At 46.2% G+C, this 119,189-nt stretch overlaps 6 protein-coding genes and 1 non-coding gene across 13 annotated transcripts; 4 read left to right on the plus strand and 3 right to left on the minus strand.

The window, feature by feature from the left end:
- The first annotated feature begins 5,576 nt into the window (after positions 1-5,576).
- Positions 5,577-19,478, plus strand: P2rx5 (purinergic receptor P2X 5). 4 transcript variants are annotated; one of them, XR_013155621.1, is made up of 14 exons: positions 5,577-5,986; positions 8,856-9,006; positions 9,637-9,708; positions 9,958-10,033; positions 10,122-10,218; positions 10,496-10,576; positions 10,883-11,015; positions 11,547-11,680; positions 12,186-12,279; positions 12,400-12,465; positions 14,533-14,615; positions 14,766-14,826; positions 15,296-15,577; positions 17,004-17,081. XR_013155621.1 is itself a non-coding variant. In XM_077110458.1 (13 exons), exons 1-13 carry the CDS (start codon positions 5,850-5,852, stop codon positions 17,037-17,039), a joined length of 1,221 nt encoding a protein of 406 aa, XP_076966573.1. In that variant the 5' UTR covers positions 5,577-5,849; the 3' UTR covers positions 17,040-19,478. The 4 variants fall into 4 exon arrangements, 3 of the variants coding, with proteins under 3 accessions (XP_076966573.1, XP_076966572.1, XP_076966574.1); XM_077110458.1 differs by lacking the exon at positions 15,296-15,577 and having other exon boundaries at positions 17,004-19,478; XM_077110457.1 differs by lacking the exon at positions 14,766-14,826 and having other exon boundaries at positions 17,004-19,478.
- Positions 19,479-22,839: 3,361 nt separating this feature from the next.
- Positions 22,840-23,700, minus strand: Emc6 (ER membrane protein complex subunit 6). Its single transcript, XM_077110536.1, has 2 exons — positions 23,593-23,700; positions 22,840-23,406 (listed from the first exon to the last, which is right to left on the minus strand). Exon 2 carries the CDS (start codon positions 23,356-23,358, stop codon positions 23,026-23,028), a length of 333 nt encoding a protein of 110 aa, XP_076966651.1. The 5' UTR covers positions 23,359-23,406; positions 23,593-23,700; the 3' UTR covers positions 22,840-23,025.
- A 176-nt stretch (positions 23,701-23,876) lies between these two features.
- On the plus strand, positions 23,877-29,058 carry Tax1bp3 (Tax1 binding protein 3). The gene is made up of 4 exons (XM_077110535.1): positions 23,877-23,990; positions 27,124-27,243; positions 27,667-27,744; positions 28,049-29,058. The coding sequence occupies exons 1-4, from the start codon at positions 23,952-23,954 to the stop codon at positions 28,184-28,186; spliced, it is 375 nt and encodes a 124-aa protein (XP_076966650.1). The 5' UTR covers positions 23,877-23,951; the 3' UTR covers positions 28,187-29,058.
- A 1,109-nt stretch (positions 29,059-30,167) lies between these two features.
- On the minus strand, positions 30,168-47,822 carry Ctns (cystinosin, lysosomal cystine transporter). 3 transcript variants are annotated; one of them, XM_077110589.1, is made up of 12 exons: positions 47,281-47,822; positions 46,080-46,159; positions 41,109-41,187; positions 39,807-39,891; positions 35,671-35,774; positions 35,416-35,547; positions 34,627-34,726; positions 34,419-34,538; positions 32,887-33,057; positions 31,843-31,960; positions 31,452-31,566; positions 30,168-31,100 (listed from the first exon to the last, which is right to left on the minus strand). In XM_077110589.1, the coding sequence occupies exons 1-12, from the start codon at positions 47,298-47,300 to the stop codon at positions 30,983-30,985; spliced, it is 1,242 nt and encodes a 413-aa protein (XP_076966704.1). In that variant the 5' UTR covers positions 47,301-47,822; the 3' UTR covers positions 30,168-30,982. The 3 variants fall into 3 exon arrangements, with proteins under 3 accessions (XP_076966704.1, XP_076966703.1, XP_076966702.1); XM_077110588.1 differs by lacking the exon at positions 30,168-31,100 and having other exon boundaries at positions 31,146-31,566; positions 47,479-47,822; XM_077110587.1 differs by lacking the exon at positions 30,168-31,100 and having other exon boundaries at positions 31,146-31,566.
- A 182-nt stretch (positions 47,823-48,004) lies between these two features.
- Shpk (sedoheptulokinase) lies at positions 48,005-75,108 on the plus strand. The gene is made up of 7 exons (XM_077110479.1): positions 48,005-48,206; positions 55,839-55,980; positions 61,556-61,739; positions 62,317-62,469; positions 63,223-63,398; positions 67,405-67,605; positions 73,481-75,108. Exons 1-7 carry the CDS (start codon positions 48,045-48,047, stop codon positions 73,891-73,893), a joined length of 1,431 nt encoding a protein of 476 aa, XP_076966594.1. The 5' UTR covers positions 48,005-48,044; the 3' UTR covers positions 73,894-75,108.
- Positions 75,109-82,191: 7,083 nt separating this feature from the next.
- Positions 82,192-112,559, plus strand: Trpv1 (transient receptor potential cation channel subfamily V member 1). Of its 2 annotated transcripts, none has more exons than XM_077110496.1 (16): positions 82,192-82,275; positions 86,258-86,577; positions 87,335-87,501; positions 87,577-87,729; positions 88,228-88,368; positions 88,520-88,818; positions 89,582-89,761; positions 92,854-93,012; positions 94,444-94,539; positions 95,984-96,054; positions 103,180-103,345; positions 103,738-103,804; positions 104,501-104,820; positions 105,757-105,884; positions 106,331-106,446; positions 111,529-112,559. In XM_077110496.1, exons 2-16 carry the CDS (start codon positions 86,291-86,293, stop codon positions 111,699-111,701), a joined length of 2,523 nt encoding a protein of 840 aa, XP_076966611.1. In that variant the 5' UTR covers positions 82,192-82,275; positions 86,258-86,290; the 3' UTR covers positions 111,702-112,559. The 2 variants fall into 2 exon arrangements, with proteins under 2 accessions (XP_076966611.1, XP_076966612.1); XM_077110497.1 differs by having other exon boundaries at positions 111,535-112,559.
- Positions 100,287-100,365, minus strand: Trnav-cac (transfer RNA valine (anticodon CAC)). Its single transcript has one exon. It is a non-coding gene; the product is annotated as a tRNA-Val (tRNA).
- Positions 112,560-119,189: the final 6,630 nt, after the last annotated feature.

The raw sequence follows: 119,189 nt of genomic DNA on the forward strand, positions 1-119,189 counted from the left end.
TGGGTGCTGTCTTTCCTCTCTTTAGAGCCGTGTGGTCTGAGATTAAGGTTGGAGTACCAGTGTAGGAAAAAATGGCCCACTTTGGTTGTGCAAATGTTTTATATTTCTTAACCTAGCAAAAGGCTGCCAGTAACTGGAATTAGGACATTGGGGCTTTCAGACCAGTATCTCCTGGACAGAGAACTCATGAGGTGAATTGGCTGGCTGCTTAAGATTGGCTAGTGCCTCCCGGCAGAGGTTTCTGGCTTTTTGTGTTATAGACCCTTTTGACAGTTGAGAGACCCCTTCTCAGGCTTAGTCACTCTACCGAAGACACTTTAAGTATATGGGCTAAAGGAATTTAATTAATTCATTCTTTATTTTACAAGCCTTGGCAACTATCTGCTTCATTAAAGTTCTCTGGTTCAGACTGGGGAAGCCTTTTCCTGCCCTCATAGCTCTGTTCTACAGATGTGTACCCAAATGTGACAGTGAGAGAAAAAGCAACGATCCAGACCAATGGAAATTTAGGAGGAGACAGATGCCTTCAAGCTGAACCTTGAAGCTGCCTGCAAAGGACTGAAGTGAGAGTTGTGGAGGTTAGAAAATGAAGGATGGTGATAAAGCATGTAAACCTATTCCGCTGAAGCTGGGTTGGGGAATATGAGGTTGGAATGGGAGGTGAGGACAGTGTATTGTGTAAGAATCTACATGCCTCATGGTGGCACATGCCTGTAATCCCAGCTACTTGGGAGGCTGAGGCAAGAAGCTTGCAAGTTTGAGGCCAGCCTCAGCAATTTAGCGATAGCTTGTCTCAATATAAAAAATTAAAAAGGTTTAAGCATGTAGTTCAGAGGTAGACCCCCACCTGGATTCAATCCTGGGTACTGTCCTTCCCCTGGGGGGAAAAAATCTACATAAGAATTTTGTACAAGGAACTAAAAGGGAAGCCACAGACACTTCATTGTTTTCTGTGAAGAGACTGGGTCTGCTCAGTTGCTTAGGTCCTTGCTAAGTTGCTGAGGCTGGCTTTGAATTGCAGAGCCCTGCTTTACTGTTTTTGTAAAGTTTTTCCCCATTGGGAGCAAAGTAATAAGTACTAACCCATCAATTAAGATGGGTCCCTAGAGCTGCTGATGGATGCGGGAATACTTCCCACAGATTGGAGCTTCCTTTTTCCTATTGACTATATTTAAGCAACATTAATAATGTATCTGCTAGTTTTTATGTGGATCAGAAATGCCTATTAATGGAATGTGTTTGTTATAGCAGGAGCAAAAGGTGAATTAAAGGGCAGGTTGCTTTGTGAGGCCATTGGTGAAACCTTTCCATGCTGTGGCTGTCCCATGCTTGTCTCTGGGCTACCAGGGTACACGAGGCTCTGAAGGAAGGCCCAGTCATCTTGTAATGACTTTTGTGCACTAGGACAGATTCAAATCTACCTCCAGGCCTTCCCTGTCCTTTGAGGTGGAAAATAGAGTTTACTAGGCAGAAGTAACATCTGAACATCCGTCCAAGACCTTGGGGTGGGACAAGGTGTTGGCACCACTGTGGTTTTTACTAGAGGTTGAGCAGAGCAAGATGGTCCCAAGAGTAGGTCCAAACCACACAGAACAGTAGACTAAAAATGTCAGCAAGTCTTAGGAGCAAGTGAGATGATATAGAAAGACCCTTTAGAAATCCATTTTGTAATTATTTTGCATCACATATACCTTAAATCACCCCACTAGTCAAAGGCTCATAAAGAAGATGAGAATGATTTGCTCACTGCTAATCCCTTCCTTTACTTCAGGTGACAGCACTCATCCTAGTAAGGCAGGGTGTGTGTTCTGGGGAGGGAGGTGATGTGAAGGGGTGGTGAGGCAGGGACAGGACTCTGATTACTTTGATGACTGACAATGCACCCCTGTCTCCTGTCCCTAGTGAAGTTTATAGGCTTGAATTTAGTTCCTGGCATACCAGGATGGTGCTCCTGGCTCTTGTGTCAGTGGGAGCCACTGCAGAAGGTGCCCATTTTCTTGACTGACCTTCTCTTCTCAAAGAATTGAGTCATTTCCTTCCAAGGAGCACTATGTGACAGGGTAGGAAGATGGGGTGTGCAGGATCCTGGCCCCAGCAGAGGCCTCCCTCACAGCGATAGGGTGGATGCATGCACTACACACTCTGTGTCCTCCAGAAGAAGCCATAGTTCCTAGAGGACATGCTGAAAGCCCCAGTGACTGGCCAGGAGACCCCTGGACCTTGTTTCGGCAAGTGTGAAGTGGCTTTGCTGTGACCTCTGGCTCTCTCACAGAGCGAGTGAAGAGAGGCGATGTGGAAGCTATAAAGCATCATGCTCATGTTAACAATGGAGGCAATTGCTTGGACTATGGAGCCAGATTTCCTGGATCCAGTTCTGGCACAGATGCTCACTAAGGATGTGGATTGTGGGCACATCTGACCTCTTAGGATAGGTCAGGGTAATGACAGTACCAACCACAGAAGTGGTCATGAGAATTAAATAGATCCCTCCATGTAAGGCATTTAGAGCAGAGCTCTGCAAGCAGTGAGCACTAAGAAGTGTTCACTGTGGTAATAGTGGTGAAGGTCATGTCTGTCGGGCACTATGAGGCTCTAAGACTTGACATGGGGCTAGGCAGAATCAAGGAAAATGTACTCAAAAGTAGCAGCCAATTTTCTCTCACAGGGAGAATTCATCTTGATTTTGGAAATGTCCTTGACTCAGAGTTTTAATAATGCAAATGTAAAAAAGCAAAGGGGTGTCACGGGCTTGTTTCCCCAGGTGCTCTGGAGACTGAGACGGGGGATTGCTGGAGCCCAGGAGTTCAAGGGCAGTTTGGGTTAACAGCAAGATCTTGTCTCAAAAAAAAAAAAAAAAAAAAGCAAAAAAAAAAAAAAACCCTCTTCTCCTCTACTCTCTTTTTAGGTATATTGGGTGTTAAGCCTGAGCTTGTGGGGATGGTGAGTTAGCTCCAGCCACGTGAAGATAAAATGCAGATACTCTGGGTATAGCTTGTACACATTTTTCACACCCACAGAAATATATTCCATGTCATAATGTCACAGACAGACAGTCTTGAAACAAAAACTTTACTAAACAGTGCCTATCCTCACTTCTTAAACATGCTCTAATTTTTAAAAATTCTAATAATTGTAACCTAGCAAATCAATGTTGTGACTCACCAGGGAATCTTGGACATAGTCTAACCAGCTGTGTTGTCAGGGACCCCACAAGGAGGCAGCTCTGCCATTCATGCAATCTCTAAAGCTTTGCAGGAAGTTGCAGGTTAGCGTGGGAGTTCAGGGAGGTCCACCTACCTGGAGGACAAGTAAGAGCACAGCCCTTTCTCCAAAGCCAGAGTGGCAGCTGTGACAGGCTAAGAGGTTAGTATCTGGCATTCCAGCCTCTCCAGCAGCACACAGTATGAGCTCAGGAAAGGTTTGAGCAACCAAGAACAGAAGAGGTTCTTGGACTGGGGCTCAGTGTCCTCAGAGCCTCAGTTACCCCTCTGGTCTCTGGAGATCCCTCCACAGAACAAACCAGTTCTGGTCACAAAACCTGCAGCTCCCTTTAAGGAGTGGAGAGACTCAATAAAGTGCCATTCTCTGTGCCACTTGTACAAGAGTGGTCCTGTGGGGTGCTTTCCAGCCTCTGGAGTGCTTCCCAAGAGCCTGGAGTGGTGGTGAATGCCTGTAATCCCAGTGACTCAGGAGGATTGAAAGTTTGAGGCCAGTCTCGGCAACTTATCCAGATCCTGTTTCAAAATAAAAAAATAAAAAGAGCTGGGGATGCGGCTCAGTGGTAAAGTGCTTCTGGGTTCAATCCCCAGTACCAGCCTCTGGAGTGCTTCTCTAGGCCAGATGCAACTCAGGGGACTCCGGCCAGCTTGGAAGGTCTTTCTTCCTCTTTGCCTTATCCTACAGCAGTGTCCTCAGGTTCATAGGAGTGATGTGACTGCATGGAAGCTGCTTTTCGAGGGTTGGAGAGCCACATGGGGGAGGGCTGAGGGAGAGGCTGGCAGCTTTCCCTGTCATGACTGGGACAGGGTGGCAGTTCCGAAAGCCCTCTCTATTAAAAAAAAGGCTGGGTTTGTTCACTCATTCAACAAATATGTACAGAACAATAATGTGGCAGGCACAGGGGTGAGCATGGGATACACAGATGTCCAAAGGCAAGGTCACTTCCCTACTGGAGCTTCTCTTCTGGGGAGGCTGGGGGCGGGGGTATACAGTCAATAAGTTAATGAGATCATCTCTGATAATGACAAGTGTTTTATGGGAATAAGATAGGGTAATGGGGGGGCTGGGGTTGTGGCTCAGCGGTAGAGCGCTCGCCTAGCACATGTGAGGTCCTGGGTTCGATCATCAGCACCACATAAAAATAAATAAAGACATTGTTTCCAACTAAAAAAAAAAAAATTTTTTTTAAAAGATGGGATAATGGGGTAGAAAGTGATTGGGGCCAAGTGTGGTGGCCCACACCTATAATCCAGGCTACTTGGGAGACTGAGGAAAGAGGATTGCAAGTTTGAGGCCTTTGAGGCCAGCCTGCGCAATTTAGGCTATCTCAAAAAGTAAAAAGGACTGGGGATATAATGCAATGGTAAAGCATTCCTGGGTTCAATTTCCCAGTACAAGGGGAGGGGTTTGGGGGTGAGGACAAGGACTACTTTTGGTGTATTTGGTGTATGATCATAAAAATAAACATTTTTGAAGAAATGGCATTTGTGTTGAAATTGATGAAAGGCATTAAAGATCCATGCTTACCAAATAACAACTGGGAGCAAGACACAGATCTGCAGGTCTCATCCTAGACTTAGTGAATGAAAAAATTTAAGGACTAAATTGGAGAACTTCTCCCTCCGGTCTTTTGAGAGGATCACACCTTTTTGGGAGGATCACACCCTGTGAGCTTTAGGGTTCCTTCCTACTCCCAGACCTTCCAGTTCCAGGAAGGGAGCTTCTAATTTAGGGGAAGAGAGGCTAGTGATAAGGAGAGGAGCTGTGGTCATGTTAACGCTGTTTACTTGTGACCAGTTCTTGCTTCCCCAATGCTGGAAGTATAACACCAGAGAAGCACGCTGAGGCAAATTTAGAGTGGAAAGTAGAAGCTTTATTAAAGGACAGCAGAAAAGACTTCTCCCGGGGGAAGAAGAGGACCCAAGAGGTGGAATCTGTGGAAGCGGGAGATCTTCCCTCTTTTCTAGCTAAGGTCTATCTTTCAGCTTTCCCGCATTTCTGTCGGTGTTCCTGTCCTTTGTTCTGTTATCTTGCAGTGACAGAATGTAGGTGGGAAACCCAAAAGGTGGGGGGCAGATGGGCCAGAGGAGTAAATAAATAAAAGGTAAAAGCATTGTGTCCAACGACAATGAAAAAATAAATATTAAAAAAAATAAAATTTAAGAAAGAGCTGGAGGTCTAACTCAGTGATAGAGCACCCTTGGGTTCAATCCCCATTTCCAAAAAAAGAAACAAAAACGCGTTCCTATTTTCATCTCTTCTCACTCCTGCCCAGCCGCCAGCATCACAGGGCTGTACTGTGAACTCTTGAGGGCCCTCCCAGACCAGTGGCTGGGGAGGACCGCCGGTGGTGTCAGGCGGTTGCAAGGTCGCATTCAAGGTTCTAGGCTGGCCGCAGCCCAGCTCAACGCCGGGGCTTTCCGAACCCGGCAGGTACCCAACGGCTCTCCTCGCGCTCTACGCCCCGCAGCCCAAGCACACGCTTGCCCATGCGGGTTGGAGCTGCGCGTCCTCGGGCTGCGGCAGCGCGGACGCAGAGCGCACCGCCGGCCTACCAGCAGCGGGCGGCGGCGGCTCCCATGCGGCACACGTGGGGCTGGGCGCTCCGCAGGCCCCGGTGAGCCGGCGGCATGGGGCAGGCGGGCTGGAAGGGGCTCTGCCTGTCGCTGTTCGACTATAAGACCGAAAAGTATGTGATCGCCAAGAACAAGAAGGTGGGATTGCTTTACAGACTGCTGCAGCTCTCCATCCTGCTGTACCTGGTCGTGTGAGTTCCTAGACGCTTTCGGGAAGCTGGGGGAGGGGCGGGGACAGGACTCAGCTGGGAGGATGGAGAACAGTAGCCAGGGTCTTTTCCAGGGTCCTGGAATTTGCACGTGTGCACGTGGCTTTCTCTGTGCTCCCTGCCTGCGGAGAGGCCGACCTTGGGCTCTTGTGGGTAAAAGGTAGCCCTCTACTCCCCTGCCTGCTCTGGAAGTGAGGAGATGTGAGCTGGGGCTTCTGGGTCCCTGGGTTTATGAGACTGTCCACAGACAGCTCCTTTCCCTAGTGCTGCAGCCCCCAGTCTTAGGGCCACGGGAAGGGGGCAGGGATGCAGGGGGCTGGGCTGTGGCTTTCTCCCCAGAGGCCTCCCTGGGCCCTGGCCTGACAGCTGGCCTAAGCATCAGGCAAGTTATTTTTAATCACTGAGCGTCAGTGTTTTACTCTGGTCTGGGGCAACTCATCAGCCTGGCATGTCCGGGAACTCCCTTCCTGTCAGCTCTCCTCACCTAGCCTCTCTGGTATCCAGCTGGGGGTCCTGCCCAGAGATCTCTATCCCCAAGTTCATCTGTCCCCTTCTCCCACCCCCTTCCCACTCAGCAGGAAAGCTCAGGGGTCAGTTCTTCAGGGTTGCTCATCAGGCACTGTTCAGACACCCCTGACTGACAGGAGGGAACAGGGGAGAGAGAGAGCAGTCATGGATAACTGGGATGTGCCTTCTCGAACTCATTCAGTAAATGCTGTGCAGTTTCTCCCATTTCCTCCTCGGGGGCTACAGCCCTGGCCTTGCCCTAGTCAGTCCTAGAGGTCAAGCACTCAGCTTTTCCTGAACTTCATCCCCAAGGCACCTGGATGCCTCCCACCTCAGGGCTGTTGTACATGCTGTTCCTTAGCCAGGCATGCTTTTCCTCCTTAGTTAGTACTCACTCATTCTCCAGACCTGGGTTCTTGAATTACTCCCTCTCCTTTCCTCCCTGGCATTCTCATGGTATAATTATCAGCTAATTTAGGGGAACAGTGCTTCAGTATCTATTTCTGACTCCCTGCCAGTCTGGGGATGCCATGAGGGTAGTAGGGCCTGGCATCACCTCACTAGGGAACAGGTGTGAAATGAATGAGTGAATGAATGAAAATGTGTTTTGAGTATTTGCTTCATGTTTCTGTCCGGGCCAGGCCAAGGGTGTCCTTACTAAAATGATTGGTTGGCTCAGGGCGGGTCATAGCCCTCTCAGAATTCCTTAGAGACACGGCAGCCTAGAATCCAGGGCACCCTAGCTCTGTCCCAGAGGTGAGATGAATGCATGTACATTGGCGTCTGCCATGCTGAGAACCTTCACTGGGACCCTGGGACCCACCACTTACTGCATGTAAGCGGTAGCGGCTTCCTGCTCCCTCAACCTCAATTGCCCCAACTTTACCAAGAGGGGTCAACCTGAACTGTCTCTACCAGCAACAGCAACAAGTGATGAGTTCTATTCATTGGGTTCTTCTTCTGTACCAGACACTGTGCTCAGCAATTTATATGTTCTATCTCATTTGTGTTTATATGGATGAGCCATATTTTGCTTATCCATTCACCAGTTAATGATATCTGGATTGTTTCCACTCGTTGGCTGATAAGAATAATGCTGCTAATAATATTCTTGCACAGTTTTTTTTATAGACTATATGTTTTGGGTTCTCTTGGGTATATACTTAGGAGTGAAGTTCCACAGTCATTGTAACTCCCTTTTTAACTTCTTGAGGAACTTCCTACAGTGGCTACATCATTTTACATTCCTCCAGTAACATATTGAAGGTTCTTATTTCTCTACATTCTCGCCAACACGTGTTTTTTTTTTTTCAGTTTTTTAAAATTATTATTTTTAGTGTGAAGTGGAATCTCGTATTGTGGTTTTTATTTATCTTTTCCTAATTTATCTTTTTTGAGGGTGATGTCTAATCAAGTGTTTTTAAACATTTTTATGTTCAAAATGTTTTTAAACCCATTTTTAAATTGGGTTGTCTTTTTAATTGCTGAATTGTAAGAGTTATTTATATATTCTGAATACTAGTCCTTTACCACGTATATGACTTACAAACATCTTCTCCCATTCTGTGGGTTGTCTTTTCACTTTCTTGATAATGTCTTTTGATGTGCAAAAGTTTTTAAATTTTAAAAATTTAGTAGCAGGGATTGAATTTAAGGGTGCTTAACCACTGAGCCACATTCCCAGCCCATTTTATTTTTTATTTTGAGACAGGGACTAAGTTGCTTAGGGTCTCTCTAGGTTGCTAAGACTGGCTTTGAACTTGTGATCCTTCTGCCTCAGTCTCCCGGGTTGCTGGGATTATAGGCATGTGCCACTGTGCCCAGCAAAAGTTTTCAATTTTGATGAAGCCTTACTTATCTATTTTTTTTTCTGCTTATGTTTCTGGTTCAAAGAATACAGGATTTTGTGCTCTTATTTCCTAGATTAGTTTCAGGTTATGCACTATCTCATTTAACCTTCTCTGTTATCCCTGACGGGAGGCATTATTATCCCTGTGTTACCTTGGGAAACCAGTGCTCCCAGAGTGAATGGCCTTGCCTGGAGTCACAGCCTGTATGAGGCTGAGCAGGTTTCAGCCCAGGCTTGCCCTGCTCTGGGGCCTCAGCACCTGAGAGCAGTGGTTTTTGCCTCTTTAGAATTCCTTCCTCTGGGGTTGCTTGTCACCTCTGCTGCTTGCAGGACTGAGTTTTAGGCAACCATGGGAGCTGTGAGCCCTACCCAGGAGCTGTTGGAACAGGTGGAGCCCTAGGAGTTGCTGTGATGCCCACTCCAGCCTGGACTTGGGCAAACATCCCTGAAGGCAGTGATGTGGCTGACACCCTCCTGCTGTTCCCCTTCCCACAGGTGGGTGTTTGTGGTGAAGAAGAGTTACCAAGATGTGGACACCTCCCTGCAGAGTGCTGTTGTCACCAAAGTCAAGGGCGTGGCCTATACCAACACCTCTGAGCTTGGGGAGCGGCTCTGGGATGTTGCTGATTATGTCATTCCACCCCAGGTCTGAAGCCCTGCTTATCACTGGGGCCCCAGGCAGGCAGGCCCTGGTTTGGGGTGTGTCACATGGGAAGCTGCTGGTTTGCCCCAGGAACTCCATCCATTGTCTCCTTCACCCCGCTAGAGACCCTGTCCAGATCCTTTTCTCATGCCAATCCCCTGCCTTCGTTTTCTGTTCCTTGTGTGACTGCTGTCTTCCCAGTGAGACCAAAGTGGGCCCAGAAAACCTTCAGGTCATTGTGAGTCAGGTGGCCCAGCACAGAGAACCCCTGTTTTACATGCTACTGCCCTGGGAACAGCTCCTCAGCCTATTCACAATTGTCGTGGCCTAGGGCCAGGGCAACCCCATTACTGCCTCTGCTCCTCTGAGGTCTGGGCTTGGACCCCAGTGGCTGATTTAGAATAGGGATTCATGGGCAGGGCACTTGGGATTTGTGGGCCTGGGAAGGACCTCTAAAAGAACATCTTCTCAGGAACTGTAGGGTCAGTGAGATGATGGATCAAATCCACCAGTTTTGTGGCCCTATTTCCTCCAACACCCATGCAGAGGCCTCACATTGCCAGGAAGCCCTGGGAAGGAGGGTCCTTCTAAGAGGGTAGGAGAAGGTTCCTCAATGCCTCTCTGGCTCCTCAGGGAGACAATGTCTTCGTTGTGATCACCAACCTGATTGTGACTACCAACCAACGGCAGGGCACCTGTGCTGAGGTTTGATTTGGTGTGGGGAGTGGGGAGGGGTGGGATTGTGATGGGGTGGACCCCTCTCCTGAAGCAGGGGCTTCTGTGTGCTCTGAGGATCCTTGTGGGCTGTATGCACTGGTGAACAGTGTCTGCATAGTTTGGGGGAGAAACAGATTCTCAGAGGGTGTGTGGGCCCAGGCCAGGGAAGAAGACCTCTTCTAACCCCTGGTGGCCCCAATGAGGCCATCCTTATGCAGCGCCTTTCTCTTTTGGCAGTATGAAGGTGTCCCTGATGGTTTGTGTTCTCAGGACCATGACTGCCACGCTGGGGAGACTGTTATAGCTGGAAATGGTGAGGGCTTGGCATGGTCAGGGGAGGTGGGGGTGAGGGGGACCTGGAGCTGGGAGGCTCCTGGCATCGTCCCTGTCCCACCCTGCAGGAGTGAAAACTGGCCGCTGTCTGCATGTGGGGAACTCAACCAGGGGCACCTGTGAGATCTTCGCCTGGTGCCCAGTGGAGACACAATCCATGCCAATGTGAGTGGCTCCAGCCTCTGTCCCTTGAGGAGTTGCCGGGTCCCATGCTGTGGGTCCAGCTTGGATGGAGACCCGTCCCCTCTGAGATTCTCGTTCTGAGGGAGATATCAGGACATCCCAGAGAAGCCTGAGGACCATCCCAACTGAGCAAATTAACTGTCTTTGGCAAAGTCTCCAGGGGACCCAGGGAACAGGTCTCAGCCCTGCCACAGGCCTGGGGAGGCGTGGAGGGGCCATGGCAGGGCCTTCTGCTCAGTCGGTCCTGGACTGTTTTCAGGGAACCATTCCTGAAGGAAGCTGAAGACTTCACCATTTACATAAAGAACTTCATTCGTTTCCCCAAATTCAACTTCTCCAAGTATGTGGGGCTTGACCATGGGCAGGGGGTGTTCATGGGGTGGGGCCTTAACTCAAGCCCCCTGAGGGCTTTGGTTGGCCCTCCCCGTGGCTGTGCATGGGCCTTTGTGCACACAGTGTCTGCATGTGAATGAACTTCAGGGTGATGTTGGGGCTCCCATATGCCTGTTGTGGGTGTGGGCTCTGTTCTTGACTGGAGTGGGGTAGGAGCTGGGGAGTGGTCAGTTCAGGCAAGAGCCCACTGACTCAGGGGTCAGGCCCAGGAACAGTGAGTCTCACTCATCCTTATTTCACTACTTCCACCCAGGGCCAATGTGCAGGAGGACATGAATTTCCTGAAATCCTGTCGCTTTAGCCCCAAGAACCTTTACTGCCCCATCTTCCGACTGGGGTCTGTGATCCGCTGGGCGGGGAGTGACTTCCAGGACATAGCCATGAAGGTGGGTGGTACATGATCAGGGAGCCTTCTATAGGGGCCTGGGACCACATGAAGCAGGTGTGGAGGGGGACTTATAGGTCAGGAATGACCCTGCAAAGTCACCTGCCTCCATGAACTCACTGTTTTCAGAATTAGCTGTGCCCGGCTTGGGCCCAGAGTCTGGTGCTCATTGAGGAGCAGACTTGCCCCTATGGCATAGTTCTCAGCCCCTGGGGCTTCGGGCGAAAGGGAGTCAGAAAGAGTACCATGGGCACATCCTGGCCATGTGTAAAGTGCCTGTCTATGAAAGTTGCTCTCTCTGGATTGTTAGCCCCTTTCTTTCCTGAACAGTTAAGAGAGTCCATACTGTAGCTATAGCAATGTGACATTCTCAGCCATTCTGTTCCAGAGGTGGGGATAGAACCTCCCTGGAGGGCTGTCCCCAGGGCTGACCTCTAGCCTGAGCCCTTTATCTGTTTTGTCCAGCTCTCTGTATATGACTTCTGCCCTCTCCAGAAGGCTCTGAGTATTGAGCCTTGTCTCTTGTCTCAAGGGTGGTGTGATAGCAATTAATATTGAATGGGACTGTGATCTTGACAAAGCTGCCTCCGAGTGCAACCCTCGCTATTATTTTAGCCGCCTGGACAACAACCATGTAAAGTCTGTCTCCTCCGGGTACAACTTCAGGTAACTGTCACCTTGTGCCACCTTGTGACCCTGACCACATTTCACATCCAACCCTGGGTGCCAGCACTGTGCTACCCCTAGGATGGGTGTCAGAGTAATAGATGCAGGGAGAGATGGCCAAGGAGAGGATCCCAGCAGGTGGTGGGGACAGTCCTGTGAGCGTATCTGTCTGGTGAGAAGGGTGTCTTTTCTTGCCATAATACTGATAAGGCTCAACTTCTTTGCTGGATCAAGTCCATCCATGTTTTGTTGGCCCAGGGGTTAACCTAGAGTGTAGTAGGAAAGCCTTGGCCCTTGGAGTAATGCCTGGCTTAGATTTCAAAGGCCTGGAAGCATCTTTTATACTTGGCTCAGTAAGAGGGTCTGCAGCCCTCTTCTAGGTCTGCTGAGAGTCAGTCTCCTGGGGGTGCTGATAAATCCCCAGAGCAACCATGGTCCATGCTGTGCTGCTAAAGAGGGAAGGCACAGGCAGACTGGGGCTTCCCCTGGGCTTTGTCTCCCCTAGGTTTGCCAGATATTACCGAGATTCGGCCGGGGCGGAGTTCCGAACCCTGATAAAAGCCTATGGGATCCGCTTTGATGTGATAGTTAATGGCAAGGTGTGTGGGTGGTCCTCCCATTCTGTGGTTGGGTAGGGTGGGGTGTGGGAGGTTGGAGATCCCCTTGGGATCTGACCATCCATCCAGCCTTATTTGCCTGTCTTGTCTCTTGTCTTTCAGGCAGGAAAGTTCAGCATCATCCCCACAATCATCAACGTGGGCTCTGGGGTGGCGCTCATGGGTGCTGTGAGTACCTTCCTCCTCCCTCCCCACTTTCTATTCTCTGAGCAGGGAGAGGGAGGTAACTGACTGCCCAGGAGGAGTGTGCCCCAATGCCCCAGAAAGCAGGAGACTTGGTGAGATTAGAACCTACATGGGTAAAGAGGGCTCTTTGGGATTTCACACCATGCCAGCTGCCCCCAGATGGCAGTGACAGCTGGAATTTCTCTTTTTAGAGCCAAAGAGGCATCTGCCTGTATCTCTGGAGCTGTGAGGTGGGCTGGGGGTGGAATTAGGTCATCCCCTAGCCGTGGTGTGGGCTGGGGTCTCTGGGATCCTAGGTCAGCCCCCGAACTTCTAGTCTCCATCTCCACTTCTGCTTAAAGGGGGCAGGATTACCCTATGAACGGGGTTTCTCAACCTCCGCACTATTGACATTTTGGGAGCTATCTTGTGCATTGTAGGATGTTTGGGAGCATCCCTGGTCTCTGCTCACCAGATGTCAATGGCACCTTCTCTGAAGTTGTGATGTTCAGAAATGTCTCCTGGCTGAGAATCAGTGGGCCAAGGAGATGAAGGCTGGGGAGATGGCCCTGTAATCCTTCCTCTAGGTGGCTCTTAAGTCAGCCCAGAGAGGCTCATAGGAGAGGATGTTGTGACTGGAGGGCTGGGCAAGTTGCCTCTGAGTGCCTGTAATGCCCTTTATACTTCTGGAAGGGTTGTTAAGGACATGGGAGTTGGTGGGTGGCTGCCCATGCCAGCAAGTTCTTTTCCAAGGTTTCCAGCTGCCTCTTTCCTCATTCCTCTGCATGACAATCCCAAACAGCCTCATTGGCAGATTCAATCAGGATCTTGGGTTGACTTTTTCTTAAGATCAGGAAAATTGTGCCTTGTAACAGAACTCAGAACTCAAAAAGGCCATGCACCTGAGAGGTGATTGATACCAGAGAGCTCCAAGTGGATTCCTTCTAACTGGAAACATTGTTGCTAGGGAGTTCCAGATATGTGTACATATATGCAATCTTCTTACATTTTGGATAAAATATGGACATCTGGGAGACCTACTTGAGAAATGAAGATAATGATGCAGAGAAAAGGTGGTGGTGGAGGTTGAAGGAGGAAGGAGGATTAAGGAACTGATAAATGACATTTTTGGCATCTGGGAAAGACAGATATACAGTGTCCAGAGTCAAGAGGACCAGGCTCAACTATCCATCAAGCCATACTGTTCTTGGTGCTCAGGAACCTCACGCCCAATCCTGGGCTGTGGGTTGCATCATCCTTTAGTGGTGCAGATGGACATTACACACAACTTGCTGGGGTCTGAAGTTGTGTTTAGGGGTCAATTGGGTTCAGATGGGTTAGGTCAGGCAGCCTCTCTTACCCTGAACACTGCTGTCATGTCTTTGTTAGGTATAAACCTTCTCCAATCAATCTCACGCTGACTTTCTAAAATGTTGCAATTCTTACATTCTCCCCTCTACCTCAAGGATTAGGATGAATGCCTCAAGAACATTCTCAGACAGGCTGGTTCCCATCCACCTGTGCAGAAGTGCATCACCCTTCCCCCACAGGCCATATGGCATTTCCCAGGCATGACAAGCTTTCTCCTCCATCTGGAATGCCCTTCCCAGGCTTTGTATAAACTCCTATTTAGCCCCAAGGCATAGCCCAGTCATCCACCCCATCTAGCCTGAGTGAAGCCCTGTCTTCTATCTACTCCTGTGCCTCTCCCCATTCATTAGAAGACACATCACTGTGTCATAATTTATTTGCTTGTCTCCTAGCAGAGGGAGAGTCCCTGGAAGGTCCCTCTGGTCCACATTCTCCCTGCACCCCTGTGTGGTCCCAGGTTGTGGTGGGTGCTCAGCAAATGTATGTTGACAGAATGGGTCAGGGTAGTATGTGGGGGGAGGTTCCTAGTCTGTGGGATCTGGTGGCAGAGCTCCAGTCTAACTTTGTGTCTACCATGGACCAACTCTGCGGCCCTAGACAGTTTCCTTGTGTGTTAAAGGGGGACATGAGGACCCCTTGCAGATTGTTGCAGAATCAAGTTAAAAGAGTTCTGAGTTAGGGCCTGCAACTGTTTTGCAGGGGGCTTTTTTCTGTGACCTGGTGCTCATCTACATCATCAAGAAGAGAGAGTTCTACCGTGACAAGAAGTACGAGGAAGTGAGGTCAGTTAGGCTTCCTTTCTGCAGCCAAGTGGAGCCCCATGGGCCCCACTGGCTTAGAGCCTTTGCCTGGTCGGGTACTGGGTTTGGGGTGTGGAAGCAGGGGCCAAAAGGCATGGGGAATGTGGCGTCTTTCAAATACTTGCTCCATAGAACTGGATTCTGCTTCAGAGCAGCCCAGGGAAAGAAGAGGCCTTCCCAGGCTGCTGGCAGGGTGAGCAGGTTTACAGCCTCTTCTTATGATTTTGGACCAGGTGTCCTTGGGTCTCGATTGATTTTTCCATCTGCAGGATGAGAGTTGGTTTACATAGAGTGCCTTCTAGCACTAGTATTTTGGGATTTTGGGGGCTTGAAGGTTCTAGTGGACTGGGGTTAAGGGAATCTGGGTGGTAAGGAAATCTGCAGGGGCTCCTTTCCCGTTCTCTTGGACCACTGGCTTGTGTGTGCGTGTGTTTGTGTGTGTGTATGTGTGTGCGTGTGTTTGCAGAAGCCAGTGTGAGGGGGAATTGTGATGGGGGTGGGAGGAAGGGATAGCCCTTGTCTTGGGAAAGGCTTTCTGGAGAAGCTGGCATCAGAATGAGGAGCTGGGATGGGCACCTCGGAGCTCCCTCAGCCCCGCCACAACCTAGGACGGCGGGCGGGCGCAGGGTCTGCCTGAGTGGTTTGCCTCGATTGAACTCCAGCCGCAGCTTGAACCCAGCCCAGCAGCGAGGAGCCCGACCTGGCCGCAGACCGTGCTGCTGGAGGAACGAGGGCAGCTGCCTTTCTCGGCCCGCTCCGCCTATGTCTGGGGAGGCGCGTACAGGGCAGGGTCGAGAGGGCAGTGCGCTGGAGACCGAGGCCGAGGTGGCGCAGCCAGGGCAGCCGGAGGAGGAGCTGCTGGAGGAGCAGCCCCAGGCGCTGCCCAACCGTAGCCACTGGAAGGGGAATGGCAGTGTGTGCTCGCAGTTCCCCGAGCTAGCCAGGTGAGGCGCTGCTGGGCAGAGCCGGCTGAAGAGCAAGTCTTGCAGAGGGGGGCCGCTAGGACACCCGCTCCAGGTTGGCCTGGACACCCGGCAGGATGTCCAGGACTCACAAGGTCCCTCTGAGCTGGACTTGGGAGAGAGGGGTTGCTGGTGGTTCTGTAGGCCCCCATGAGCCTCCGTTAGCATCCCAATCCCCCTGGATCCACGTGCAAACCAAACATCTTGCTCTGCTGTCCCAGCATTAAAGCAGCAAGAGTACCCCTATTCACCCAGCGCCTTTCCCTTCCCTGGGCTGCCCTGGTCCATTTGTATGTTAATTCATTTAAGCATCTTAATGAGGTGGACACCGATATGCCTTACTTTGCTAATGAGGAAACTGAGGCACAAAAAAGTTAAAATAATTTTTTCAAGTTCCACAACTAATAAGTGGCAGAGCTGGAATTTGAATCTTGGCAGCTCTGGGATCTTGTATCTCTAGGATCTAGTTCTCTAGTGGGTTACCTTGTCTAATAAAGACCCTCATCCCCCCATCTCCCATCAGATCACTCCCCTGTGTCCCTCTTCTATGTAGACATTCTGGAGCTGCCCTTCCCCTGGGCACTGCCTGGAAGTCCTGGTCAGCCTGCTTTTTCTTCTGCAGATCATGGGGCAGGAGCTCTATTCTGAGTCAGGTGACCTGAGTTTAGGCCTGCTCTGATTATGCCCTGTGGTGTCTTGGGCCTTATTTTCTTTTTCTTTTTTCCTTTCAGTAGGGGTTGGATACAGAGCCCTCTCCTACTTGGTCAGGCTGGGATGTTTCCAGACTTGGGATGGCCTTTCCTCCAATCCCCAGCTTTCTTTCCTTGCAGACTCAGGATTTGGCAGCTTACAAATGGGAGCTTGGGCTTGTCTGGAAAAGAGCCAGAGAAATAGTCTGGGATGGAGCAGAGTGAGGAGAGAAAGGTGGAGGCTAGGGTCTGCAGCAGTGGGGTCAGTGGCATTAGAGTCTAAAGACCTGGGTGGGGCAGGTCTGAGCCAGCAGCCCTTTACGTGCTCCCTGAGCTGACCATCACTTCCTGGGCGCCTGCCTAAATGCCTTACCCTGCATTGGGAGAGAGTGGCCGCCTTGCTTGTCTTGGCCCAGCCTGCCTGTTGCTGTGGGAAGCTCCATGCTCATGGGCCTACGCTCCGGCTGCCACCACAGTTGCTGCTTCTCAGTGCTTGACGGCTCCTGAGGACTCAGCTTGAGCATCCCCATGTGTTTGGGGTGCAGCCAGGAACCTGGACAGATTTCTCCTTTCTCCACATGCTCTGACTGCCTGCAGCACTGTCAGTGGAAGGTGGAGGCTTCTGCATGTCGCTGCCTTTAGGGAGGTGACCCATCCACAGAGTTCCTGACAGTCCTCTCTGCCTTCTGTATGCCCCTCTCCCACCCTCTTGCCCACAGGTCTGGCCTTCTGAAGAATGTAGAGGTGAATGCTGAGCAGCTGCAGAACCTGCGGACAGTGGAGACGTAGCTAGAGCTGGTGGCCTAGAGCAGTCTTGAGGATGTTGGGGCCAGAACCGCCCACAGCTCTGAACTGAGAAGAGATGTGCATGTGTCTGCAAGGGACAGAGGCTTCCAGGAACAGCCATCTCCCCTGACTGAGATCCTGCTACAAGCCTTATGTTGTATGGAGGGGAGTCTTGGCAGCCTGACTGGCTCAGATCCAGAAGAGGAGGCCCTGGGGCAGGCGCCCAGGGAACAGGGCAGGCCAGGAGCCTGAGAGATACTAGATTATTTTAATTTTTCCTGAGAACCTGACTGGACATTCATATTCATCCATCCATGCATGCAGTAAATACTTATTGATGCATGCTGTGTGCTTGGCCCTATATAAGAGATGCTTAAATGAGATACTGACCTGGCCTTCAGAAATGGGGTAGACACACATATAATGACCTTCAAGCCAACAGAGAAATTACTGCCCAGCTACTCTGGCTGCCTTCCCGCCTCTAGCTGATAAGTTTACAAATCCCTGTAGAGAATGACAATTGCTCAGAGAAAGCCTTTAGATAACATCCAGGGGGACACTTGGTCTTACCCATGGGATAAAATTTAAAGGTGGCCAAAGAGGCAATAGGAAAGGACTGGACCAGTTGGAAGGCATCTGGCCCATAAGGGGAGAAGCCAATTGCAAGGGCTTTAAGGTAAGATGGGAAAGAGAAGGCAGGGAGGACTCTACTCCATTCTTTTAGGTAAGCTCAGCAAGACCATGTCTCCCACTCACACCTCCCCAAGAAAAGTGACCTGCCCAGATGTGAGATGCTTTTGCCTGTGTGGTTTGGCTCTTGCTGTTGTGTGGGGCTGGGTGTCCCTGCTAGCTTCCCCTCCTTAAGTGCTAACCAGGTAAAGGATTCTCTTTTAGCAGGTGTCAAGTTGTTAGGGAGGCCCTCACTTCCCCACCCCCAAAGTGGGGTCCGTGGACCAGCATCACTAGGGGGCCTGTTAGAAGTGCAGAGTCTCAGCTCCCTCCCTTGTCCTACCAATTCAGAACCCGTATTTCCCCTTAGGTGATTTGCGAGCACATTATTATTGCTTGAGAAACCCTGATTGTGAGGGGAGAGAAGGCCAGCTTGGCTGGAAGGAGCTAGTTTCTAGACACACCTCCTGAGATCGGGATACCTCTCCCACTTACACCTCCAGCCTGAAAGCAGCATTATGCTCAATTTGTTTGAATTAAAATATCTTGACTAGGTAATATTTCTATGATTCAAACATGCCTATAATTCTAGCGATTCGGGAGACTGAGGAAAGAAGATCGGAAGTTTGAGGTCAGCCTGGGAAGGCAGGGAGGCCTCTACTCACAAATCCCTGTAGAGAATGATGTTATCCAAAGGCTTTTTCTCCTTTTATCCAAAGGAGAAAGCCTTTGGATAACTTCCATGGGGACACTTGGTCTTACTCCATGGGATATAATTTAAAGGAAAGGACTGGACCAGTTGGGAGGCAGCTGGCCCTTAAGGGGAGAAGCCAACTGCAAGGGCTTTTAGGTAAGCTCAGCAAGACCATGTCTCAAAATAAAAAGTCTAAAGGGCTGGGAATGTGACTCAGTAGTAGAGCACTCCTGGGTTCAATCCCCAGTATACACCCCCCCCCAAAAAAAAAGAAGTAGTAAAAAGTCGGTTCTTTTCACACATTCTCTGGAGGCAATTACCAATTCCAGAAGACTTCCTTATTCTGCTAAGAATCCATGGTTACTTATGCACTAACTCAGGAAATGATCTTTTCCTGTAAGGCAGATGCTCCTGTGTCAGAGATGGACATGAAATGTGCTTAAATATTTGGCTTGGGGGCTGGCTAGCTCTTTTCCCTATCCCATGGCATTAGAGGAGTGGCTGGGTGAACCCGATAGCATCCAGGAAGCATACCAGAGAACATCCTCTTTGGAAGGGGATATGGTCTTTGTACACAAGGGGGCAGCAAGCCTCCTTCCACAGGAGCCTTTGGGGACAAATAGTCTCAAGGCATTCAGCAGGAGGTTACTGGTGAGGCTGCCACTGGGGCGGAGGAGCATGGTGCCCAGAACAGGACTCCTTATAAAGCAAGCAGCTCCCTCACCTTGGGTTGTCTGGGGACCTGTCAATGAGTGAACCTGCACTCTGAATAGAAAGTGGAAAATTTAGGTGATCTATTTAAGTGTTTTACTTCCTCACTAAAGCAAACCCTTGGGTTTTATAATCTAGCATGTTACTTTTATGGTTGGGAGGAGGTAAGAGGGGCAGGACTTGTGGCTGCTTAGGGATAGATTTGGTTCCTTTTAATCTGATTTTGAAATGATGTGTCACAGTCAAATAACCTGGGGACAATGATACTATTTTATATTGGAGTATAAATGCCTGCCTACAGTCATTCAGTTAGTAAATATTTGCTGAGTCCTTATTATGTGTAAGGTGTTGGAGTAAATGATGGAGATACAGTTGTGTTCAACGTATAGGGTCCCTGCCATTGTGTCCTTCCTGGCTGGTGGGAGCTGGACCTTAACCAAGGGGTCACACCTATAGGCACAGACTCAGAGTGCTTGGAGGGTTTTTAACCAGTAGTAGTCAGAAAGTTTCTCCAAGGAATTTTGACATATTATTTGAGACCTGAAAGGTTAGGAGCAGCTGACTGGGTGGGGAAGGAAGCGGTCCAGGTAAAGGAACCACATACGTAGGAAGAAGCCAACTGAGGATATGCGTGAAGGCAGTGTAGTTGCACAGGGTTTTGTGAGGTTTTCCTGTTGTTGGCCTTATGGGGGGTGGGAGGCACCGGGGATTGAACCCAGGAGCACTTAACCACTGAGCCATATCCCCAGCACTTTTTTTTTTTTTTTTGTATTTTATTTAGAAACAAGGCCACACTGAGTTGCTTAGGGCCTTGCTAAGTTCCTGAGGCTGGTTTTGAACTGTTGATCTTCCTGCCTCAGCCTCCCAAGCTGCTGGGATTATAGACGAGCCGCCATCACGCCCGGCAGATTTTTTTCTTTGGTGGTCCTGGGGACCAAACCCAGGACCTATTTGAACTCTAGGTTAGTCTTCTACCACTGAGCTACATCCCCAGCCCAAGTTGGCTTTCTTTACCTCTAAGCATTGCCCCATTACACTTTATTGCCTTAAAAGGACTAATTCAACCTAATGTTTCTTAGAGGCCAGCAAAGCTGTCCAGGCGGCCTCAATGGCTACACGTCAGGGAGCCCATTACAGCTTCTGGACATCACTGTACATTCCTACCAGAATTGCCTTGCTTTTTGCAGACTCTGGCTTGCCACATTCTGCATAATCTTGGTATAAGAGTTGGCGGCTTATTAATCTTACAGAAATGTGCTTTTAAATGGAGAGAAGTGAAACAGGATGTTGAGCTCCTTCCAAACTTTTTGAGAAAATCCCTTTCTCTCTAGGCACTGGTTGCCTCATTGGAAAAATGAGAGTTCAAGCTCTAAGACTTTCTTTTTTTTTTTTTTGGCGTTGGAACCCAGTGCCCTTGTACCTGCTAAGCACACACTCTACCACTGAGCTATATCCCTGATCCAAGAGAGCTCCTTCCTATTCTGTTTTTCTAGGTATCTCTGAGCACCTCAGTGATGGACTACTATGCCCTGTAGAGTTCTTAAAATCACCCTACTTGGAATGACATCTTGAGTCTATGGAAAAGGGCTCCACCCATTTCCAATCCACTACCTCCCAAGCGATGTGAGTTTCCTCAAAGGAAACTCTTCACTGCATGCAAGAATGCTTTCTCTCCGAAAGACTATACTGTACTGCCAGCTGTTTCCCTTTAGGCTGGACAGAGTTAAAGGGGGCAAGGTGGTAAGCACCTTCTGGGACCTGCCCAATATATGAATTTTTGACACTTTTATTTGGTTCTCAAACAATAAAAAGTATCAATTTTAAACATGTCCTGATTCTTTTTCCCTTCATATCTTCATGATTACCCATGTTTTAGGGGAAAATGTGAGGAGAAGGCGAGATTAAGAGGCAGATACAAGAAACAAGTTAGTAAGCAATACATTATGTTCCTTGTTATCTTGCAAAGAAACTCAAACGAAAGTTTGGCAATTCTTTAAAAGAAATATTAAAAGACTAGGAAGGCAGTGATAAAACTGGTACTTTTCATTAATTTGATAAAACTCTGGAAAGCATTTGAAATCAAGTTATCTTCTGTCCTAGGAGCTTAAATTCCCCCCAGATCACTTAAATGTGAAGAAATTCATTGCAATATTTCTTTTAATAGTGAACACTTCCAACAAACTTACTGCCCAACAGTAGGGAAATGGTTAAGTAAACCAGTCCACAGATCCCTCATCCCTTCTCTTTTCCTCCAACAGCAGGACCCCTCTGCTTCCTCCCTACTTTACATCAGGAATGAACCCTCCCTTCTTACTCAGAGAAGCCTCTGAGAGGACTGGGCTATACAAACCATGAGTGTGAGGATTCTCAGTGATGGGCAGAGGGCTCACTGGAAGAGGGAAGCAAAGCTGTAGCTCAATTTTTTGGCTTGGGGCACAAATAAGTGATCTGGAACCCAAGATGGAGTTCAGGTATGAGTCCTAGATTCATTTCCATTATTGACCATGGACCACTTATGGTCTATAGAAGAGGTCTTGGATTCAAGCTCTCGGATCCTCTTCTGGTCTCAAACTGATTTTTTAAAAAAACCCCAAATCTGATCACATCATTACTAAAGCTTAAGCCTTCTCCACAGTTACTCTTATGATCAGGCAAACTGCCCACTAAGGCATTCCAGGATCTGGTCCAGGTCTACCTCAGGGCCTTTTCTTTTCCTCTCCAGAGTTAGGTCATACTTTCCTGTCTACCCAGGACTCTTTCCTGTAAAAGCCCCCCGCCCCTCCCTTTTGACATTCAACCTCCAGGTCTCAGATGTAAGGTTATTCCTTTAAAGAAGGCTTCCTTGATCATTCCCAACCTGGGCTAGGTTTGGGGGTTCTATCTACTTCCTTCATAGCACTTACCTAGCTTAAATATCTGTGAAATTAGGTAATGCTAATTTCTCTAATTAGACTATAAATTCTACAAACAACATGTCCATTACTAAAACTTCCCTGCAATATTTATTTCTCAATTAGACATATATTTCAAAATTCTCCTAAAAAGAATGAATAATGGATTAGCACATAGGCAGAGGTGTTTACACCCTCAACAACCCCAGAGTTTAGCTGGCAGTCCAATCTGTTTAATCCTCATAAGACATATTCTTTTAAAAAATGCATGAATTCATTTTTTCTTATGGGAAAGACAACTAGCTGTGACTAGGTGAAATTGAACTGACATGACTCCATTCGTATCTGGAAGGAGTGGCTAGTTGGAGGGAATACTGGGCTGTGAAAAAATATACTCAATACTCATCCAATTCTGCAAAAGCAAAATAAGAGAATTGCATCTGAATCCTGGCTCTGCCTCTTCCTAGCTGAGCCTCCGCTGGTAGAGATATTTAACCTCTTTGAGCCTACTTTTCATTAACAGGATCAACAGTAACACCTCCATGTTATTGCTAGAATTAAATGAAATAAAGGTCATAAAAAGTACAAGGCACAATGCCTGGCATGTAAGGAAATAATAAATACACTGTTATCCGTTCTCAGGATGTTAACAGTAAGTAGCCCTAGTAGCCCCTCTCTGAAATGCCTACATGTAAGCAGGGAAATTACAGACTATGGCCCAAGGCCTGCTCTCCAGAAGTCAAATCTTGGCGACTTTGCGCCACTGGTAAACTATACATTAAGACAAGAAAGAACTTCACAAAGTGTCTCACACTTCATTTAATCTGAAGAATATTACAGGCTCTCTGTCTTCAGATATAAATTATTTATAACGTTACAGAACAGGCAGCGAATTCAACAATTTAAAAACTAAGTAAGTCTACACGGTGTTAATTTCTGGCAACAGTCTTCCCAATCTGATGTTTTAAAAAAGTCACCCCTGCCCTCATTTCAGTAGACGTGCACCATGCCATAGAGGAATGTCCAGAACAGGACGTAGGTGAAGAGGCCTCCGATAAGGCCTCCTGTAAAGAGAGGTCTTCGTGATTTAAAATATTTGTTCCACCTCCTTCCCGCCTTGAGGATCAGGAGCAGGGAGAGCAGGATGGAGGCAAGCAGGTAGAAGATGAAGCCGTAGAGGCCGGTGAGGCCGAGGATGCCGGCAGTGGCCCCCGACAGCGCTGACACCGAGGTCCGGCAGTAATCGAGGACGGCCGCGTTGCCCCGCACGGCTGCCTCGCTGATGAACGGCGGCCCTTCCCGCTTGGCCACCACCGCGGCCATCGCACCCGCCGGGGCTCAACCTCTGCTTTCTCGTGGAACAAGGCAGAGCTGCGGAGAAAACCAAGTTACTAGTGGAGCCTGAAGCTTGGCAAGTTGGGTTCACACCGCCCCCTACCCCGGGGCTTCCAAGACCCGGCATCACTCGTGAGTTTCGGACCTTCAAAAGACGCCGAGAAGACTAAGGGCTCTGGCCGGTAGCACGTCTGCATCCCCCGGCCAGGCTTTCGCAATTACCTGAAACACGGCGGCGTTACTTAGTGTTCCCTCACACAGGTCGAGGTAGAGATTCCCGCGGCGCCATCTTGTGCTGGAGGCTACTGGGATGGCTCAGGCTGCGCATGCGCACACAGCTCGCCCGCCCCCCCTGCGCCTGCGCCTCGGCCACGCTCGGCCCTCTCTCCGCTTCTCTACGTACGCACTGGGACTTCCGACAGCCGAACAGCGCTCGGGCGGGTAATTGGCTGGAGGTTTCTTAACAATTCATGAGGGGGCGGACCACGTAGGGCTGCCTTTGTTAACCAGAGAGGGCGCGGCCGCTGGCATTCTCACTGCGGGCTTCTCTCAGCTGTACTTCGTTGCTAGATCGGGTCGAGATGTCTTACATCCCGGGCCAGCCGGTCACCGCCGTGGTGGTGAGTGCGCTCGCGCGGGTTCCTCAGCTTGGACTGACCTCATTTTTTCAGAGCGATAAACTGACACCCAAACAGGTTGACAAAGCATCGAACCGGGGGCTCCTGCAAATAGGGGGCCAGAGCTCCGGCCCTCGCTTTGCCGGAGCGGTGCTGCAACCTCCCATGGCCAAGAAATATGGCTGGAACTCAAAGAGCCTCCCGAAAACCTAGGTAGAGGCCAAATTTTGTGCATCGCCGCCGTCTGGCGGACTCCTTTTAGCCGGCCAGGGTGGAGAGAACCTAGTAGTAGAAACACCTCGCCTAACGGAATCTGGGGGGAAAAAAAAACCAACCCAAAACCAAAACCCTTTCCTGGGCCTCCCTGTCCCCAGCTGGGCAGCCACGGGGGGCGGGCGCCGGTGAGTCGCAGCCTCTGGAATGAGGAAGCGCTTCCTCCGCTCCAGCTGGCTCCGCGGTTGCCTCCCATGGGAGGAGGATTTCGTGGGTGGGGCTGGACAGAGCCTCCAGTAGCAGCCCCTTACCCCTTCCCATCCAGCCTCGCTTCTGGGACCCACCCGCCGTCTTGTTCAGAGCGGAAACTCATACAACAGGCTTGATCCTTCTCTCAACTTTCCCTGTATCCTCAGCCCTTGGGGCAAAGTTCAGGTCCTTCACCTGATACTGGAGGCCTGAGACCACCCTTTGGATTCAGCCCAGGCCTCTGGCCACCTCCTTGCCTTTTCTTGGATGCTGGGTGCATTTAGAATAGGCAGAAGGAGAAAGGAAGGTTGGGACACTAGACCTGGGCACAAGCTTCCCGGCTGACTGGATCCTGGAAGCCAACTCCCTGGTAGAGGTGGGGAAATTAAATCCTAGAAGTCCGGTCTGCCCAGCCGTAAAGGAAGCCCTCCCACCCTGCTTCCCAGAGGTTTCAGAAAATGGGAAGAAATGCTTTCCTGGCAGGCAAGGAGTTAAGTAAAAGTTCCAGCCTTGGAGTCATAGGAACTGGAGGTGGTATCTCAGATGGGTGTGCTGGAGAGCTTCTGTAGTCAGGAGGGTGGGGCAAAGGAGCCACTGATAATGATAGCATGTGAGGGTGAACTTGGAGCAGCAACTCAAGCCTGGACTGCAGGACCAGCTGACCGCTGTCCTAGTTTCACCCTGCACCAGCTTGACTTTTCCAGATCCCTAGTTTCCCCAGAAAGAAGGTTCCAGGTTTGCTTCTTAGCTGTAAAACAGGGAACACAAGTGAGGAGCCAGAGAGCCACCTTAACTGCTTGACTTCTCCCAGCAAGTCAGTGACAGGTTTCTGTTTCTTTTCTGACCTTGGAGGTGGGTTGGAGGAGCTCACACTTTTAGACTTGAGGATCCAGGTGAATGTGCCTTAGGGATAGTGTTTCCTGCTCCTTTCCCCTCATGTCATGCCTGGTTCTAGGTTCTTCCTCAAAGTGTAGAACCACAACTGTCCAGTTCTTCTAACACCAGGAGCATGCCTGAACATGGTGGGTGGGGTTTAACCTCTCTGGCTATGTCTTGGATTGGGAAAGGATTCTGGAAGCTTTTCTCCCAGTCCTGCCCTCCCCCATATAGTTTTGAGAATTACGGCCATTTTGGTCCCTCCTCTGTCCATGTGGAGCAAAGGCTTCACAGCCCTGTCTTCTGGACACCTGTGTGGGTGGCTTCTGGCACTCAAACTTTATCTTCTCCTCCTAGATCCCCATCTGAAATGATAGTTGTGTTCAGCCAGATTAGATGGCTAGATGCTCGACTCCTCTCCCTGATGGACAGTCATCAAGTCTATGGATTTCAGTTTCCAAGAACTCAGTCCTCTGGCCTCTATGCCCACCCCACCCACCTCACACAACACATTCATTCTCCTACTTATGACCTAAGTGGCCATTCTAGCATCAAATGCGATCATGCCTTGCCCTATTCCCTAAATTCTCTGTGCTCCGGTGGGTTCACGGTCAGGTGGCCACAATGCTCATCACCTCCTTAAGGCCTGGTACAAATGATCCCTTCTTTGTGAAACCTCTCCAGGTCCAGATCCAGTTGCCATTTGCTTTTTTTTCCGTTCTTCCTGTTAAAACTTTACACTTTGGGGCTGGGCGCAGTGGTGCACGCCTGTAATCCCAGTGGTTTAGGAGGCTGAGACAGGAGGATCACGAGTTCAAAACCAGCCTCAGCAAAAGTGAGGCGCTAAGCAACTCAGTAAGACCTTGTCTCTAAATAAAATACAAAATAGGGCTGGGGATGTGGCTCAGTGGTCAAGTGCCCCTGAATTCACTCCCGGTACCAAAACAAACAAACAAAAAATTCCCCAGAACTTTCCACTTTTGGTTAATCTCTGTCCCCAGGATCTAGTGACTGGAAGGTACCTGCTTAGGGCTCTGAAAGATGGGGAGCTGAGTATGGTGTTGGCGGGGGGGCTAGAATACTGTCCTCAACCCTGCACAAGAGCAAGATCTGGGGCTTCAGGAGGACCCCCCTCTCCCATCTAGGAATAGTCTTAGGGGTCTGCATCCCACAGCTGTCCTGATCCGGCTGTAGCCTCATCTTACCTCGCAGTTCCACATCTTCATCCTGTACTCTTTGGTCTCACAGACCTTCAAGCCTTTGCTCTGCTTCCCTTGGCCAGGAAGGAAGCCCTTTCCCTTTGGTGCAAGTTTGATCTTCCTTACTTTTCCTGAACACCTAAATGTCTTGCCTTTGACAGTGCTGGCTCAGAAATCTGAGCTGCCTTATTGTACCTGCATTGTGTCTGACCCTCCTACCCTGTGGGTCCCCTCCCTGGGAAATTGGACCTCTCTTCCATGGCAGCCACAGCACCCTTGACTCTTGGGCCAGAACAGGTTTAGAACACATGGTGACCAAAGCTGGGGAAGTAGGGGGAAGACAGGGCAGAGAGCTGTGTGGTTGGGTCCATGTTGCCAAGTTTTAAGTCCCACCTCCCCAGCCTCCCAGGCTGGTGACCAGCTAGATTCCTATTGATGGCCCCATGATCTTATCTCCAATCTATAGCTCAGCCCTATTGGGCCCCACCCCTTGGCATAGCTCTGAGGTGACCCAGCAGCCTGAGGCTGCTGCTTCGGACTTAGACAAGATTCATTCTCCACTCACCCCATCATCCTTTTTTTTTTCTTTCCTTTGCCAGCAAAGAGTTGAAATTCACAAGCTGCGTCAAGGTGAGAACTTAATCTTGGGCTTCAGCATTGGAGGTGGAATTGACCAGGATCCCTCTCAAAATCCCTTCTCAGAAGATAAGACAGACAAGGTGAGAGGGAACTAGGTCCTGTGACCTTTCCGTGGGGCATAGAGGCCTGAGATGGTGGGTCTCTGCTTCCTGGGCCTATATGGAAGGAGCAGATCTTTTTCTCGGACAATCCTGATAGAGGTCAAGATGTAATATGGTGGGAAAAGGAAGGGTTGGGATGGGGAGTGGGCCTCTCAGTCCTAGGAAGGCCTGCTTAGACAGCCCAGGAAAAGTAGGAGATGGTCATCAGCAGGGGCTGGAACATCCCTGGGTAGCCATGCTTTCCCCCTGGCTGTCCTGGCACAGTTTACACTGGTGGAATGTGCTGGGGGCAGGCTGGGCCCAGGGAGAGGAGTGGCTGGGAGTATGTTATGTTAGGCTCTGCCTTGTGGATAAGGGGCAAGTCCAGTGACCACAGGTCTTGACCTGGGCTCCCTCTTTCAGGGCATTTATGTCACACGCGTATCTGAAGGAGGTCCTGCTGAAATTGCTGGGCTGCAGATTGGAGACAAGATCATGCAGGTAACAAGTGACCCAGAGGAGGAGAGATTAAGGTTTGGACCAAGGGGGCTGAAGCACATGGGGTTGGGAGAGATTGGCCCAGCCTTCCTGCAGAGAGGGACTCACCGAAGCCAACTGGAAGTCATGCTGGTATGGCCCACAGACAAAAGGCTCTTCTTTGAACTCAGTTCTAGTGCTTCACATCTCCATGTTTGGAGATTTTGGTCTGGGGGCCTGCTTGGGTGGCCTGCGTACGCCATAGTTCTCTGCTTGCTGATCCTGGAAGCAAGGAACTGAGGTGGGCTGTTTTCTCTCCCTGGATCAGGTGAATGGCTGGGACATGACCATGGTCACACATGACCAGGCCCGGAAACGGCTCACCAAGCGCTCAGAGGAGGTGGTGCGCCTGCTGGTGACGCGGCAGTCGCTGCAGAAGGCCGTGCAGCAGTCCATGCTGTCCTAGCAGCCCTCCTGTGATCCTTACCTTGTGCCTACCTATTTGTACAGCGACACCACTTCCACGCTCTCTCTGCTCCTCCATCCTGGCTTCTGCTGCATGCTGGATTCCAGCTCAGAAGGGCAACAGCTGATCCCAGAGGCCTGAGCCAGCCCCGTTTCCCCTCCCACTCTAGCTCAAGGCTCTGGGACCAGGTCTGTCTCTGGGATACTGAGGATTGGAAATAAGGACCTGGAGCTGAGTGAAGCCAGTCTGCAATGACCAAAGCTCAGCCCACTGCTGCTTCAGCAGTGCCTGGGTGAGCAGAAAACACCACTTTCTGAGAGCTGCCAAAGCTGGGAAATGCCACTCGTGGCTGGCTTTCCCTGATTTGCCCCGGCTGCAGGGCTTGGCCTTCCTTCCTATGTCACTTACAGTGCCCAAGCGACATGCTTTCCACCCCGACATTGCCCAGTGGGGGGCTAGACCCCCACACTCCTGGAGGTACTATGAAGGTTCATCTGGATGGCAGCTGGTAGCCTCCCATGCACTCTCACTTCCCTGAGGGGTGCTGGCCTCCCCAGGGTTTGCCTACTTACAGGTTTTAGCTGAGGTTCAAGCTGACATTTCAGGGCAGCTCTCAGGATTGCCATTTTTCTCTATACCCGTGGTTGTTAACTTTTGTATTTTTTTAATCACAACTTTGATACACAGTGTTTTTATCTTACTATTTGGAAATGCCAGTTGTAGTTTTGAGTCTAGCTTACTAATTCACATGTGGGAGCAACTACTCTTAGCACGTGAACAGCCTTACTTTGGTTACCATGGAAATGGGGCAGTATGATGCTGCCCCACACCCAACATCTCATGTCCAATAAAGAACGCTGGAATTCATGAGGGATCCTTGCTGAGACATGGAGTGGAATGGGACAAGTGCTTAGGTTTTAAGGATGGCTAACATATCTCCCACTCTTCTGGGACAAAGCCCAACTCTTTTTAGGCCCACCTGCCCGGGAAAGTGTGTGACTGGTGTTGCCTTAGAAGCTTTAGTGAGGGCTGAAGGTATAGTGGTAAAGTGCTTCCTGGCACAGAGGAAGCCCTGGTCCCAGCTCTAGTACCATGGTGGGTGGTGAAGCCTCAGTGGAAACACCCTGTACATGGCAAAGGCCACATCTGTGTCTGGGTATACCTTCACTGCAATTAAGGTGGGGAACCTGGGGTGTCACTGTGAAGCTAGGTTACATAAAGGAAGTTGGGGGTACTTCAGTGTAACCTATCTTCAGTTCCCACCTGAGAGGGGCCTCATGGGCACTCTAGGGTTCATGGGAAAAGCATCTGCCCCTGAGACTCTAGATAGTATTGATCCACAGCCAGGGACATAACCCTGGATGTTCCCACAAGTCGAGAGCTAGCTAGGTAGTAAGCAGTGAGTGTCTAGTCCTCTGCCTACTAGCTCTGAGAAGGTGCTGCCACTTCTGGATCCACCTTACATTGCCAAATCAGATTTGTGAAGAAAAGTCCAGAATTTGAAATCTATTTTTAAAGTGCAATACCCAAGGACATATTTTATAAAAATCTCTGGGTGGCCTAAATAAAACCGGTCTATAGGTTTGGTTGGGCTGCATTCTCTGCTCTAGGGAAACAAGACCTTAAATTCCTTACAGCTGGATAGAATAATCTGGAAAATAAGACCTTTACTTCCCTGATTCCAGTGAAGTCATGCCCTTAAAAACCTCTAACAAACCCTTGCCCACATCTGCAGCTTGCACATGCTGGTGTACCTTAGTACTGGCATATGAGACCCACGAGACATACCTACCTGGCCCTGAGTGGGCATACCCCCAAGAGGGCATACCCAATGAAGCGCAGGGTCAGTACACAGCCACCTCAGATCAGTGATCTCCTAGGCCCTACACATTTCTTTACCAGGAGGTCAGTAAGGCCAACTCCCTAAGCCCCCAGGGCTTAGCTCTAAAGGCCAACAGAGCAGCCTTCTGCATCTAGCAAATGCTTGGAGTGTGCAGAAAGAAACAAGCCAGGTTTTAATTAAGGATACAAGCACCATGAAAACAAAAAGGATATAGGCCGCTTACATTGGCCTTGTAGTAAAAAATGTGTGGGCCAGCAAACTCAAGGCACATCCTGGGACCCTCCCTTCCTGCCCTAGGAAGGACAATAGGTTGGGGTGGGAGGGAAGGAGGTTTGAGATTAAGATTATGCCTACAAGCATTGTGTGAGATAGTATCAATTACTTTGAAGCCCCCAAATTGGAGGTCGTAGGGGCCTGGGAAAAGGGAAGGGGACCTGCCTTCCCCTTGGGGGAAATATGCTTACCACTTGGTAGGTCTGACAGGCCTCTAAGGCACAGGCCGGTAGAGTGTGTCCTGTTGTACAGGTGCTGGGTTAGGAGCACTGTGGGTTCAGATGGAGCCCCATCTGACTCAAAAAGTGGAGGTAGGAGAGAGGACAAAAGAAAGTATGCCACTTCCATAACATCCCTTCAAAAAACCTGAATGGAGTTAGTGTGGTATCTGACTTTGTATGATAAAGTTCCAGAGGGCATTGGGCATCAGTTCACTTCAGAATCGATCTGGCAGGCATCTCAAGGTTCAGAAATCCTCTTCACCAGGCCCTGGCTGGGGCCATCTGTACTGCTGTTGTGGAATCTGAGTTATGTAGAATGATAGTCTTGGGGACCTTCAGACAAAGGGCCCCAAGGCCTAACCCCCAAATCCTCGCCCCTCCGCCACCAGCACCAGCACCTTTGAGTCCACTGGGAACAGCAGTGGCAGCAAAGTGCCCTTGGCTCTCCTGGCTGCAAGGTCAGCCCTTCAAGGTGCTCCCAGAAACATTGGTTGTTTGGGGAAAGGCCTTCAGCTGCAAGTTCTGCACCCAGTTCCACCTGAGATGGCTGTCAGGACCTGTGTGTGCTGCCTGAAGCCTTAAAGAAAAAAGATGGAGCATCAAGATGCAGGAGGGCCAGATGCCTGGCCCTTGAGGCCTGGGAGGGGCTGAGACTTCTGGGGAGGCTGGGAGGGACCGCCTGAGGTCTAGCTTTCAGTCTTGGAGCAGAGTCAGGTGTCTGTCCCAGAGAGAACTGGATGAAGGCAGACTGGTTGAGTTTAAGGCACTGGCCCTGAGGAAGAGAGCACTTCTCCTCTGTCAGCACATCGGAGCCAGCCCTGCACACCAACCTCTTCTCTGGTGTTTGCTGGGTGCAGCCTTACCCACCAGGGCCCAGGGTCTTGGCCATTTACACTAGGTCTCTGGGTGCTAGGTCAGCTGCTCGTACCCTGGTCTCTTTCTGTACAAACAGAAGTGCTGAATGAAGAAGACAACATCAAAGAAGATGGAGAAGACGCCAAGTCCAAACTTGGTTGGGTCTCCGAAGATCAATGTCCATTGGTCTGTTAATAGTCAAGGGGACAGAATCTGGTTTTAGGTTGGCAGTTCCTGTGGCAGTTGGCACATGTGGGGTTGTGGGGGTCCCCATTTGCCCAGGACTGCAAATTCTCTAACTGCAAAGCCCCTGGGTGAGTTTGTCCTTGTAGGCTGGGATGAGCTTGGAATCCCCAGGCTGCTGGGAGTAGCTATGGCTTGGGGATGGGGGCAGTGGGTCCCAAAGCCTGGCCCTACCCTGTGTCTACACCCACTGGGTGGGGGCAGCCTGTTGGCTGACTCACCATTATTGTAGGACTGGAGGAACATCTGAAGGAGGCTGAAGCTGCCCCCTGTGAAGTCCAGGAGCACATTGCCAATGCTCCAGCCCGCAGTGCTTTTGTAGTAAAAGTTCATGTAGGCCTGGGTCACACAGACAAATGGAGGGCTGTGAGGGGGCTGGATGGCTATGCCTTATGTCTGCCACTCTAAACAAGGGTGGCTCTGATTCATCCCACTTTTGTGCCCAAGCCTTGGCTCCAAGGAACATGGTGACCTTTAGGCTCTGACAAGCCTCAGCCAAAAGAACAGTCTGGGTGGTCCTGGGGTTTCATCTGCAGGCAGGGCAATTGAAGTCCTTCCTTTCACTCCAGCACCTCCCAACTCATCGGAGGGAGGGAGGGAGAACAGCCGCTGCCTTCTCTACTCCTACCCATGGATGAAGCCCTATCCTGGTTTTCCAGCAACTCTGATTCTTCTTCCCATCTCTAATGAAGCTGTCCCTGTATTCAGCATGGACTTGTGCTGTGCCTTAACAACACAGGCTGGGAGCCTGGCTTCCTGGTACGGAATACCTACTCCATCATCAGAGCTATTACCTTGGGCAAATCACCGAGTTCTCCTTGCCTTAGTTTCCCCATCTGTAGAGTGAAAATAACTCCCATCTGAGCCATGCTGGGCTTCCGGGGCTCCTCTTTAATATCCTAGGTCTAGTGGGTTTTGCTTGGACATTCCCTTCTTCCTCCTGCCTAGGCTCCATAGCCCTCCTCCAAACCCATGGTGCTCTTTGGGCTTCCTTGACTGGTACCACATGGGAGGGAGGTCTTGGCCTCTTTGGTGGTCCTCTCCCAGTCAGGGTCCATATTTGCTGTTACCTCTGCAGTCCCAGATGCTCCTAAATGTCTTCCACTGGGGCTCCCTACCTCCCAGGGCTCACTAGTTTCCATTGAGGTTTTCCACCCTAGTTTCCTTGCCCTGGCAAAAGCTGCCTTGGGAGCAGGGCCTGAGCTTAGAACCTCTCACCTCTCACACTACCGGTCATATGATAATGCAGCAAGGTCCTGGAGTACCTGTGGAAAATACTTGACCAGTGTGACAGCGAGCTTGATGTAGGAGAAACAGAAGAGAAATTGCAGCCATGTGGTTGCCCCAGCTGCAGCCACAATCATGGTGATGAAGGCGAAGAGCCACAAGAGTACCAGGAAGCCGATGGCGGGCCGTGACACACGCTGGCTGCCTCGCTGAGGATGAGACAAAGAGGATGGGGCTGTAGATAGGGGCACAGGGGCTGCTGCAGGATCTCAGGAGGGGATGACCATGAAGGAGGGGTGCAGAGTGGGCTGAAGGGGAGAGCTGGAGATGGAAGCCTGGCATTGACATAGCCCATGTGAGGGAGGCCTACACTGAGGCTATGTTCAATGAAAGGTGGGATGAAGGATCCCTGAAAGATACCAGGGATCCTCAGGCTCCATCTGGGACATGGAACAAGTTGACACTTGGGCTGGGATGAGGTCCCAAGCTGCCAGGCTGTGAGATCCCATCCCCAGCACCAACTTTACCTTGCAGTCTCCAGTTTCTATCTACTTTTTGTTTCTGCTTTGCAAAGCTGGGTGGCCTCTAAGCTCATTCCAAAAGGAGTGAAGGGTGTTAAGGATGTAAATTCCAACACCGGAAGCCCAGCAACTCATCCTAGCCCAGGTTTCGATTTATTCTATGACCAGATGGAACCTCTTTAATATCTAGTGGGGTTTGCCTGGACATTCCCTTCTTCCCGGAATCTGCCTTGACCCCAGCCTTTCTCCAGACATGGTGCCAAGTGGGCCTTCTTCACCAAAGTTTTACAGCCAAGGATAAGAAAACTGAGAAGGTTCGTGAAGACGGGGGCCACACAGCCCCTGTGTGGGCCCTGAACAGTATGTAAAGAGAACTCACCAAAGGAGGTGACACACCACAGGGAAATGAAAACAAAGCTGTCACTTCAAGGGTTTTTGTGCCCTTCCCTGCTGAGACCCTTAGACTCCAATGGGCCTCCAACAAGGCTGATCCTAGGCTCCTCCTAACCTCTGTGGAGCCAGCTCTCCAGGTGGCACCCTGAGCCCTGGTCACACCCATCTGCTTATACTTCCTCTCAAATGCTCCTCAGCCTCCAAAATTCTGTCCCTTCATGGGGAATGACAACCCCATCTTCCTCTTTAATAACGCAGGAACGTCATTCACCCTGGAACCACAATAAGAATCATTTCCTCATCACCCTCCTTCCCTTTCCTCCCTGGCTGGCTTTGGGCCTCTACTCTGCCTCCTGTGCTCCCTGCTCCACACAGCTCTCAGCCTGATGTTTTGTCACAGCTTTTCTCTGAGTCCCTCATAAAAGACTTTGGAGCCCTGTGGGCTTGAACTCACTAGGTGTTCTCTGTGCCTGGCACAGGGCCTGATCCATTATCCAGGCCTGGGAAGTAGATGCTGAATGAATGTGTTTCCTTTCTGGGATTCTGCATCTCTATCCAGTGGCAGGTAGGAATGGCAGGTGGCATGTGGGTGGGTTGGGACGGGTGTTGGCTGGGATAGCTCCTGGTGGGCCTGGCTGCCAGGCCTCATCTCTCACCTCATACAGGCAGCACTGCATGATGACAATCAGGGTGAGGGCGACTGCGTGCAGGCTGAAGAAGACGTCATTACTGTCCACAGGGTTCACGCCATTGGGATATTTGATGAAAAACTGTTCCTGTTGAGGGTGGGGAGAAGCTGGGAGGTGAGAGGCAGGTAGTCAGTAAGAAGCTTGGACAAGCCGTGGGGGACAGGCAGTATCATACCTTGATGTAGGGTATCCACAGGAGGCCGATGTTGAACACGCTGTAGGCCACAAAGCCTATCAGGTTCAGGGCCACAAAATCAAAGCTCAGACCAATGACACTGCCAAGGGCAAAGAGATGCAGAAGGGAAGGGTGAGACCTGGGAGGGGACAGAGTTCCTAGCGGGTGAAGTGTGAGGAGAACACTTTTCTTTGATTCTTTAACATTCCACAGTCAATGCCACCCAACCCCTGTCCTCTTGGATGCCAATTCCCTTCCTTCGTCACTTGCTCCTTCAGCCCTGGCTCCCACAGGGGATCCTGGAGGCCTCCTGCAGAAGTACCTATGCCCTCACTGACTCCCTGCTATGAGGCTCCCATGGCTAGGGTTACTGTAGCAGAGCTTGTGTTCTTGCTGCATAAAGATGCACCCCCAAGCCCGCTTTCACTTTTGTCTTTAAAAATCAGGTGGGAGTGCTTGGTCCCCAGGACTGAAGGATGAGTGACTTGACACCTCAGTCTTCCAGGGCTCTGGAGGTTTGGGTGGGCTTTTCCCCTACCCAGTCCATTCTTAGCTGAGAAGCCCATCTTGTTGCTTCCACAGGGAGGGACTGAACTGGCTAAGGGACCAATGCTCAGCACTGGAATCCTACCTAGGCTCTTAGAGAGGACTTTCCCATCAGGACAACTTTCTTGAGATGGCAGACAGAAAAGAGCAGAGGGAAGAGTGGGAAGCAGCACCAACTGCAGCCTCACTGGGATGCCCCTTCTCACTACCCCACAGGCCTTCAGGCAAAGCTTAGAGGGTTACCTCTTCCGCCTCCAGTTCTTGATCACCTGAGGGTAGAAGGAGATGGACCAGGCCACAAAGTAGATCCACCCAATCACCTGGTTTATGATGCTAATGGTGTTACTGCGGATCACCAAGAAGCGTATCCTTGGGCTAGAAAGGGATTTGGGATGTGATGAGCTAAGGCTGGGCTTCTGAAGAAAGCCCTTCTGCCCTCTGCCCAGCATGGCCTCCCTTTCCTCAAGGCCCATGTGGCCAGGGAGGAGGCCAGCCTACCTGGTTGCATTGGAATGATTTCCATGCAGAAAAACAGTCACTTGTCCAACATTTTGAGAAGTCACTTGAAAAGAGGAATTTGTCACTCCGGGAGGCACTTCAACCTGTTAGAAAGACTTAATTTGATCTGAGGCCACATCTAATTATTTAGGGTCTCACCAAGTGTCTTACACTAGCCTACAAATGAGGGAATGAAGAGAAGGTCCATCATAGATGGTCCCTATCTTCAAAGAGCTTGCTGAAAAAAAAAAAAAGCAGAAACAACCACTTCAAACCCCCTACATCTCTGTGTTTGACTTTGAGCAGAACTATGGACTGGTCCTCAGGGCCTTCCCGGGCTCAACTCTGAGGGAGGGTGGGATGACTTTCTTTCTCTCACTACTCATGTTATTTAAGCTCTGATTTCAGTCTGATTATCTATAAACTGGAATAACACAAGTGACTATCTCACAGGGTTGCTGTGAATGATATGATGTCCACAAAGCTTCCAGTACAAAGCTTGACACACGGCAAAACAGTGAGTGCTTCCTTTCATGCTGTACTCTGACAGTTGTGTTACATGTATTTCCATCATCATTAAGACTCCTTAAGATCCACAAGAGGATGTCTGTCCCACCCTTTGCCGGTTGCCAAGTGAATAAAACAAGAGGTGCATATACCAAATGCTTGGCAAACATGAAGATTCTTAACCACATTTCTGCCTAACGTGCTGCTCCAGGAAAATGGACTTGGAGGCCTGCCTGCAACATCTGCTCTCAATCCCCCCGTCCCAGGGTAGCAGGGAGCAGGGTGATATATCTTTAGTGAACCAAACTGTCTCCTGTGTCCTCAATCTGTTTGTTCCCTGGGTGAGACCTACGGTCTACCCTCAACCCATATAGTTGGTTCCATGGAGATACAGCTCCATGGATGTTAGCTGATAATGGCTCCTTAATAAGGACCCTTGAGGCAATGGCTTTTTGGTTTTAGCACCAGAAATAGGGGACTTTAGCAGGACAACCACTTCAAACCCCCTACATCTCTGAGTTTGACTTTGAAATGGAAATTTGATGACATGCACCACTCTTAGCTCTTTTATTTTCCTGTCACTTCATTTGCAGTGCTGTTTGTATATTTGTAAGTGGTCATTAAATCCCTTTGGAACTAGGCAGGGAGAAATTGGTGAAATCAGAAATCAACCAAAATAAGGCAGACTGAAATGATTAGGCCCGATATTTTATACTTGCTGGTATTGCTTTTAATCCTCACAGTGTAGTCAAGTCAGACATTATAAATGATCTTGTGCTGTGTCCTGATGAATGACCTTATCCAAGGCTCACAGAACAGGTTCCTAGACAACCCAACTCCCAGGTTCTAATCAGTGGCTTCTAATGTCACTTCTAATGGACAGGAGTGGTAAGAACTGGATGAGGAGGGGCCAGTGAAGCATGAGTCTGAAAAGTGTCTGTGAAGGTCATTTGATACAAATGGCTTGTTTGACTCCCACTGTGAATTTTTTTCCTAATAAACTGAACTGTAACACGCATACCTACCGAAAAGTACACACATCACAGCTGGATGAAATGTCTACAGACAGAATGTACCCAGCTTCCAGATCAAGAAATGAAACAACACCCCAGAAGCCCTATTCCACCCGCTTCTTTGGTCTCCTGACCCCAAGGGTAACCGCTGACACCATATGGTCACTTTGTTAGTACTTTATATACAATGAATCTGACAGCCCATGATTTTTGTGTCGGTCTTTTTAGCTTGATACTGTGTGGCTTCCATTTACTTTAAAAAGAGGATTACTCTTATGTAGATGTTTGCCCTAAACTAAGTAGTGTGTTCCTCCCAGAGTCTAAATGAGATCTGTGGATGAAGAATGCTGCTTAGATCTACTATTGGAACCAGCTGCTCTTCTTGTACTGCTTGCTGGCCCTGGACCCTTGGTGGCAGGAAGCTGTGAGAAATGGCACAGGCTAATGCCTTATCAGAGGATCAAGGTCTCCTCTCACATAGGATCCCTTTAAAGGGACACTCTGAAGCCCCTCTCTCAGCAGTGCTGCATTTGCCAGATTCTCCAACTCTTGAGATTGATCATGTTTCACTACTGTTTGCATGCTGGACCTCACCGCTGATTTTGCTGTCCACCTCCACACCTCCCCGCCATGGCCTCAGGGCCTTCCAACTCAGCCCTGCATCCCTCCCTGGCATTGTGAAGGTATGACTGACAAATAAAAATGGAACATATGTACAATGTTAGCTAATTAACATATCCAGCATTCTTTTTTGTTGTTGTTCTTGTTGTGGTACTAGGGATTTATCTAGGGGTGCTCTACCACTGAGCCACATCCCCAGCCCTTTTATTATTTATTTTGGGGCAGGGTCTCACTAAGTTTTCCAGGCTGGCCTTGAACTTGCTATCCTTTTGCTTCAGCCTCCCAAGTAGCTTGGATTATAGGCGTGTGCCACCATACCCGGCACTTAACATTTAAAATCTCTTAACAGTCTTCCATAACAGTCATGACTTCCTTAATAATGGGGTATGCTCTGATTTAACATATTAGGCAATTTTATAATTATATGATCATTATAGAATGGATAAATACAAGTTGAGATGGATAACTTGTCACTATTCAGGATAATCTTATGGGACCACTGTCCTTTATGTGGTCCTCTGTTGACCAACAGGTTATTTGGTGCACGACTATCATAATACCTTATTATTAACTATAGTCATGATAGATCTCCAGAAGTTATTCATCCTAACTGATTTGTATTCATCTTGTTTTTTAAAAATTAATTTATTTTTAAATCCTTATTTCTCCTGAGTTGCTATCTCCCTACTCTTCTTCTTCTTCTTTTTTTTTTTTTTGGTACCAGGGGTCTAACCCCTAAGCCAACTCCCAGCCCTTTTTATTTTTTGAGACAGGGTCTCACCAAGTTGGTAGGGGCTTCACCAAGTTGTTGAGGCTGGCTTTGGATTCCCTATCTTCCTGCCTCAGCCTCCCTAGCTGCTGGGATTAAGGCATGAGCTAAGACGCCTGGCTTGCTGCCTCCCTATTCTTATCTAGTTGAGTGGAAACTGGCTTACATCCCTGGTAAGGAGGAAACAAGATACATACAAATAGATAAATACATAAAGCTCTGAATAATTGTTACTATTATCCCAGGCAGCCTCTGGAATTGGGTTTTACAAATGATATCCACTCAATAGTGTCTCAGAAGAGAGTTTCTTAAACTTTTTTTTTTTTTTTTAAGAGTAAGTATACTTTTTTTTTAAAGTTGTCAATAGACTTTATTTATTTATATGCAGCACTGAGAATTGAACACAGTGCCTTATGTTATGAACAACTTGGCTGGGGTTGTGGCTCAGAGGAAGAGTGCTCGCCTAGCATGCGTGAGGCACTGGGTTCGATCCTCAGCACCACATAAAAATAAAATAAAGGTACTGTGTCCACCTACAACTAAAAAAATTAATGTTTTTTTAAAAAAGTTTCATAAACTTTAATGTGGACCCCAATCATCTGGGGACCTTGCTAACATATACACTTTGAATCTGGGATAGGACCTAAGAGTTTATGTTTCTAAAAAGTTATTATTATTTTTGTGGTGTTGGGGATTGAATCCAGGGCCCCAGCATGCTAGACACTCTAACACTGAGTATAGCCCCAGCAACTGAAAGATTTTTTCCTTCCTGAGCCACATCCCCAGCCTTTTTATTTTTTTACTTTTGAGACAGGGTCTCACTAAGTTGCTTAGGGTTCTGCTAAATTGTGGAGGCTGGTCTCCTATCTCAGCCTCTTGAGTAGCTGGGATTAAAGGTGTGTGCCACCATGCCTGGAACAACTGAAAGATTTTTTAAACAAGCCTAATGCTGCTGGTTCATGAATGTTCTTGAGTAGTAAGGCTTTAGAAAACTATCTTAAGAACTTCTAATTCTCAGAACCACTTTTGCCTCTGGCTTCTTCCTATCTCCTTCTTAATCAAAGTTATATAGCATAAAATGCTCATCCCAAAGAGATTAGAAAACAAAAGTCACAGATTTTTGGAATGATGAAACAGGGACAATCTAGGTGACCCATAGCCACAAACTCTTAATTACAACAGGTTTTGTTATTTAGCATTTCCCATTAGTTAGATCTGTTACTTACTTCATCAGGGAGTTCAAGGATAGTAATATTTTTTGAATGAAATGTGATTTCAAAAGTGATCACCAAGGTTGCATTTAATGGCTGCCTGTGGAGGACAAGAGTCTGATTATTGCTGAGAAATTTGACACTGTGAAATCTCACCCAACCCTCTGCATTTTGCACCAGGCCTTAATTTCTCAAGTAACCAGGAATAAGAAATGCTACGTGCTCAACCCTGAGGGGTAGAGAGGTGAAATCCCTGCTCCTTAGGTGTCTTCTATCTTTACCAGAAAATTAGATGTCCCTTCAGGGTAGGATGATAATGTGAGAAGGTAGCAAACTGACTGTGAATGATTTGGGAGACATCTAGAGATGTATAAGATAGAGGCTCCCTGTGGCAGTGGGAAAGGCTTCCCAGAGAGGGTCAGATCTGAGCAGGATTTGGTTACAAAGTCAGAATCTAACTGAAGGAAATGAGGGCCCTTGGGGAGCAGCCCATAGGGACCTCAAATCTGGGTGTAGAGGCTTGGAGTTAATTGAAAGGCCAGCCATAAGCCACTTAGGGACTCTAGAGGGGATGAGTTGGGGATAAAGGATGACTTGGGACATTTACAAGGTATGGACGTGCAGGAATGATAGGAATTGGAAATGAAATGGCAGGGCTGTAAGGGAATCTGGGAGCCACACCTCCCAGGAAAGGTAAAGAGAAAAGGACAGGGTTCCAGATCTTCAACTCAGGGCATCCTCACAACTGGGGTGCATGAACAGGGTGAAGTGGCTAAGGGGACAAAGGGAGAGGTGGGCTCTCTGGCACAGTCTAGACTAGGTCAAGACCCCTGTGCCTAAATTTGAAGGGGTCAGCAAGTAACAGTCTCTGACAAAGGCCAAGCATGAGCATTGCAGGAGTGGGATTATGCCATATGGTCACTTCTGCTTTTGGAAGTAACCTCAGCAGTAGTTCAGCTTCTTGCCCCTTGACCTTCAGGGCTCTCCTCAATATTTAGTCTTGGAAAGGGTCTTGAAGTCTGGAATCGATTGCTCATTACTCTAGAACTCTCCACATGGGGAGAAAAGGCTTGTATCTCTGGGAAGAAGCACCCCTTCTTTTTCCTCCTAGTGGAAGGATTCAGTTTGGGGGTCCAACTCGGATCCTGCTCTGCAGCCCAGGGCTAGTATCACTGTTGTTTCTATGGCTTATCCTCCAGCTAAGAGGCAAGAGCATCATCTCTGAAATACGAGTAGACTGAACCACCAGTCAGCCCTGACCTAACTGTAGGGCCCATCCAAGTGGGGCTGAGGACAAAAATGGGCCTGACAACTTACCCCAGGGTGATGCTGACGTTGGTTGAACTGCCATTTTCCAGTTTCACAACGGGAGGCACAGTGAAGCTGACAGTCGATTCTGGAAGGATCCAAGTCAGTGACATGAGGACATGAGTCATTAGATCAGAGTGAGAAGAAATAGGCAGAAGAGCCCCTGACCTCTGACTCACTGACAGTCCTATTTTCTAAGTGAAGAGAGGGAGATACTGGAGGCTCCATGAGGGGACTGGATACATGGGCCTCATTATGCTCCTTCCACATCTGTTGCCAGAGAGAGAGACAGAAGGTGCCATAGGCCAGAGCAGGAAACGCTGGAGCTTTCTCCCCAATTCCCTCTTCTGACAGGCTCTGAGGGCCTGAGGCTTAGTTACCTGGAGGCAATTTACAAGCGGAGCTCCGAAATTACCACAAAGGAATTCATGCCACCATTTGGGATTACAAATGGTGAATGGGAACCACCTTTTCAGATGGATAACACAGGGGTCTCTTCTTTATAAGGTTATATAATCCTGAAGAACTGGTCCAGCTCCTCTCTGCAGTCTCAAGACATGCATGGGGCCCAGCTAACATGGTTTTAAAGAACCCTTTTACAATCCCTTACTGACTCAGCTTAACCCATGCATGGATCCCCCTCCTGAAGCTGGCGATAAGGTAGTGACTGGAGAATAGTTAAAGATACACATTTTTCATCATAAAGGATTTCTTCTTGGCATTAAGATGTTAACTCAAGATAAGGTAGACAAATAGGTGCTTCCAGGATGAGGGAGGAAGCCTATTTGGGTGTTAGAAAATCACCTTGGGAAACTGGGTGTGTAGTTAAATGGTAGAGCATGTGATTAGCATGCAGGAGACCCTGGGTTTAATCCCCAATACCAAACAACAACAACAACCAAAAAAATCACCTTGGGAGGTCAACTACCCCAGGGTAGTTTGGTCTCAGAACATGACCAAACTTGCCTCTTCAAGCTCTTCTTGCGTTCTTCGGGCAGCCCACCTCCTCATCCCTGCCCTTACCTCCACTCCAGGTGTGCTTAAAACATTATGCCATAACCTCCCCATCTCACCTTTCCTGTCTCACAGACCTTAGGGTTATGCAGTCCAGAGGTCATGATTATGAATCTAAATTGGGATGGGAATGGCACCCAAATGGGAGAGCAGGTGCTCAACTCTGATGAAGATGGTTCTTGTAGGGGTAGAGTCTGCAAGCAGGGCCCGGGTCTCCTCTACCTAGACTCCTTAAAGGCAGATAATGAAGAACCGAGAACTAAAATTTAATTCAGCTTCCTTTGTTGATTCTCCTTCTTCAATACTCCTACCTGGTAGTTCTTCTTCCCCTGCCTGGACACCTACAGGGAGAGTCACCTCATCTTCTCCAAGGTGCTCAGGCAACCTGAAACTCACATTTCTGGGTCCAGTTCTGCTACCTGGAGCCTCTCTGACCACATCTGAGATGACTTCTCCCTCTTAGCCCTTCATCTAAGAATGTGGATGGAGGCTGCCTCCAGTCTGAAAGTCCCCCAGCTGAGATGCCCACTGTCTGTGATCTACAGTATCCTCTTGCCTGGCTCCCTCAAGTCCTTGTAGAGGCCAAGCTGCTCATAGTATGTTGGTCCCTCTCTCTCTCTCTCTCTATTTTGGGTACTGGGGATTGAACTCATGGGCATTGAACTCATAGGCACTTAACAACTGAGTCACATCCCCACCCTATTTTGTATTTTATTTAGAGACAGGGTTTCATTGAGTTGCTTAGTGCCTTGCTTTTGCTGAGGCTGGCTTTGAACTCATGATCCTCCTGCCTCAGCCTCCTGATCCACTGGGATTACAGATGTGCGCCACCACGCCTGGAGATCGCTCTCTTAACTGTAGCCTCAGAACCTGGAGGCAATTTGGTGACTCTGTCCCACATTTTGTTTTCATTCTCACTGCTCTGATATAATTTCAATTTAATATATATGCTGCAGAAGGGAGCGCCACTGCTCTGATACCTGAGGCTTTGTTCTGGTCTTACAAACAGGGGTGGTGCAGTTCATTTTACCCAGAACTGAGGACCACACCAGATAAGCAAGTCCCAGAATAGGCCACTGCTCAGGACAGAGGTACTAAAAGTGACATCAGGCAGCTAGCCATACCGCTAGGTACCTAGGGCTCTTTTGGAACAGTGGTCAGAGTGAGTGGGAGGTCCATATGGTCTTAGATCTTTCACAGACTTTGCATGTAAAAGGAGGAAGTTATGAACTCTCAAGGAACCAGATCCAAGAATGTTTATGTCCCCCTCACTCAGCACCACAAAAGAGTGCAGTATTTAGCACTCTGAAATCACACAGTTCCACCCTGGCTCTGACTCTTCCTAGCTATGTAATCATGGGTAAAGTACTGAACCTCTCTGAGTCTCCATTTCCTCATCTGTAAAATGGGGGAAAATAGCAAGACCTATCTTAAAGGATCCCTGTGAAAATAAAAGGTAGAAATGTTTGTAACATGCTTTCCACTTGACCTGCATATGAAATAATTATTGGTTACTATCATCATCATCATTTTGAAACTACAGGACATTTTACCCCAAGATAGGATGCAGCCAGGAAGCTGGTACCATAACCTGGAAAAGTACATCTTACTCTGGGGTGGGAGCCTCTAGACACCATATCATAATTATCAAAGGAGTCACAGTTAATCCACTTCAGTTTTCCCTAAACAGGCTCTGTGGTTTTTTTTTTAAACTAATACTGGGACCTCTCCTGCTCTTCATCTAATTTCATGCCAGCCACTCCACTATATTCTTAACTCCCATTTTGTAATTATTACAAGGAGCAGGCATTTAATATAATTTATATATTTATTTTTGGTACTAGGGATTTAATCCAGGGGCACTTTCACTGAGTTACACCCTCAGCCCTTTTGAGATAGGGTCTCATTAAGTTGCTGAGGGCCTTCCTCACTAAGTTGCTGAGGCTGGCCTCCAACTTGGTATCCTTCTGTCTCAGGCACCCAAGTTGTTGGGATTATAGGCATGAGTCATGGTGCCCGGCTCATTTATTTTTTGATGTGGAAAAGGGAATTACTTATGTGTTGATTTTGTCGTGTTGGGGATTGAACCCAGGACCTTGTGCATACTAAGCAAGCATTCTACCAGAATGCTATATTGCCAGTCAGGGGTAGGTATTTTTTCAGTCCTACTTTAGGTATGAGAAAGCTGAAAATTCTCAGAGGGAAGGTGTCTTGCCCATATAGTTTAAAAATGGTGGGGGCAGGAGTCAAACCTGGAATGGTCTGATCCAAAGTTCAGGTTCTTGCTGCTGGGCTGCACTGCCTTAGATTCCACCCAAAGAAGTCAGAGATAAATACTCTGGAGGTCACTCCTCTCATCTATAGTTCTAAGATCACTCCTCAAAGCACAGAAGAAGGGTACAGCAGAATCAGAAAAAGATCTAGCTCCAGGTGCTTGATTTTATGGTAACTCACACTGTTCTTTCATAATGACATTCAGGAAAGGAGGCAAAGTGATATAATGGAGTAGAGATCCTAGCAAAGTCTTAGCTTTGTTTTATTCTAGCTCTGAATTCTACTCTGTCTTGGCCTTAGTTTCCCCTCTATATAACTGGAGTAGTGGAAGCTTAGTTTTCTCTTCTTTCTTAGCTAAGGGAATTTATTAGCATTACTAAAAGGAGGTTCAATGTGCATGCACACATGCACTCACACTCTAACCTTAATTCCAGAGAGCCATTCTCTCAATATGGCTGGTGTGAGGCTCTGGCATCCCTACTGAGAAACAATGGACCTCATGATCAGAGGGACCTTGCCCTTTTCACAAATAAATTATCAATAAGATGTGACTACAAAGTAACATGACCAATATTTAACAAAGCTGATCAGATGACCACTGTTTCCTCAGAGATTAAAAGGCTAGATAATTTTAATGGTACAACCATTACGCATAGCTCTTAGAAAATACATGCAGGGTTGGCATGGTTTGTACCAGTTCACTTGAAATCTTCAGTCAAGGATTTTTTCTTTTTTCACAGTGCTAGGAATTAAACCCAAAGTCTTGTGCATATTAGGCAAGCACTCTACCACTGAACTATATCCTCAGCCCCTTTAATCAGGGATTTCAAGATGCATCTGCATTTATTTATTTATTTATTTATTTATTTATTTATTTATGTGTGTGGTGCTGAGGATCAAACTCAGTGCCTCACACATGCTAGGCAAGTGCTCTGCCACTGAGCTACAGCCTCAGCCCCAAGATGCATTTGCTTTTTAACAACAGCCAAGTTAATGATCAAAATAATGGGTCTGGCACCTGTGGAGTGCTAAACAGAGCTTTTCATTGGATGGAATTTCAGAAATGCTTTGCATAGTGGGAGAACAGCTAGAATTGACACAGTACTCGAAGGTCCCTCCTACAAAGACATGCAAACCCTGATACCAGCTGCTTCTCTGTGGTCCCCCTATCCCTGTTAGCTGCTATTCCCTGGTCCTCTGATACTCTCTAAGGGAAAGGTTTTAGTTTATTACAAGGTAATGTCAGGAAGACTCCTCAGGTGTCTGTATCTGGAAGGATCAAGTACAATAAGGTGGCCATGTCATTTGGCTCCCCAGTGTCTCCCAGAACACTGACTCTCTTGGTGAGGTCCATGGGGTATAAACCTAAGTCATTATTCACAGATATTATCTCAGCTTGTTGGAACTCCACAGTTTGACTTTGAGAACCACTTGTACAGTCTGACTTTTAAGAACCAACTGTTGACTTTAGTGATGTGGAAAGGGGAACAGGGACCTGAGAGAAGAAGGACAATTATTTTTGGACGCATCTGGCTCTTTGTGAAACTCCTGGGCCCCAGAGCAGACCATGTGGCCGAAGGGCAGGCAGATATACATGGCCTGGACAATAGTAGACCTTCGGTGACAAAGAGGACAGGTTACTCACTGTTTGTTTCTCTTTTTTAAAAGTTGATGACTCATTTTTAAACTTACCACATTTCTCTACAAGCTTCAGGGGGAAAAGGATAAAAATAAGCAGCCAATTCCTTATCATGTTCCTTGATTTTGCAGAACTAGGAAGAAAAAAACAAACAGTAAGAGAACATCATGTTAAGGATGAATCAGCTCAGCTTTAGGTAGATGCTCCCGGAATCATGGCATGGAATGGCCCATAAAGGACTTTCACTTCACATTTCTGACTTCATGGGTTTTGCACCACAACCTCAGAGAAGGGGATCCTTCTTTCTATGAAGAAAGAGGAGGTCTTATCTTTCTTTGATATATGGGGAAACCAGCTCAGAGCAGCTTAGAGGGTTATGTAAAGTCCCACCCTGAGGAAGTGAACACAAACTTGAATTTTTCCCTCTTCAACTGCTTTTTGCAACCTAGTTAACAGAAAGAAAGAATTCAGTTTTATTGTCTTAGAGTTTTTGCTCCCCCTGCCCCTCCAAAAAACAAAACAAAACAAAACAAACAAACAAAAACCAGTTTCTTCCTCATTTCACAGACTGTCTTGAACACTTGGTCAGCAAAAGTCCTTCATCCCCAAAGGCTGAGACACTCAGCAGGAAGGATTCCAGGAAAGACAAAAAGACACTGATAGATAAATTGATTAAAATGCTTAAAAGTCAGATTGATAATCTAACTATCTAATCTCACTATCACATAGGATTTAAATGATATGAGATGTAAAGCATGCATTCTCGATGGGGGCTACAATTGGTTTCTGGGGATGTTGAAAAAAAACAACCCTAAGATATTGCAATGCTTTTTGGTCCTCCCAAGTGCCCTAATATATAAACAAGTACAGTTTATCAGCACAATTAAAATCTGAAGGTGGGAGTGGGTTGACAAGGGTAAACAGATTGAGAAACAATGATGTAAAGCAATTACTACTGTTCCCTAGGGCACCTAGCAAGCTCTCACAAGGGTTCAGCTGTCCTCCCTTCTTTCAGTTTGAGAATCCCAGAGGGCAGGGTCGGGATTTCCTCCTGCTGACTGCCCCGGAGCCTAGCACTGGGCAAATTAACAGGAATTCCTGGAACGGTCACCTCAGCGTCTGCCCTCTTCAAGTGATCTGCACACCCAGATTCTAGCGGCAGCGAAGCAGAAGGCGGGGAAGGGGACTGAAGCACTCTAAGGTAGAGCCATCCACACACCATACCGACAGCCCAGTGTCCCAGGTTCCGCTCACCACCACCCGAGTTCTCCCATCAACGTCAGGTCTGTCCGGTGTCACCAAGCCAGGACTGGTGACAGGAGATGGAACCCAGACGCGGCTAGGGGGGCTGGATCCGCGGCAGGCTGTCCAGCCGACGTGCTGTGCCAGTCTCTAGGCCTTAGGGGGTCCGCCTGGGAAATGGGAGGCTGTCCAGGTCCTGCCGACTCTCACCTCAGAGAGCTTCCTAGGCTCCGGGGACCGATCTCACCGTTTGCAGCAACCTCGCGCCAGGTGCCGCTTGGGAATGTACCCGATTCCCGGGGCCGCTCAGACTTTGTGTGAGGGCGGGCACAGCTGTCACCTGACTTGAGCCACCTGACTTACGGAGGCCAGATCTCCGCGCAAGGCCCTCTGGAAGTTGTAGTTTTTACGTCTCAGCAGGCCAGAGCTGGGCAGGGTTAAGGGGAGAGCGAAAGGCCTTGGCAGAGATGAGGGCTCCCGTGTGAAGGAAAGTCAAGCCATTTCTCTCGGAGCCTGCATGGTTTACAGGTGAAGTCTGTGCTGCTTCAGGGAGAGAAGCTGGGTCAACCATCCAGTCCCCGAACCTTTGCCCTAAGGGGCGGAACCCTCTGGGTCCCGTCTGGAGGGCGTGAGAGTCCTCGGCCAATGGGAAGAGAAGAGGCCGCCATGTTGAGTGTGGCTGAAAGACTGGCAGGCGAAGCCCCGCCCCGGCTCCTCCCTCCCGGGTGAAGAGTGAGCCTGGGTTAAGAAACTGGAGCCACCGGGTTACAGCCGCTATGGCCTCTGGGTTGGTTACTCTCGGCATCGACATGGGCACCACGTCCGTGAAGGTGGCCCTGTTGGAGGCCGCGCCGGGCCACCCGTCCGGGTTCGTGGTACTGGCGAGCTGCGCGCGGGCTTCGCGGGCGGAGGCCGAGAGCGAGGCGGCCGGGCCCCAGGTGAGGCAGCGCGTTGGAGCCGCCGCCTCCGAGAGGCTCCTGACACCCCACTTCTTCAGGAAGGCCTTCCTGGAAGCCCCCTCCCTCAAAGAAGTCTCCCTGGCCTCTCCAGCCTGGCTGACATCCGCCTGACTTATCTGGGCCTCGCTGTCTGCAGCAGCTCTGGCAATCTCTGGGGGCCCTGCTTATGGCGCTGGATCCCTGTGCTTTCTGTCCTCCATTCCTGTGTATATGGAATACCCATGGGCCTCCCAGTTTCTCTGGCTGTTCTCTGCTCCTCACCTCTGTCCCGTGCCCTCAAGGTCAGGAATCAGTTTATTGCCTAGGGCAGAGTCTAGGTTGTCCTTTGGAAATCAGACCTACATTTGTAAAAGCAAATGTGAATTTAAATATTCAAAAACACTTGGCCAGCAATAGTCTCCCAGCTCCCAAAGACTGAGACACCTGGAGAAAAGAATTCAGAGCAAAGACGAGTCTATTAAAATGTTTGTTTTAAAAGGATTAGCTTGATACCTATAAACTACAGCTAATGGCTTGTGGGAGTTACTCGGTAGAAACAGGATAATGGGCTCTGTTGGGATATATAGGTGGGTTAAGAAACTGGATCAGTCAGTCCTTAGAACTGAATCCTGTTCAAACTGGCCACAGTGGCACTTGCTTGTAATCCTCAGGGGGCCAGCCTCAGAAACTTGGCCAGACCCTGTTTAAAAATAAAAATAAAAAAGGCTTGGGGGTGATGTTCAGTGGTAGAGCACTTGCCTAGCAGGCATAAGGCCCTGAGTTCAATCCCCAGCACTATAAAAACAAACAACAAACACCCACAAATAGATAATATCCCTCACCCCCCCAAAAAAACCAAAACAAACCAAACTGGATCTTGTCCATTTCCTGAAAAAGTTAGCTTTATGTTCAGTCAATTGACAGTAGAAATTACTATCAAGGAACTTTTCTGTCTAACCTCTGACTTTTTTTCCGTGCCTCAGCTTGTTCTCTGAATTGAAATAAGTGGCCTCTTCGGTGCCTTCCAGCCAGAAACCTCAATTTTCTGAGCCAAGCCCTATCCCCAAGAGCTTTGTTTTTCATAAGCTCTTGCTTGCTGCATTTCAGAGGGTAAAAGATTTCAGGAGCACTTTGTGTTTTTATAGAGGCTTTCAAAACTAGCTTGGTTGGGGTAGCAGAGTGTTTTAGAATGATTATTTTACTTCATGGACTACAAAATAGAGGCAAAGTTGGCTCTGATCCTGTGGGATTGGACAGTGAAGTTGGGATTGCAGGAAAGGGGTTCAGGGGTGCCATTTCCTCTTGAAATAGGGCTACTTGTTGAAAACCTTTCCCTTTTCCCACAGCATTCAGCAGGCTGGTCTCTGCTTACAGGCAAACCCAGCAGGTTGTACCTGCTCAGTGAGGCACTTGGGGAGGGGTCCGTAGTAGCACCCTCCATACATCCTCCACATATGAGCTGTGCTCTGAGAAAAACTGCATTGCTGGGATTTTGTCTACAGCAGGTTTTTCAACCATGGCATGTGGACATTTTGGGCTGAATAATTCTTTGTTTTGATAACAGTCCTATGTATTTAGAATGTTTAGTAGCATTCTGGCCTCAACTCTCTAGATGCTAGTAGTACTTCCCCCCTCCCATTGCGACAACCAAAAATGTCTTCCCATTGCCAGTTGTCCCCAGGGAACCAAAATCACCCCTGAGTGAGAACCACCAATCTATAGCAACATCTGATGGCTGTATTTTTTTTTTTTTTTGGTAAGTACATTTTTCTTTCAGTACTGGGAATTTAAACCAGGGGTGGCCTACCACTGAGCTATACACCTATCCCCTTTTTTTGGGTACCAGGGATTGAACTCAGAGGCACTCGACCACTGAGCCACCCTAGCCCTATTTTGTATTTTATTAGAGACAGGGGTCTCACTGAATTGCTTAGCAAGCCTTGCTAAATTGCTCAGGTTGGTTTTGAACTTGCGATCATCCTGCTTGTACCTCCCGAGCCGCTGGGCTTACAGGTGTGTGCCACCACACCCAGCCCTACCCCCATCCCTTTTTATTTTTTATTTTGAGACAGGGCCTTGCTAGGTTGCCCAGGCTGACCTCAAACTTGCAATCCTGCCGCAGCCTCCAGAGTTGCTAGGATTGTAGGCAGGTGCCACTGCCTGGTATGTCTGTACTTTTTACTCATCACTAAGTACTGTGTATAACAAGGTCAAACTTGGCAGCTATGTGGTGAAGATCAGGATTTTAGGTATTAACAATTTAAAACACAAGTATTATTATTATTATTACTACTACTACTACTACTACTACTACTGCTTGAAATTGAACCCAGGGGCTCTCTACCACTGAAATACAACCTCTATCCTGGGATGATATACCATCTGATGGCCATGTGGGGACTCTTTAAAGGAAAATGGATGAAATTAATTTTAATTACATAATTACAACCCCTTTTGTTTTTCATTTTGAGATAGTTTCTAAGTTGCTGAGAGTCTCCATAAATTGTTGAGGCTGGCCTTGAACTTGTGATCCTCCTTCCTCAGCCTTCCTAGTGGCTAAGATCACAGGTGTGTGCCACCACACCCAGTCAAAATACAGAGATTCTGGGCTGGGGCTGTAGCTCAGGGGCATGTGTGCCTAGCATGTGTGAGGCAATGGGTTCAATCCTCAGCACCACATAAAAATAAACAAATAAAATAAAGGCATTCTGTCCATCTACAACTACAAAAAATTTTTAAAAATTTATTTATTTTTCCTCTGGACTTCAGACTGTCAAAAGGGGTGTGTGTGGCTGAATAAGTTTCTAAGTCCTAGCATTTATCTGGGCATGGTGGCTCATGTCTAATCTCAGCCACAGAGGATTGTTAAGTTCTGTGAGACCCTGTCTCACAAAAAGAAAAAAAGAAAAAAAAAAAAAATTAAAAGGGCTGAGGGTGTAGCTCAGTGTTAGAGTGTCCTTGGATTAGATTAAATTCCCAGTATAGAAAAAAAAAGTTTTAGAATTTAATGTGGATGTGGACAGATTGATATTCTGAACCAAGAAATGGGGGCAAAGGCTTTTCCATTATACTTTGGGTGTGTCCATTGTCTATCCAAGGGCTACCCCCAGAGAACACTCACCACTAAAACTGGAACTGCAGAACACTGTCTCCTTGTGTTGATTCCATCCAGCCTGTTTCCCTCCTCCACTGTTTCCATCCTCACAACTCACCCACCCTGGACCCATTTTAAACAGTGGCTCCTCTATCTTGGGATGACGTACCATCTGATGGCCATGTGGGGACTCTTTAAACCAGCACTGCCTAATAGAAATGTGAGTCACAAATGTTAGCCATGTTGTGTAATTTGCAGTTCTTGAGTAGTCTGGTTAAAAGAGATAAAAGGAAAACAGATGAAATTAATTTTAATTACATATTTTATGTAACCAATGTGTGTAATATATTTGACATGTAGTAATAGAAATTTATTAATGAGATATCATGCATTCTTTTCTTCATGATGACTCTGCAATTTGGTGTATATTTTATACCTATAACAGATCTCAATTCAGACTAACCACATGTGGCTAATGGCTGCCCTCTTGAACAGTGTAGGACTAAACAAATGTCTCTTTCCTGCTCCTTCCTCCCTCTTCTCCCTTTGCCCTTTTGCTTCCTCATTGGGGATCATGCAGAGCCATGGTCCTCCTCTGTGTCCCTCTGTCTTTTACTGCTCTGCCAGTTTGCCTGTTGTCCCTTCCATATACAAAGGATCCTTGTTAGGATCTGGGGCTATGCCTCAGGAAAATGCTTTGTGTTCCCTCTCTACTCCTTCCCCCATCCTACTCCTCCTTGACTTCCTTCTTTGTTCTTTGTTCATCTTTATTAGGGGCCCCAAACTGCCCCTGACCAAGGTCAGCAGGTTTGTTCCAAGGAGGGGAAGGCTGTACTCCCTGGAGAGACCTGAGGGGCTTAAGGTCTTTGGATGCTTTTCCAAGACCATAGACTTTTTCAGCTGCCCAAAGAACTGACATTTATTGAAAGCTGAGCCACATTTCTCTTCCCTTTCTCTGAACTTTCCATGGATCCTTCCAGTTGTTAAATATAAGTTAATTTTGTGCCTTGAGGTAATTTTTTTGTGTGTCAGAAACAGTTTATTTTTAGTGAGATAAAAATATTCAATTTATAAAATTTGGTATTTCTTACTTAAGTTTTTAAATTTAGCTTGTAAAGATTATTCCACTAATAACATTTAAAAATGTATCAGTTCTTTTTAAAAATAACATTAAAAAAAAAAAAAGAAAATAAGAAACTCAAAACAAAATTAAAAAAAAAAGTCTATCATTTAGCTTTACTCTTTTTTTCAATACTAAGGATTGAATCCAGAGCTTCACGCATGCCAGGCAAGTGCTCTACCCAGTGAACTACACCCCAGCCCTTTATTTTATTTTATTTTTGGAGGTGGGTGGGTACTGGGGATTGAACTCAGGGAAACTCAATCCCTGAGCCATATCCCCAGCCCTATTTTGTATTTTATTTAGAGACAGGGCATCACTGAGTTGCTTAGTGACTCGCCATTGCTGAGGCTAGCTTTGAACTTGTGATCCTCCTGCCTCAGCCTTCGGAGCTGCTGGGATTACAGACATGCACCACCACACCTGGCTCCTTTATTTTATTTTTATTTTTGAACATTTTAAACATGTATATAAATGTTTTTTTTTTTTTTTTTTTTTGTGGTGTTGGGGGTCAAACCCGGGGCTAGACAAGATTGTACATGCTAGACAAGTGCTTTACCACGGAGCTACATCCCCAGCCCCCTTAGATGTTTTAAATTGCAAGTCATATACTTGGTCTCTTTTCTTGTTGAGGGACTGCTTCTGTTGAACAATTCAAACTCAGAAACTGGACTGGGGTGGAGCTCAGTGGTAGAGCATGAACAAATCAGAAATTGCAAAATCAAAGGACTTTATTTGGGGTGACTGGAATTGCAGTTCAGGAGACACAGCTCTGAATCAGTGTTCCAATGGGCAGACAGTGCAAAGAAGAAAAAAATTCCTTTTTAGGGAATTTCTATTGAAATTGAAGAACAAAGTGCTGTATGACAGGGGCTAGGTGCCTGGTAGAAGATAAAGAAAAGAATGACTATGTTTTAGTAAAAAGGTCCACGTAATAAGAGTTCAATTCCTCTCAGTATACATCTTGACTCTCTGGACACAATGTAATTAATTATCTGTTATAGAATCTATAGTACAAGGGGGAAGGTGATCAACTTGTCATTCTAGGCAGGAGGTGTGTTTTTTTCTTTTTTTTTTTTTTCAATTTTTAGTTGTTGATGGACCTTTATTTAATTTATTTATTTCTATGTGGTGCTGAGAGTCGAATTCAGTGCCTCACACTTGCTAGGCAAGCACTCTACCACTGATAGGCAAGAGTTTAAATTGAACAGTAAGTCCTGTTTCCAAAGGCCTCTTGTCTGGCTTTGGAAATCTCCTTCAATGTTACTTTCTTTCTTTTTCAATGTTGTTTTTATTATGATTTTTCTTTTTATTTTCACAAGTTGTCTGTCTGAAATATTTTCAGAATATCTAAGTTATTCTTATAAATTGAATAAATTAGATATATACCCAAGTGACCTTTAATGTTCTTATATGTTTCAAATCCTTTTATAAGTAGTGAGATTTGAATTTATAATCACAAATCTAGATCAGTTACTTGATTGCACATTTTAAATTGTAATTATGAAGGTAGCCAAGGCCAGATTCCTTTAAAAATATAAATTTACTTAAATGCTAAGTACACCAAGATTCTTAAGCACAAATATTAATAATCCTTGAATTTATATTCCTCTTGCCTCAGTGGTAGAGCATGAATGATTCAGAAGTTGCAAAAACAAAGAGTAGCTGGGATTACATGCGTGCCACCATACTGGGTGGTATGATTCTTTTAAACATGCATATACATTTAATTTTTCTTCTTTCTACTTTGAAATTTACTTATTCACCAAGAAAACAATGATGTTACTTGGGTTACTTCCCCAAGTGAATGTGTTGTTGAGATTTAGAGAGTTCTTTTTCTTTTTCCCCTGGTACTGGGGATTGAACCCAGGGGTACTTTACCACTGGCTACATCAAAGGCTATTTTTATTTTTTATTTTGAAACATGGTTTCACTAAATTGCCCAGGCTGGCCTCAAACTTAAGACGCTACTGCTTTAGCCTCCCAAGTTGCTGGGATTACAGATGTGTGCCACCAAGCCAGCAAGATTTATTGAGTTCTGAACCTGATTTTAAGGCTTTCTTTTTTCCTTTCGATCAAATTAGATCATTTTTTATTCAGTATGCCCCCAAATGCCATATCTAGGGGTATCGTTCTCTGAACCCCAACTAGGAAAGATGCTGTCAAGAAAGGCCTAGGCACTAAAAGCACTTTAACATGAGCTCTAGTGTTCTAGACATCTCCTAGAATGGGATGTGACCTTGGGGTCACAGTCTGACAGGGACTTAATAATTCAAAGGAATGAAGTGGTCACAGTGACTAGATTTCTTAGGTTTGCATCCCCTCATTGCCTACTTTTGAATAGGCCATGATGGCTATAATGATGTCTGTGATTCCAACCATTTGGATATAATGCTGGATTGGAGTTGGCCTTTCTTTAGCTTTAAGATGTCAAAATGTGTTTCCCCATATGACTCTGAAGACCCAATCTGAACTTGCCCAAACCCTGATTCAAGTTGTATAAAATTTAGGCAGGATGGGGGGAGGATCATTGAAGCCCAGAAGTTTAGGGCCAGTCTGGACAACACAGTGAGGTCCCATCTCAAAAACAAAACAAAAACCCCCAAACCAACCACCCAACCAACCAACCAGACAAACAAGAGGACTGCTAAGGAGTAAGAACTGCCTCCCATCCCTACCTGAAATCTCATCTATCCCAGAAAAGAAGACTGAGGACTAAACAGACCTCACTAGAAAATGTCTGTCCCTTGGACTCATTCAAATTCCAAAGAGAATCACTTTACAAGCTCAATTTTGTCTGCCTCCTAATTATCATTTAAGAATTCTCAAAGTTGTCTGCATTTCCCATTCTCTCCTCTCCTATAGGAAAAGGGTACACAAGCTTCTGAATCATGGTGGGCTCATGGGTACTTTCACTCCTATCATTTTCCTCCACGCTGAGGTTTTTCTCTTCTGCATATTAACATATCCATATGCATTTTCTTCGATTTACTCTGGAATGGAGGGGAAAGGAAGAGAAATTTCCCTTAGCTCCTATACCTGCCAGGCTCCTCCCTGCTGCATCCTCCAGCCTCATCACCCCATATGCCTTGTAAAGAAGACCCTTCTGTGATTTCCCCTATTGATGGCATGAAGGAGTGCTTTTCTTAGCTCAGACTGACCCATGGTGAAGAGCAGAGCCTGAGCCATATGGTAAACCTCATTTGCAACAGCGTCTCATATGTGAAGCCAGAGTGTGGTTTCTTGCTAGCTGCAGTCCTAACCTCCCACCCCCAGCCTTCACCCAGGGCTGCTCAGCATGTCTTGGAAGTGACCACAGTGGAATGAACAGGGCAGCCATCCTCCAGGAAATCCTTTAGGCCTGCCTGCCTCCCCCTGACCTTTTGTCTGTCCCTGACCTGTCCTGTTCTGTTTACAGGGGCGGGAGCAGGATGTGAGTAGAATCATTCAAGCCCTAAATGAATGCCTTGCTGCCCTTCCCCAGCAGCAGCTTCGGAAAGTTAGGGCCATCGGAGTGTCAGGACAGATGCATGGCGTCGTATTTTGGAAAACAGGCCAAGGTATGCTGGGCTCAGGGGATGATCTCTTGCTACTGATAGTCACTTACCAAATGAGAAAAGTGCTATGAAGTCCTCTTTGAGCAGCATCAGGTTATTCTGCTATGGGAATAGTTTATTGCTTCTCAAAACGGAATAGCACATAATATTCCTTGTCTTTCGTGTACATTTTGTTTGGTTCAAATGTATAATGAAGTGAACTGTCCACTTGCATGTCATTTGCACGTTATCTATCCATGAACAGACAGGGGGAAAAGAATGAGTCTCCTGTGATTCTTTTGTAGGTTTCAGCAGAGTGGATTTTCTGCAGCTCTCTATTTTTTTTTAAAGAGGGAGTGAGAGAGAGGGAATTTTAATATTTATTTTTTTTAGTTTTTGGCAGACAAAACATCTTTGTATGTGGTGCTGAGGATCGAACCCGGGCCGCACGCATGCCAGGCGAGCGTGCTACCACTTGAGCCACATCCCCAGCCCCTCTCTCTCTATTTGTGTTGGCGTCTCAGAACATTAGTGCTGACAACCAAGAGATTAGCTGTTACTGTGTGAGATGTCAAGACACAGAGGAAACTCTTTAGAATTGGGGCATAGATTTTGTTCTTTACATAACCACAGATGTTGATGATTTCTAAAAAAAAAAAAATTCTAGGGAGTATTCTTTTTAAGGGCTCAGTTGCAAAGTTTTATTCAGTGTATCATCTGATATAGGTCTGCCAAAATGCAGAGGAGGCTGACCTGTTTGGTTCCTGGGGGAAACTAAGCCAGTAAAGCAACAAGAAGCACTTCACGTGTCAGATACTGGGCTAAGAACCTTATCTGCATGATCTTATCGATCTTTCCCACAACCTTATGATGGAACGTGACTGTCCCCATTGTGTAGATGAGGAGTTGAAGTTCAGAGAGGCTGGAATAACGTGCTCAGAGTCATATGGCCGCAAGCAGTGACTCCATTTTGTGCACGCAGGTCTATCTGTCTTCAGGCACTGAGCTTTTAAAGGCCTTTAGGAGGAGCAAAGCTCCAGGAGGACATGATGACTCAGTGAAGGGAGGGATTTCCCAACAGAATGTCCCAGGAAGGATTAGACTCCTACAGAAAGTCATGACCTCCCTGTTATGCTAGGCATTCAATTGTTTTTAAAACAATTTATATAATATACAATAGGGAGAATAGTATGATGAACCAACACATACCTATCATCTGGTTTCAACAAAATCAGCATTTGAGTCCAGGTATTGTTTTGTTTCTGACTCTTCAGGCAGAAAAGGGTGGCTGTGGACTAAGTGAGTGGTTGGTGACTTGCCTGTCAGTAACTGGGGTCTAGTGACATCCTTTGATAACTGCCCAGGATGGGGAGGGAAACTGTAGAAGCCAACATAATCTCTCTCTCTTCCCCTTCCTAGTGTGCCTGATGTCAGGCTCTTTGAAACTATGGGAGCCGCTCGGCTCCAAGCTGTGGCAGAAGCAGAAGGCCAATTAGGGCATTGGAGCCAACCTCTCCAAGGGAGTCTAGGTTGTAAAAGCTTTTTAAACTCCTTAATTTTGCATTAATGAGAATAAATGTCCTTTTAATACTAAAACCCTTCCCAAAGAAGAGAGCAGAGATGTAATGATTGTGGTCTGGTTGCACATCTTCCTTTTTGCCCATCTCCTAGATTTTGTACCAACCACACAAACCATCCATCGGCCACATTGTTGGAAAGAACTCTTAATATTTCATTGAGCCAGCCCAGCATCTCCTTGTTTTGCTGCTGGTTTCTGGGAAGGAGGAAAGACATTGTTTGGTGGTGATGATTCCTGCTTAGTGGGACTGAGTGAAATTGTACTTGGGATCAAGTTGTTCCCGTTCAGTGGCAGCCTTAATTAAGTTTGGTTTCAGTATCCACAACATATAAGGCCCTGTGCTGGGCCCTGAGGGAGATATAGAAATGAGCAGATGAAACCTTTACCTTCTAGAACATAGCCAGCACAGTCGGGCACCAGTAACTTGAGCAGAGAGCTAAGTGCTTCCACGAGGGCATAGGCCAGCAAGTTGGAGGGGAGGGAGTGACGAATATCTTCTGAGAGTCCTGTGGTTATGCCTGTTTTCAGATTCCATTTTCAGGCTCAGTAAAAGCAGGAGAGAAACAGGGATCATAAAGCAAAGCTAAAAGGCGAGCATCAGACTGGAGGAAATATTTGCCAATATAGAGGAGATGAAGGACAGACATTAGTATAAATAAAGAAACAATAACAAAGAGATAACAAATGGGCTAAGGATCCCAACAGACAATTCCTAGAAGAGGAAATATGATGGCTGATAAACATATGAGGAGATGCTCTATGTCATTAATAATTAGGGAAGTGCAGATGAGAACAACAATGAGAAGTCATTTCCACCTATTGGATGGTGAAAAATCAAAAAATTTGGAAACGTCAAAAGTTGTGAAAATGGGCTGGGGTTGTAGCTCAGTGGTAGAATGCCTGCCTCACATACATGAGGCACTGGGTTCGATCCTCAGCACCACGTAAAAATAAATAAATAAATATTGTATCCCCCCCACCAAAAAATTGTGAAAATGGTTAGGAGACTGGTTCTTTTTTTTTTTTTTAGGTTCTAGGGATTGAACCCTGGGGTGCTGTACCACTGAGCTACACCCCCAGTCCTTTTATTTATTATTAATTTCTTGACACAGGGTCTATCTAAGTTGCCAAGGAGGCTGGCCTTGAATTTGTGATCCTCTTGTGTCAGCCTCTGGAGTTGCTGGGATTACAGGCCTGAGCCACTGTGCCTAGTGAAAAACTAATTCTTTTAAAAATCCTGATGTAGGATAAATTAGGAGAGCTATTTTGGAGGAACTGTTAAAATAAGGGAACAGCTATAACTCAGGAATTCTACTATTTGGAACCTGTCCAGGAAAAGTTCTGGAACACGTATGTCCTCGAGGAGGCACCCTCATGGTCCTTCACTGCATCCTCCTTTACACCATAGTGAAAATGTGACATTTACCTGGGGGACAAATTAAATAAATGCCGGTAGGCCCATATATATGCAGTAGTTAAAAAGAGGAAAGTACACTCAAGCCATATTGACAAAGAACTCAAGAACATGTTGTGGACAACAATAAGTACGGTATTTATTTATTACTTTTGCCATTAAAAACTTAAAAAAAAGAGCTGCAGATGTAGCTCAGTGGCAGAGCACTTGCTTGGCACGCCAAGCCCTGGGTTTAATCCCCACTACTACAAAAACTTAAAAATATATCAATTCTATTCAAGGAAAAAAAAAAGAAGAAAAGAAATATAGAAAGAAAATGAGATCTCCATTATGTCAAATTCTAGAATAGACTATCTAAATTTGAATCCTGATTCTATCACTTAGAAGCTATGTGAACTTGGGCAAGTTTTGAAAATATTGTGTTTCATTTTCTTATGTGTATTTTCTTCATTGTTTATTTGGGGAAAATTATGATCCTGTCTTATAAAGATATCATGTAGATTAAATGAATTAATATTTTGAGTGCTTTGAACATTGTCTGGTACTCTATTTTGAAAAAAAATTAAAAATGGAATCAAAAGAGTTTTGGAAGCAAATAAAGAGAGAGAGAAAATAACACTGTAAACATCCAGCTTTAGGGCTGGGATAAGAATCCCAGGTTTAAAAAAAAATCCCAGGTTTACATTTAGGTAGAAATGCAGCTGTGGGGTAGATTATTCTCAGGAGGACCCCTTCCCTGTTTCCATCCCCACCCTATTCCCCTGCTTCCAGGTGAAAGTTAATATGATACCAAGAAGATGTTGCAGGTACAAGATCCTGTAACATGCCTCCCTGCTATGCTGGGTATTGTCCAGGAATGTTAACCAGAGATTGCTTGACAAGGTCCTTTACCCTCCTTGTTTCATTCACCTGTAACAAGTATCCCTTGCTATTCTTAAAGACTTACACCCTTAATCCATTCGCGTTCTCCTTCTCCCAATGTCACCTCAGAGAGGACTTCCCTGACCACCCCTAACAATCATCACTGTCTCTCCCCTCACCCTACTGCACATTTTTCATAGAAAGTAAAAGTACCTGGCACTGTACATTTGCTTATTTATATTCTGTCTCCAGCCCTGGCATATAAGCTTTGTGAAGACAAAGCTTTGTGAAGACTTTGCCTTGTTCCTTGTTATATTTTCAGACCCTAGAACCAGCACCTAATATACATTAGATACTCAATAACTATATCATACAGTCAGGCACATAAGCATGAATGAATGAATGGATGTTGCATGACCTGGAACTAAGTGGGGAGGGGCAGGTAAGTTTCTTTGGTTCTTGGTGAGTGAATTTACAGGAAAATATAACAGCCTTGGTTTCCAAATCTGGGATCTGAGATCAGACAGCCAGAAAATAGCTTTCTGTGACATCTGACCTGCTAGACTCATGGCAGGCTCCATTCTGCAGTGGTAGCCAGATTCCTACCTCCATCTAATAGATTTGGGGTGTCCTCAATTGCTGTTAACTTTTCTGGACTGGCACCTTATGCCAGTGTTCTGCAGCAGTGGTTGTATTCATATTACGTGGTGGCATGGGAAACATTCCATATTTGAGAAGAAAGAACAAAAGTTATATAAAGGAACAGCAGGGTTTAAAAGGTGTATGTCACCTTACCCAGTTCGGCTGGAAACAGTTTTAGATGAAATATTTATTTAAATAAGAGCAGAGAAAATTCCAGAAGATGTTTCAGAATATAAATGAAGTAAAGTTGGTGTTGTTAGTCAACTTTCTGCCACTGTGATAAAATACCTGAGAAAATCAACTTAGAGGAGGAAAGGTTTATTTTGGCTCAGGGTTTTAGTCCATGGCCATTTGGTCCCATTGCTGTGGGCCTGTGGTAAGGCTGAACATCATGGTAGGGAGCATGTGGCAGAGGGCAGTGCTTACCTCATTGCAGCTAGAAGTGTGTCAGGGGGCAGGGTCTGGGGACAAAATGTGTACTTTAAAGGCATACCTCCAGTGACCAACCCCTTCCAACAAGGCCCCGCCTCCTAATGTTTCTGCCACCTCCCAATACCACAGTCAGCTGGAGACCAAGCCTTTTGGGGGATAGTCCAGATGCAAAGTATAATAGATGACCAGATTTCTTAGTGGAATTTGATGTTTAAAAATTAATTAGCTCAGGACTGGGGATGTAGCTCAGTGGTGGAGCATGTGTTTAGAGCATGTGAGACTCTGGATTTCATCTCCAGTACCCCCTGCCCCAAATCAATTAGCTAAGATCAAAGGATAATCATTCAGAATCAAGACTAGGTAATATCATCATGCTGAGAGTTGGAAAGACTGTGGAGACCAGGGGACTTGGGAGTATACTTTGGGGTGTGGGGAGATACATAATATCAACTTAAAGATTAAGGAAAAGAAGCAGAAGTGAGACAAATGGAAGGAGTAAAGTCATTTGCTTAAGGCTACAGAGCCATGATATCAGGGCCAAGGGTGAGCCAGGCACTGCCACAGGGTGCAAGTACCTGTACCCTAAGCTCATCAGCTGAGACATCTCAAGGACATGCTGCTGCCCACTTGGGTTCTCTTTTCTGTATTTTTGGTCATCTTGTTTGTTCCAGGCTGTGTCTGGACAGAGGGAGAGGCTGCTCCTGTGTTCAAGCCCAGAGCTGTGAGCTACCTGATCACATGGCAGGATGGCCGGTGTAGCAGTGAGTTCCTGGCTTCTCTGCCCCAGCCAGAGTCCCACCTCAGTGTGGCCACAGGGTTTGGCTGTGCAACCATCTTCTGGCTTTTGAAAAATAGGTAAGACAACTCTTCTTTGAATCAGTGGTGGATTTCTAGGGGGGATGACAGTGGCAGATTTCTAGGGGGATGACAGGAGGCTGAACTTCCTGCTGATCAGCATCTCTCCACCTGATAGACTGTGCCTTGGTGAGTGTGGCCTGGCATACTGTGCCGTCACAGATCTGGATCTGATCCAGAATGGCTCATTTTGCAGAGGGCTCATTATTGGTTATCCAGTTCTAATCAAGAGAGGGAGAGGATGGGACAGAGAGGGCAAGTGATTTGCCAAGTTGAGTTCACAGTAGGGTCAGGGCTTCAGGTCCTGAAATAAAGCAGGACCATGTCCTGCTTTCCCAGGCATAGCAGTTCCCCAAGTTCCCCAAGTCCTCCCGCTTAGGGCTGACTTGGGTGGCTTTGCTTGGAGCAGCTGGGAGGTCCTAACCCCAGGGCTCCAGCTAAACATGAGCCACAGCACATAGAGTTGTGGCTATGCCTCGACTATACCAAATCCAGTTTCTAATGTCCATAGCTAGGTGCAGCACATGTTTCTGCATCCGTGTTAGACCTAGTTGAATTGTTTTTGGTGTGAAAACAGCCCAGACTTCCTGAAGTCCTACGATGCAGCTGGCACCATCCAAGACTACGTGGTTGCCATGCTGTGTGGCTTGCCAAGACCCCTGATGTCTGATCAGAATGCTGCTAGCTGGGGATATTTCAACACCCAGGGCCAAAGCTGGAACTTGGAGATGTGAGTATAACCTCAAAGGCTGGCTCCAGGCTGAAGGGAACCTCCTGAGTGAGAGCTTCTGTGGGGTTTTCCACCTGGAATTTCCATTGTTTGATACATTTTAAAATAAGATTAAGAATGGGAGGTAGTCTGGAGGGATGCATTTTAAGTTATTTTTCAACAATCATTTACCTTTTCAGGTACAGAAGTCCGGTGCCTATAGGTTTACTTCCTTCAGGGCCCAAATTCTGAGCTCTGAAATAAAAGCAAAAAGTACCTGGTAGTTCAGGTAAAGAACTTTCTAGCATGTTTTATAAAATTTGGCAGCCCTATATTCACTAACCTGAGTGATGGATGCATTTGACATTCAAGAGGCTGGTGGGTTTGACTTTGGTCTGGACTGTGCTAACCAATGCTAACTTTGTGTTGAAACTGGTCACCTCCCTTTGCAGAGGGTTTGTGTTTTCCTCAAACACAGGGGGCCAGAAAGCTATAAAATCTGGCTCTGATTGCATCCTTTTTGATGGCTGTGATTTAAACTGTTTTTTTTCTTCTTCTCTGGAAGGTGCATTCCAAGATTTTGTTCCCTATTTACAAAAACCAAGTTCATGGTTTCAAAAAAAGCTCAAGAGGAAGTCTGTGATGACACTGGCTTCCATTCTTCCTTCTCCTATGTGTGACCTATAGCATGTTCCCTTGCTAAGTCTCCTGGAAACAACAAAAAGCAGAAAGCTGAGAACCAGATAAATACAGGTGTCCATTTCTGTTTTCCAGACTGAGGGTCTCGGGCTTTCCTGTCCACATGCTCCCCAACATTGCTGAGCCAGGCAGTGTGGCAGGAAGAACTTCCCACTCCTGGTTTGAAATCCCAAAGGGGACGCAGGTGGGTGTGGCCATGGGTGATTTACAGGCCTCTGTCTACTCCTGCATGGGCCAAAGGACAGATGCTGGTAAGTTTTCTTTTTGTTTTCTTAAACTTACACAGGTGCTTCCCAAACACCTGCTCTGAGCAAGGGCCTGAGGGATGCCTATAACTTACCATCCTTACTATCCTAGGGGATCCTGTTGTTCTGTAAAGATGAAAAATACCCTCATCTTTGCAGGTGAATCCCTCTGCTCAGGAAGCTTATGGGCCAGCAGGCAAGTTCTATCCTTGTGCTTACCTTTTGTGGCCTGGTGAGGGAAGTGGCTCTCTCTAATTGGCTACTTTCTATGCACTGTATGGCCAAGAAATAGATGATAAATTTGGGGCTGTGGCTCAATGGTAGAGCATGTGCTTAGCATGAGAAAGACCTTGGGTTTGATCTCTATAAAACACACACACATACATACATACACACATACACACACACACACATACACACACACAGAGAGAGAGAGAGAGAGAGAGAGAGAGAGGGAGACTAGATAAGTAGAATAGGATTGTTGTTATTATGAGTTTGTCAGTGAAAGTTGTGTCAGATCTGATTAGAAGTGCAGAATCTTTTCTGAATTTGGGTTAAGAGAAACACAGTGAGGTGGAGGTAGTAGTCAGGACAGGGGTTAGCAAGCTGAAAAGGGTCAGAGAGTAAATGTTTCCTCTGTGTGGACAACATAATCTCTTAACCTTGCCATTGGGGTTCAGAGAAGCCACACAGCATGAATGGGTACAGTTGTATTCCAAGTAACATGTTGGAACATACAAACACTGAGATGTGACTTTCATAGAATTTTTATGTATCACGAGATATTCTGCATTTGATTTCTTTTCAAGCATTTTAAAAATATGAGAACATGCTAGCAGGATGGTAAAATAGTGTGGTCCTTTTGGAGAGCAGTCTGGTAGTTTCTCAAATGAAACATGGAGCCACCATACGACCCAGCAAAGCTGGCTGGGGTTCCTACAGTCCCCTCTTTGTATTCAATTAATTTCCTTGAAAGGCTGACAGCAAACTTACATTTGCTGGTTTATTATAAAGGATAACACAAAAGATATCACAGATGGAGAGATGTATAGGGTGAGGTACAGAGGAAGGGACATTCAGGTTCCATGCCCTCTTTTGGTTTGCCACCCTCTAGGAACCTCCAAGTGTTCAGTCCTGGAAACTCTTTGAACCTGACCTTTTTTTCCCCCTCCCTAGAGAATGAATGTGTATCTAATGCTAGAGACTGGGTGGGGAAACCCAGCAAGATCCATCTTTTCAGATTCTTCTTGGTCTCTCTGTGCATCATTCCTTGATCCCAGGTTTGGGCAGGACTGTTTCTGAAATGAAAGTCTTATGATCTATTGTCAGACACAGTAGGTCAGGGAAATGTGGAGAATACAGAGTTTTTATCACTCACCCTGGGGATGAAAAACTCTTTAATTCTAGTTTCTATGGCCCATTATTGAAGGGAGTTATGAGCCAATAGCTGTGGATGAAAACCCCCAAATGTATATCATAACATCACAGTTGTACGATTGTGAATAAACCCACTGAATTTTATACCCTTTGAAAGGATGGATTTGTTTTTTTTTTTTTTTTTTTTTTTTTTTTTGGTACTGGGAATTGAACCCAGAAGCACTTTACCACTGAGCCACCTTCCCAGCCCTTTTGATTTTTTTGTTTTGGGATAGGGTCTCACTAAGTTACTTAGGGCTTCACTAAGTTTCTGAGACTAGCCTCTAACTGTGATCCTCCTGCCTCAGCCTCCTGAGTTGCTGGAATTATAGGCATGCATTAACATGTTTGGTTGAGGTTGGAGATTTAAAAATATTTTTTTATTTTGGTATTGTAGTTTGAACCCAGGAGTGCCTTATCACTGACCTATATCCCTAGGCCTTTCCATTTTTTAAAAAAATTTCAACTCTGAGATAGTTGCTTGAGGCTCTTGCTAAGTTGCCCAGGTTGGTCTAGAACTTGTGTCTTCCTGAGTTGTGGGGATTTTAGGCTTGTGCCACTTCACTCCACTTTGGAGATGTATTTCAGTGGTGGAACATATGATTCGCTTCTACATGTAGTCCCCAGCACTGATCCCCCCCCCCCAAAAAAAAAAAAAAACCCAAAATAAAAAAAAATTTAAACAGGTTGGGTTTTACAGTAAATCTGTGTGATTTACATATCCACAAAGCTATTATTTAAAAAATGGAAAAGCCATTTTTAGTTGCTGGGCCATACAAAAACAGGTGATAGGCAGGTCATGGCCTGTGGGCTATGATTTGCCTATCCCCTGGTTTAGGGTATCACCTGGGCCTGCCTGAGTGGGGTGGTAGCTGAGATTACAGGTGTGCATCACTGCACCTGGCTAGATGCAGACATTTTGAGGCAAGGTATTCTGATGTACTTATTACCAATATAGCCAGCACATGGAAAAAGGACAAGATTAGCTGATGGGGAGACTGTCCCTTTTGTTTGTACATACATGTGATAAACTCTTTTCAGATAAAAAAGTTCAAAACCACCTTTTTACTTCCAAATTTTCAGCAACATCAAAGCCCCAGGAAAACATGCTAAGTTTATCTTGTGACTTTTTTTTTAAAACCAGTATATATCATCTTTGCCTTATATTTCTTCCTCTCAAAACAAGAATCCCAGTGAGCTCATACAGGCTCTGGAGTTCAGATCTTCTACTTCCTCTAGTGTGAATTTGGACAGTGAGTTTCTTCCCTGAGCATTTGTCATTATCCAAAATGAGGATGACAGTCATTGCCTTTCTCATAGGGCAATTGTGGCCTTGGGATGGTGCCTGTAAAGAGCCTGGCCTTTTTTTATCCAGTGATTTTTTTTTTTTTTTTTTTTTAATGTTAGGCTGTACTCTCTTCAGAGGGCAGTCCCCTGTGCCCATGTGCTTTCTAAGTGGTGGGAGGCTAGTCCAATGGGAAGAAGGTTAGGATTAGACCCATCTTAGTCTGTTTTCTGTTGCTACAATTGACTCTCAGATTGGGAAATTTAGAAAGAATAAAGGTTTAGCTGGACATGGTGGAAAATGCATGTAATCCCAGCTATTCTGGAGGCCGAAGCAGGAGATTTGGAAGCTCAAGGCCAACCTGATCAGTGTAGCAAGATCCTGTCTCAAAATGTAGCTCAGTGATAGAACATTCCTGGGTGGCTCAATTCCTAGTACCAAAAAAAAAAAAAAAAAAAAAAAAGAAGAAGTAAGAAAAGGTTTCTTCAGTTCATGGTTCTGGAGGCTGGGAGGTCCAAATTGAGGAGCTGCATTTGGAGGGGTCCTTCTTCCTGGGTCATGGCATGGTGGAAGTATCACATGGGGAGGTAGAACAAATTAGCCATAGTGAGATCTTCTTTTTTATAACAAAGTCATTTCTTCCATAACCCATGAATGGATCAGTTCATTTATGAGAGTGGAGCCCTCTTTATCCAATCGCATGGTAAAGCCCCTCCCTGGTCCCTTCTCTTAATATCTCACTATGGGGATTAAATTCTAGCCTGTGTTATTGTGGGGACAATCAAGCCCTAGCAAGGCCTCCTCTTTCCTGAGGTGGTTGGAGCCTCTGGTTCCAGCTTGCGGCTGCTGGCCTGTGCTCAGCTGTGACCTGTCTGTGGGCAATGTTGCTTGGATCCTTTCACTATCCCCTTCCATGGGTAGAGGGCATGTTGCTTCTGGTTTAGGGTCATGGTAGGAGGCTCAATGTAACGAAAAGTGAAGCTTATTAGCTTCCTGTGACTCCTTTTAAAAACCAGTATACCATTATCGCTTTTGACTCCCTGGTAGTGCTGACCTCAGTTAGTTTGGTCGCTAAACATACTAGTTCTCAAAAGTCACACACTGTCACTTTGGCTTTGTTTACCTGTCAGAAGTGAGTCACTATGCCAGGTCCACACTTAGGGAGAGGGGAGTCAGCCTCTACCTCTTGAAGAGTATCTAAGAATTTGTGGATGTATTTTTAAAACCGCCACACTCTCCCTTTGTCCTCTTATGATTTGTGACCCCAGAGTTAACACAACAGACCTCAGCTTTGCTCTCTTTGGATCCCAGTTCTCAATATCAGCACTTCCGTGCAGCTGGCGGCCTCCATGCCTTCAGGATTCCAGCCGATGCAGATCCCAGACCCTGCGGCCCCAGTCGCCTACTTCCCATACTTCGACAGAACTTATCTGGGGGTAGCAGCATCGCTTAATGGGGGCAATGTGTTGGCCACGTTTGTCCACATGCTGGTTCAGTGGATGGCAGATCTAGGTAAGCCGTGGCCCACACAGTGGTGTGTTCTCTGCTCATTTTTTTTTTTTTTTCCCCTGTATGGCTGTGTCTTGGAGCTTAATGTGCTGTTTTAGCCTCTGGCTTCAGGTTTCAGACCCAGCTAGGTTCCAGCATATTCCTTCCTGCCTTAGGGTGTCTGAACTTGCAGCCTCTTTCCCTCTCTTCTCTGAACAGCCATTGCCTACTCTCTTCTTTGCAGCAGGAGGGAGGCACCTTTCCTCTTGCCTTGACTGTGGAGTATTATAAGAGCTTTCCTAGCTTCTCCTCACTCGGCTTTCTTAATTTTTCTGCCCCCAAATCCCTGGATAAGTTGCATTTAAGGTTTTCCTTATAATGACTTCAGATAGTTGAACTGGAGTGATCAGACACACGAGCAAAAAGACTCCTGGTATTTGACAATATAATAAAATCCTATTCTGGGTCCAGTAGTGCATACTTGTAATCCCAATGACTCGGGCTGCTAAGGCAACCTCAGCAACTTAACAAGGCCCTATCTCAAAAAAAAAAAAAAAAAAAAAAGGGCTGGGGATGTAACTCAGTGGTAAAATTCCCCTGGGTTCAATTCCCAGCACCAGAAATAAAATAAAATAAATCTTTATAAGTACTAGTGATTAGTTCCTGTCTCTCTGGAAGGCTCCCTGGGGACTCTGAAGCCCTCTTACTCCTGAGGAGAATTCAACAGGTGTTTCTCTACTCTTCATGGACAATGACACATGCAACTTCATTCTTCCACAAGAAGTCTGCTTTGCAAGCACAACTGATCAGCCATCAAGATCTAGGGAAATAATGACCATCAGTTGTGATGGTCACCTGGAGGAGCTCAAAATTAGCAGGAAACATCCAACATAGGAACAAAGCAAGGTACAGGCAGCAGAGAGTGTGTGGGAAGCTCCTCTTGGTTGTACAACATGCTACTGACTAACAATGGTGCCTTTGTATTGGAGTTCTGGGCCAAAGGCCTGACTTTGAGGTCCCAACAAACTGGATCCAGCCACTTGCCCCAAATACCAAACACAAAAGGTTATTACGGTAAAATGCAGGAAAAGAACTTTACTCAATATGGCCACATATTGGGAAGGCAAAGATGGGATCCAGCATCTCAGCCCTGTCTGTGGACTGTCAATGGGAGCTATAGAGGAAGAATTGGGGCAGGAGTGAGAGATATACACAATTAAGCAGTCTTGGTCAAACTGTGGTCTGGTGAGTTATTCTCTCAGTTCTGCTTATGCCAGATGGCTCTGGAGAAGTCCTTATCATCAGAGGGAGGACACTTTGCAGGGTGCAGGATATTTATCTATAAGATCTGTGATCCTGGAAGGGGACAATTTAGTTACATGAGATTATTGCCCCTTCTATTCTTGGATAGTGTAGGATAAGGTTTGAAGACTTCTAGTGCCACTCCTAGACTGCAACAGGTGGCTGCAAATCTTGCCTCAGTCTTGAAGGGAGATGAGCTAGGTTAGGTAAATTTAGGGCTAGTAAACCTTATATATTACTAGTTTTTAGATGAAACTCCTTCAATGATTAATATTCCTAGATGCAGAGCTGAGCAGGGTCCTAAGATGAATACAAAATGAAGGCAGAGATGCCAAGCTTTATCCTGCTTTCAGTTACCTTTTGGGCCTCTGCAGGCCCAAGTAAAGAGAGCTTTTAGCAAAGACAGCCTTTCTAAGTCCTGGTTACACTTTCAGGATGGCCAGGGATATTAGGATCACAGGGGAAATTCTCCATGCTTGGGCCCTCTTGAGTGATGCTTCATGGAAAGAACTCAGGAAAGGTTTTTCAAGTTGCAGGATCAGTCATGAGAGCCAGCATCTAGATACTGGTGTAATTGGATTGGGTCTATTAATTGTTCACTGAATTGTGAGGGCTATTTTTCTTAGCCCTGAAAAGTGTGCTAATTTTTTCATTTATTTCTCTGTAAGATCCTTTTGCATATTCATGTCTCTCATTTTTGATGAAACAGGAGTGCTTTCAATGTTAGTATTTTTATGTAAAGTAGCCTTTTATGAAGTTTCTATAATTATGTAGCTTAACCTTGATCAAATTTCCACAGTTCTGGAGATACTACTCCCCAAGGCCTGGATCATGGCCTCTTTACCAGGGAGGAAGACAACTCTGTGTATATTTTAACCTTCCCTTATTTTTTTTTCCAAATTTTTATTAAAGAAATACAATCACATGACTTAAAAAAACCCATAAAACTAAACTTGAGGCTTTTTATTTGAATTTCACCAGTTTTTTCCACTAATGTCCTTTTCTTGTTCCATGATCCAGTCTATGTTGCATTTAGTCATCTCCTTAGCCTCCCTGCCTTCTATTGGATTGGTTTGTTTTTTCTTCCTTCTGCTCTTTTTTTCATTATATATCTCTTTTTTTAAAGAAGCTATAGCACACAATGGTTTATAGGGTGTGGAGAGATTGTTACTCTTATGGTGTTTTTTTGGGGAGGTAGGTGGGTACTGAGGATGGAACTTGGGGACACTCAACCACTGAGCCACATCCCCAGCCCTATTTTGTATTTTATTTAGAGACAGGATCTCACTGAGTTGCTTAGCACCTCACCATTGCTGAGGCTGGCTTTGAACTCACGATCCTCCTGCCTCAGCTTCTTCAGCTGCTGGGATTAGAGGCCTGTGCCACTGTGCCGGCTCACTCTTATGTTTTGTGGTCATATAAATTGGTACAATGCCTGAGGGTTACCACTGAAAGAGGTGGTAATGTTTATATATTTTTCTTTGAGATTCTTTTGCATATTACTGATACTTTGATGAAACAGGCAGTACTTTGAGGGTTAGTATTATGAAATTTCTACTATTATGTGCATTTCTTTTGATCTAGCAGTTCCCCTCCAAAGGTCTCATGCCTACAGCTTATATACTTGCACATACCTACCAGGTTATTCACCAAAAACATGATTTAAAAAAATTTTTTTTGTTTACTCAGTACTGGGGATTGAACCCAGGGCTTTGGGTATATAAGGCAAGAACTCTACCACTGACCCCATGAATATGATTTTTAAAAACTGAATAATATAAAAAGACTTATAGAGGAAAAATTGTTCCACTATTTCCACCGCAGCCCTGGACCTCACAGGTAGTCACCCTAAACTCTGACAGATACTCTATGTTTTTTTTTTTTTTTTTGTAATGGGGTACATCCACCGCCCTTTTCTCTTACTTTTTATTTTGAGATAGGGTCTTGCTAAGTTGTTGAGGGCCTCACTAAGTTTCTGAGGCTGACCTTGAACTTGTGATCCTCCTACTTCTGCCTCCCATAATGATGGTTTTATAGGTGTGTACCTCAAAACATGACCTCTATGTGCATTTGAGAAATTCCAGTCTTTATTTTGGTTTGGGGACCAGATTTTTTCACTGGAACTGTGTGTGGCCTGGTAAGTTTTAGGGGAGTTTTCTGGTGCAGCCCGCAGGCAGCAAACAGGACTATGAAGCACTTGGCTAGGTGTCTCTGGAGCCATATGCATGGGCCTATAACCTCTTGGGAAGAGTGGGACAGGATGAGGCCAGCAGAGTATGCAAAGCACCTGGAGGCCATGCCAGGGCCTGGATTTTGTGTACTTCTCAACTGTGGGCTGATAAGGATTTTGGGGCATGAAGTTCTCCCAAGGGGGATAATTGAGCTGCAGTCACCAATGGGGTGCAGAAAGGTTCAAGGTTTTTTTGTTCTGGCCCTGATTTGCCTCTGTCTTCTGAAGTATCTTGAGCCTCCCAGACTCCAGTTCCTATGGAAGAGGAACTAGTACTTATTAGCACCTCCTTTTGCAGATTCCCAGACCAGAGCTCCCTCTGTTCTACAGTCAGTTTTCATTCTGTTATCTGCTTGTCTCAAATAAGGGTCATCATCTCTCATTCCTCATCACTTGTTTTCCTCTGTTTTCTCATTAAGAAAAAAAAATCTGGGGCTGGGGATATAGCTCAGTGGTCGAATGGGTGCTTATCTTGCACCAGGGCCTGGATTCAATCCTTAGCACTGAAAAAAAAAATTGCTGATGTTTTAGAGGAATTCTTAAAGGAGGAGGAAAGATACTTATATTCATTCTGCATCTTTAACTAGGATTCTTGGTGATCAGTTTTAATAGTTGCCTATGATATTGAAATAATTTCTAACTCCTGAGTGTGTGCAGTTGATTTTGTATATGTTAAATGTTCTGATGATGTGAGTACATTGTGACTCTCTAGATTAGTGGTTCTCAGCATTAGCCTCACACTGAAAATAATTGTAAAATTTTAAAAGAATACTGACATTCTTGTCTTATGCCTAGAAATGCTGACTTATTTAGCTTGAGGTAGGGGTGAGGGATGGGGGCATTTTCCATGATTCTGATACCTATGTCTGCTGATAAGCACCACTCGAGTAGATCCAGCAACACTTGCTTTCTCTGGAAGCTTTTAACAAATGCTCAATTTCAGATCTACCCAGGGTGTGCTAAGTCAGAGCTGCATTCTATTCTAATAAGATTCCTAAGTGTTTGGAGAAAGGACCTATAAGTCTAGGCTGGTGGCTCTCCACCCTGGCTGCCTTTTAGAATTACTTGGGAGGTGTTTAAAAATTCCAGTGCTCAGGTTGTATCCCAGAGCAGTTACATCAGAATATCTGGAGATGAGACCCACAGTGCTTTCAAAGCTTCTCAGGGGATTGCAATGGACCAAACTAGAAGAGAGCCCCAGTCTGCACAACTTTCTTCTTGTCAAAGCCAGGTTTGTTCATAATAGCTAAACTATGGAACCAACCTAGGTTCCCTTCAACAGATGAATGGATGAAGAAATTGTGATACACAATGGAATATTACTCAGCCTTAGAGAAGATTGAAATTATGGTATTTGCTGGTAAATGGATGGAAATGGAGAATATCATACAAGTGAAATAAACCAATCCCAAAGAACCAAATGTTTTCTCTGATATGCAGATGCTAATTCACAATAAGGTGGGTCTAGGGAAGAATAGAGGTACTTTGATTAGACAGAGGGGAGTGAAGGGAGGGGAGGGGGTAAGAGGGTAGGAATGATAGTAGAATGAATCAGACATTATTACCCTATGTGCATATATGATTACATGATCAGTGTGATTCTACATCATGTACAACCAGAAGAATGAGAAGTTATACTCCATTTATGTATAATGTGTCAAAATGAATTATACTCTCATGTATAACTAATTAGAACAAGTTAAAAAAACCCAAAAAATAAACAAACAAAAACTACAATAGTAACAATAACAACAAAAACAAAGCTGGTTTGCAGTCTCTGGTTTAATGGCAACTTAGAGATTTTGCAAAGCGATTCTTTTTCTTTTTCTTTGTGGTACTGGGACCTTGTGCATGTTAGGTAACCTCTGTACTGCTGAGTTATAATGCAGCCCCCAGAGAGATCCTAAGATCAAAGCCCAGGGTGCCCTGGGCCTCAGGCACCCTGTATATATACTGAAGGTGGCCTAGATTGTGAGCAGTCTGGGATCTTGGGATTGCTGTGGTGTTGCTAATGGCTCCAAAGCCATCATGGCTTTGATGGTACTTATTAATTAGTGTATGCATTTGGCCCTCTTGGGATCAAAGATTCTATAATTCTGTGATGGCTATGATGCTCAGGTTAGGGTTAGGTCTCACAGCAACACTTGAAAAGATATTTCCCTGATGTCTGACTTCGGCTGCAGGGAGATAGCTGGCTGGAATCCAGGGCAGAGTCTAGCTAGCCAAACTGTGTGAGTCCCTGAACCCAGAAACTCCCAGCTGCAGTGAGAAGAACACCTGCAAGTAGACCTGTCCTGTCCCCTGGGAACTTTTATATTTCATCCAGGGGCTGCATAAGCTCACACAGATCTTCCCTGTTTCTGGCAGGTCTGGAGGTTGAAGAATCCACTGTGTATTCACGCGTGATCCAGGCAGCTGCACAGCAGAGAGACACCTGCCTAAACATCACCCCAACAGTGTTGGGGGAGAGGCACCTGCCAGACCAGCTGGCTTCAGTGACCAGAATCTCCTCCTCTGACCTCTCCCTGGGGCATGTGACCCGGGCCCTGTGCAGAGGCATTGTTCAGAACCTGCACTCCATGCTTCCAGTGCAGCAGCTCAAAGAGTGGGGCGTGGAGCGGGTGATGGGGAGTGGGAGTGCGCTGTCCAGGAATGAGGTGCTAAAGCAGGAGGTGCAGAGGGCCTTCCCTTTGCCAATGTCCTTTGGGCAGGACGTGGATGCAGCTGTTGGGGCAGCTCTGGTCATGCTACAGAGGAGCCTCCACCAGAAAGAGTCTTAATCAGCAGACCCTTTGGCTAAAGGACCATTGTGAATTTTACCTAATCAACATTACTATGTGATCTCTGGGTCATCCTTTTCTTAGACAATTATGTGGGCAGATTTTAAACTGTTTCATCTCAGGGCATCATCTTGACCAAGAATTTACCTTCAAGGGCATATTCTAGTAATGTGGCCAGGAGTCACCAGTAAGATCCCAAACTAGCACCTTCTGAAAGAGACCAACCTGAGAGTTGGTTGAAAATGTAAATGTGTGTGTGTGTGAGGGGCAGGGCTCATCTGTGATTCATCTGTAGAAAGAGAGAAAACACATGTGCCTTCAGACACCAAAATGTCTAGTGGTCATGGCTCCAACTAAACAAAGGAGACTGTTCTCATGTCCAGTTTTTGGATTGATTTTAGAGACACGAAGCCCAGATTTGAGTCAGATTTGCACTGTTGGAAAAGTCCTTTCCTCCTGGGTTGTATGATGTGACTATAAGCCCCACCCCCAGTCTCACTGTCTGGATCAGACCCACTATGAAGCAGGTTGTCTGGGATGAAGATGCAGAGGCTTGAGCTTATTTTCTTGCCAAGCAGACACACTCCCAGGAAAGCCTACTACCCTGGAATTGCCCCAAATCCTCACAACAGAACTGGCTTGAAGATACATCACAGGAAAGAAGAAACAGATGGCATGACCAGCAAGGGGGATGGAAGCTTTGTGGCTAGCACTGTTCTGGCACATTGTCCCCAAGAAGCTGACAAGGCTCCAGCAGGACCCTTTCTCAGGATTGTGTCTGTATAGCCACATGTTTTTGCTTTTGTCCAAGGGGAGTGGCAATTTTATCAGAGAGACACTATTATCCTGCTTGCCCCAATCCTTCTTTCCCTTGGTTTGGACCCTGCTGGCCCATTGTATTCCTGACTCAGCAGAAACATCTTGCTCAAGTTGGCCTCCCTACAGAACATCTTAAGTCCTCCCATTATTGGAAGGGATGGTCTTGGAATGGCTTCCAAGAGTGGGTCACTTCATCGACTCCCAGACTCCTAAAGGATCCCAGTCTTAGGCAAGCCTGTCTTTGAGGCACCAGACAACCATGATTTTGGGAAGCAATCATGTTGTCTCTTTGTAAATGTCATTTTACAAGTCATATGCTTGCCAGAAGCCCTTAGGTAAATTTGCCAGGTGATACTGGTTGCACTTCAGATACTAAATAAAGCTTGTTCTTTCAGAGCCTTGTCCTGTTAATAAAACACACATCTGTCTGCTTTGGAAAGAGTGTCCATTACAGCATGTCCACAAAGTTTGGTTCAGGAGGATGACAATGCTCTGGATATCCTCTCTAGGTTGTCCTCTAGAACAGCCTTGCCCCAGCCTTGCCTCCCAGGATTCTACCAGGCAGGTGGGTGCAGATCTCTTACACAAGTTGGATCATGTTTCTCGGTCAGATGAGTGAGACCTGGTCTCCCATCGAGGGCCTTATGAGAGAGAGAAGGTAAAGCTGAGGGACGTTTGTCCAAGGAATCAGGTCCTCATACCTCAGGGAGGCAGCCTGTCTTGTATGCTCAGGCTACTATGGATGGAGCATATAAGATTAGGTACTAGATAGGTGCTGTGTAATCCCAGAGAGCCCACTCTGTGACCAGTATGGCAATGGAACTCTCTTTCCCTTTTTCAGACCACATGTCCAGTCTACCCCTGAAGGCTGAGGCTTGTCAACCAAAGGTCCTGTTGCTCTTTCAACTGCATGTGGCCTGGGTCCTCTGTGGGGGAGAGGGATAGAACACAGAAGCCAGGGCTTTGTTTCTCCAGCCAAAGTCACTTACTGGTTCTGCCCTCATTCCCAGAAGATGGCAGTAAGCCTTTGAAACCAGCTTGTTCCTCATTGCTCCTCAAGTAATGAATGAGGCTACTGTGCAGGATTAGGGCTGCACGCCAGTATCCTTGTGTGTGTGTGTGTTTTTTTTTTTTTCCTGTACTGGGGATTGAACTCAAGGGTACTCTACTGCTGAGCTACATTCCTAGACCTTTTTATTTTTATTTTTTAAATTTTGAGACAGGGTCTCACAATGTTACCCAGCCTGGCCTCAAATTTGCAATCATTTTGCCTCAGCCTCCCGAGTCACTGGGATTATAGATGTGCATCACTGTGCCCTCCTCACTATCTTGTATTAAGGGCTCTTGGTAGAGTTGTACTTTCCTATTTGCTTGGGTGGTGAAATGGGAACAGAGGGGTGTTACTTCTGGGCAGAACTCTTTAGGAGCCAATGTGTTACTTGTCACACTCTCTTCCCTTTATCACAAATGACTGGCAGTATTCCAGAGACTGCAGGCTCTGTCATGCTGGGCCCCTGAATGAGGACAACGTGGTGTCAGGTCCTTACCAACCAATGAGGGGAACATAGTATGAGTGAGAAATAATCCTTTTAAATAATCACTGAACTTTGGGAGATGTTGTTACAATAGTGCACCTTAGTTCATCCTGACTGCTGCAGCCACAGTAAGACCAAGAAGTCTCTACTGCTCCCCAAACAGACCAGACTAGTCTAGTGGGCTCTGAGGTGCTCTCATTTACTATCCAGTAAGCAGGTATGTTGTTGAATTTCTATTACAAGGGAATAAAACATTGTGTCAATGACCCAAATGCCCAGAAGGAGGAGCAATTCATCCTCCATGCAAGTGATACACAACTAGAACTTGAAAAGTTTCAATTCATTGACACCAATAGCAGTTAACCTTTTTTTTTTTTTTCCAGTAGCTATTGTGTACTTGGAACTGATCTAAACTCCACTTATTTGAATTAATTTAATCTTTATAAGAATCCCTGAGGGTGGGTACTGTCATCCCCATTTCTCAAAGGGAGAGACTGACACACAGAGTTAAAAGTAACTTATCTGAGACCCCAGGAGTCAAACCCTAGAGCCCACTGTCTTTGACATTTTAGAGAGAAGGGTCAGGCTAGGTGAATAAGTTTATATTAAAGGGTTTACGTGACCAGGGTGTGATATTGTCTGGAGTAACTTTTTCATAGGGCAAGAATGTCATTGGAGTTGTGGTTGGAAGTGTAGACCAGACTTTGAGGAGGTCTTGAATGTCAGGTTGAGGGCTTTGAACCTGTCCTGAAATCAACAGACTTTGGAGGTCTTTAGGAATATAACTGATAGTGTGGGTGCTGGATTGGAGGGTAGGTGTTAGAGGAGGCAGAAGCCGAGTAGAGGAGGCTATAAAATGGCCTGGAGAGAGAAGGGCAGCCTGGCCCAGTACAGAGCAGAGGTGTGAACTCCAGCCCATTTAGCTTGTTCCCCTTTCCCCTGACACACACCCTTTGAATGACACACACCCTTTTGAATGTATCCACTTCATGTTTATGTGGCTTTCATGTTTTTTTTTTTTTTTTTAAAGTGGACTGAAAGCTCCTTTAGGGCAGAGTCCCTATTGGGTGTTCTCTACCCTGTCCTCCTGTACCTTAACTTAAGTTGATGTTTAGAATGTCCTCCTTGCAAGGCAAAATTCTATACCTTGTTCACAGCCATGCCAAAATGTCATCTGCCTACTGCACACTGTCTTCCTGGTGGTACATCTGTCATTGGATTACAACTGGAATCCAGAACCTTGGTCAATGCTCACTGTTGGCACCAGGCCCCTGGCTTGTGCCAACTACTGAGTGCCTTGCCTTGCCTGGTGTCAGCCAGTCTGTGCAGGTCTTCTCTGCTCACCCACTGTGGGCTCCCTGAGAGAAGAGAACATCTTATTCACCCTATTGTACTGCTGTGGGATTCCAAAGCACATGGAGGGCCCTCAGGAAAGAGTCCCATCTGACCTCTTGTCTCAGTCATGGGTAGATGGCCAGACCATCTTTGACGGTGAGATATTCTCATTATAGAGATGCTTGCTTGCCTGACTCATGAAACATTAAACAAATCTTGTTTTTTTTTTTTTTCATTTAAAAACAATTAGTCACAACCTCAAGCTAATGGCCGGATATAGCTCAGCAGTCGGCAGACGTAGTTCTGAGAACAATAACCTCTCCTGCCTGTCTTGTGCTCTACTAGCTCCCAGAGCCCATTCAAACCCAGTATCCTTATTAAACCCCAGAAATCCCCACAAACCAGGCAGGGCAGCTACTTCTGCCCATTTTTGTATGAAGAAGTAGCCCCAGAAGTGGGGCTACCAGCCAGGTTCACCCCAAGTTTATATAGCTGGCATCCAGCACAGCTGGGCTTCTTCATTCTCAGTCCATTCCCCGACCCTCCAGCTGCCCTCTATCTCTCTGGTCCTTGCATTGGGACTCAGCTCTATAATGCTTCTGTCTTCAGTACTGAGCTGGTGCCTGATCCCCTCCAGCTCAGATGGCCAGCTCCATCTACTTTTGGAGGATGCTAACTCACAGATCCCTGCTTTCCACTTGACTTGGTCTTTAAACATTTTTTTTTTTTTTTTTTGCATCAGGGATTGAACCCAGGGCCTCACACATGCTGTAGGCACACAGTGATAACACACAGACCAAATGCAGAAGGAAAGTAATTTTCTTCCAGATTTGCTTTTTGCCATCTGAATCTAGGACTCCTGTAGTTGTTTAAAATCTGGGAAGCAAAAAAGAAAAGTCAGGAAAATTAAATTCCAATACAGGATTCAGCAAGTTCAAGACAAGCTAAGTAGAATTGTCACTGTCCTTGGGCAGTTAGATAGAGGCGCCTGCCATGGTGTCTTAGCTACTGCCTGGACCTGGGACTGACACCACTTGGTTCTACCTGGCTCCTCTTGGAGATGTCAGGCTGAAGGTTGCCAATTTGGTGATAATCAGTCTTTTTCAGCACATGAGAATTTGCTAGTTTCTAACAGTGTCAGAAAGTCTGACCACAAATCTGAGAGGAACCCAGATGGATTAAAGAAAAGAAATTTGGCTTCTATGACCGGGGTCAGTAGCTCAGCGTAGGTCAATGTACCCCCTGGTGGTAGCACTAAAAGAGGATGGTAGTCATCAGTGGCTTTCAGCATCTGTCATACCTGATCTGGCCAACCATCTGCTGGTGTGTCCTCTGGTTGCTTTGTGGTGCTGTCCCTTGTCACCATCAATCCTGAGCTTAGAGAAGCAGCCTCCTCCAAGAAGTTATCATTAAAACATGATCTATTTCTAAGAGTTTTAATGGGTACATTGTTATATAGGTCCAAGAACACCAAGTTTCAAATTATGACCTCCCAAAACCACATTGATTGCTAAGATGCTAACTGTATTGTGAAGTCTAATGAAACCACTCAGTGCAGGTGTTGTTCAGATAAAGCTATACCAATAAATAATTCCTGCCTTTTGCTTAAGGCAAGGCTCAGTGCTAGGTCCAGAGAAGGCTGGTGGCATGAAAACCTTCTCTTGCCTTGGAGCTATTTAAGATTCTGAATAGCATGTCACAAAAAGCAGAGAGGTGAAATCTCTATTCAAGCATTAGGAAGCTCCTGAGGACACAAGTATAGCCACTACTGTCCTTGGGCAAGTCATGGGGCCTACCAGTGTTTCATTTTCATATTTATAAAACGAGGACAAAACCTTTTATGAGTGTCCAGTGAGATAGTGTATATAAAGTGCTTATCCCAATATGGCATATTCTATACATGCAATAAATATTTGCCACCATTTTGGTAGAATTAGACATGGATGTGAGCCACATAAACACAGCCCAGACAGAGAAGAGAGGTTGAAGATGATAAAGAACACCAGATTTGGTGACCAGAAGAAAGTTGATTCCTTTATAGGCAGGGAGGATGCTCAGAAGGAGTTGAACGTGGATGGAGGAAGAGTCCATCTTGAGGGAATGGGATTGTGGTCCTTACCTGCAGATTCAACAAGGCAGGGAGAGAGCTCAGGGAGAGAGCTGGGCTGGACACCTGGATGAAAGAGTTGCAGGTCAGATGGGTCCTGGGGAGGAGGGAAGGTTTCTAGGGAGGGCATGTGAACTGGGAGTAGATAAGGGGAAGGACTTTGTTCTGGTAGCTCCTTGTGTAAGGGAAGATCATGATGGGGAAGGGTGTCCATGGAAACAGAGTAGAAGCAGCCAGGGGAGGAGGAGGGCCAGGACCTCTCTTGAAGGCCTGGGAGTGTGCACAGGGCCATTAGACTCTGGGAGATATGCTAGAATCTGAAGGCTCTGTTAACAGAGGGTGCATGTTGGGACATGTGTGCTGTCTTCAGTGGAGGCCGAAGTCACATTGGATGCTAAGGGGATGATTCTGTAGAAGTGTCAACTTCTCTTTCCTTGGATATTGCTCTGATTCATATGGTTATAAGGAAAAGGATCCTGAGAACCTGTGAGTTGAGGGGTCACTGCTGGAGAATCTTTTTTTTTTTTTTTTTTTTGTACTACAGATTCCGCTTTTGGGCATGCAGTGTGCCCACAAGTGTCAAAAGTAGGGATAGGAACCAATATTTGTGCACCCATGTTTATATTAGCCTTATTCATAATAGCCAACATGTGGATGTAACCGAAGTGTCCATCAACCAATGAATGAATATACAAACTGGTATGGAATGAATTATTATTCAGCCTTAAAAGGGAAGAAAAATTTGATATATGCTAAAACATGGATGAAGCCTGCTAATTGAAGAAAGCTAGTTACAAAAAGACAAATATTGTGGGATTTGTAGAAGGATAATAGATAAATTCATGAAGACAGAAAGTAGGAAGGAGGTTGTCAGGGGTTAGAGGAAGGGACAATGGGTAACTGTTGTTTAATGGGTTCAGAAATTCAGTTTAGGAAAATGAAAAAGGTTCTGGAGCTGGAGGGTGCTATATGTGTTTAATGCCACACATCTGTATACTTAAAAATGGTTGATATAGTTTTAGGTTATATGTATGTTACTACCTATGGGGATCATATGGATTGAAACTGAAATGACACATATAACAGGAAAAGATGTCTAAGCAAGGTGTGGAGCCTGGCAGGGTGGCACGGGCCTGGATTTCACACCCAGGCCAGCAGTGTGGCCAGGAAAATTGTTTCATTGCTTGTGTCACGGATTTCTCACTTGTAAACTGGTTATGACAGCCTCTGTCCTCTAATTGTCTGGGGTTGTTCTATGGCCTGGGAGAGCAGGTTTGGGAAAGCACTTGGTAAACTGTCCTGTAGAGCCCTTGGGGGCGAGTGTACTTTAATGCCTTGACTCAGGGATCAGAGCTCTCGAGCTTCTCCAGGTAGGGCTGCAACAGGCATGTGGTTGCTCATGTCAGGTTATGTCTGACCGTGGAGTCCTATCAAGTTCCTGAGGGCAGCTGCTAGAGTGACCTTAGCAGGGCATTTTGGTCTGTGGCCAGTGTGCACATCCAGAAAGTCTTTGTGGCTTTTCTCAGCCAGATTCTGGGAGAGAATCATCCAATTGTTCTCTTAATTCACTGTAGGTGATGCATGAACGTGTCCTCTGTGCATCTAAGATGGTACTAGTGGAAGTGAAAAAACAGGCTGTCATAGTTTTCTGTGTTCTGGGGTTCATTGAGTAACCCCAGTTGAGAAAAGCTGGGACCTGTCAGACCTAGACGCCTCCCAAACCCCAGTCTCCACCCTAGGTTTAGATACATAGGAAGTGAGAGACCTAAGGGAAACAGAGACTGGGTCAAGTTTTCACAGCATCTCAAGACAGGTCCCTAAATGCCAGGCCAGGGCTGTGTGATGGGTAACATGACGGCTCCATTCCTTTTTCTTTATTCTTTTTTTTTTTTTTTTTTTTTTTGTGTGTGTGTGTGTGTGTGTGATAATATGGATTGAGTCCAGGTACACTTTACCACTGAGCCACAACTCTACCCCTTTTTATTTCATTTTGAGATAGGGTCTCTCTAAGTTGCTGAAACTGACCTCATACTTGTTATCCTCCTATCTTAGCCTCCCCAGTCGCCACTTCCTTCTTCATTTTAAAAACAGGGCAGACTCAGGTTGCTGGGTTTTACTCCACTGGTTATGATGGTACGTTTGGGGTGCTGCTTCCCTGACCATTATATGCAGGAAAGGTGGGTTTGGGAGGTGGAGCAGTGTTCTCCTTCCCTGAGAGCTGAGGTCACAGCTGTAGGGCTAGTTCTGCAGGCAGCTAAGTGCGTTGTGGCCCTGGCATATCTGGAGGAGGGGCAATAGCTAAGTGGTTTCTGAAAAAGGGCAAAAATGATGGGAAAAGCTTTGGGATCCTCTGGGAATCAGAGCCGTGGCAACAGCAGCTGCTGCCATTGCTGGAAATGTTTCCTTGAGTGCCAGAGTGTGCCCACGGCCCACCCCTGCAGTACGTCCTGGGGAGGGGCCAAAGGACCCTCACAGAGGCAGGGAGGAGCCAAGGACCCTCACACCAGCCCAACTCTTGCTTCAAGTAGCAATTGTCACTGAGCTCCCTGGCACCCACCAGGTCTGCAGTGTGCCTGAGTCTAGCTGGTAAGTCCCTTTTGTTATTTGATGGTCAGTGCAGATGTTAGCTTTTAGAATGGCCAAGCTGGGCCCTGCCATTTGCCAGTTGTGTGACAATGGGCAATTAAACCAGACTCTCAGTGCCTCATTTACCCCATCTAAAAAATGGGGATAATAGCAGTGATTCATGGAGACTTTTGCTAATAGGTGCTGCTAGGCAGGGATTAGTTTATTCTTTTGCATCCTCAGGGGTCACGGTGAGGCTGAAGTAAAATTACTGTGCACTCAGCTTGGCTAATCGTAAGCACCGGTAAGTGATAGCGCTGTTGTTATCAATGTTATATTTTGTTCTGTGTTGGGTGAGGAGGCTGCAGCTGCTGCTGAGGCTGGAGGTTTGTGGCTGGAGGTTTGCGGGGCATTGCCCTCTCTGTGCGCCAGAGGGGTGCAGGTCTGGCTGGGGTCTTGTCTTGGCTCTTGTCTCTTTGTTCATGGCAGAGCCTCTCTGTTTTTCATTCCTGGTTTAGGGAGCCTTCACTTCTCCATCCCTCCTGGGGAGATGCAGAGTTCAGAAGAGGGGGTGAGGATGAAAGTGCTGGGTCCTAGACCAGCGTTGTCCCAGCTTCTCAGAATGTCACAGGTGGTAGGAGGGAGGTGCTCCCAATGGATGGATGACTTGGGCAGAGAGACAAGTGGGAGAACCCTACTCAGACGCCTTGCCTGTTTGGGGATGGAGGAAGGGAGCCTTCTCCCAGGTGAGGGGCAGTGTCCTGTCTGGCTCTGGAGGTGAGGGAGACCCAGAGGTCAAACCAGGTCTTGGTGGGCAGGGTTGGTTTTCAGGGGCATCTTTTAGAGCATCTTGATGAATTTGTGAATCTGGCATAAACCAGAATCCCTACTTCCATTAGAAGACCAATGTGTGTCCACAGACAACACAGTTGGAACCCCCACCCCCCGCCCCGTGATCACTGTCAAGTGTTCTGATGTGATAAGTGCATTGCTGTGGGACTCATGTGCAGGGCACACCCAGGCCTGGCAGTGAGACTATCCTGTCCCTGTTCCTCCGTCCACCCTATAGCAAGTGGCTCCTTTTCATTCCTAGGAGAAGCTTGATTCCAGTAGGAAATTATGTATAGAGTGTGTGGTGCTTATTTGGTGTTTATTTGGTGCTTATCTTGCTTCAAGTAGCAATTGAATGGTTTGTGAATAATCACAAATGATGTACTGAAGGGCAGTACCTCATGGGCTGCTTCCTATTTACTAGGTTTGGTTAAATTGGGACAAGTCAGAGGGAGAGACGAAGCCCCTAACCAACAACATCACTGAAAGATTCACGGAGACTCCTGCTAATAGGTGCTGCTAGGCAGGGATTAGTTTATTCTTTTGCAGCCAGCCTTACCCAAGAGGAGACCATGGACAGTCCAGGGAGAGCCTAGCATGGGATGTGATGTGGGTCTTATTTGCATTTTGGGTTTTGAGCTTCTTAGGATGCTTGTCTGAGTGGGAGAGTACTTCAAGTTTAGGGCTTGTACCTGGCCCCAGGGGTGAGAGTTCCTGGTCTGATCAGCCCTGAGCTTCTGGTGTGGGGTCTGGGGCTGAGTTTAATGTTCGAGAAAGAACGCCAAGCCTTTCAGAGAGGTGGTTGAGTACTGGCGATGCTCTAGAGTCAGGCCAGCTGGGATCAGATCCAGGTTCCACCTCTTTCTATCTGTGTGATCTCAGGAAAGTAACATAACCTTTCTGGGCCTCAGCTTCCACATCTGTGAAATATACATCTGAGAGCTCTTGGGAGAATTGATTGTATGCAGGTAAAGGGCATAGAAGGGCTGTTTGCCTTGTGCATGGAGGATGCTCAAACATGCTGGCTATTCTTATTCCCATTCTCCTCCTATGCCTTTTATTTGCATTTATTTATATTTTTATTAATATATTATTATTATTATTATTATTATTTAGTGCTGGGTATTGAACCTAGGGCCTTGCTCATGCTAAGACCATGCTTTACCACTAAGCTACACTCTCAGTCTCCTGTGCTTTTTAAATGACTACAGGCTTCCTATACTATGGATGGTCCTTGACAGAAAGTTATCTTCTGAAAGCACAGGGCTCCATGCTTTTGAAGCTACTGGTGGCTTTCTGCCAACCACACAATCATGTCCACATTCTCTTTCTTGGCCTTCAAGACCTCCAGCCATCAGGTTCTAACCTACAGCCTGCCCTATAGTCCCTCTGACTTGCTCTTCAGCTGCTCTGAGATTCTGCCATCTCCCCAGCCTCTGTTTCGTCTGCTTTCCTTCCAGGCCCACCTTGTCTGTCTTTCTTCCTCAAAGCCTCCTTCAAAGCACCTCCATCCTTCCTGTCCCAGGCAGACTCTGGTTTCTGTCTCCCATGGGACATGATTCCTTTTAGACATACCAGCACAGAGCTGGGACCCTAGGAGGCTCAGCAGATGGGTTGAATGATGGGATGAACAGGTGGGGGAGTGGCTGTAAGGGGGCTTTCTGTGGTAAGGAACACTCCCTGCTACAGGTTCTATCTCATGGGTGAGTTAGGGACAGACTCAGGCCCTACTGAGAGCAGACCACAGGGGAAGGAGAGTGGACTGTCTGTCTTCGGCTGTCTGCTCTGTTTACAAGCTACAGAGCAATGAGGCGGGCTTACTTTTTAAACATGATCTGGGCATCAGATCATAGCTGATTTATTGCCATGGCCTGGTCACATGCTCTGAGTTTTCACTGTTGAACTTTCACTTGAAAATGCAGGACTTGAGCTGCCTCTTAGTCCTTCAGTGGCTATTTCCCAGACATGGCTGGAATATTGATCTCCCCAACTCACTGCAGAAATAAAAATAAAGAGGCTCTGTGTCTAATTGTTCTTAACTCTCCCACAGAGACCAGAACAGCCTTTGCATAACAGGACAGATCAGGCAAGGTCTCTGCCCAGGAGAACCTTGCAGGGTTCAGGAGAAGTAAAGCAGTGACAGATAGAATTTGTGGACCACGTGCTGAACTGGGCTAAGGCTATGAGAGTGAATGGACAATGAACCAGGCCCTCTGGAGTTGGGAGGGGCATGACCCATGCAGGGATTAGGAGGTCTTGTGCAGGCTGTATCAGTACCATATCTCGAGGGGAGAGGCTGTCTAAGAGATGATAGGATTTGAGCGAGGGGAGAAGAAAGAAAGAGCACCCCAAGTGAGGCCCCATAGGAGCAAAGACCCCTGGGATGGGGTGGCCTGGATATCAGGGAGTAGGATGCCCAGCTGGGTGGGAGGGAAGCATGGGAAATGAAGGCAGGGAGGAGGTAGAAAAGAGCATGAGCACCTGCTTACAGCTGTATGTGTGGACCCTAGCAGACAGCTTATCTACTGGGGTTCAGGCCTGGAGGGCCCACAAGCCCCAAATCACTTCATGTCTAAAAGTGCAGGCAGGGATGCCTGAAATACACTAATTTCACAAAATGACAAAAAATCCTGTGCTTGAGTGCGTGCACACACGTAGACAAGCCCCTTCTTATGTCAATGGTTGTGGCGGCCAGGCTGAAGGGCAGAGGCAGGTGGTGCATGTAGCACCTGGGCACCTGGGGTAGGAGGGATGCCTAGTGCAGAGAGTAGGTGTCACCCTGTTCCACTTGACTCTTTGGGGCTGAGACTTCCTCATGACTGACCTCCTTCCTGAATGTAGTTGGTAATAGCCACTTTGATGGCTGCTTTTGTTCTGATCAGGGGAGGGAGGCAGGCAGTGGTACTCATCCTCTGTGGATGAGCCAACTGAGCCTAGAGAATCCCAGAGGAGAGATCCTTCTGCCCCAAGCCCTGAGCCTGTGAGCTGCTCACCCTGGGGTCCAGGGGTGGGAAGTACAGTCCCGAAATCTTTAGTTCTGGGGTGCTGGGGGAAGCAATGGTTGAACTTTTGGGATGTCTTGTTTCACAAGAAACCTGACAAGGAAAGCAGGTAGGGGCTGAGGATGTGCAGTCAAGCTGCAAACAAACCCCATCTCTGCGGCTGTCCACAGGTTGCATACTGATCCACAGAGGATCTGGCAAGGATGAAGAAGTGGGCTAACTTAGACTCAGGTGAGTCTGAGGACCCACCCCACGAGGATTCCTACCCAGAACCCCCTGATGGAGACCCTAACTCCAAGCAATCTCCAGCCAAGCCTCACATTTTCTCCACGACCAAGAGCCGCACTCGACTCTTTGGAAAGGGTGATTCGGAGGAAGCATCTCCTATGGATTGCTCTTACGAGGAAGGTGAGCTGGCCTCCTGCCCAACCATCACAGTCAGCTCAGTTGTCATCATCCAGAGACCTGGAGATGCTCTCACCTGTGCCAGGTAAGTCTAGAGTTCCCTCCCTGCCAGGGTCCCAACAAGCTCTAGGGGCAGCAGGCCCAATCATGGATACAAGACAAGTGGTCCCACTTCTAGGTTAAAGGCCACAGATCTAGGAAGCTGAAGAGCTTCGGGAGGTGGTCTGCCCCAGAGTCTGCACTCTTAAGATCCCTGGAACTCCTGGTTACTGTTGTTGGTGTATATGCTGATCCTAGTTGCCCGTTGATGGCTAGGAATTCAGGCCTGGAATGCTTACCAGCCCTAGACACTTGACTCAAGGTCAGGAGATTTTAGACAGGACAAAACAGCTCCAGTGAGAAGCCCATCAGCCCTCCTGTATTCTCCAGAGCAAGGCAGGGAGGACTCACAGGCTGGCTGATTTCTGGGCAGTGGTAGCATGCCTTTATAGTTAGCAGGGGCCATGCAAACCCCTGCCTCCAGTGCCCTCCAGGTTACTGCCCCCTGAGCCTCAGCAGAGAAGCGAATGAGCTGGGTGTTAGCGGAGGTGGCAGTGGTGAAGACTTTATCAATGACACCTACAGTGTGGGGACAGAAGGGAGACACATACACCAAGGGTCCCTGCTACATTGGAATCCTGGAAGGTCACCTAAGCTGAGGTGTGACTTTGGGATATATATATATAAAAATTTTTTTCCTTTTGGTTTGCCTTGGGGTTTGGTCATGTTTCCCTGGCAAGCTACAAATGCCCCTCGACCAAGGAGACATGAAGGTATGTGATGAAGGCCTTATCTGTCTCCAGGCAGCTGTCCCAGGACTCTTTCTCTGCTGGTGCTGAGAAGCCCCTCAAGCTCTACGATCGCAGGAGTATCTTTGATGCTGTCGCTCAGAATAACTGCCAGGAGCTGGAGAGCCTACTGCCCTTCCTCCAGAAGAGCAGGAAGCGCCTCACGGACAGCGAGTTCAAAGGTGGCCCCCAGAAGGCTGACTTCCTGGGAGGGGCCCTTTGCCCAGGTCAGCTCTGACTCTCAGTCTGTCTTTCAGACCCTGAAACAGGGAAGACTTGTTTGCTGAAAGCCATGCTCAACTTGCACAATGGGCAGAATGACACCATCTCTTTGCTCCTGGACATTGCCCGGCAGACAGACAGCCTGAAGGAGTTTGTCAATGCCAGCTACACAGACAGCTACTACAAGGGTGAGGAGGGTGGCAGAGTTGGGCATGGATCATTCCACCTGGAACCAGAGGGGGGCTCTTATTCCCCTGAGCTCCTCACTCCCTCTACCAGCCACTGTTGGTTTCTCCTGGTTCTGATGGCTGTCTTCATCATCTGTAGTTTCCTCCCTTGGCCCTGGAGTCCCTGCCTCCCTCCTGCTGATTTGGTGGTCCCTGGCCCTGGAAGTAATGACTTTTGGCCTCTCTACTACCATTCCTTGCCCCTGGGCAGTTTTGACAACTGTACCTTGCAATCTGGTACTTCTTGTTCTCAGGAGTCTCTATCCTGTCTCAAGACCTTCCTGGGTCTCCTTTGAGGATTCTGGCTTGGCCTTCTGGAGTGGGGAGGGGTCATTGACATACTTTCTGTCCAGTTCCTTCAGTAGCAGCTGCTGCCTGCCCAGGGCCCTTTCCTGGGTGTACCTGTCCCAGCCCCCACAGGACTATGATCACAAAGCCAACAATGAGCATCCTCCATAGGCCAGACAGCACTGCACATTGCCATTGAGAGGCGGAACATGGCACTGGTGACCCTCCTGGTGGAGAATGGAGCAGATGTCCAGGCTGCTGCAAATGGGGACTTCTTCAAGAAAACCAAAGGGCGACCTGGCTTTTACTTTGGTAGGAATGCCATATGGCAGACACTTGGCTTTTTCACTTTTGCTAATGGGATGTTTGAGGCAGAGGCAGAGTCAGAGGCTGAGGCAGAGGGAGTTGGAGGCCCTGTGGTTCAGGGACCGCCAGTCTCACCATAGCCCCATGTTGGCTGCAGGTGAGCTGCCCCTCTCCCTGGCTGCGTGCACCAACCAGTTGGCCATTGTGAAGTTCCTACTGCAGAATTCCTGGCAGCCGGCTGACATCAGCGCCAGGGACTCAGTTGGCAACACGGTACTGCACGCCCTGGTGGAGGTAGCAGACAACACGGCCGACAACACCAAGTTTGTGACAAGCATGTACAACGAGATCCTGATCCTGGGAGCCAAGCTCCACCCTACATTGAAGTTGGAGGAGCTCATCAACAAGAAGGGGCTCACACCGTTGGCTCTGGCTGCCAGCAGTGGGAAGATTGGGGTAGGGAGGGAACTTTATCCTGAGTTGGGGACAGCTCATGGTGTGGGTGGTGTGGGAGAGGATGGTGTGTGCCCATGGGGCTATTAGAGTAAGTCAGAAAGACTGTGAGCTGCTGAGCAAAACCAGCAAAGCAGACATGGACGTTTCTGATTTCCAACTCTTCAGTATCTCTAAGTCCCTGGGGTCGGGGTGGGGCTGGGGCCTAACTGGGATGGGGTTGGTGGAAATTAGGGAGAGAAAGAAAAAGTTGCTGTTGGTGTTTTTCCATGGAAAGCATGGTTTTATGGTAACAGGGAATGCCCTGAGGGGATGGTTTCGGGTAGGCCAAGTCCAAATCCAGTGGGGGTATATAGATGATGCCAGGCCAAGGAAGGCTGATGGAAGGGTTGGGGCTCTTGGGAGTTGGAGGAAAGGGGCTTCTCGATACCGGGGCATTCTGCAAGATTGTCCATGCTCGTCTGAGCCTCATAGGAGTCTGACTTTATGCCCTTGGTTTTATTTCTTGGATTTTCTTTTCTTTTTTCTGGCTGTCCTTCACTGAGGGATGGTAGAACTAGGGGCCCAGATGTGGTGGGTCTGATGTGGCTGCCACTAGAGTCTGAGGCAGCAGCAGGTCCATTTTGGTGGTGGTCAGGAGCAGGTGGGGGCTTGCCTGGGTGGGAAAAGATTGATTTTCCCAGTAGCATTTGTGGACTGACTGCACGGAGCCTGTGTGGATCTGGGCCCCCAGCTGGTTTCTAACCTGTTCTTACGCCCAGCGCAGGTCTTGGCCTATATTCTCCAGAGGGAGATCCAGGAGCCTGAGTGCAGACACCTGTCCAGGAAGTTCACCGAGTGGGCCTATGGGCCCGTGCACTCCTCACTCTATGACCTATCCTGCATCGATACCTGTGAGAAGAATTCAGTGCTGGAAGTGATCGCCTACAGCAGCAGCGAGACCCCTGTGAGTGGCCAGGACTGACAACCATCCAGGGAGGGCTTTAGTTATGTTGCACCCAGCCTCACTCTAGCCCTGGTCTGGCTCTACCTGGTTTCTTTTTTTTTTAATATTTATTTTTTATTTTTTGGTGGACACAACATCTTTATTTATATGTGGTGCTGAGGATTGAACCCAGCGCCGTGCATGCCAGGTGAGCGTGCTACCACTTGAGCCACATCCCCAGCCCTCTACCTGGTTTCTCAGGGTGAAAACCTACTGCCCAGGGCCCATGTCCTGCAGCCTCATCTCCTCCTTCCTTTTTACCAAATGCTTTCCTGATGATTTTTATACCAGAAAAATAGGAACATTTCAGAAGAGCATAGTAGAAACAATCCTCCTTTTCTAAACACATAGCTTCATTTTGATTGCATAAATGGAAATCATTGCTGAAAGCAGACTCCAGCCCCTAGGTCTGCTTTAGGAACTTAGAGCATCACCTCAGATATAGGAAGCAGGTGAGTGGCTTTACAAAGCAGTGGGCAGGATGGACTATTCAATAAGTGGCACTGAGGCCAAAATGTAATTAAATAAAATCCCATCCTCATCCCTACACAAAGATATTCCAGATAAAATGCCAAACATGAAATATAGCTATAAAGGAGTGAAAAGAAAGTATAGAAGGATATGTGTATAATCTTGAAGCAGAAACCCCCCCCCCTCCCCAATTTTCTTACTTAATTGTGTCTTGTGGATAGTTTTATATCTAGCACATATGGGTCTATACTTTGGCCTAGTATTCATAGTAGGGGTAAGAAATAAATGTCCATACAAAGATATTTGAGTTATTTGTAGTTTTTGCTACTACAATGCTGCAGGCCACTTGGCCATAGGCTTAAGATATTTTCAGTGAAAGATATGTGGAATTGGAATTGCCAAATTGAAAAGTATGTTCACTTAATATTTTTATAGCTACTGAATCAATGGATGTGTCTATCACCTGAAGATATACAACTGTATTCTGACCTGCATATTATCATCATTCTTCTTCTTCTTCTTCCTCCTCCTCCTCCTCCCCTCCTCCTCCTCCCCCTCCTCCTCCTCCTTCTCCTCCTCCTCTTCTTCCTCTTCCTCCTTCCTCCTCCTCCTTCTCCTTCTTTTGGTACTGGGAGTGGAACCCAAGGGTCCTTTACCACTGAGCCACATCACCAACCATTTTTATTTTTTTATTTTGAGATAGGGTTTCATTAAGTTGCTAAGGCTGGCCTGCAACTTTTGATCCTCCTGCCTTAGCCTCCTGAGTCACTGAGATTACAGATATGCAGCATCATGCTAAGCAGTCTTTTTTAAACGCTAGTTTTAAAACCGTGGAGCCAAAAATGCTATCTCATTGATATCTGAATTCTCATTTTCTTTATTGCTATGAGTTAGAGCATTTTTTATGTGTTTACAGACCTTTCATGTTTCTTTGGTGATTTCCTATTCATAGTCCTTTGTAATTTCAATGGGACCATTTGCTTCCTTTGTTTTGGTTTATAGATGTTCTCCTTAATAATGAATCAATCCTTTCTCTGTGGAAGTGTTGTAAGTATTTTATTTTCTCCCAGTCTGTCTCTTGGCTTTTAACTTCATTTATGGCATCCTTTTCTTATAAAAGGTTCTCATTTTAATAGGGTCAGACTGGTCAGCTTTTTTCTTCTCTAGTGACTTTTTCTTCTCTTGTGACTTACTTAAGGAGGATCTTTTCCACTGAAAGATTATACACATACTTTCTATATTTTCTTTTTACTTGTTTATAGGTATTTTATGTTTGGCACTTTATCTGGAATGTCTTTGTGTAGGTGTGTGAATGGCATTTTGCTTAATTATTCTGGTTCCAAATGAAGGTCTCAATGCCATCTTGTGGACTGCCTTGAAAAGCCACCTCACCTGTCTCCTCTTTCTAAGGCGATACTCCAAGCTCCTAAAGCAGACTTGGGGGCTGGAGTTTCTGCTGTCAGCAATGAGGGGCTGCCATGTGTCTCATAGGGTATATTTATAGGAGCAGAGTCCAGCAAAAGTGAAGTTTCCCTGCTCTGCCCTTTTGGCCCCCACTTGGGCCACCATGCTGGATCTGACCTCTGTCTCAGAGTCTCAGATGCAAGAGTTCCCAGAGAGGTGGTCCAGAGAGGAAATGGCTTCATAAAAAAGGACTGAGAAGTTTGACCTGGGGAAGAGATGGCTTTGGGGCTACCTCTGACATATTCATGTCTCCAAAGACTCTCAGGGGCCAGGAGTGCGGGCCTGTCCTGGGGCCATCCAGCTACAGCTGGGATCATTTGTGGGAAGTACAGAAGGCCAACTTTACTCCAAAAATAGATGTCTACAGTTAGTTTTTCTCCATAGGCTTCTTGAGGGAGTAGGGAGCTTTCTGTTTCCAAAGGTATTCAAGAAGACACTGAACAGGGACCACATTGAGAGAGCTCAACATTGGGCTGGGGCTTGACCTCCATGGCCTGGAAGAGGTCAGGATGACTGATTTTGGCTCATATATCCTGAGGACACCTCAACCTTAACAGTCTCTGGATATGAGACTTGCCTCAAAGCATACTTGTAACGACAGTATCTGGGCACGGGGCTCCTGCTATTGGAAGGGTCTGCTAGGTCCTTTCACATTTCCTGCGTAACTGTCACCCCTGCCTGATCCAGGGCTGGAAATGTGTGAAATGAAGAATCCAGAGGTTCCTTCCTGCCCCGCTTCAGCCTCTCCCCCAGAAGCCTTGTGCCAGGCTCTGCCTGAACCAGCTTCTTCCCATTTTTATGGGAACAGTAAGGATAAAGGGTCTCGGGAATAAGTCTTCAGGGATAATGGACTCAGAATGTTGAGTAATGCTGTGGCTCCTTAAGTGAGCACTTAGGTTGTGTCCATTTTCACCCCATTCATTGTACACATGGGGACACCAAGGTCACAAGGGTGGGAAAGCCAGCCAGCCCACTAGCTGCCCACTAGTTCAGACCTCTGGTAACTCTCAGCTGCTGGGTGGTCTGAGGAGTGGGTGACATGGATGTGAGTGTGCCACAGGCTGGTGTAAGGTAGTTCCTGGTGGGGGAGTGACCGTTGCTTCTTTCTACTCCTTTAGAATCGCCATGACATGCTCCTGGTGGAGCCTCTGAACCGACTCCTGCAGGACAAGTGGGACAGATTCGTCAAGCGCATTTTCTACTTCAACTTCTTTGTCTACTGCTTGTATATGATCGTCTTCACCACAGCCGCCTACTATAGGCCTGTGGATGGCTTGGTGCGGCCTAACTGTGGGCCTTGGTGGTGGAAATGGGGTGGGGATGTGGAAATTCCCATAAAACCCTCATGTTCTGGGCCAGAACCTGCCCTGGACTCCTTTCTGGCTCACTGGAGTGGTGGAAGGATCATCCACAGGTCGTTATTTCCTTGGGCTCAATCCTCCCTGTCCCAGGCCATCCTGGGCACCCACTCCTTTCCTATCTAGGCACCTCTCCTTTAGCCTTGTGGTCCTGGGAGGCTGAGCATGTAACCACTGAGGTCCCTGATTGTTTGGGAGGGGGATACTGAGAAAGAATGAAGGTCAGGAAGCAGCTGACCCCTGGACTGGGTCCAGGGTCTTGGGATGGCAGAAGGCCTCACACCCTTGCTACCCTGCTTGTCTGCCCTGTTTTATGCATTCTGTGGCTCCTAATTTATTTCCTAGATCAGGAAAGAACTGCAGTTGTGTTACTTCTTCTGGTCGGCCCTGGGCCATCCATCAAGTTAGCTTAAAACCAGATATATATATTTTTACTTCTATCAAGAGCCATGAACTTCATTGAGTTTTTGAATTGAAACTCGGTCTCATTTAATACCCAGAACACACTTAATTTGCTGCTTTTATTTCTGGGACATCTTGCTTTTTTTTTTTTTTTTTTTTTTTTAAGAGAGAGAGAGAGAGAGAGAGAGAATTTTTAATATTTATTTTTTAGTTTTCGGCGGACACACATCTTTGTTTGTATGTGGTGCTGAGGATCGAACCCTGGGCCGCCAGCATGCCAGGCGAGCACACTACCACTTGAGCCACATCCCCAGCCCCCTGGGACATCTTGCTTTTAAATTTAGTTTTAAAACTCAGTTTCATAGTTAGGTGAAGCCTGATTTTTATCCACCTATTAAGACCAATTAATGACTTCATTTTAAAAGAAAGGAGAAATGTACTAATAAGACAAGTTAGTGAACTAATAATGCTTATCAAACATCCACTCCAGAAAATGGTGGAAACTGCACCCTTAGGTGTGTGGGGGATGGTTTCTTTCTCCCTCATCCTTGGAAAACTCTGACACTCTTGGGAGACCAGGTGTGCACCCTGGGCAGTGAAGGCAGCAGGATTCATATGGCATTGAGTCTGTGAGATGTCTCCTCATGTCCCATCACACAACTCCCAGCCAAGTAGAGCTCCGAGCAGGGACATTGCCTGGGAGACAGTAGAGCATGGTACACATGCTTCACTTAGCACCTGGACTCTGCCACTGTGGAGAAATCAGGTCCCACAGAGAGGCCTCCTTGCAGGTGTCCCCATAATAATAATGCATTATCTTTATGTCTCTCCTTTTGGAGGCTGTGCCTCCCAGGCAGAGGCTGGGTCTTAATTACAGGGCTTTGCACCTGGTAAATGTTTGTCGAGTAAATGAGTGAATGGAGTCACCAACTTCTCTGCACCTCACAGCCTCCCTACAAGCTGAAAAACACAGTTGGAGACTATTTCCGAGTCACTGGAGAGATTCTGTCTGTATCTGGGGGAGTCTACTTTTTTCTCCGAGGGGTAAGCATTCTTTCCCACACTTTGACTTTTCATTATCACTGAGATGAAAACCAAAGGAATTGCTCATCATTCACTCACCTTTTTATTTATTGTATTCATAATGACCTGGCTGGTGTTGCTGAGGGTGTGCATATGAAGCTGAGGTTCCTTCAGGCATTGATGATTGGGTTCAGGGATTGCCTGTCCCCACTGGCCCAGGGCAGTCACTGTCGAGATAGACAGCAGTGGTTCTCCTTGGCCAGCCTCCCACTGAATGTAATATATATTGGGGATTTAACCCAGGGGCTGAGCCTCATCCCTTTTATTTTGAGACAAGGTCTTGCTAAGTTGTTTTGAGCCTTGCTGAATTGCTGAGGCTGTCTTTAAATTTACAATCCTCCTACCTCAGTCTCCTTACTTGCTGGGATTATAGACATGTGCCACCACACCCAGCTTGAATACAATATTTAATTACATGTATAGAGTGGAAATGTTTTAAGTAATAGGATCATAACTGATAGTTATGATCAAATAGTCTGTTAAAGCTCAGAACAATGAAGGGGACCTACTCATATATCAGAACTATTTTATTTTAATTGCAAACTCATGCAAGCATATTCCTTGGCCATTCTCACATAGCAGCAGGCTTTTCTTCGGATGCAGGTCCAAGGTTTGGAATTTTATGTCACCGTGCCTGCAAAAGCCAAACCTATAATGAAAATTTCATTTATGTTTTCAGCATCTTTAGAGAGGAGCTTAGATGCATACTAAGAGATCTGAATGCAGAATTTGAGATTATAATTTTTGACTTCTAATCTTTTTGATCTAAGCTATATCTACTTTTAAAAAATTCTGCTTTATTGGTGATGCACTGTTATGGAGTGTTTACAAACCACTGGACTTTGTCTTCTCAGAAACAACACTCTCTCTTTTCTCACAGAGTATGTATTATAATAAAGTATAAAGCCATAGCAGCAGGTGCAGCTGTTGAGCGTGAGCATGACAAACAGAGGGTTAAGCTGTGGGAGGAGGTGGAAGTGTGTGTATGTCCTCATGGGGACCTCCCAGCCCCAGTGGCTAATCTGGTGATTAAAGTGCACTGGAGTCAGGATAGAACAGTTTAACTATAATGTTTATTTAAAGAAAAGTAAGAAAAAACCAATTAGAAAAAAAAATTCCTAGTCTCTCCTTCAAATCCCAGTGATTGATATCATTTTAGTGATTTTTTTTTCCTTCCTGAATTTACTTCTAGGTATAGTTGTAATTCCACTCTATATTTTTAAAACAAATCTCTCCAAGTCACATAATGTCACCCCATTAGCCTGAGCCATGCTGTTCCACTCTTCATAATCTCTGTTTTAACACACTCCAGTGTCTCATTATGATGCATTTAGGAAGCATTCTGGGCTCCTCATTGAGTCACATTAACATTTCCTAGGACCTTGCTCTGTCTTCTCATTTGCAGATTCAATATTTCCTGCAGAGGCGGCCATCTATGAAGACCTTATTTGTGGATAGCTACAGCGAGATGCTTTTGTAAGTGACACTTTGACTCTTATACCTCTTTTGTCCCTGAGGTGACAGAAGTCCATTCTCACTCATCCTCTTTCTTGCACCTGGCCTGGCATAGAGGTAGGGCCTTGCTAAACATGTTGTAGCAATTATGAAAGGTACTTGGTAAATATTTGTGGGATGAATGAGTACTGAGGGTTTTCCTTCTGTGCCAGATAAGTACCAGTTACTGAGATTGACTGACAGTGTCATAGGCTCATATGACAGAGTCTAAGTTAGATGTGCCTGTTCACTTTTCCAACCATTTGTCCTTTCCTCTGCCATTCACTGGGTTAGCACTGGAAGACTGAGATGAAATAGATATGGTTCCTACCTTCAAGGAATATCACATCTTTTAGGCAGATCTTCTTAACCTGGCTCTATTGACATTTTGGACCAGATAATTCTCAGTTGTGGTGGGGAATGGGCTGTCCTGTGCATTGCAGAACAGTATCACTGGCTTCTACCCACTAGAAGCCAGTAGCTTCCTCCATCCTCCAGCCTTGACAACCAAAAATGCCTGCGGATATTTCCAAAGGCCCTTCATTTGGTATGGGATGTACATGCCAGAATTGTTCCTATTGAGAGTTACTGCTTTAGGAAGAGATGGATAAACAAAGGCAGCTATAAAACAATGTAGATGTCCCAGGGAACCACTTTCCTTCATAAAATAAGCTAGAATCTCCACACAGCAGCATGCACGGGGGTGGGGGTGGGGGTGGGGGTGGGGGTGGGTGGGCGGGCGCCTTTTGGACAGGGAGGGTCCCATCTCCCAGGATCTCAGCTTCCAGCCTCTCTTCCCATTCCCAAATTGCTCTCATTCCTGGGGCCTCTGCTTCATAGCTGGCAAGAGCAAGGAGGTGGTTTCTAATCCTATGTAAGTTAGCTTGTACTTAGGGGTCATAAACTCTGTTATTTCCCACTAATCTTGAGATACTTATTTTTTAGCCCCAAAGGGCAAATTCAAGGTCTATAGGGTTAGCACAATACTGATTTGCTTAAGAGTAGTAATGTTCTCCTATGTAGGGTTATGATAATAAACTCAAGAACCTATTCCTAGAAAGACCCATTGGGATTATGTTAAAAAATACATAAATGTATGTGTGTTTACACACATTGTGTGTATATATATATGTATGTGTATGTGTGTGTGTATATATATATATACATATATGTGTAATATTTTGTGTATATAATATATATTACATATATATGTATAACATTTTTATTTTATCAAATCTTCTCTTGAATATCGGTAAAAACTAGTACAAAAAGCTTATAATCTAATATAGGAATTTCTCGTTCTAATTTTTGTTCTCTGTAATCCTCCTTCCCTAAGCACTTTCCATTCTTTTGGCTCCTTCTTCTGGCATTTACACAGCTAGTAGATGAGGATGTTAGGGAGCTGGGGCCTTCCAAGAAATGGAGGCAGCTCAAGGACCCCTCTTCAAAACCTGATTCTTGCAATCAAGTCAGAAAGATTTCAGACATGTCACTCAGAGTAGCAGGAGTGAGTTTATTGAAGGGGTAGGAGAAGGAAAAAGGAACAGTCTCAAGGCAGAGAGTGGGTTGTCTCAGAGAGGAAAGGGACAATGTTCCTCTTTTGCCCTTCAGTTTTATTGGGGATCCCAGAGAAGTTTCCAGAGAGTCCTGCCCAGGTCCAGCTTTTGACTTTTGACTGACAGCAGGGTGACATAAGACTTTCAAGTACCCACTGTCATGGCAACTCTAGATCACCTTGGCCCATGCTGACTGTTTCTAATTGGATTCCTAGTGATATATTCTTACAGGTTTTATGGCTAGGAGGAACTATTTTTACCTTCCAGAGTTTCAGGATCTGATCACAAAACCTCCTCCTTCGGGGTAATTTGGCTTCCTCTTACCAACATTATTTTGAGCCTGCATTTCTCCTGCAGACTGAGACATAGCCTGTCCACCGAGGCCAGGCAGGGCTGCAGGTACATTGCATCTTGGAAAAGAAAGCATGTGGGGCTCAGCACCATGGGCCCATTTTATAGAATTATTCTCTGAATCTCGTGTGTTCCCACCATTCACACCTGTCAGTGCCACAACAAGGATTTATCATTTTTCTTCCCTTCTGCTTCCTCTTCCATTCTTCCAATGTGGTTATAGAAGAGTTTTTTGTTTTAATTTTTTGTTTGTTGTAATTAGTGTTTGTATTTTTATGCCTCTGTAAATATTCTTTATGATTGAGCTTCACTATATTTCATAATATTTCTTCTTTTTTCTGCTTCTTCTAAAGTGATCTTCTTTTTCACTTGTTCAGTTTTTTTTTTTTTTTTTTTTTTTTTTGTGTGTGTGTGTGTGTGTTCTTCCCACACCTCCAAAAGACTCTTGGTACGATTTTCCTCAAAGTCAGTCCCACAAATCACATTATCAGAATCACTTTTCAATATTATGCATATTGGTAGGTATTTTTTTAATGTGTGTTAATTTGGGAATGTCTGCATGGAGGATAAATTCAATGATCTTTTTACATTAATTTACATTATATTAGATACTGCTGCTAGATATATATGTAAATAGTTTGTATTTGTGAGGGCATCTATGATGGAGTGGTATGTGAAATATAAATTAAGCTTTTCCCAGCCTTCCTGTTTCAGTCACTGACATTCCCCTGGTAAAATTCCTATAAGAAGTTTTCCTAATGTCTTAGGAATTATCTGTAACCAAAGGAAATAACATTATATTTGTATTATTCAAAGTTTAAAAGGCAGAAGTTATGAATTGATGAGGGAATGCATATGAATAAACAAAGCCTTTCTCATTGTCAAAAATAAATAAATAAAAGGACTGCAGTTGTAGCTTAGTGGTAAATCACCCTGCGTGATTTTGTACTGGGTTCAATCCCCAGTACAAAAAAGGAAAAAAAAAAAAAAAAAAAAGAAAGAAAGAAAGAAAAAGAAAAGGTGGTATAATGGTAGAGGACACACAGAGATGGCAGCACTCAATGTGCCTGAGTCTCGGGTCACATCATTCCCATTCTCTCATTGTCACCTTAGAGAGAGCCCTTTCATTTCTCTCCTAAATTGTCTCTCTTATTTTCCAAACCCCATGTTTCCCTCTTTCATGGTTTATTCCCTTGTTTTAGGAGAGAACATCTTGAACCAAGGAGAGAAGGCATGTGGTGAACAAGAAAGGAGAAAAATTTCTTTTAAATCTTGCATATCTGCATTATATCACCACAGTTGATCGATAATTTGATTGGTATAAAATTCTTTAAAACTCAAAGATATTTCTCTATTGTTTTCTAGCTTCCAGCATTATAGATGAAACCATTCTCATTCTGGATCCTCTATTAAGATGTTTTTGCTTTTTTTCTTTGTAAATCGATTGCATCTTCTTTTAGTTCCTAGTGTTCTAAAACTTAATGATGTATTTTTAGATGGGTTGATTTTTTTTTAATACTTAATGGTGTATTATAAAGGATACTTTTAAGGATACAAATAAGCAGCCAGATGGCGATACACAGGGCAAGGTCTGAAAGGGTCCCATGCACAGGCTGAGCCTGGGAGCTCTCATCTCTTTGGAGTTGGGGTGCACCACCTTCCCATCATATGGATGAACTCTCCTCAGCCCTCTTGCAAGCTTCCACGTGTTCAGCTTCATGGATGCACTCAGAACACTATCTTTTAGTTTTTCTTCCTATTTTTGGTGGTGGTGGTTGGGGAGACCTCACTATATAGGCGTGATTGCTACTGCTAATAGATTAGGTGGGGAAAGCCAGCAAGGGCCTTTTCAAATTCTTCTTGGCCTCTCTCCAGGATATGGCACAGGAGTCCTCTGGAATGACTATCAGAGAAAGGTAGGTTGGAGAATTTCTTTACGACCAGATCTAAGATAGAAAAGCAGGGGAAGATAAGGATTTTTATGACCCACTTTTGGAAGGAGTTAATGAGCCAGGAATCATGAACAAAACCCCCCAAATATGTAATACAACACTGGGGTTTCTATAACTCTAAAGCTACAACCTCCTTGCCTCATTCCTCAATTTCATATAGGCCAACTTCTACCCATACTTACCTGAAATCGATCTAAATTCACTTGCTACTTAATTGTCAAATCCCCAATTCTAATTTACCTTATTTTTCTATAGCATTTGACAATGGTGCCAACCTCCTCTTCTTCTTCTTTTACTGATTATAAATTTATATGCAACTAATATTGGTACAGATGGGTTGATTTTGAGTCGGGGGTGGGGTTGCTGGGGATAGAACCCAGGGCCTTGTGCATGTGAGGCAAGCACTCTACCAACTGAGCCATATCCCCAACCCCAGATGTGTTGATTTTTAATCTAGTATTTTTAGAATTTACTGGGATCTTTCAATCTGGAAATTTATGTCTTCTTGCTTGGGGGTATTATCTTGAATTATTTCTGGGTCTCTCTTCTGGAATTCCTATGATTTATATTTTGAATCTCCTGAACTATCTCTGAATTAGGTTTCTTAAATTTTCTTAATTTTGCATTCTCTTTATATTTGTCTCCACTTCCTGGAAGATCCAAATTAACTTTAATTTCCAATATTTCTAATGTGTTTATCACTTTTTATATCATGTTTTAAATTTCTAAGTGGTCTTTTAAAAATTCTGTTCATTCCTTATTTATAGCACTCTGTTCTTTGATGGATGTGATATCTTCTTTGTTTCTCTGAGGCTATTAAACAAATTGTTTTAGAAATTTTTTTTCTTTTTTTATAGTTTTTCTTTACTCAAAGTTATTTTCCATTTGTTTGCTTGGGTTTTTTTTTTCTCTCTTTTATATTAGAGAGTGTCCTCAGAACATCTGGAAATTCTTGACATCTGCTTATAATTAAGAGTGGAGAATTGAAAGGTAGTTGCAGTCTCTTTTTCAAAAAAGTTAAATCTATTTTTTTCTCTTTCCACAATTTTTATTGGTGCATTATAGTTGTACAGAACGAGGGGATTTGTTACTACATATTGCTACATGCACACAATGTAACAATATAATTTGGCTCATGTCATTCTCCAGCACTTCTCCCCTTCCTCACTGCCTCTTACCCGCTGGTCTCTTACCTCTACTGATCTTTTCATTTTCAAGAGATCCCCACCCTATCCATGTTTGAAAGTTATTAATGTTGGATGGGAGTATTAATTCTGAGCTTCACAGCCAGCTGATCCAGACAAACCATTTATTGGAGAATAACAAGTCAGTTTATTTAGGTTTTTCTTCTTAGTTTTGTCAAATTTCACATAGGACATTTCTTTTTTTTTTTTTTTTTTTCCAATCTTTGACCTGGAAGGAAGAAGTCTGGCTGCCAGCTTCCCAAGAGCTGAGTGGGGAAAAAAGGGCTTTCTGTTACTTGTATTGTATATAATTCACAATATCCCTGGTTTTGGTAACATATCAATGCTTTCAATGGTGCTAGGTGAACTGGGGTCCAAAGACCCTTTGTTTTATTTTCTTAGGCCTCCAGTCTTATTTTTGGGCCCTCTTTACCCCCTCTGGGGATTTCTAAGCCTTTTGAAACTCCTTTTGAAGGTTAAAAGTGTTGTTCCTCAGCTTTTCTCATGTCTGGCTTTGTATTTGGGTTCTTGGGTCTGCTAAGTCACTTTCCATTTGTCCACGACTCTCTAGTAGCTCCTCATATCCATATGTGGGAAAACCATTTGTCATCAGAGACAATCCTTTACCTATTTCCTCTGGCATCAGTTCTCATTTGGCCCAGGGTTCTGTAAATGCTGAGGAATGTTTTTTCTTCACAGTTGAACTAGAAGACAGATTCCACTTAATGAGCCTCTTTATGGATGTCAGTTTTCAGCAGATCCACCTCAGCACAGTTGAGACTTTTTGCTGGGTTCTCTCACACACATGGGAGGTGAGGCTGTCCTTGTGGTCTTTTGTGTAAGTGCAATCAGGAGGGCTTCGTGGAGGAGGTCATGAGGAACAAGGAGACCTGGGATAAATAAGAAAGAAGGGACCACAGAACAGACGTGTCAGGATCACCTAGATGTCTTCCACCTTGTCCACTGGACTAAGGACCTGAGGGACATTTTCTCTGGTTCTGTTGCTGAGTCTGAGGGTGTGGCCAGAAACCCTGCTATGGGTTTTCAGGAGAGCATGGCCTGTCCCTCCTCATAGGCTTTAGGCTTTTAGGTTATCAGTTGTCCCATGAGGTTCTTGTTCTTGGAGACTAAGCAGGAAGGTTGTTGTGCTAAAGCAGTGTTTCTCAGCTTTTTTCCATTATTGCTTTTGAAGACATTTTTCATAACTAAGTACCTACCCCCCACATGAAATTTTAACACCATGATTATGTGTCTGTTTATGTATGAATGGTCCACAACTTGTAGTGATTCAACTTAAAATTTTTTTGACATTATGATGGTATGCAAATCATATGCATTGAGCAGAAACTGTGCTTTATTTTTATTATTATTATTTTTTTTAGCATGGGGGATTGGACCCAGGGGTGCTTAACCACTGAGCCACATCCCCTGCCTTTTTTTTTCTTTTTATTTAGAGAAGGGTCTTGCTGAATTGCAAGCTAAGTTGCTGAGGCTGGCTTTGAATTCGAGATCCTCCTGTCTCAGCCTCCTGAACAACTGGGATTTTAGGTGTGCATCACCTCATCCAGCTATGCTTTAAATTTTTAATTTGAATCTTTTCTTGTGCTATCCATATGCCATATGATACTCAGTCATGATGCTGGGCAGTGACAGGGAGCTTCAGCTTCCTGTCAAACCCATAATCACAAAAGGAAACCACCATGACTCTTCAGTGTGCTGTGTTGCTGAGCTATGATGTTCAGTAGGTTAGACATAGTCAATGCATTTTCAATTTATGACAAGTTTTTCAGGGTGCAACCCCATCAAAAATCAAGGAAAATATGTACTACTTTATACCCATGCTTTATACATGATAAGATCTTCCACTCCCAATCAATTTTGCCCCTTAGGGGTGGTGATATTGCTCCCCCTGAGAATACATGGACTAAAGGAAGCAGGACAGCCTGCCTTAGCTCCTGCCATGACCTGTGGTTTCAGTCTTCAGGGAGCCTGAGGACTTCTGTTCTTGGGGTGCCAGGCCTCCCAGTTACTTGTAGACAGAGCTTCTTATTCTTCTACCCTAAGCTTTGTGCAGTCCCTGTTCATGCTGGGATCCGTGGTGCTGTACTTCAGCCACCGCAAGGAGTATGTGGCTTCCATGGTGTTCTCACTGGCAATGGGTTGGACCAACATGCTCTACTACACCCGTGGCTTCCAGCAGATGGGCATCTATGCTGTCATGATCGAGAAGGTGCGTTCCCATAACCAAGTGGTTTCTCCTCAGAACCTATTTACTACATGGGTGAAATACTGTCCCACAGACTCTGTCCAGCCTCCTGGTATCTTCTGAGGTGTTGCTAGTTTCGCTCCCAGCTCATCCTTAAAGAATCAAGCAGTTTGGACTGTCCTGGGTGCCAGGCTTCCGAAACTTGACCCCTCTGCATCCTAGGCTCCCCTCTCCTGACTGGAGCAACAGCCATGGGGGGAAGGGCGGATGAGTCTCTTATGACACCTGAGCTAAAGAGGCCTAAGCCTCCTGCATGTTCCCTGGTTCTGCTCCAGGCCTCCTCCCAGGGCCTGGCCCTTCCCTTGCCTCCTCCCAGGGCCTGGACTTGCCTCTGATAAGTCTGCTCTCTCCCACAGATGATCCTCAGAGATCTGTGTCGGTTCATGTTTGTCTACCTGGTTTTCTTGTTCGGGTTTTCCACAGGTAATGGGCTTGGTGGGGGCTGGTGGAGGGCTCCAGCTCACCTTGATTTCCTGAGGCTTCTGCCAGGGGCTGGGTGGGATGGACAGATGTGTGCCTGTGGGTCATAGGGTGGATGGACAAAGAACACACAATGAGCCCCAGAACTTGGAAATGGGATTCCTAAGATGGCTTTGGTAGTTTTTGAGGAAGGAAGTGCTGTTTGCCTATAGTGACGTTGCATTTTGGTTCAGTCATTTCTTCCAACTTTTCATTTCATCATTATTTCAGACTTAATGGCAAGTTTTAAGAATATACCAATAACTTCTCTGTATTCCTCACCCAGATCCCCCAAATTTTACCAAATTTAAAAATCACTCTCTATCTACCTACACACACCCACACACAGACACACACATACACACACACCTACCTCACGCTTCAAAACCCGAGAATAAGTTTCACAAGTACACGTTGATTTGTACATTTAACATTTTTTCTAGCACATAATGATAAAGTTCTTATTATAACAAAGCAGTATATTAAGACAATTTTCTGATAGTTTAGAAGAAGGAGTACTTTAAAAAAACCACACACACAGGTCTTTCATGGCTGAGCAGCATTCCTGCTACAAACCCATCCTGGGGTAAGGGCTGTATGTCAGGGTACCTGGGGACTTGGCTTCCATCCAGTTTCCCCCATTCTCTCCATGGCCTGCAGCGGTAGTAACACTGATTGAGGATGGGAAGAATTACTCTGAGCCGGTTGAGTACACATCACATAGGTGGCGGGCTCCTGGCTGCAGGCCACCCGACAGCTACAACAGCCTATACTCCACGTGCCTGGAGCTGTTCAAGTTCACCATCGGCATGGGTGACCTGGAGTTCACGGAGAACTACGACTTCAAGGCTGTCTTCATCATCCTGCTGTTGGCCTATGTGATTCTCACCTACATCCTCCTACTCAACATGCTCATCGCCCTCATGGGGGAGACCGTGAACAAGATTGCACAGGAGAGCAAGAACATCTGGAAACTGCAGGTGTGTCAGTGGGGTGTGCTGCTAGGAGGTGTCTGTGGCTGTCTGCTGGCTGTCACATAGTTGAACACATGAGCTCCTGTGGTATTTGGGGAGGGGGTGGAAAGCCCAGCCAGGCCAGGGATGAGCAGTGGCACCCCTTAACTGATGCCCTTCCCACAGGGTTCTCTGCTGAGCATGGGCTGCACAGCATTGGGTTAGCTTAGCGGGTGCTCATAGATGTTGTTTGGCCATGGACGGGCAGCCCTGGAGGGAAGGAGATGGAGTGCTCAAACCTGTGGGGTGTCCACCACAGAGGAACTTGATCTGGGGCAGACACTGGAGATCAGACTCAGGGTGCAGCTCACATGGGGAAGAGCTCCAAGAGCTCCTGTCTGAGCCCTGTGGTCCACACCTTCTTCCCCAACTACTGCAAAAAAAAAAAAAAAAGATCACTCTTATTAAGTGGAATTTACCCAATGGTAGTCCTGTTCTAAGTGTTTTGCTCACCTGATCTCATTTAGTCCTCCCATTCAATGGAGTGGATTCTATTACTATCCCATTTTTGGGTGAAGGTGTTGAGGGACAGAGATGTCAGCCACCTGTGTTCCAGGTCACACAGCTGGTAAGTAGCAGAACAAGGATTCAGACCAGGTGCTCTTGCTTCTGAGGTCCTGTTCTTAACTATCACCCCAGGTTGTCCTTTCATGAGCTCCTCAGGGAAGGGTCTGGGACACTCCATATCCCAGCTCCCTGATATGGAGGCTGAGCTCCCTTCCTGGAGTGTGCACCTGCCATGCTATGGAGACAAACCTAGTGTAGAAGGTCCCTGAGGTCCAGCTTGGAGGCATCAGGGACAGGGAGAGCCTCTGGAGGGGCTGAATCCTGGCATCCAGCATGGGCAGCCAGAGTGGTCCCTGATGAGCCCTCTGCCTCTCTGCACTTTGTGTCTTCCTGCAGAGAGCCATCACCATCCTGGACACGGAGAAGAGCTTCCTAAAGTGCATGAGGAAGGCCTTCCGCTCAGGCAAGCTGCTGCAGGTGGGGTACACACCTGACGGCAAGGATGACTACAGATGGTGCTTCAGGTAATGCCCAGGCAGAAGTGAAAGCCGTGGAGCTCCAGGACCCAGTCATGGGTGCCAGGGGCCCTCCTGGAGCCAGTTGTGGGTACAGAGGCTGCCTCAGGATCTTTTGGGACCTGTTGTAGGCCAGCTATAGGTATGAGGGTGACCCCAGAGCTCAGCAGTGGACATAGGAGATCCACCTCAGATCTCAGCAAAGAGGGATGCAGACATTAAATCTTAGAAAATGTGAAATGTCCAGAAGGGACCACCTAGTGAGGAAGGCCAGGAGCAGGAATCTAATAGTTAAAGTCCTTGGGCCTCACGGTGTGGTTAGGGAGGGGGTGCTATCCAAAAAGTAGGCCCTCTCCACCAGCTGTGTCTCCATTCAGATCTGTGGGTTTTGGGGATCCGGAAGCTGCACATGGCCCTGAGGCAGCCGGTTCCCTGACCTCTCTCCTCCCCTGCAGGGTGGACGAGGTAAACTGGACCACCTGGAACACCAATGTGGGCATCATCAATGAGGACCCTGGCAACTGTGAGGGTGTAAAGCGCACCCTGAGCTTCTCCCTGAGGTCAGGCAGAGGTAAGGCATGCAGGTCCATGCTGTGTGTGGAGGGGCCCTTTGCTGGTGGCCTGATGTTGGGCAGGTGGGTCCCCTACTTCTTGCAGGCCTTTCTTACCCCCTCAAAGGACCTGGGCTCTGTAACAGCCCTGTCACTGTGCAGAGGCCCAGGGAGGTCCCTCCAAGGAGGCTGCAGGATCTGAACTCAGCCCAGGTGAGTTCTTGATTTATGCTGTGAGAATAATTCCAGAATATGTTAGAAGAAGACACAAGCAAAGATTTATTTAAGGACAGCAAATGTATCCACACACCAAAGGCAGGGGCGGATGCCTTTCAGAGGAGAGCAGAGTGATGATGGGTCCAGGTTGAGTCCTCTGATGATATATATGATTCTTTTGGGAAAAAATGTACAGATTTTCAGGCAAGCTTCTTTGAAGATCAAATCCCATATGAATCACTTGCTATTTGGGGTTCAGAATGTTTCTTATTGATTGAGAAGTCTAGCCATAAATCAGTTGTGGACATATTGTGTAGGTCTTTGACTCTGGTGACATTTAAATTAATTATGATTTTGTTCTGGTTGGTCTGCCCTAAGCATACACTGGGGGATTTTGTTGATTTAACTAAATCTGGATGTATGTCTACTAAGGGTCTCTTTTTCTGTCTCCTGAGAGCCCACCTATCTCAGTCCCAAATGTCAGCCATCCACACACACTCAGCTGTGGGTGCTCTTACATGCCCTGGTATATGCCTGTACAGCTGAGCACTTGGTGTTCCAGCAATTTGGTTGTGCCAGCCTGGCCCAGGCACTGTCCCCAGTGCCCAGAGGAAGCAGCTCAGGGCACTTTCCACTCCCTGGAATGGTCAGTGGGTCAGGGATGCCCTGTCTCCTGGCTCTGCTCCTCATAGCCCATGTGTGCTGTTATAGCTTTGTGAGGCTAGAAGACACAGACAGATGCATGGGAACACTTCCTTTACACAGAAGCCTGGGGCAGGTGGCGGGGTTAAGAAAAGGGTACACATGGAGGAAAAAATAAATAAATAAAGAACCAACAAAAACCCTGGGGAAAATTACGACCAGAAAGCAAAGCCATCTAATAGTTTGATGGTAAGCACTTCACAGTAAGCACCAAATTCAGGGTCTGCGGACATTTATTTAAAAATGAAGTGGACATAGTTTATATAGAACAAAGTTTGAGTTGTATTTATACAGGTGGGCCACTGCACCCAGCTTAAAATGTGCACATTTTAAATGTACAGTTTTGTAAGTTTTGACAAACGTACATGCGCACTTAGTCAACCACCACCCTACTCCAGATATAGAGCCTTCCCATCATGTCAGAAAGCACCCTGAAGTCCTTTCAATTTCAAATTCAAGGACTACTGAATTTCTGGGTAGTCTATTTCACTCTCCCCAACCTAGGGAACTGTCTAATTTCTGTCAGTGTAGATTTGTTTTCTATCAGCTTTTGTTTACCTGAGAATGTCTATTTCATCCTCAGGTTTGTTTCACTGGATATGGAAGTCTGGGTTAACAGGTTTTTATTTTTATTTTTTATCTCAACACTTTGTTTCTTCACTTGCCTTGCCTTCTGGGAGAAGTCATCATTATTTGATTGTGTTCTCGGGTATGTAGTATGTCCTTCCTGCTCCCTACCCCCCACTGCTTTTAAATTATTTTCTTTATCTTTAGTTTTCAGCAGTTTTACTAAGGTATACGTAAGTATGGTTTTCTCTGTTTTTCTTTTTTTCCTGCTTAGGGTTTACTGAGATTATTTGATCTGTACATCAATATGTTTAATTAAATCTGAGAAACTACACACATTGCTTGACTCTCCTTATCTTTTCTTTTTGGGATTCCAATGACATGTGTGTTAGACCATGTGCTATTGTCCTATAGATCTGAGGCTTTGTTTATTATTACTCATTTTTTTCCTCTTTGTTTCTCATATTTAATAATTTATTTTGATCCATGTTCACATTTAATGTCCCTTTCCATAGCCATCTCCAAATTGCTTTTAATGTCATCTAGTGAATTCCGTATTTCAAGTCATGGGCTTTTTGGTTTTAGAATTTCTATTTTTTAAAAATATTTCTCATTTCTCTGCTGAGATTCCTTAACTATTCCCTCATTAAAACTATATTTCCATTTAGTTCTTTTAACATATTTATAGTAGCTTCTTAAAAAATTCTGTCTGTAAAATCCAATATCTGAGTTATCTTGGGGTAAGTTTCTTTTAACTGCTATTTTTCCTGACTATGGGCTGGCTACATTTTTTGTTCCTCTTCCTTCCCCACCCCCTCCACTCTCCATCTCCCTTGTCTCTTTATACTTCATATTTAAAAATTGTACACTGGGCATTGTAGATAATATACTGTGCAAACTCCAGATTCTATTACCTTCATTTAAAGAATATTGAACTTTTATTCAGTTAGTGGTTCAGTTACTAAGGAATCACCTTGAATTTGTGTAGGCTTAATTTTAAATGTTGGTATGGCAAATCTGTGGAAATCCCAAAGTATTTTCTTGTGAAAATCCCAAAGTATATTCTAAGCCCATTGAAACTTGTAGGACTCAACCTCTGAAATTTGTCTCCTCTGAGGATCTTGTTAAAGCTTGGTTTTAGATTTTGTTAGTATGGATCTTGAGTAGGCTCAGTCTAGATCATGGCCATTACTTTTAAATGGAACCTGTCTTGTGTCTTCACTTGATACTCAGAGTATTTAAAGGAAGGTAAGGAGACCTCTCCACTCTGGTTGGGCTCCCCTAGTATTAGGCAATATTTCCCCAGGATTGCTCAACCTTTAATATCTCTGTCTGTCCCCCACCTCCTTGTACTGGGAATTGAAGTCAGGGCACCTTACCCGTGAGCTATACCTCCAGTCCTTTTAATTTTGTATTTTGAATCAGAGCCTTGCTAAGTTGCTGAGGTTGGCCTTAAACTTGTGATCCTCCTGCCTTAGCCTTCCAAATGATTGGGATTAAGGTATGTGCCCAACTTCTGCTTCGCTTTCAACCCCATAAGCTGCCACTCTCTAGTAAGGCTCATGAGCAAGCACAGCCCAGATCTCAGCCAAGGACTTTTGGGGAACCAGCCACCTCAAAGCCTTCTGAGCTTCTACCCCATAACTCCTTTTTCCTCTTCTCCTGTGCCTGCCTCCTGGAGTCTACCTGATTCAGTTGCCCCAAACTCCTATTTCTTCCTCCTCAGATCAGGGGTAGTTCCATGTTCTGCTGGGATTGCCGTTCACTGCACTGTAAATGGGGAAATTGTCTCTAATCAGATAGTCACGGTGTTGGTAGTGCTTGCCTGTGAATTTCACTTCTCTCGAGGTTCACAGGTTTTCACTGACTGTTGTCCGAGTTCAAACACCTTTGCAGCATGTATTTGCCCAGTTTTATAGTTGTCTACAGCAGGATGGCTAATCTGGTACTAGATGCTGCATTATAGTTGGAAGTAGAGAACTATTTCAAGAAAAGCTTGTTTTTGGAAAACTACTCAAGTGCTTCATCAGTTTTCCCACAGGTCTCCTATAGTCCTGTGAGGTTCCTATGAGTCTAATTGGAAGGATTTCCTGTGTCACATCCTAACACTTAGGATGATTATCTCTTCTTCAGTTGTTAGCTGAACTAATTTTGCTGGGGAGCTATTTGAAGATGGTTTTGCATGTGATTTGAGCAGTTTTTAATATCACTCTCATTGATTTCATGAAATCCACATCTTTTAGAAGATGCAGCATTTCAACTTGCAGATGATTTTTATTGTGTTTGCATGACATTGTTGGCTGTTTACAACATTGCACATTCACTGTGATATTAATAAGGACATTGACCCTGTGGCAGGGATGCACACATCTTTATTAATTGGAGAAGAGATAGGGGGGAGGTTAATTTTCCCTAATTTTGCACTTAAAATTAATTAGGGAATATTTCTTGAGGATTTTGCTTCCTACTTTGTAACAGGAGAATAGCCAACTATTTCAGATAATAGGATTCTTTCCCCACCAAACAGTGTGTGTAATAGGAAGGAGTGAGGGAATGCAGGAGGGAATGCAGGAGGGAAGGGCCTCCTGCATTAGGGAAACATGTAAAGGGTCATAGCATCAGAAATGTGGTGAGCAATTGGAAGGCCCATTCCTCTTCTGAGGGACCTGGAACTGGGGTTAGGCTGGTAGTTGCTGAGGCTGGGTGTCCCCACCACCAAGCCATGGCATACCCATGGCACCTGTCTATCTCACAATGTACCTCCTGCTTCTATGCCTGGGTTCCCTGAAGAATCCTTCATCAGCAGTTGGTGCTGGGATCAGACTGGGGCTGCAGGCCAGTGTCAGCCTGAGGGTCTGGAAACTTCAGTTGGAGTAGTCACAGTGGGACTAGCCTCTGGCAGCCTGATGCCTCTGAGCTGTGGTCCATGTTGGATACCAGCACAGGGGCCTGCATCATGGCCTGAGGCTGAGATGTGTGAGTTTAGGCTGGTTTTCCAGAGAGGTGAAACTCCAGGTGGCCAATAAGAGGGCTTGGCTAATCAGGGCTTTAGCAAATGAAAGGAGAAAACACACAACCTGCCTTCTTGGCAGTCATTCCTCTGAGGTGATCAGAGGCTAGAGGTGGCCATCTGGGTTACAACTGGGTCCTCCTCAGGAGCTCCCTGGGATTTCAGATCATATTTGAGGTCCCCATTTGAGGCCCAGTGTTACATGTTTTCCTCAGCACAGTTCCTAATCTTCTAAGCCCTGGTGAGTCCTGGACCCTAAATCCCGATCCTTTGGTTGGTGTTCATTACTGTAGAGTTGACCCGGTGTGGAGCCACTCATGGGGCAGCCCCCGTGTTGCTCTTTGGGTGCCTCCTCTCTCCCCCACCGTGGCAGGGAATAAATGGAAGCTTGCAGAGTCTCCATGGGTGGATTCTCATGTGGTCCTTACTTGTCCAAATGGATGAGGCTCCTTGAGCAGCTGAGGGAAGAGAAAACTGCACTGATCCAGGAACCACAGGAAGCACCAGCATGCCCAGACCTCCTTCTATTTGGAGATTAGTGAGGCCACAAAGTGAATGTGTGTTTGTCTTGCTGTGCACAAGGTAGCAATGATGTTTTATCCTTTAGTTTCAGGGAGAAACTGGAGGAACTTTGCCCTGGTTCCCCTTTTAAGGGATACAAGCACTCGAGATAGGCACCATGCGCAGCCGGAGGAAGTTCATCTGAAGCACTTTGCAGGATCCCTTAAGCCAGAGGATGCTGAGGTCTTCAAGGATTCCATGGCTCCAGGGGAGAAGTGAGGGACCCCCACCTGGGGTGCTCTCCATGCTGGGCCTTTTGATGCCCCACTCCCACTGAGGGGCTGTTCAGGGAACACCAGTGCCCTGTCAGCAGTGTGACCCTCTCAGGGCCTGCTCAGGCACATTCCTAGGACTGCACTGGACCTGCTGTGGGAAGTGTGGTTGGGTGTGTGGGGAGAGACATGCATCCACCCACTGCTGTCCCAGGTGAATCTTCAAACAGGAAGCCATCTGCCTTTCAACTTCTCACTGACTTCATTAAACAGTGTGAAGGGTAAGTCTGTACTTGGACATAGCTTAGACCCTTGCTGCCTTTGATCTTCATGTTACTGGGAGTAAATGGAGTTCAGAAAAACACCTTTGATGAGAACATAAATTTCCTTCGATGTTGAAAGCTGAAGCTCTTACCCTCTGTATTGTGTTAATATCTCACCCGTCCAGAGCAGTCTCATTGGGGGATATTGTTTGATCCCCAGAGAAGGTGGGGAATGCTTCTCCCATTCCTAACTCCAGCAGAATGAGATTGCCCAAGAGTGTCTTTATTTTTTAGGGTGAAATATCAAAGTCCCCTAAATATTAGCTCTATTGTTGTTCAGATAAAAGCCCAGAACCATGTTCCAAGGGACACATGGAGGGAAGTTTCTAATGATCACAGTCTGCACCCCTGCAGTGCTAAATGCTTCCACCCCATCCATTTTGTCATCCATCAAATAAATAAATACATATATATACATACATACGTGTTATAACAAGTGTGAACTTTGTGCCGGGTGTCAGACTGGCACAGTAGATGGCTCTGTGTAGTTTGTTTGTATAATATGCATGTGTGTGTATGTGTGTGTATGTGTGTGTGTGTGTGTGTGTGTTTGTGTGTTTGTGTGTATGTGTGTGTACTACCCCATACGGCAGGAGTCTCTGTCTTTCTTTAGTTGTTACCCATGGGCAAGGATGTTACCTCACAAACACTATAGTCAGCAAACTATAGTCCATGGGCCAGATCTGCCCTGCACCTGTTTTTTTTTTTTTTTTTAATTTTAAATTTGTTTTCATTAGTCATACATGACAGGAGAATACATTTATGCATTTTGATATATCATACATAGATGGGATATAATTTCTCATTTTTCTGAGTGCACATTTTGTAGAATCATATTGTAGTCATAAATATATATATATATATATATATATAGAGAGAGAGAGAGAGAGAGAGAGAGAGAGAGAGAGAGTAAGTCTGTTTCATTCTATTATCTTTCCTATTCCCAAAACCTCCTCCCTCCCCTCCCTTCATTTCCCTCTACCTAATCTAAGGTAACTTTATTTTTCTCTAATGCCCGCCCCCTTGTTGTGAATTAGCATCTGCATATTAGAGAAAACATTCGGCCTTTGGTTTTTGGGATTGGATTATTTTGCTTAGCATGATATTCTCCAATCCATCCATTTACTGGCAAATGCCATATTTTATTCTTCTTTAGAGCTAAATATTATTCCATTGAATATATAGACCACATTTTCTTTATTCACTCACCTATAGAAGGACACCTAAGTTGCTTCCATAGTTTAGCTATCGCCTGCACCTGTTTTTATGAATAAGTTTTCATTGGAACACAACTTTACCCATTCATTTATATACTATCTATGACTGCATTTGTCAAAAAATGCAGAATTGAGTATTTGCCAGAGACTGAGAGACTCATAAATCCTTTATGAGTTTATTATATGGCCCTTTATAATGAAGTTTGCTAACTCTTCCTGATACTAAAAGCTTGGTCTTGTCCCCAGTGCCTATCTAATAATGAGGTTGAGGGTTTGATAAAAAGGAAAAAGAAGTTTCATTGCTTTCCTGGCAAAGGAGAAACACAGGGCACTCCTGTCCCAGAGGCTGTGATTCGAATTGCCAGGGGACATGAGGATTTTACCAAAGGGATACAAGGCTACATTCCAGCTGTGCCCTGTTGAGAAACATAATTCATTTGTAGACTTGAATTTAGTCTGTTTTTTTCAGACCTGCAGGTGCCAGCGCTGAAATACACAGTCCTTCACTCTTGCGGTCTGTGGTGCATGGTTGTGAGCTGAAGGACAGATAACTTGGCTTAGGAGGGGAGGAAACTTCATCTTTCTTCCTCCATGATTAAGGAGGGGGAGATGGAGAAGAGGAAGGGAAAAAATAAGTTTTAAAATAAGTTGCAGTGGCAGAGCAACAGGCTTATATTTGAAGCAGGAAGCATTCCCCTGTTTTATCTTCCTTTATGGGATAGAACTTAAACAAATGATCCAGGAGTGAGATCCATCCTAGATGTGGGTGTGTTGTGTGAATGTCTGTGGATTGTGGAGTGAGCTGCTTAGATATGAAATTGGTGGACATTGATTGGTTCAGGAAAGGATGTATGGCTTTAGCTAGGGCTGGGTTTGGACACTCCATGAGAGATGAATCTGGAGGAAATTCTGATGCTCTTCCTCCATGATCTCCAGCGTCACCTCTGCTCCACACATGGTACCCCACAGAGGAGTCTGAGGGCTGCCCATTGAGGCGCTGTGGGTGAAGTGAGGTGTGTGTGGAGGAGGAATAGAGACTGATGGCATGTATGGAGCACAGAGGAAAGTGCTTGGTGTGTGTTACCCTTTAAGCCTCATAACAGCTCACGAAGAAGCTATTATTAGCTCCATTTTATAGATAAGAAAATCAAGGCACCAACAATTAGTAAGGTTACACAGCCAATAAATAGCATTGCCTGGGTCTGAACCCAGGCAACCTGACTTCAGAGCTCTGTCTAAACTGCTGTGTCAGCTCCCCCTGGGGCATGCTGACTGATGCCCAGGTCAGAAGGGAGAGCAAGGGCCCCGGATGTCTTTACCTGTAGGCCTGTCTCAAAAAATGTGTAGACGTCAGATGTCTACAAATTGCTGCAAATTGGACTTACTCACACTGGAAGGAATCCTATAGGCATTCCTTTGCAAAACGAATGATTAAAATGTTTTGTATAAATCTAGGGTTATTTAAATAAGGATGTACTTGCACCTGGCCCATTCTTTTTAGATGAATCAACCATCTTTATAGTGGTTTTAGGTTCATAGCAAAATTGAGCAGAAGAGCAGACTTCCCAGGTACCCCCATCCCTCCCCCTAGCCTGCCCTATAATTGACATCCTGCATTAGAACTGATGAGCCTACACGGACGCATCATTATTATCCAAAGCCCATTAGGCTTTTCCTTGGTGGTGTACATTCTCTGGGTTTTGGCAAATATATAAGTATAAATATTCACCATTACAGCATCACACAGAATAGTTTTACTGCCCTAAAAATCCTCTGTGCTCCTTTAATTCATCCTTCCTTCCCCTAGCCTCTGGAAACCACTGATCTTTTTACTGTCTCTATAGTTTTACCTTCCTCAGAATGTCATGTACTTGGAATTATACACTATATAGCCTTTTGGGATTGTCATCTTTCACTAGTATTATGCACTGTGGTTTCCTTTGTATCTTGATAGCTCATTTCTTTTTGGCACAGAATGTTATTCCATTATCTGGATGTATCACAGTGTATTTTTCCACTCATCTCCTAAAAGACTATTTCCAAGGGTTGGCAATTATGAATAAAGCTGCATAAACATTCACATGCAGGTTTTTGTGTGAACATAAATTTTCAGCTGCTTTGAGCAAATATGGAGGGTAATATGGTAAGAGCATGGTCAGTTTTGTAAGAAACCAGCAAATTGTCTTACAAGGAGGCTTGACCATTATGCATTCCCATCAGCAATAAATGGGAATTCTCTTTCCATATCCTCGCCAGCATTCAATGTCATCATTTTTTATTTTGGCCTTTCTAATAAGTGTGAAATAAACAGTCTTTTCCTTTTTTCTCTCTCTCTTTAATGTTTTCTTTTAATCTAACAGGAGTAGCCAATGTGTTGTATGTATTTACATTTTAGTATATTATATTTTTGCTCAGGTCATGTTTTTTTAAAATTTTCTGGGCTTTTTCTTTGCTAATATTCCCATACAGCAAAATGGCAAAAAGAATGAAATAAAACAAAAAATTTTTGTTTTACATGATGTTATTATTGATTTATGATTCTGCATTATTTAAATATTTTATTTATTTATTTATTCATTTATGCTAGGGATTGAACCCAGGGCTTCAGTCATGCTAAGTATGTGTTCTACCACTGAACTACACTCCCCAGCCCCGATTCATTTATTTTTAATTGGCAAGTGTACATTGTATATATTTGTGTTGATATATGATCTTTTGATATATCTATACATGGTAGAATGGCTAAATTAAACTATTTGTTGTATCGTCTCATGTGCTTACCATTTTTTGTGGTGCCAACATTAAAATCTACTCTCAGCAGTTTTCAAATTTATTGCTTTCTATCTTTGCCTTCAAGTCCCTCCCTCCAGCACCTGGAAGCAGATGAACCACACCCAGAATCCTAAACAGGGCAGGGGCACAGCTCTCCTAGCCCAGGAACAGCCATGTCAGGCTATCATGCAGATGTAGAAGTATCCTCTTGTGATCATGGTCAGGATAAGTCTGTTCAGGCCCGAGAAGGACAATGGACTCTGCCTAGCTTCCCCTCCTTCCTCACAGCACCAAGTGAGGCATTTCCTGACACATCATTATTACCCAAAGCCCATTAGGCTTTTCCTTGGTGGTGTACATTATCTGGGTTTTGGCAAATATAAAAGTATTTTGGCAGATATACAAGTATGTTTCCTCTCCCTGCCTATACCTAACCCAGAGGACCTCCCCTCTCTCTATCCCTGGGGAGGTGGAACCTGTGGACTTGTCACTTGGGCCTGGCTTCTGTGGGACCTTGGGAGGTGTGGGGAGTGGGGAGGAACAGATCTTGGTGTGTCCTCCCTGGGCATTTTAGCAGGCAGAAGGACAGCTTCTACAGATAGACCCTGTTGACTAGGGCTTCCACTCTGCCCTCAGTCTAGCAGGATGGGGACTCACTTGCGGGTATCTTGGCAGAATCTAGGAGCTGCCTGATGTTCAGACCTCTGAGGGTGGGTCAGGGCAGGAATATTCAGAGGCTGCCCTTCTGCTCTCCCTGCCAGCAACCCACCCCAGACTGAGCAGTGGTCAGGCATGTGGCCGTCAAGGGTAGGCAGGCAATGCTCCCAATGTTCTATGGGAGCTACAGGCATGGTATATAGAGGTGGAACTTTAGGCTCTATACTCCTGTGACTGTGCTGTATAGACAGACCCCAAACACAGGACAGAAGTAGCAGTGGGGCAAGCATCAGTTAGATTGACAGGCAGAGGCACTGCATTTGGTTTAAGGTGCTGGATTAGCTACCTGCCTGGCAACAGAGGTGACAGACAGCATCTATACCAGGCCATTGGCCATGTGCCCCGTGAATCTATGCCAGCGTAGCCCCGTGTGACTAAGGAGTCAGGGCTGACCCCGTGGCCTGGGGCCACTTGGCAGGCTGCACCCCACTCTATAGCCCCGTGTCTGTCACCTACTGAGTACACATGTTGCCCCAGGCTTGTCGCTGTGCCTGGAACATGCCAGGGCCTCTGGCCTCTGAGCCTCTGCTGATGCAGCTTTTGACTTGTAGATGCCTCCCTCTTTCCAAGCCCAGCCCCAGTGCTCCCTCTGCCTGGAACCTATGCCCCACCTCCCCATTAGAGGATTTCCTCCCCCTTGGTTGGTCCTTATGGCCTGTCTGGCACATTATGGTTCCTGCCCCAGCCAGTCTCCCATGACCCACGATTCCTTGAGGATGGAGACTGCCTCCTCCCATTCTGAATCCCTCACTGGCTCCAGGATTCCCTGCCAGGGTCTCCCACGTGGGCTCTTATGATCTGGGATTAACTGGGACTAAGTGTGGACTACATATTTGGGACTCGACTGGAGTTTTCATGGAGCAGTGCCTCTTTCTCTGTTAGCTGGCCTGGATCCTGCAGAGGGGACTTCCCTTATTCCTTGCTGGGCACAGTGCATGCCTTTGGGTGGGGACCTTTTTAAACCAGCTCCCTCCTGGTCCCTGAGAATAAGCACTAACACAAGGAAAATGTCAACACTGAGGTTTGGCAAAAGCCTCATCTGCAGGATCCTGAGACAGAAGCAGGCTAGGAGGGGTGAGGGGCTGAGTCAGCAGAGGGTCCATGAGTAACGAACGGGGTGGCGGGGACTATGCTTCACCCAAGGTTGGGCTATGATGGTGGAGTTTCAGCATAGTTAAGAGATTTCAAATCACAAGCAGGAACTTCAGGATCCCCTGTCTTAAACTGCAAAAGCAGTCCCTCTTCACCCACAGTGGCAAGCCTGCTCTGCCCTGTAGTGGCTGCAGGTCCTGCTCTCATGGCCTGAAAGCATGACCCTGCCTCCAGCCACCTCCCCAGGCCTGGAAGGTTGTGGTGATGAGGGATTAAGGGGTTTGTCTCCTGAGAGCAGTTGGGAAAGTCCCCGCACCATCACCATCAGTAGATTCTGTCACTCTGTCCCTGTCACGTCTTGCCCACGTCTTGCCTGCAGGAGCAGCTGTGTAAGCCCTGACTCAAGCTGTTCTCCACCCCCTTCCCAGCAGAGGCCTGAGCCAGGAGGGAGGGCACAGAATCTTCCTGTCACGTTCAGGCCTCAGAGAAAGGTGGCCCAAATAGTTGCTGGGAGAATAAACTGTCATGACAATAGCTGTCACAGTTTGCTCTTTCTGCACTCTGGGCCTTGTTCTACTCCTTTCTATTTGCTCTCTCATTTAAGCCCCACAGTAACCTTGCAAGGTAGGTTAGGTACATTTCCCAGATGAAAAAATTGAAGCTTGGGAGAAATGACTTTCCCAAGATCATATGGCCAGGAAGGGGTGAGGCTGTCTGACTGAAGATTCATGATGAATGAGTGGAAATGATTGAATGGGGACTTCCTCTGTCTCTGAGGAACCTGATCCCCCACCCCTCCCCGGGACTGACTTTGAAGGGCAGATGCAAGGTTTGGGGCTGGGCACCCTGGGGTCAACCACATCAGTCCTGAGCCTCCCCTGCAGGGGTCAGGGTAGAACACTTGAAGGTTATTATGCCCCACCATCTCGGTGATCTCTTTGACAACACATCCTCATCCTTGGGAAGAAAGTTCTCTATTATGATTCCCACTCAATTTTGATGGGACCTACCTGCCAAGCATCAGATACAAGGCAGGAAGGTTGGGACCAGAACATCAGTCTTGTGCCAAAGAAGGTGCCTCCCCTGCTTTTTCCCCTGTGGGTGAGGCTGCTGTGTGGGCGTGGGGTGATTCACGTGGAGCACGTGGGTGGTGGGTGTGGCCTGCCTGGCGCCAAGGGCAGGTAACCCAGCCAGTTCTGCATCTGACGCCTCATTCCAGCCATCAGCAGTCCCTGTGCCTGCCATGAAAGCCTCTCGCTGCCTTGGCCGCAGTCCCAGCGGGGGGCCTTGGGCCCCCGACATGCGGTGATCTCAGGGCAAGAGCTGCCACCACCACCCAGGACCTCGCCAGGTGAGTCCTCACCATCCAGGGCA

This window comes from Callospermophilus lateralis, chromosome 11 (assembly GCF_048772815.1).
Source record: "Callospermophilus lateralis isolate mCalLat2 chromosome 11, mCalLat2.hap1, whole genome shotgun sequence".
Taxonomy (NCBI): domain Eukaryota; kingdom Metazoa; phylum Chordata; class Mammalia; order Rodentia; family Sciuridae; genus Callospermophilus; species Callospermophilus lateralis.

Bases quoted from the DNA above. Each gene is read 5' to 3' on its own strand.
- Shpk (XM_077110479.1), top strand. From the start codon at position 48,045: ATGGCCTCTGGGTTGGTTACTCTCGGCATCGACATGGGCACCACGTCC. The intron at 61,740-62,316 runs GTAAGACAACTC...GTGTGAAAACAG, and splicing joins TTCTGGCTTTTGAAAAATAG to CCCAGACTTCCTGAAGTCCT. The intron at 67,606-73,480 runs GTAAGCCGTGGC...TGTTTCTGGCAG, and splicing joins TCAGTGGATGGCAGATCTAG to GTCTGGAGGTTGAAGAATCC.
- Emc6 (XM_077110536.1), bottom strand. From the start codon at position 23,358: ATGGCCGCGGTGGTGGCCAAGCGGGAAGGGCCGCCGTTCATCAGCGAG.
- Ctns (XM_077110589.1), bottom strand. From the start codon at position 47,300: ATGGGAGAACTCGGGTGGTG. The intron at 35,775-39,806 runs GTAAGTAACAGA...TCTTTCTAACAG, and splicing joins TCCTTGAACTCCCTGATGAA to GTTGAAGTGCCTCCCGGAGT. The intron at 33,058-34,418 runs GTGAGAGATGAG...TCTCATCCTCAG, and splicing joins TGCAGTGCTGCCTGTATGAG to CGAGGCAGCCAGCGTGTGTC.
- Trpv1 (XM_077110496.1), top strand. From the start codon at position 86,291: ATGAAGAAGTGGGCTAACTTAGACTCAGGTGAGTCTGAGGACCCACCC. The intron at 93,013-94,443 runs GTGCGGCCTAAC...TGCACCTCACAG, and splicing joins ATAGGCCTGTGGATGGCTTG to CCTCCCTACAAGCTGAAAAA. The intron at 103,805-104,500 runs GTAATGGGCTTG...CATGGCCTGCAG, and splicing joins CTTGTTCGGGTTTTCCACAG to CGGTAGTAACACTGATTGAG.
- P2rx5 (XM_077110457.1), top strand. From the start codon at position 5,850: ATGGGGCAGGCGGGCTGGAAGGGGCTCTGCCTGTCGCTGTTCGACTAT. The intron at 12,280-12,399 runs GTGTGTGGGTGG...CTTGTCTTTCAG, and splicing joins ATGTGATAGTTAATGGCAAG to GCAGGAAAGTTCAGCATCAT. The intron at 14,616-15,295 runs GTCAGTTAGGCT...ATTGAACTCCAG, and splicing joins AAGAAGTACGAGGAAGTGAG to CCGCAGCTTGAACCCAGCCC.
- Tax1bp3 (XM_077110535.1), top strand. From the start codon at position 23,952: ATGTCTTACATCCCGGGCCAGCCGGTCACCGCCGTGGTG. The intron at 23,991-27,123 runs GTGAGTGCGCTC...TTCCTTTGCCAG, and splicing joins AGCCGGTCACCGCCGTGGTG to CAAAGAGTTGAAATTCACAA. The intron at 27,745-28,048 runs GTAACAAGTGAC...TCCCTGGATCAG, and splicing joins TTGGAGACAAGATCATGCAG to GTGAATGGCTGGGACATGAC.